The following is a 144179-nucleotide window of genomic DNA, read 5'->3' on the forward strand; positions in this document are numbered from 1 at the left end:
ATGTCTATTTGTTACTTTCAACCCATCCACCTCAGAGACTTCTGGACAGCGACTGCCACAGTTAGACATTTTTAAATTCATAGTGGCTTTAATGTTTACCAGAGCAGACTTGTTGGGTCTGCTCATATTGCTAGCCAGCTAACACTGCACACAACAGTGAGAAAGGTGTGTGTGTGTAATGATGATGAGGTCTACCCACAGAGGAAGTTTTTGGGTGGACAGTGAGTCCATGGTCCATCTCCAGTTTCCTGGTCTGGTCGGTAACCATGCAGAGTCGCTGTGCCCCATAAAGAATGCATTAGCCCTTCTCATGTTCCCCCATGTGCCATGAAGGAAAGATTTTATCAAATTATGTGTGATTCCTGTGTTTATGTACATCATGCATCATAAACCTGACTGTAAATGGTCAAACATCATGTGGAATGTTATGCATATTTAAGATGGATGATATGAAGCAAACAAAGCATTGCATCCAGTTGAACTTTGCACATGTGTTTGGACAACTAAAACATATTGAATTAGCAATACTATTTTTTTTTCACAGAAAAACACTAGTTACTCAACACTCATCCACCATGAGTTATTTATTGTTATAAACCTTTAAAGGTGCTATATGTAAGTTTTTGTTATCACTACATAGCCAACGTTAGCATTAACAACTTTTTACATACCAGTCCAGGAGAACTGCTGCAACTTTAGCATCAAACTTCATTCCTTTAATCTTAAAGAGCTGTCTCCAGCAGTGGAGATCAATGCCAATGTCAACTCTTGTTTTGCCTTTATTTCTATCACTTCTTTTCATCTACTAAAGTTAGCATGGTAACCATATAGCCCCATCACATGATACCACTTTGCAACAGTGAGTCACTCTAGTGTCTGCTGTGAATTCTGTAAGTTTTAATACCGTGCCAGTCCGGTTATGCTGTCATAGTTACTGCGAAAATAAGTGCTTTTACTTTTTCAGCGTTTAAAACAAAAAAATATCTTCTGATTCTGATTTCATTAAATGCTATCTGTAGGTTATTGTTTTTGCACAGCGGATGCAGCCAGCACTGATTAATCTCTACAGGCAAAGTCTCATGATCGTCACACCATTTTATCATCTAGAAGGAAATCAGTGCTGCAAGATGCTTCATTCATACTGCAGTTAGTGCTGCATTGATTTTTCTTTAAGTTTTTTATGACTAGAGGTAAAGCATACATTTCCACAGGCTGCAAAATACAAATACAAATGTGTTGTATGGGTAATTTATGAAACTTGAAGACAGATTTCCCACTGTGGTGGTGAATGAGACTGGCATTTCCTCAGATATCCTCAGTTATCTTCATTGCAATGAGGAAGGGAATACATTTAACACATTAGACCTCAGTGATACATACAGTGCATTTTGGGGAGAAACACTATAATCTGCAATGTACGTTTTATTCAGTTAAGATAATCCTATAACATCTCAGCTTTTAAAATAGTGTAGGTAAAAACCTGTCTTTAAATTAGTTGATGATGTAGCAGCCATCTCATTGATAAATCCTGTGGTGTTTGCTTTAATCATCAATAAGATGAATACTTTTCATATTAAGGTTAGATATTGTACAAAATTTGTGATGCTTAAAATAATGTACTCAGATTTCTTTCTATGAAGAAAGGCCCATTTTTTTTTTACCCAAAATGCCTGAGGTCCACAGTGCCCTGCCTGTCTTACAACCCTGTCTCTAAAGTAGACACATGTGCACGTGTACATAGACACACACATACACACAAACAAACACACACACACACAATGATGTATGTGTGAATAATAAGGTGTTAATTCTGGAGGTGTTGCTAACATGCTGTCACTCCTCCAACATAGTCACTGACCGACACACAGCTCTTGTTAGACCCTTCCACTCATTTCCTCTTTTTTCTTTCTCTCGCTGTCTTTAAAATATGTAAGTGATTTGGCCTTTCCTGCCACAACCTCTGATGGCTTTATACAAAACAGTTGCAGCCTTGCCTGACACACACACACACACACACACACACACAAACTCAGTCACTTACATTCCTTAATAACAGAGATCTGTTATTAAGGAATCTCTGCAATATCTAATTATTTTAAGTACAGTGTGCTTATGTGTTTGTCAGCGATCCATATTTTACAGCGTCACCTCTGCGTTTCACTGACTGCTGCTGCAACACACACACACACACACACACACACACACACACACACACACAGTGCATCTGCCCCAACTTGTGATTACCTGAAGAGTTCTTTTGAGCCCTAATATGCTCGACTGGTGGTGTGTAGGTTACGGGGTGTTGGTTTTCACTTGTGTCAATGTGCGTTTCCTGCTACTTCAGATGCAGATGTCTAGGATTTGGGGCTTTCTCCTTTCAACACCTTCTCTCTAGCTGATGACCACAGATAACACTTCTCACTGGCTACCCCCCCCCACCCGACCCGCCGCTCTCTGCCTTTGTGATAATGCCGTGTGTAGATGTTTACCTCTAGATAACTTTATTTTGACTGCTTATGCTGCCCCTGTGCCAGGGGTGCTGCTGCTGCTTTGTGTGTGTATGTGTGTGTGTGTGTGTGTAGGGGAGGTTGTTGACAGACATGGACAAAAGGGCAATAAGAGCACAAAGAAGGCCAACCCGGGGTGAGAGGGGACTTGTGCGAGTGTGTGTTTGTGGTTGTTTATGGCGGTAATGGGCAGCTTGGACTAGACCTCTTTTGATCCCTCCACGTCACCTCAGTTAGGAAGTGTTGGGCGCAAAGACGTGGTCTCTGAACTTGATAGTGAGACACCTTAGACCTTTGGTCAGAATGGATTTTTAGCTTGTGCTGTTACACAGACACAAATAGACATGTCCATATTTTCCTCACATGCTTGCATTTCAAGCAGCTTGTTTATGTTTATGATGTGAATCTTTTTAGAAGTTTCTATTCAAGGAAAAGTTTATAGGCAGCGCATATAGCACAGCTATGTTATCCACATCTGCTCTGTGTGTGTGTGCCTTTTGGGTGGATATGTATGTGCACCACAGTATTGCATGTTTATGTGCTAACTTGGCAAAGAAGCCTTTGCATTTTATTAGTTTCTGTCTTTGCATCTGTTGGATCTTTGCTACTTTATATTTAGTGTTTACCTCCCTATGTCTGAAATTAGCCCTGTCGTGGTGGAGCTAATTCTGGGAAATATATGCTAAAATAAGGTCCACATAAAACACATTCTCTGGTTTCCGCTCGCCTGGCTCTCTCTGATCACTCTGCTGTAACCTGCTAATCACAAGCAGCATGGCAGCGTGCTGGTCACAGCCCACTATGTTTAGTGTTTACAAGGTTTAAACATGGCTCCGTTTAGACATGCTGTGCTCATATAGGCAGAGAGACAACAGATACACAGACATACACACTTTTTGTAGTGTATGTATCCATGCATGCAGCCCACATGCACGCAAAACACACTAACTGCCTGTCTCCGTTGTTGTAATTGGATTTGAGGTAAGACAGTACATGTCCTCAGACTGCAGTATGAGGAGGTTAACACAGACATGAGCGTATCTGCGGCCAGGCGCTTACATTTTGGAATAAATTGGAGCATAATTTTAGATTTCTGACCATATAACTTAAAGACCATCATTCTCCACAACACTGAATAATATGTGTTGCCACAGTACGAAGAACATAATTGGATCTTTACAAGCTGCTGTTTCATCAGTTTGAAATATAGTTTGTTCAGTTTGTTCCCTCTCCTCCCTCAGTTCACGTAAGGAGACAACAAAAGAGATTAAACAAGAAGTCTAAGTATAGCATTTCACTGAATCTGGATCCATTATTGAACTGTATCTACTCCTTTATGGACTCAGTTTAGCGTAGCTTAACTTCAGCTTTCAGACAGCCCAACTCGACTCTGCCTCTACATTGACATGGCATAATCCAACCACCAGTCACCACTGCTCCTGGTTTTCCTATAGCATTTCATAAGGTGTTATACCAGCCTCTTCTCACTCTGCTTTCCTCTCCTTGCTCTGCGGGCCCCTGCGGTGTTACAGAGCGTGACGCCTACGGCAGTCAAGGGAGTCGTTGCCATGCTCCTAAATTAAATACAACTTGCAGAATGGAGAACACTCATGGCCACACACACATTGGCAATGTGCTAACATTGTGCTTTTAATGCATATTGTATGCGGGTTGTGCTGCAGGCAAACACATACAAATGTGCAGATAGGGATGGGTAGTTAAGCAGAAAGACATAAATATGCTTGTTCACATCTACTTCTCTTGTGTGTCTCTGTTGGTGAAAGTCCACTGGATTTATCTGTTAGCGCTCAGAGACCAGTGTGTGTGGGATCCAAACAGATTGGAATTATGGGAGATTAGGTCAAAGGTCAAGGCCAGGAACACAATACAGTGTGTATTGTGTGTGAGTATCTGTGTGTATTGGATGAGTAATGAAACGGTCTCGTCAGGGAGGGCGCTTTGCATGCCTCATCAAGCATGTGATGGAAGGTGTTCATGAGGAATTTAGATTAGCACTGAGAGAAAACAAATGAGGGGATGGGGTGGAGGGGGAGAGTGTAAGGTGACCTGAGAAACATCAGTTCTGTAGAAACTACATTGAGGATCCCTTCAACAAGGCAATTTACCCTCAGTTTCTGAAACTGAGCAGTTTGAGTTTATTGAAATATTATTTTGGGTTACGAGAGTTAGTGGAATGAATAGCAGATTCCACTTCTAGGTCTGTTGCTACCATAGAGCTAAGTAGCATCTGAGACTCGACCTGAGACCTGAGTTGGGGTGGGTCCAAATTATAATCAGGTCAAGCAGAGACCTGTTGTATTGCTACGGGTGTGTCTGGAAAATGTGGTAAGGTGAGATGCAGAGTATCACTGAAATGCAAAATGACATATATGTATTACAGCTTAGTAATTGGTGCTGCACCATGGTCCTGTCAGTCCTGTCCTGTTAGGGCCTGTTTGGGTCGGACTATCCTGGGGACCCTTTCACGTCTGGTCTCCCATTTATTTTTTACATTTAAATTCTGCATGTCAGGTTTGAGTAGGTTTTCCATATGTCTGTTTGGATTGCGAAGATTGTGCTGAAACTTTGCATATGCTTGAGGTATAATGACAGCCTTGCAAGTGGTGCACTTTTGTTGTTTAACTCCGCACCATTACGCACCATTGTCACTTTGCACACACGAATGCTGCAAGTGAAAAAGGGTGAATTTTAGGGTTCACAAGAAATCCAGCAACATTTCAAACACAGAAATCAAAATATTTTCAGTAGATGTTAAATATACATTGACAACACTGTGAGATGTGACATGCATGAAAAAATGTATGAAAGATGGTGGGAAAGTGAGAGAGACGGAGAGAGTTAGGGAGACTGTAACTCTTTTGGGTGAGCAGGGTTAATAATGCATCACCAGAACCACCAGGTCAAAACCTCTGCTCGCACTCCGTTTTATTTCAATTACAGACACAAGTATCCATATGTGTGTGCGTGTGTGTGTGTGGACTGAGACGGAGTGTGGATGGTGTTTATTTGGTCATGGGTCTAAACCGGATGGAAAGGTGTAGGTAACAGCAGCACTGGGAGATGATATCACGAACATACACACACATACATTTGTGACCATCAGTAGTATGGTCTTACTGGGCGAGGAGCTCATGCTACATTAGTGTCCGAATGGCGTGTCCTTCCCTGTAGCGTCTCCTGCGGTGGGTTGGTCGTGGGAACGGAGCACGCTCATATAAGACAGCTGACAGGCAGGCGTTGACAGGAAGCGATGCCTTTTGAGGCGCTCTTGACTTGATTCTTTATTTCTTTTCTCCTCCTCTTCAATCAACTCTGGAATACAAAAATCCATTAAATTAAGAATTCAGGCCTTAAAAGTGTTACTGTTTAATCAAACAACAGAGGGATATAAGCTTTATCATAATATAATGTTTACAATTGAATAGCTGAAGAGCTGTTCTCCTGACCTGATGGTCACCCCTGCTGCACAGATTACACATACAACCCGTATTATATCAGCCAGGTAAGTTTTTGTCAGCAGCAGTTTAATATACCCTGATGGTAACACAACTGGCATCACACAGACAGCCACATTTGTAAACAAACACACACACACAAACACAGGCAGCCTACATGTCTAAACGGAGCACAACCAGAAACCAACAGTGACCAGTGGTTTTAGATGAAACAGATGAAGCTTCCTCTCCCAGCCAGTCTCATCTATCCCCCTGCCTCTGTGAAGATCCCGACTGGGATAGTCTCGCCTCACTGCAGGTGTAAGTGTAAGCTTGGGTGTGACTGAAGAGACTCCAGAGAGAGGCTGAGGGAGAGAGAGAGAGAGACCTAGAGAGTTGAATAGGCCAAAGCTGAGAAAGAGAGAGAGATGTGTCAGCAGATTAGACTCGCCCTTGGCGCCTGTCTGTGGTTCCAGAGAACTGATGTGTCACCCGTATCCTGAGGGTGCTGACAGCAGAGCTGGGGAAAAGAAGTTGTTGATACTACTTGGAGTTATTTTTCTCTTTTTATGATCTGGGAACTTTGTCTGTGTTTTGTCCTCACAGGAACAGATAGAGAAAGTGCAGCCGTAGTCTTCACCTCTTTAAACAGCTAGTTTTTAGTTTTCAACATAGACAGGGCATTGTCAATGTTAACTGATTGTTTTTCACATCACATCACCTTAGACAGGGTTTGACAATGCCTTTGGTACTGGCATCATTACAAACACAATGGCATCATTCAAACTTACAGAGCTGTAATTTTTGGCAGAGTACCACCACAAACAGAATCTTCACCTGCCATTAAATGGGCCCTTAAATGTGAAGATTTCCTACTCAAGATGACATATCAAAAAGTGCTGGCACAACCATCCTTACGTCCAGTGAGACTGAGATGCTGTCAGCAGTCAGGCAGGAGAGATGTTGTCGGTGTGCTAGGATTTTATAGCTGAACTGTAACTAGGATTCACACTGTGTGGAAATGTGATGCTTTCACATCACAGATGATGAACAAAGGCATTAAATTGAGTGGTTTACGGGTTTGACTGAAATATGTGGCAGTATCTGGAGCAGGCTAATAATCTGTTATGGAAAAGGCTTGTGTGAGCATTTCCAAACTGTCTTCTTGCCTTTGTGCTTCAAACTCTTTCCTCTCATCACACATGGCAAATGTGTACATGAATGTGTAAGTGGTAGGGTGTATATATGTGTGCATCTGTGTGAGAGTCTGTCAGCGTTCTTAGGTGACACACACACATGGTTTTCCCATATCTGTTTTACAGCCTTTTGCTGTATAACCCTGACCAGTGTCTAACCATCTGTCCTGCTCTCTAGATGCCTGTAATAACTTGTTACCCCCCTCTGCCCTCCCCCACGTCAGACCCCCTCCCCTGTCCTCACAAGTGATCTCCAAAGAAACGCAGTCCACCTACTGAAGTTCAGACTTCATCAGCGGAAATTTTCGAAGAAAAGGATTTTTGATTGACAAGTGATGTTCTCAAAGTGTGAAACACTGCAACATTGAACTGTTTAGGTGAGACTAAGATCACGTGTAAAATGATGGTGTGAGAGATCAAATATCAGTCACTCATGCATAGAATATGCACAGTTTCTCACACACACTCCCACTTTCACAGGTACACAAGGTCACACACACTCTTAAGCGTTTGGAGTTGGTTTATTTCATTTCCTTCACACCTTCACACCTGCGTGGCAGACACTGGCCTCAGTAGATGATTTACACAAACACACAGATACACACAACACATGCTCTCCATACAGTGATGGAGACAAAGACAGGCATTCGCAACCACACAGTTATCAAAATGACACAGACGAGAAAAGTTGCAGCTGTAGGGAGGTACCCATAAGTCACTGTGAAAAGATAAAGTACACACACACACACACACACACACACACACACACACACACATGCATGAACTTGCAACATTTCAAAGGGAACAAGCTTTCACAGCTACACACAGGAAACCAGCCTTATCCCTCTAACATCAGCTTCAGTGTGTGTGTGTGCAGACACACACTTTTCGATGCTTAACTGGTCTTAAGGTTGCATTATATTTTACAGTATAACTAATTCAACTGCGCCCAAAACCTGACTAATGCAGATAGAAAATACAGATGTACATAAAAACAATACAGATACAAACTAAGTCTAAAACACGCATACATGCACACTCGTGCACACACACACAGACAGGAGCAAGAGAGGTGTGAACAGGATGGGAGTTAAGATATGTCACGTAAATCTATAGATAAACGTAGTAACTTAAGCCAATGAAATAAAAAGTCAGAGTATTGGTGCTATTTACTACAGCCTATTAAAAATCAAAGCATGAAGAGGTGTTGCTTGGTAACCTCCTAAATAGAGTGTCTGGTTCTGAGCAACTGTTTTGTAGTTGGGTGTCGTGTTGCGTCGTCTGAACCCAACCCAGGATACTTTACATACTGTACTGTATGTGTGTGCGTGCGGCTGTGATTATTAACAGCTGTGTGTATCTTTACATATGTCTGTGTTAGTCTGAGGAAGTGAGAAGAACAATTTGAAACAGGGGCATCTGAAATTTTACTCAGGATGTTAGCAGACCTAGTGGATCTCTCTGGACCAAATTTGATGGCAAAATTGACTAGCGTGCATCTGTAGATAACACACAAAAGTCAGTTGTGTCAACATTTCAGCCACATTTCATAGGAGCACCCTTAGTCTGTGATTTATTAACCTGCATGCTGTAAACTGTTTGGTTAAGTTTGGTTTAATTTGCACATACACCAAGACACCATGTAATTTATGCTACTAGTTAAATATAGGAGATGTGAAGTGTAGGATATGTGTTGAGATAAATCAAGTATATTTCAGCTGGTTCTTCCCTGGAGAACTTTTAATGACTCATTAAATATTAATTTGCATTTATGTGATTCATTTTAGAAGTAATTATTGGATATTTTTTTAGCCAATGTGTATATGTCCTTTTTCTCTGTCTGCATGTGTGTTATGTTAATAGGCTCATTTCCGCAGATTTCCAGTGTTGATGTTTCTATCAGTTTCAAACTCCTGTGGAAATCCAACCTCTACTTCCTTTCTGCAAACCCCACAGTCAAAATACACTTGTTTAGGCCTCGAAGGGATTACCCAAGGGTTAGCTAGGTCCAGAGGAGTGTTTGTGAATGGGGTCAAGGTAGAAGGGTGTCTGCAAAACTTTTTGGAAAGCTAATTAAAGAGCAATAATTCAGGCAGTTTTTAAGGTGAGGTGGTTTTGGATATAAAGATAGATTCTTTTCAGATTTGGGACACAAACCTTGTCGCTCATAAAATGTTGCTTTCCTTCTTAGCCGTTTTCTATTTGAGGAGGAAAATGAAAACTGAATGGGGCTTTTGCAGAACTCCAACCAAATGAAAGAACAAGGCAAAGAATGTATAAATATAGCAGACAGTGGGTGTTGTAGTGTGGGTGAGTAGCTGCTGTTCTAGTCTGAGCAGTGTGCTGTGGGGTTAATTAGGCGTATCAGGGACTAATCCCTCTCCAGGGTCATCTGCTGGGGTCAGGCCTAAAAAGAGAAAGGTCACAGCAACATCCGGCTCAACGCATTAATGATAGGTTCATACTGTAGACCTGTGTGTGTGTGGGTTGGAGGGAGGGGTTCATGTCTGTTATGTGTTAGTATAGATGAGTGTATTTTAAAGGTTTTCCTTTATGTTCATACTGCAGTTAGTCTGCATATATCTTAATGCTGTTAAAACACTACTCAGCTGTACATGTGTGCTGTCAAGCCTCAGTGTATGTTATTTGCTCAGGCCCAGTAGCAACAGATGGAACAGTATTGATGACTGGCCTCTGATCACCATTATTGATCAGTGATTACAGTGAAAAGGCTTTACTGTATTCAACTGAGCAGAGGCACAAACACATTGAAAGAGCTACAGTAGCCCACAGGGGACAAACTGCTTTTTGTATGTACAGCAGTGTGTGTGATTGTTGAGCAAGGACAGGGATTAACGACACACAGACATTTATAAGCACACACAGACAAGCAAACACATTCACACAGGACGCATTGGTATTCACTAACCAAAAACAGCCACATTAGCCATGAAATTTCAGTAATTGAGTGATGAAGGTTCTGGGACTAGTGTCTTCAGATCAGTTCCATTCACACTAAAATGCCAGAACAGTAGGAACAGTGTGGCTAAAAATAGAAATCCTTAGGTCGCTGGTTCGACTCCGGCTCAAAGGATGTGACATTTTTCAGCAGCAGAGCAGTGTGCCCAGTAATCACGGGGTTGGGGAATTGATCACCAGCTTCTCCTGTCTACATGCTTATCCCTGAGCAAGACACTGAACCCTCCTGAGAGAGGCTGTTTAAGGCTTTAGTCAATTTAAAAAGACATATTCCTCTGTTTCTGTAGTGCTTGTATTGCTCTGTGCTGCCCCAATTGCCACACTATCTCACACACCTTGTATGTGCATCAGTAAAACAAAACTTGCGACCTGGAAAGGTTTTTGTGACAGTGACATTTGTCTGAATGACGGTCGCTCAGTTTCCTTCTCTGAATGTCTTGTGTATGCGTGTCTATTTTTGTGAACATGTGACAGTCCTGTGTGGTTCTATGACATTGCGGTGCAAGACTCTGACTTAAATATTGTGTTACATCTACTTTTCATCGCCTACAGATATGCCTCAACTCAAAAATAGAAAAGGCTCTATTTTTAGTTTTTATGATCCTTCTTGTTATTCGTGTCACCAGCAAGATTGCCTTTGTCAGAAAATCTGCCGTGTGGAGGGGGCTAACTTAAAACAAAATTAATATAGAGTTGATGTAGTAAGTGAACTGAAAAATGTGCTCTTAAATTGTCACTTTTTTAGATGAAGACAATAATGATTTTATTTAGAAATTATGAATTTGATGACAGTCAGACAATCAGTCTTGAAACCTGGATTAATCAGATAATCAGTTTACAAGCCACACTAAGTAACACATATCATTAACATATATGTTGTGCTAAAACTGGCTCATAGGCCTTTGTCACTCTGACAAATGTGAGCAGCAGAAACAGCACAGGTGTAATAAGATTAATAATGGCTCTGCTCCACCCCGATGTGACTGTAAACCATACCAGTGATACCAGAGTCCTGCCACTGTCATACATCAGTGAATCTAGCCATAATTAATGTTATTAATTACACCTGTGTTCGACAAGAAAAACTGCCCACAGTAATAAAAGCATCTGTTGTTAGTATGGCTTCCTATTCAGTCTCACAGCAACACATGGTAACTGTTAAAGAGAGAAAAAAATGTTAAGATTCTGATGTTTATAATGATCAAGTTTCTGTAGTTTATATTTTAGAAACTTTGTTTTTGCTTCTGCAGACACATGCTTGCTTGGTTATTGGTCTCTAATTATGATGATCTTCGCTGTCACATAGAGTAGGGTGTGAAGAGGAGAGCCTGTTGATAAAACACAATGGATGTGGCCGAAGACTGACACACTGGCCAGTGTATGTGTTAGATATAAATGCTCACAACAGTGCCAACACTGTAAACTGATAAATTATTACACATTAGCCTAAAGGAGGGATAGAAACTGAAGTGAAAGTGAAGTCAGACTTTGGAGATGGATTATGATTGTTTGGAAACTCAGTCTCTAGACTATTTACCGTTACGTCATAAATAAAGGGGAAATATGCCATGTCATGATGTGATTTGAGGTGTGATGAAATGCAGAATGAACAGCATCAAATGGAAGGTTGGGTTGGGAAGAACTGGATATGGCACATTTTCTTCAAACAAAGGCCAAGTTCTGATTAAACAATGGTTTGTTTTGAATTTTAGTGCTGTAATATTTCATCTTCAAAAACGATCTTTCATTTTTCCCTAAATCCACTTTCTAAACAGTATTGTCTCCAGTGTAAAGCAAAGGCTCAAAAAATGTTGTCCTTTATGTTTTAGTTGAATATTCTAACTTTATAATTTATTATCAATAATATTATTATTGGCTGATTTGTAGTTCATTAAATACAGAGTCTGTATTGTGATTGGTTGCAACGAGGCCTGCGTGTGGTTGGCTGGGAGCCAGTGTGATTGACAGCTCTACCTGGGTGGTAAGAGGCAGTGACAGCTCTGTCGCTGTGGAAACAAACACAGCAAACCGTCTAGCCAATCAGATTTGAGTGAGAGCCCTGGGGATTCATATAACACATGCTGAAGATTTCCTCAAGACCAAAACACACATAAACACACACACACACATATATATTCTTCTATGTGCCGCATTGCTTTGTTAGATATACGGGTGTGTATGTGCTAACGTTTATTTGTGTGCATGTGCGTATGCATGTGTGTGTTAAAGTGTGTTGAGTTAATGTGTGTGTTCTCCCCGTGTGGTGTGGTCTTCTTTCGACACCGTCTCTGGGTCGTTGACGTGGTTGTCATGGGAGAGTGCTCACTGGACCTACACGCACACACGCTCACACACATATATGAAACACACGCACCCTCACCCACACACCAGGGGACAGGGGTCAGCTTGTATTAAAAGACCAAATAAACGAAGCTTTCCGCACCACCAACCCACCGCAGACAAGACAAGCAGACAGAAAAGGAGAACACGACAGGAGGAAATGTGTGTATGGGTGGAGGTTGGGGGTGGGGGGACTAGTGAGCTGTAGATGGATGTATCTTTCATTTTTCAGGCCAGCAGGTTGGTTTAGTAGGGTGGGACACTTTTCCTCACCTGGAGGACATGAGGTCAACCCCACCTGTGCTGGTGAAGGGCCCTTGACTCAGACATTAAATCCTAGTTAATTCCAAGAGCATCATCCTGTAGTTTACCTGACCTTTGACCCTGCCATAGGACAGCAGTTCACTTTTAATCATTTAAGTCAAAGCATATTGAAAAATATACTGATATATTAGAGGATCTAAGCCTGTCATTAGGCTGCCTGCCATGTCTTTTGGCTGCTGCACTGTGCTGCTTTTCCCTCAGCTGTTCTGCCTGTCTGATCACTCTGTAGAAGGCATGACCTTGGTAGCTGCGGGCTGTTCTGGAGTGTCACTTTATGTGTGTGCACCCCTCATGTACAATATGTGAGTGTGTTGACTGAGTGGTTTCTCCCATTATGTGTTTAGTAGACCAACATGTGTAATTGTACAGTATGTATTATTTGCATATTCAAATGTTTAAATTTCTACCACCTCCCATCTTCATTTCTCTTTCCTGATCAGCCATCTTGTTCTCTCCCTGTCTCTTGCTCTGTCACTCTCTCTCCTTTTTCTCTGTCTATTTATCTTTCTTTCCTGTCATTTTGCTTGCTTTATCACATCTCCTTTCAACCTCTGTCTTTATTCCTTTCTGTTTATTTAATTCTTTCTCCCTATTTCTCTCTGTTTATGTCTCCTTCTCCCCTGCCTGTCTTTTTTTCTCTGTCCTTCTTCCTCTCCGTTTCTTTCTCTCCCTCTCTGGCCGTCATAAATCGCTCTCTTGTTGGCTGTTGAAGTGTGAGGAATGGCAGATCTGATGGTTTCTCACAGCTGTTGCAGGCTTTCCCAGGTTCACCTCACCACACTGCCCTCTGTGGTCCTGGCTTTCAGACCTGCAGGCAAAATATACAAAACATGAATAGGGTTTTAAATATTTGAACTGCTTTGATGTGTGCTTGATTTATCTTGCCGATTAGTCCAACAAGTGAACACATCTTATGCAGAAATAAGATAAATCAGATGAGGCGTCTACTGGGTTTATGAAACATTTTATAACTTTAAAGTAAAACGAATCTTCGCCTCTCTTCATCACAGTATTGTACATGTGCACAGTAATGCAATACTTGTCAGTGCAGTGAGAGGCAAAAGTCCAGTTAAGTTATTTATTTAGACACACTTATAATCTTACTGTTGTTTACAGATGTATAATACTTAAATTAATTTGTCTAGACAGGACTGTGAGAGTGTAGTGCTCTGGTTTAAACAGTTCAGTGTCATAAAGTCAGCTGAAATGAGATTGTATAAGTACCTCCCTACTCTAATGCTTGTGATTTTACTCCACGGCAAATAGTTATTTTGTGCCACTTAATTAGGTGATTTGATGAGCTTCACATTTAAAGGAATAGTTCAACACTGGGACTGAGACTGCTGCTTATTTTATTTCATGCTTTTTAAATCCTGCACATGTGTCTTTTTATATTCACTTATGTTTCTTTTATATCTAGCTGTAAAGCTTTTTCCTGTCTTCTGGAAAGCACTTTGAATTGTCTTATTGTTGAAAGGTGCTATACAAACTTGCCTTGCCAGAACTGTCTGCTTGCAAATGTTATACTGTTTTAACTGTCTCAACATGTGTCAAACAGGATGCAGGTGTCATGTTTGGTGTCTGTTAATGGAGATGATATTCAGGCACACACAGTGTAGCTTCACCTTTGAGTCTGAGCATAATGTCATGGCTATTCCAAGTTGTCACTGTATTTTTATGCTCTGCCTTTCTTGAATTATTTCCCTGATCATGTTATAATGTTAGCAGGTAAACATGGCTGGTGTCAATCCTGTAAATATTGACTCACTGAATCCCTCTTGCACCTCGTGCCTGGGAGTGTGACAGCTCTGTTGTTGTATGAAGACGCAGTGTCCTGTGTCAGCACAGTCTCGCAGCACATTGCCAAATATCCTCTTGCCATTCCCCACCTCTCAGCAGACCTCCTGCCCCCACTGACACACACACACACACGCCAGGCCATTCCAGACCAGGTCTCAGTATGGCCACATCATGAACGCAGAGCACAGAGCCTAGCATGTGACCCCACCAATGACACCTTTCTGCCAAAATGCCCCAAACCGACTGTAGTTGTAAGATAAATCACAAACAATCACGGAGGGTGTGTATGAATGTGTATGTGAGAGATACACACTGCGATGTGCCCCTTGCCTTGGCTTGTTCAGCAGTTTGTGGCTCTGCCAGCCATCAGTCAAACAGCGAGACACAGATAGAAGAGTCAGAGGATCAGATCATTATTATCACCCACAGGGATAAACAACTTGCTACCTCTCTCTTTCTCACCCCATCCTTCTTCCCCACTCCCTCCCTCCTCACTTTCACTCCCTCTGTGCTCCCTCACCCTGCCTCTTCCATCTCCTCTCCTCTCATCTTTCCTTGCGACTCCCTCCTCTTGCTCCTCCCTCTCTCCTCGCCCCCATTGAGCGAATAGTGATCATGTCTGGCGTTTCATCGGCTCTTTGCACTTCTCTCCTCTATTAAGATTGATGGGCTGCTTGGCTATAAATGAGCATGCTAAGACTTGGACAGGGCCACGGTCAGGCAAGGGCTAAATCCACATAAACACACGTATACATATGGACACTCACATGCACCTTTCCTATTAGCAGCAGAATGTGGGAGCTGGGGCCCAGGAAGGGGCACTATTTTTGTTACATGGAAGCATATACAGAGACAGAAGATATACACATACAAACACACCCACACACACGCAGGCATGACCCTGTCAGTCACCTCCAGCAGTGTCTGCTGTGGATCAGTAACCACCACACTGCTGACCAGTGCTTCTAATGTCTTATATCTTCTACTGAAATCAAAGGAAATTAAATTGCTGATGTTACAAAAATACTCGCACTGGTATTTTTAATTTCATGCAATAAATGTGTGGAGAGAGTATATACAGTTTTAAATGTTGTGTAAAAAATCTGTTTTAGCTGTGTGCAAAAGAATTTAGTCCTAAAATCCACAAGCCTAGGTTTGCAATGGGCTTCAAAGAGCAAATCCATAAAATCGAAACTTGAATTGATGACCGTCATGTGACACTTCTATGCACATGCAGATGGTCCACTGAATTAGCGACAGGCTCTGTGGGCTCATGGATTATTTGTTTGAAATATTACTCTCAAATGAATTTTATTCGAATCAATTTCGGTTCCAGTTCTGAATAAAGAGCCAAAGTCTCAGGCTAGACTCCCTGTCTAGCCTGTCTAGATTTTTGTGGAGTCCTTCATGATTTTAACAAAGTTAAATGATTAATTTGTTAGCATTCAAAAAACTAATGCTCCCATGAAGTTTGAGGCACCATGGGTACAATACATCATCATAACTGTTGATTTCTTCTCTCCAGCTTTTTAGCTGTTATCTCTACTGTCCAAAAAAACTGTTGTAAACCATTTGGCTGCTATATACAACCATGTCTGCACTAGCTGTGGTCACTTGACTCGTGTCATTGTGTCAAACTAGTGACATTTAACCCAGTCATTAGACAAGAATGTTAATATTTCTGTAAAACACCAGATAATACTTAATGACAATAGTTTTTTATGTCAACATTTTTTAAATTCACACTTTCTAAAAGGAAACAGAAAAAGACTGTGGTAACAGTAATATAGAAGGTGAATGTTTATTGCAGATCAGCAAACTCAGATCTCCTGCATGTTGAACAAGCTTTCAGGGCTGGATTTTTAGTCATTTGCATTATTGCCAATTTCCCCTACATTTATAACAGAACCAGTTTGGTTTGACTTAGGCTCTCTCCATAAAAATGTGCTCTTTCCAGTAAACTCACCATGGGTGCTGTAACAATACCTTGTTGGACTGTTCAGTAGCAGCTTCAGGATGTCTTTTCACGACAATATGTCCCTCTGTTGTTTAGTTTAAGGTCACAGTTGGTAAATTTCACAAATTAAAGGTGAGCTTTATAGCATTATAAAAGGAAAAGTAATATTATTTGTGCATTCTAGTTTGGGGTTTTTCATCTTTTCTTTGGTACCACTGCTTAGCAGGTGCTTTGGTCAAGTGTTAATTTAAGTTTCCAAAAAGTCCTCAGCCTTTAAAACTGTCCGACTAAGGCAGCTGTGAATAACTGTCCTGCATTTGGTTATGTGTTGGCCAGAGGGCTCATGAGGGACAGAGCCACAGATCACATGGTTAAAGAACCGTTAGACATTTACAAGACACCGCAGAGCCTCTCCTTTCTTTTTGGCTCGACACTCAGTCTATCAGACCTTCTCGGTGTCTTACGTAAGCACCCAGTGTTACATACGAACTATGAAGTCTACATGTGTATTCACATGAGTGTGTGTATCTGTACATCAATGCAGAGCTGGAGAGAGAGACATTGAAGGTGCTCATGCCCTCTTTGGTGACATGGAAAGATTACAGGAAAATATTGTGTCATAATTATTTCTCAACACCCCCCTCATAGATCAGAGTTCACGTGGTGTCTAATAGGGGGTACTGAGAAAATGCCCTGCGGAGCAGACCATAAATCAGCTCAGTGCGGGCAGATTTGATGACAAAGATTTAACGGCTGTAAAGGACACCCTGAGCCTCAGATTCTTGCAACTGTCATCAAATACCCACTAGGCCATTAACAGGTCACGCAGGCGTAGCTGAGCTGAGCCTGCAACATCATTATCACACCCACCAGCTGAAGCCTCCTGGAGCACAGGTGCACTTCCTGGAACAGGAGCAGGGGCAGAAGAACCTCTTTGCCACAATATTTAGTCCTCTCCTCTCTCCTGGTTAATATTTTGCTTCTTAAAATGAGAAACAATTCCTGCTGAGGAATTTTCATCAGAAAACTTTAGGCTTTTCCTATATTTCAAGATAGGTTTGTCTAAACCGCCATTTGTAATTCTAATATGCTGCTCATCAGATACAAACAGACCTCTTTTTTGCCTCTGATGGTTGCAGGTTTCTTTGCCAAACCTTATTCTGTGCTCCAGGGAACTTTCTTGTCACTGCCCAACATGACCTCACCTGTGGACTCCCCAGTTTTTATGCTTAGTCACGTACAGTAGGCCATAACTCCCCTCTGAACACACTCAACCACGTGGTCACGTCGCCGGCCCGTATGTTAATGCTCACTTCAATCACACAGGATGCTAAAACCACATAACTGGCCCCTATGCAAATGCTAACTTTTGTGATGAGTGGTCAGGGTTGCCAGTTCCCCGAGGGAAGGAGGGGGGCGGGGGTAGAGGGAAGATATGGTAAATAGGTTTATTCCACTTTCACTGAGACTCAGTGTTTGAGAATGCCACAGACCATTATACTGTACTTGGGAAACAGGGCAATGCCAATTGTACCTTATATTTTTTTCCTTAGCTTTAGTTCCTTAGATTTAATGTAATGCACACTCATTTAATCCAATTTCTTTAAAGATCTTCAGGATAAATACACTATTTGTATCTCCCACTGATTCAAAAACTCTCCTTTGTACAGTCTTATCATGTTAAAAAAGCTGATGCTGGTTAGTTGAGTTTATGTGCCAGACTGTTTGTGTAAACATTGTGGCTGGAAAGGTTAGAAGTGCCTCAGCTTGTAATATTTAGCACCAAGTATCAAGTGGAAAATGGAAGACTTCATGTTTTAACAATGCAAACAGGCAATGCACGTGTGTATGTGTGTGTGTGTTTCTGAGAGTTATCATACTGTTATAATGTAGAAGCTGAGAGAGCCAGAAGACCCAGAATATTCTGTTATGGTTATGCACTCCCTCATTCATGCTTCATTTTTACAGTGTATGTCTATATTAGTATGCCTGAGTTGGCATGAATACACACATGCAAACACATGCTAGAATGAAGACTGATTTGATGCCTCAGAGCTTTGGGGATATTCGATGTCATGATGAGATGCTTTGGCAGCGTTGCTAAGTGTGTATTTATGTACGGCTAATGTTAACAGTAAATCAAAGTAGTCCACTTTAGATAATAATAGATATTACAAGTAAAGATGATACATTAAACATAGTGATTTGTATTACTGTGAAATTCATTGTGATGACACATTAAAATACCGGCCAAAAATCAAAAAGGCTTTTAGGGTTACGAGCAAAATCCCATCTCTTTTCTCTGAAAACCAGATAGTATAGGCAAGGTAATGTCCAGTCAATATTTTCAAGTATTATTTTTTTATAGTCACAAAATTAAACTTACACCCTAACAATACTTACTAGTTGTTGCAACAGGATATTGTTTTATCATTTTTTGCTGAATGTAAATAAAACTATGTCCAGTGAAAATTGTAAATGGTGTCAGTATGAATATTTTGTTTGATAGGTTGATAGAAACTACATCTAATCTCAGTGGCATCACATTTTGACCACCATGTTTTTTAAGCATCTCAAGAGATCTTGTTGGCCTGATAGCGCTTATTGTCAGATATACTGTCTTTTTTGGTCCATTAGAGTGGGACCTAAAGTTGCTGATGTCTGGTTGTCTATTCCTTTTTTAGCTGTCCTTCCTTAAATATTTAGATTCCCTCCAGTGTCATCTTCTGGCAAAATCGACAGCAGTTATGGTAGGTTTGGCATGAAACGTGTTGAGAATCTTCCCTGTCCCCAGAGGATGAACCCCACAGACTGTGGTGACCTGCCAACCTTTTTTCAGTCGTCACCTTCACACCAGAATTTTGATCTGTACAAAAAATCTGTCTGTCTGGCAGATTGTCATGAAATTCAACTTCCCATAGCACTGATATCCATATAGTAATCCCAGTTTAGATTAGTAGTTAGTCTTAAGGAAGACTGTTTAGTCTCGTCTTAGTGCACATTTTACTACCGTTAAAGTTTGAATACCCTCATAATAGAATTTCCTCAAAATGTTCTGAGCCACTGATCAAGAGAACAAACTTGCTACAGCTGATACAAATCATGAACACATACAAGCTGCTCCTGCTCTCTGCTGACTCCCCTCCCTCCCTCCTTCTCCTGACCTCCCCTCCTGTCCTCCTCCTCCAGGCGGATAGCGTGACAGTTCTGTCACGTCGGCACCTGGTCCTTCACAAGTGTTAATGTCCCCACCTCAGCCGAGAATCATTGGACCACTGACACCATGCAGGAGTGTGTCGGCGTGAATATGAGTGTGTGTGCCTGAGATGTTCTGCGGCCTTAAACTCATTTCATCTTACTCCCCCAAGTGGGAATGTCTTGCAAAGTTAGGTTTTTAAAAGAAGCAACAGGGAGAAGGAGAATGTGCTTAAATGTGTTTCTGTCTGCATTTGCTGCATGTGTTTGTGTGTGTGTGTGTGTGGTAAAGATGCACCAGGCGGGGGTCCCGTCCCCTGTCACTCAGAAACAACAAGCCAATCATTCCTGGGTTCTAAAATAAGCTCTCCTCCCCCTCTTTCGTCCTCTCTCCCCTCCACTCCCCCCTGACATGTGTTCCTCTCCTTAGCACCTCTCACCTTCAGAGTGACAGGAGACAACTGAGGGGGGAGAGGGGAGCTGAGGAGGAAATGGGTGACAGCAGAAGAGAGTCAGCAAACTTTGAGATGAATATTTGGGGAAGGCTGAAAAATCAGGTTGTGAGTAATCAGTTAAGAGCTGCAAAATGAGATCAGCAGATCTACTTTCCAGTTGGGGGGAAATTTAAGAGCAAGTGACGCTCTACCACGTTGTACTGCATATCAAGATTCATGTCATGCAACTGTGAGAATTTTAATTACAGATTGCCCATGGAAAAAAAAATGACTTGCATCTCAAAAATTCAGAAGATTCAGTTTCATACTTTTAGTTCCCCTCATATATTTGGATTATTACAGCTAGCCACCAGACTCTAGCCTATTCTTGTAACAGTAGTCCTAAACTAACTAAGGAAACTAGCTATTGTGTTTGTTGGTCCCAAGACATGTCCATCTTTTATTATTAGTGTATAGTTTAAATTTAAAACGGCCTCTGTAAGAGTGCAGTTAGTGCAAACAATAAAACAGTCCACAACTTTGTATTTTCCTTACTGTGGAGTAAGGACTGTGGAATCTATTCTTAGACCCAGCCCCCATTCCAGTTGTAATTTTGTAAGTATTTTTTGTGTGGTTATGATATAAAGAAGCATGGAGCAGGATCCAACTCTCATATTTTTGTGCAGCTGCTAAAGTTTCAGTTGTATTCTGTTATATTTTATTCTTGTTTTTGTAGCTTTACTATTGACAAAGCCCCTTTAACTACCAAATATTATATATCCGTAGTGTGTGGTGCGTGTGTTATCATTTTCAAAATTGATTTTGGGTACAAGATACAGAAGAAATAGTACTAAGTGGTGTTAAAATAGGTTAAAACTGCAAAGCTTGAGTGACAGCAAACAGCTTTCTGAAAAATCTTGGCTTATGCTTTTAGCAGAGTAGCATGACTTTGGGGAAGGGAGGGGGTCAATTCTCAGAGATCTACATGAACTTTGAGACTGTGAGGTCACACACTCGCTGACAACTCAACCACCTGTTGCCACACACCCACACACCCACACCCACATCCGCATTCACCTCACACCCTGTCTCGTGTGACTAGTCAATTCAGCAGACTTGTAGGTACTACTACGATCAATTTGCATGAAATCTTTGGCCAGTACACAATAAAGACGATGAAATGTGTTATTTGTTTGTCTGTGTGTGTGTGTGTGTGTGTGTGTGTGTGTGTGTGCACCTGGGAGTTGTTCTTTTTCCCTGTCTCCTGTGGTATTTTTCATTTCTCTGGCATCTAAAGCCTCTAGGACAACCTGGATGTTTGAGTGTTTTATCACACACACACACACACACACACACACACACACACACACACAACATTCACATTAACACATACACATGAGTGCAAATACATCAACATACATGTTTTTGTTGTAACAAGAAAATATAGTATTGTGATTGCTTCAGTAAAAAAAAAAAAAAAAATTAAGAAAACTCATACACTCATAATTACATTAATACACCATCTGAAATCAGTTAAATTAGTAAGATATTGATTAGGCTACATATAAACATTATGTCATGAATAGATATATTTTATTTGGCTCAAAAAGGTCAAAGAACGTGTTAATGTCCTCAGCCAAACAGCGTGCTGATATAGAGCATGTTTGCAAAGAAAAGCCTTTCTGTCAAGTTCAGGGTTGGCTGTTGCGTACCTGACCCAGTCTAAAGAGCAGAAGCAGGTGCGTTGGGGTTTCTAAGTGCAAAGGGTCACACAGCCCTTTATATACACATCTCTCCTCCCGCCTGCCCCCCCTTCCCCAACTATATACAGAGCCATTGTGCAGTTACATCTGTGTCACACAAGAAAAGACGTTCTTCAGCATGACATCCAAACAGCTGCATCAAATAAACGTCTATCAAACCAGATGTAGAATATGTAGATCAGTCTGTCATCCATCACCCTCCCAGAGCTTTAACCTTGTCAGTCCATAACTGTCACCGGGATATCTTGCGTGGCTTCTTATGACCATTATGTCATCATGTCAGTATGTGACAGGCTCCTGGTGTTGTGTGTAAAAGTTTTTTTTAAAGTCTGAGTGGTTAGAAGGCCCTGGCTGTAGTGCATATTACTAACTGGACTTTAGCTGCATATTTGTTGATCCAATGACTTGATTGAGAACACCGACAGGCATGTGAAAGAATTTAATTGACAAGGAATTTAGTCAATGTATCCCTTAAAAAGAAAGTTTAAAAGCAGTGTTCAGTAACTCCATTCAAAGTACACAAGATCATAGAGGCCATGTAGAATGCTGTGTGAGTATAATAGTTACTGCTTCAGGGCCTCCTGCCAGGGGTTGAAGTGCTTGCTTTGAGTGCCTGGGCCAGCCCTGTGTCTGCCCAGTCCATATTCAGTTCCAGTTCAGTCACTGGGCTGCATCGCTTGGACTCCTTAATCAAAGCTGCAGGACGTTTCTTCCTTTAGTGACCGCTGCAGCTGCACATGCATGTCATAGAAAACATGCTTGAAAGATAAGAAATATTCCCTTCAGTTAAAGGAGCTTTGGCAAGCTCATGTGCTCACAGAAGCAGTGGCTTGATCTGTCAAGCCTCTCTGTTTGTCCACAGTTCAGCTCAATGCTTGTTCAGCACATGGATGATTAATTTGTATGACTTTCTGAACCAAAAGCAACTTACACCCATTCCAGGGTGTCATTTGCTTTCATGACAACCCTAGACATCCAGAATCATATTCAACCCATGTGGGCAGTGACCTGTGAGGCCCCACCTCCCGGCTGGGTACCTGCCAGTCCTAAAGTCCGAGAGTCAAACAAGAAGCCCTGCTGTCCTCCGCTGAGCACACCCAGACTGTCCGTTAGAGTCCCACTAGGAGACGAGCCAAGGAAGGCACTCTGATGATTGGCAGTGGCAGCGGCGGCCATTTTATCAGGGCTGGCAGCGAGGCGTGGTGAGGGGGGAATGTGTAACCATACAGGCTGTAGGGTGGTGTGTGGAGGCGAAGACCGGCGTAACCCTGCGAGGTGGGGTTGGATAGATAGCCAAGTTGAGAAGCAGGGAGAGGCAGGGAACAGAATCCTTCACCTTCATACGCCGATGGACCTCTGGGAGGGGGGAATGGCTCTGGGGGGTTGCTGTAACGATGGAGGGTGTGTGTAGGTCGACTGCAGGTGTAGTCAGGGGGGCTGAGGGGGCAAACCTGGAAGGGTGAGGAGCACGGGGACGTGGAGAGCAGGTGAGATGATGCTCCAACCCCTCCATGAGCTCCTGGGACTCCTACAGAAACAGAGCCAGAACAACAGAAAATTTAAATCCTCTTAACATCATCCACTTAAATGTTAGTGTCAGTTTCTGGTTCATATGCTTAAAACAACTATGAATTATTGGTCCTGGTGCTGAAGTTATTGACGGTTCAAGTCAGCCATGAAATTACTGATTAATTATAAATCCCATGTTTCTGGTATCTGTTACATCCATTCAGTTACAATGAGTCATGTTACCTGGAATAAAAATTATTCCATGAACCTGCCAGCTCCCTAGTACAAAGTCTGTGTAATGTCCGATTAAGCAGGTCTTTGTCTGGAGAAAGCACAGTGAGTGAGTTGGGTGTGTTAATGATGTTTCTGTCCTGCTTCCTCCATGCTCCACCCAGGTGCCACCCCTCGCCTAAACCAAACAGTGTATTTCCAGTAGGTGTGAAAGGGTAACTCCGGACAATGTCTGGAGAATTGGAATTCTTATGAGAAAACTGTCTATGTTCACCAGACAAGGGCCTCTTGTGGTCAGGCAAGTGACTGTTATCTCTCATCACGCAAAAGAAAGTTGGGTGTACAAAGTGCATAACATCTCGTATCAACAGTCATCCTTGGTTTCTTGTAAACACGACCACAATCTTTCCCTAACTATGACCAAGCACTTTTTGTGCTTAAACCTAACCATACCTGAACCACAGTGATGGCAGATCAGAAAACAATAATATAAATAACTTTTGTAATTGTCATATATGTTTTGGAATGCAGTGACAAATAATGTCATTGTGTAAAGAGAGGTGCCAGATCAGCAATGATGAAGGACTAATTTTGTCATTCAGGTTGGATGACTTGACTCTCATGTTAGTTAACTCTACCTTGCTTGGCCATGCCAGGGATGTCTTCAAATGTAAGTGTTCGCAGAGAGGGACGCCAGAATGCATAAGACTCAACTAGAGCCTCCAGACCCATCCTGTAGAACACACACAAATGCACACATTAACACACATGCATCAACATTATAGACAAATGACCACAAAATCATTTGGAGCAGAACTTCCTAGTCTCGCACTTTCTGTAGTCATTGTTGCAGCTGCAGCCGCTCTCTCCCAGCATGCCTCTCTGGGTCATACATTACGCCAGCCACCTGGCGGCCATCTTAGTCGCTCGTGGGGCCTTGCTCGCCATCTCCATGGAGACCACAGGTAATGAGGGGCATAAACGCCACGTTGCGATTGGCTGCTGCCAGCCGGGTGCACTGAGGTAATTGCTTTCACACGGCTTTTACGGGCGAATCAGAACGAAGGAGCAGGAAGCCGCAGCGAGGATTTATGAGGTGGGACTCCCCTTCCCCCCAAATCTGCGTCTCCCTCCTCCTCTAGGTGGGGCAGAGGGTTGCTGTGGCAGGGTAATGCAAGTGCTCTGTTACCCCTCGTTAGCGTGAGGATAAAAGTCCTCCCCCCCGCGGGGTTGTAGCCACGGTGATAATTTAGACAAGCTGCCCGGAGCGGCTCTGTGTGCACCAAAGCAGCCTATCAGAGCAGAAGTTTATTTAGCAAACTGCTTAACTCTTCCTGTAATATTTAAGGGGAGGCTTTTTTTCGGCCTTCCTGAGTTTAACTTTTATAGGGTCAGCTGTCAGGGTCCCTCGGTTATCCAGTTTGCCGTTCTCTACCTTCCTCCTTCTCAAATTTTCTGTCTCACACGTTCCCTCTCCTCCCGTTTCTCCTGCTCGCCCCCTTCTCTCCCCTCCTCTCTAATGATTTCTATGAGGCCTCAGGGGAGTGGCTGTTTGGAGACTGTTGGAGTTTTACTGCTGTGTTGTTTTAATGCTGTGTTTATATATGTTTAGAAATGTGTTTATACAGATTTTCTTCAGGACACTCTTGACTTTTATTATTTTGCTGTTGATGTTTATGTTCCCGAGGCTGGCTGGAATCTGACGCTCCATTTAGGTTTGCAGCTGAGGTTAGATTTTTCCCTCTCAAAGCATGTGCCTGTAACTATGCGACTGTAGGAATTAATGTGCCTTTAAAGTTAGCACATTTAAATGAAAATGCATCACTGATTAATATGATGAAACCATAATAAAATGTGCCACGTCTGTTCAGTTTAGTCAATTTCTTTTCTGCCATTTAGGACAGATTTAATGGGAGGCTGTTGCACATTTTCCATTAGAAAAAAATAAATAAATACATAGCTTTGCTCCCCATAAAATCAGACTGAAATAGCCGTGACAAAAACCACAACCAAGCCAGAATATAATGCAGTCATGCATCCCACATTACCCCTAATGCACTAGATAATGTGAAAATCTCTGTGGTTGAAATGAACTCACCGGTTTCTGCCAGAGTCTCTGAAGCCTTTGGCAAATGGATTTCTGTCAATTTTCAGCCTTGTAATCTGAAAGGCAAAATAAGACTCTAATTATTTCCAAAAATTTAGTTAGTCCATGATAACATATGTATAATGGAAGATTTTTTCCAGCCAAAATAATTTTCTTTCTCTGTAATCTTTCAACCAGCTCTATAAATAAATACACTCATGTGAATAGTTAGCTGTCGATCGTGCCAGTTGTTTGCATGTGTACTTGTGTGTTTCCCCTCACATACATGTGAATTTGTGTATGTGTGTGTGTATGCATGTCAGTTAATGTTTCTGGGGCTGCCATGGGGCTGCCCAGGCTGTGGGTGGTGTTTAAGACCCAGCTCTGTGACCCACATCCAAAGAGACTTTTATAGGCATCGCCACCATGTTCTGACTTCAGCCATCATGCACTGTGGGCCAGCCAATCCCAGCTAACATCCTACTTCAAAGCTCACACTGACTGGTCCAGTTGCAAAAATCTATAAAAACCAGCAGCTTCTCCCAACTAAAGACACTGACTTTAAAATTTGATGGAGCAAATCCAGAAAATATGAGACACTCAGCAATGTAACAATGTACAATCTACCTAAAAAATTGACTTAAATGATTAGCATTGTCACAACAATCAGTCCGATAAGCCCAGTACACCTGGTTAAACAAAAATGGAAAACATTCAAATCGCTGGACCTTTCTCTCACTCTCTCTCTGCGTTTTGTAAGATACACACACACACACACACACACACACACACATGCGCGCACGCATGGGTTCACAGGAATTTGTCCTTAAAATGCAGACCAGACTAAGATGAATCATACAGTTCTTATCATGTAGAAATTGGAAGTTGTTTATTTGACTTTTTTAAAATCTCCTCCTCTGTCTGTAACTCGTAGCTGAAGAGAACACACCAGTGTGGCCTGCAGAAGTCTGTTTTAAACCTTTATCAGTCATCACTAGCTAGTAATCACAAACAGTACAAAACTACAAAACAAACAACAATATCTGTCTGCAGCATGGCAGTCAGTGTAGCACTTGCGTGCTGGAAGCGTGGGATCCTTGGCCACAACGGCTATTTATATTTGGTTCATCCAGCGATGTTTGTTTTATGATGAAACATAGTTGTGTGGAGGTCAGCTGTGCTACCTGTTGATTCTGATATGCTGTGACGGTAGTGAACACAGTCTCAGGGAAGGAGAAGGTACGAGTTCCTTCCCCAGCAGGGATGGCTCTCACTGGGGACAACTCCTCTCCACACTCCTTACGGATTACATGGACCCGTGGCTGGTACTTGTGCATTGAGTGCAGAATGATCTGAACAGAGAGGGAAAAATGACTCTGTCTTAAATTACAATAGGAGTAACTTCATGTTTTTCACAGCTATAAAACATGATTGCTGGATAATGAACAGACACATGTGGGCACAGAGATGCATAGATACAAGCAACAACACCACGCAGAAACACACACAAACATGCACAAATGGTATACCATGGACTTTTACTTTTTAAAAATAATGTACCTCTTGCAATTATTAAGCAAACGCAGCACAAACAAATGCAGTTGCAGGCTTTTATTGTCATGTCATTTTTTAATTATTAAGTGTGTAACGATTTTAGCACAATTATCACACAAAAAATATAAAATCTAAATATTAAATCATTATTATATAGATTCAATAATGCTGAACAGGCAACAATAAGATAAGTATGAGCTATCACAAAAATATGATAATATAGAAATATTTCTGCAGTCTTCGTTGTGGCACTTACATGTCCCTGGTCATCAAGCTCATTGTTTGTCAGTTTAAGTTTGTCGAAGCTGACCACCTGACGCATCCACGTCTCTCCTGAGGCCGGAGAGTCCGGGTGGATATACACTCTGGGCGGCACAGGGGAGTCCGCATTCCCCGCTACCATCCACTTGGAGCTGTGGTACACGTACCTTCATAGTAAACACACACACACACACACACACACACACACACAGACATTTTTTTTTAATCTACTATTGTCATTTCACTTCACTCAACCGCGTGACATGGCAGGAAAAAATGACTTTGGTGATTTTGTCATCACAGATCAGCAACAATTACAAGTAATTGACATGATGTTTTTTTAAGCTGGAGAGAGAGAGAGACAGAGAGAGCACTGAACATCAGCCGTGGGAATTAATTCTATCAGCGTTGTAATTATGATTCAGATCATATTTGTAATCTGATTGTGCAACTCTAATCTAGCTGCAGATGACCTGAGTTACTTATAAATTAAAAGAAATCGCATCGGTTGTTTTAATAACCTCCGCAGATCAAACGCATGTTTCCTCTATGCTTCATTATAAGATGTTGAACAAATGGCCCGCCAAGTCCAGTGTCCGCTTTGACTTCTAAGTAGTCCAAATTATTTACCGACAGCTATTTTTACTGTAGGCATATGCAGTTAAATGTGTCTCAACTTAAAACGATGTAGAATGCACATCGCAGGCTATAGATTTAATGACTCTCAGCATCTAATTAGTTCCTCATCTGGCTGAAGGTGTGTTCATGACGTGCTGTTAAGCGTTTAGTTGGAATAAAAAACTGCACACTCTGCTTCCTCAACGCCGCGTTGTCGCGCGAAGCTCTCAAGAGTGTGTGTACAAAAGTATGGTGATCTGCTGAATCACATGCAATGCCTTGTCAGGGTGACTGAATAACATGTTCTCGACGATATCACTCATCACCCCACCACGCCGCTAAAAACGTGTTCACATATAAACGGGTTTTTAAAGCTCGAAATGACAGACCTACAGTGTTTAGCATGCAAAGACTTGGCTGCATTGACGACGTTGCAATAACACGCTGTTTTCTTCTGCATTATAACGACATTTGTTGGTTTGACCTTCTAGGGTGACCTTCTAGGGTGGAGGCATCCAAAAGGCCATTTTCCAAAAGGGACGGCAAAACCGCCGTGACAAAACACCGGTGCCAGGCGCCATTTGTGGAGAGAGAGCTGAGGTTGCACAATTGAAAAATCTCGGGTTGTCTTAGGAACAGTGTGTATGGAGTCTAAATTAAGACGAAAATTACTCCAACATTCTCGTTTCTATAGGACATGCGTGTGAGGTTGTAGGCACTGATAGTATAATCATGCTTGAGGATATTCACATGCAGCTCACTTCTTATCACGAATTTTTCTTTTATTATGAAATGTCATTTTAAAATTCCCAAAAGGATCACAAGTTTTCTGTCGCCTTTTTTTTAACACTGCCATGCATTGCTCGGTGTGAGTGTGCGTGCGCGCGTGCGCGCGTGCGTCTTACCTATATCGTTTGTTGTCCACGGGGATTATATCCATGGCAATGTAATATTGCTGGTGTGGGTCCAAGCCCGTGATCTTCACACGCATAGCGGGGAACATCCGCCTGACAGGGAAACCAAATAAATCATCTGCATTGGAGATTTCAACTAAACTGCAATCTGCACGGATTTACAACACACAGTCATGTTCACTTAATGGTGTAATAATAATGATAATAATATTAATAATTATACCTTGAGAAAAATAATAGAACTACAAAAATGCTGTATCGGTTAGAGATGTTAGATGTTTGAGTGATTATTTTATTATCGATTATATTGGTCATCTGATTTGCATGAACTATTACTCTAATGTCACTATTTAATACTATTTTATATGTCATATTTCATGCACGTTTTTATAATAGATATATTGTCATTTCCCCACAATAGTACGATCTACAGTATAATTCTTTCAAAGCAAAGTTTATGTCTGAGTATTTTTTTATTCTGTACATCAGTTATTCCTATTTCAATATGAACTCGCTCTTACCTTCCAGCCTTGGTGATTATCATTTCCGTGCCAATCTCGTGGAACCGTTTCCACAGGTCTGATCCTTGCAGGTCCACGCGGGCCTCCTCTCCGGTGCCGGTTACCGGCGCCGTGCACAGAGTTGCAGGCTGCGGGCTCTCCAGCAGCGCGTCCTCGCTCTCCGCTGCACCGGAAAGAGGCGAGATTGACACGTTTTAATCGCGACATACCCATCCAAGCCAAACATCATTCACTCACAAAGTGTTACTCTTCAAGATATTTTGTCGTGTTACTCATAGGAAAGACTGCATGAATACAGAACATCTTAAAAGCACACAGACATTACTAACGTCCTACTATGATACTGATACTCTGTATAAAACACCATCATTTCACATACTCATATAATAATACACTGCATTATTATTTAGTATATTATTGCAGTCATCCTCTTGCCATCACTGCTTTCAGCAGGCTACGATAATGTCACTCATTTTACTACACACAAGTTTGTTTTATAGCTGTTATTTCAAGGAGGTAAAAAAAACTTTCAAGGAGCCCAGTGTTTATGTTCATGTTGAGTACTGGAGCACTGAAAGCTCTGAATCTGTAAGAATATTATAGTAATATATGTCTCTTAAAACTGATGTCACTCCACATTTATTACTGAATATATACACCATCGTATATTATGGTACAGTTGAAAAAGTTTACTCTACGTTTACCCTACACTCATTACTAAAAGCCTATTTAAGTCGCAACAGGAACTGGTTAACGATTTTAATAGTGGAGTGCTTGAGTTTAAATCTATTTTGATACAGATAATACTGTCAGAAGACATCCTAATAGTGGTGTTTATGTGTCTCACCGCTGTTGTTATTTGCGCTATTCAACACAGGCCTCGCCAACTGGTGGAAATTTATGCACATTAGACATGGGCCTAACAAGCCAAACTAACACAAAGACAAATCCTCAGCCAAGGGCATTTTAAACTTGCAGCACATTTAAATCCTAATTTGTCAGGGCCAGTCGGTTTATGCATTCTGCAGACCTCTCAGCATCCTTACCGTGGCAGCTTCCCTGCCTTTATACGCTGCTAATTGGCGTGTTTATGATTGCAACACAACTCATAAAGCGTCTCACATTAGTCACACTCACACCACTCATATTTACAAGACCAGGGCCGTGATATGATATCACATTTCCACTGTGTGGCTCTGACCATGGCCTATCATTGCTTTACCTTATAATCTACATCTTTTGCGTCTGATTACTGACGTTTTCCTGGACAGTAAGCAGAGGAGAACAGACAGAAACCTCATCCAAAGAACTGTGCTGCTTCTTATTATTGAAGAAATCTCAGAGAGTAGCTAGCAAGTTTAGTTTCCCCCTTAAAAAATATAGCAGTAGGATAACAAATGTGCATGGCCTATGGTTGAAAGATTAAATAAGATTAAATAATTCACAATATTCCAATAAAAAGCTTTGAAAATAAATCCAGCCTACAATGAAAGAGTATATGGTTTCATCTAACATGGGAATTATTTAAGATTTATTTCACCTTTATTAGTGGGTTCTACAAATATGGTAATGTTTCTATTTCAAGGGCGTATTTTAAGCAGATATCTAAGCTGTATTATTATTGTTCAATATTATTATTATTATTGTTGTTGTCTTTATTTTTTGTTACTCACGGGATCCGTCACTTGCACATTCAGCCTCGCTGCCCCGGTCACTTGTGCACGCTCTGTCGGCCCGCGGCCCCGGGCTCCCGGTTAGATCAGAGACATCAGTTCCGTCCTCGTATCCGGGGGACACAGCATCTTCTCCAGCTGTCCTGCGTCTCTTTTCCGCCCCGATCAACGCTTCTACCGAGAATGCATGAGCCTTGACGCTCAGCGCGCACGGGGACCGCCGCTTCTCTGCCATTACTCTCTGTCTCGGGGCAGAGGAACGAGAGGAAGGAGACGGCGTCACGAGCTTGCAGGGAGCAAGAAAAGTTCAAAACGCAGACAGTCTCAAAATAAGAGGATCCACGATGACAGTCTAGTGCTTTCGGCTGGAACCGTTTCTCCGTCCTCCAGCCGGAGAGCAGAAGAAGCGGAGGGAGCCCGGAGGAGCTGTGATAATGTCTCCGTTATCCGTGAGAGCCGTGCGGACTTTTGGAGAGTGTCAACAACCGGAGCTTAGAGGAGAGCCGGAGAGGGGGGGGGAGGGCTGTCAATCACAGCACAGAGTAACCAATCACAAGTAGTCACAACCCCCCGGAACTTTTCCCTGGTCCCGCCTGCTGTGGGGGCCGCTCGTGCCGCCTTATGTGGTAAAAGTAGAGCTGGCGAATGAATCATGTCTTCAGGGGAAGGAGCGCGAGGAGCATCTCTCTGTGGCATTGCGCGCATTTTCACACACCGGCCCGACATGCTTTACATATCTGGCCATTAGTACCTCCTGCACGGTGGCCACCTATGGCCCTCATCCTGGAAATAAGCTTTTCTTATAACATGGTTGTGTTTCATACAAGAATTAACCCTGTGTTTGTACAAACTGTGAGTGGCCGCAATAAATGTGATTGGGTTGCTGGTACCACAAGTTGACCGGCCCACATGGAAAGAAAATATATTTTATTATTTTTTTGTGAATTTTTTTTTCACTTAACAGACATCTTAAAAAAATCTAATATTCTAACAAAGTCCATAAAATATCTATTAGTTCCTCAAGCGTTGTCATCCCACATCTTCATTTCCCATGTCACTGAGCCATACGACTTTCAAACAGCAGACAACACAACAAAAGCTCTGCTTCATGGCATTATAACCAGCTGTGTTTAGTAAACAAAATAATTAGAAAACAAAGCAAAAACAGACATTTTGCAGTTTGATATCAGTGTAGCGATAGTATTGGTAACAACATCATTGACTTAAATGTTCAAACAAATTCCAGTCCTTGTTTCACTGCAACAATACAAATGTCCTACAGAAAAAAAGATAAAGTACCATCGCCAGAGAAGCTGCAGCTTCACTAAAACAACTCTGTAAGTTACTACAGCTTAATTTACAATGGTTAATCATAACCACTTAAAGGATAATGCAATGTTTGAATAGCCTAACGAATATAAACTTAGCCTATGTAAATACATTAGTTGCCAATTTAATGATAATACATTATTATCGTAGGCCTACAGTGCTTTTGTGTTTTAAGTAGGCTAATATGTAAAGTATGTAAATATATCAACCATATTCCAATGTCATTTAAGTCAATAAATAAACTAAATTGACTATGTGGCATAGTCATGGTTAAGACATGATAGAGGGCCATGGAAGTGATTTAAACTACAGCCAGCTGAAGCAAATTGAGGGATGAGTTGGATTCTCCCTCCATGCACGTTTGGAAATAATCTTCCGCACTTTCAAGGCCGCGTAAATAATGGTGTGGTCACGCGGGGAATGCGCGTCGGTGAGGGTGCGTGTGGAGGCTATAACATATGGAGGGGAGAACCTGGCTATAAATAAACAAGGCAGTGTGGCCGTGTATATGTGTACGCGCGCGTGCGGGTTTTAGTTTATTTATATAGTTAATGAGAAAACTGGTGGCTCAATTAATCTGCTAATTTGTTACTTAGCAACCGCTATTATCCACATGGGAATTAAATTATTTTTTTTAATTGTTGCTCCAGTGATTTTCCCCTGCTGAAATCCCTGTAAAGCTCAAGGCCTCTCGTGGTTTGTTGGTTAAATAAACAACACGTCGCCATTGGTTATTGGTATGAATTCAGTGTATATGATTGGACGTCAAGCGGAAGGTCCGTGCCCATTATCCGTGTGAGTTATCAGATCAAAAGCCTCGTGTTTCACTTCCCACGGGCATTTAAAAATGTGACATTTCTTTGTAATAAAAAAAGGTTACGTACTGTTTGAAGTAGAGTTTGGTTTTGATATATAGTATATAATATGAGCATATAGCCGCATGACTAATCCTGTCATTGGCATAAATAGATTCAAAAAATTTATAACTAAAATGTTTGCTCTTATGTGTGTAGCCCATGGAAACAATTATAGATCTAGATAATCAAAAGACATATTTAGTAATAGCATGACGTTAATGATTTACGTCTCCTCCGTATTAGGTTTTACAGTCAGCCTGTACATAAACCAAAAACAAACATTTAATTACATTTTAGTTCAGCAGCTTGTGTTTCCTTTGTAACATATAATGAAATATGACAAAAGTTAAGGCATAAGCATAACGATTAACTGTGCTTCTGTTACATTATAGAGTTTCAAAACGGGCATTTCATGAATTGACCGTGATCAACAAAATAAAGATAAGAATAAGAATATCCTTCAGGGTCTCATCTTCATCGTGGGGAAAAAAATTAAACTTGGTGGAACTTAAAAAAAAAAACAAAACAAAACAAAACAAAACAACAACAGCCAAATCCCACAAGAAATCTCATTTTGTAATAATAATTAAATAATAATTTTAATTAAACTATATTTCACAATTTAGTATTATTAGTATGACATATGATTATCTACTGTTTCATAGATATTACGTTGTCGTGGCCTTTTAATATTTTAGATAAATAGTTCACACAACATAACACCCAGGACTGGTGTCACTGTTAATGACTGTTAATTGGTCATTGTCGCAGTTTAATTATCATCTTATTAAGAAGCGGTGGCTTAAATCAGTTCTCTCCCAGAAAAACACTTTCGTTCCAACGATGTTTGGTGTAGCTTTATAGATACGTGCGTATTTATAAATAATAATAATAATAATTAATTTAAAAAATAAATAAATAAAAATCCCATTGTTTTTGTACTTTTTAGTTTGGTTTGTTCTTAATTCGTCGTTTTTCGTTAGCAGGTGCACTGGTCCATGCATCTAAAAGATCACTGTGCCATCTGCCGTCAATGCACGGCTCTTTAGTATCTCATTATTATTATTATAATATTGATTTTAAAAGGATTAAAAAAGTAACACAGCACGTAATAACTGTCGTGGAATATCGCTGCAGAATATAGTGATAAATAAAATAATATCGATGTATTAAAACCTTCTATTAAAAGCTTCTATTGTTGATCATATTAGACTCTACATATCATTTTCGACATCCTATAGATGGTCTAACATCTAGACACAAAGTAACTTGAATGGGCTTTTTGAGGAAATGGGATTGTGGAACAATCTTATCTCTAAAATATGTGGGCCAATTTTCTCTCTTTGCAGCCAGGCCATGATTCACAGTCTTTCTCTGCAGATGCACTGGCTCTAAAAATAGTGGGAAGCTCTCTGTCGCCGACCCTTTCTGTTCTGTCCAATATGGATCTGCTCTATACATCCTTTGTAATGAACGTAGCTGCAGTTTGCACATAAGTAACTGATAACATTCTCGGGTCCTGTAAGTGTTTTAGTTCCTTCTATCAGCTCTTTCAGGTTGTGTGAGCAAGGCCGTCTTACATGAGCTATACTGCTGTGTCAGTTCTGTTCAGTGTCTCAATTTGTCAGCACCTGAACCTGACCGGATAAACTCTTTGAAAAAACAGGACGTAAGATAAGCATTAGCATGCAGCATTTATCCCTGTATGGAAAATTTAAGAGAGACTGTTTTTGTTAAACAAGTGTAAATAGGTTGCCCGCATTAGCTTCCTTTTCCATTCATGAAAGTGAGTTTGAGCTGCTGCTCCACTATAATTGGCTCGAGCTGCCGCTTTGATTTATTACTGCGTAGACTTAAGCCACCATTTTGTGCGATTAACAATTCAGCTCAATTGAAAAATAACAAATGTATTATTAATTTATCTAAAATTATATTTATTGAGGTTGAATAATTATAATAGACAACATTTACATAACTTTATCAAGCAATAGGTTATCCTATAACGACAGTTTTAAAAGATGACGAGCATTAGTTTGCTAATAAGCCTATACTATGCATTCACGTGCGTGTGCGCGCTTACCTGGTGATTTTTTCAAGGCTTTGGGCCTAATTCAGCCAATCAGAAGCCAGCCCACTTGCACAAGTGTCCTTTCAAAAATCCATTTTGTCACTCTGAAGGTAGGCGTAACCCACTGCGCACTGAATAGGCTGTTTATTAAAAACCTTTGACATAATTACCTGTGAGCTTTGAAGGGACGCGGGGTAGGGCAGAAGTGGCGGAGCAGGGGAGTCTGGGTAATACATTGTTAACAGTTATTTAGCGCGTGCTAATGGGCACGTGGATCACTGCCAGGGCTTTTATGGCGGAAGTGGCATGGAGGTGTGTGGGTTTCTCTGTGTGTATGTTTTTGTGTGTGTGTGAGAGTGAGACAGAAGAGAGAGAGCGGGAGAGAGACTGGAAAAGAAAAGAAAGAGACCTGCCTACAATACTTTGGTTATATAGTGCTTTTTAAAGGTTTCAGGAGTGATACCTTTCGGCAGTTTTGTAATGTATCATTTTGATCTTTCCAGAGGAGGGGGTTGGGAGGGAGGATAGTGCTGCAGCTGACCTGGGGAAAGAGCGTAGTCAAACTGAAGACAGATATAGAGAGAAATGCAGCATCGAGCTTCAGCCATCTGCCTCCCTCCAGGTTCAGAGGTCCCTCATCACCCCTGTGGCCCGTCCTGGGAGGCCAAGTCCCAGACAAGAACTGCCGGATTCCCCGCATGGCTCCACTGGGAAAGTCATAACTTGAACTCCATGCCTATCTGCAGTTGTGCCAGCACTGCAAAGCAAACGACCGGGGCCCCTGCAAATCCTGCTTATGCTGGCCGAGAGTCACTCGTCATCCAAGTGAAGTGACCCCTGCTCCCTTTCATAAAGTTAACCTTCCATTGAAAACGTGGTATTTACTGACGCGCTTGATAGAAATTGATGGATCTATGACATTTATTGAATTTTTTTACGAGCCGGTTCTGGTCTTGACGCCGTTTATTCAGGCCTCTGTGCGTCTCGGATGTTATTCAAGTTGAACTCCTGCTCTGGCTGCCACAGCTTGTCTCATACACACAGGCACATGCACACACACAGACACACACACACACAGACAGAAAGTGAGAGACACAGATGACTCAAGCTGTGTGCAACTCTGAGTTACAGCCTGAAACTGCTGGACCAGCATTAGATTCATCCTCCTTATTCACAGATCAAAAATGCATCGCTGAGCTAAGCCAGATTGTTGCCTGTCACTGCATGGACTATCACATCATTATTTCGATGAGATCAAACTGAAATACATTTAGGATGATTCTTTCACTGTGCCAAAGGTGTGGGTTTAATAACATTTCTTCTACCATTGAGCAAAAGTAATATTTTTTAGATAAGATTTAAAGTGGTAAAAAAAATCAGAAAAAATAGGTATGTATATGATCTCTATACAGCAGTCACTGTAAAGCTACAGAGACACAAACTGACTAGTAACTGATTGTTTGAAAGCATCTAATTTATTTCAAAAGACACATAACAGGTACATACAGTCTATGCAATAGTAAGTATTGTTTTTCATTTTGGAGAAAAACATTTCAAAGAGACTGAAATTCTTGTTACTCTTCTCTCCATTTTTATTAGTATTTGTTTATAGGAGACATGAGAGTTAAGGATTGAGAAGGGAGGGGCAGGTGGTACAATAGTTCCTCAGCTTCACAGTAGAAAGGCCTTCAAACTGTGGTATAGACTGGGGTGTGTGGTTAGTGGTGCAGTTTGTGTGAGGGGCTTTCTGAATGACAGACACAGCATATAGGGTCTCAGTGTGTGTATGAGACAGTGAAAGGTACAGAGAAGCCATAAGACTTAAGAGAAATTGAGGCGATGAGTCATAACCATTGCTCGAAATTAAACTTAGGTGAGATGCAAGTAAGTTATGGTTGGCAGTCGGAGCCCTTCACAGGTCCTCACTCTCGATCTAAGAGATCTCTAAGCTGCTGCACTGACACAGTCTGGAGCGTTTGTATTCAACTGACTGTTAATAAGGGGTGATAGTATTAGCCAAAATATTGCATATTGACTAGAACTGTGTTTGAAGTCTGGAAACACTGGCATATGGACCATCATCAGAAGTACTTTTAACTGCATCAGTTCTTTCTTTAGCAGACAGCTGATCTCTACAATTGAAATGAAAGGATTTCTGTACAATAGTGTCAGTCTGGGTCTGGGAACAGACTTATCATGAGATCCAACTGACAAGCTTATTTGTCAACATGCAATTTTAAAGGCTACATAAACATAAACACCTTGCCTGTGGTTGGGATAGGAGTCAGTATCTCAATAAAAATACAAGATAATACAAAGGTGCCTTTGTGGGAGTTTTGCTCAAACGAAGGAGATTTCATAGGTTTTGGGCAAACTAATGTCAATAGTATTTCTGTTGGATGGGGGTACCAAAAGGAGTAACCAGGGTTACTGCAGGATTTGTGAATGGAAAACTCTACTATCTATGGATGCCATGGTTTCAAAGGTTTGGCTGCCACTGTTGATTAGTTAAAGTTTAATGATGGAAGAAGTCATTCTTGATAATCTGAATGCTTTATGTAGCAGTGCTGTAAATAATTGACTTTGAACTTAAATCAGGTCAACAGAGGTCAAACGCTCCACAGGACTGGCTCCAGTCGTATTTACCCATGTCAGCAGGGGACACACTTATACATATTTCTCAGGCTGACTTAAGCTCTATTAATTACAAAGCTGAGTCATAATTTGCGGAAGTAAACTATTCATTTGTTGGCACTGAACACAGTGTAAAAGAGGTCCAGTGTGTCCAAAAGACATTCTGCTCTCAGTCTACATCACTGCCAAGACAACCTGCTCATTTCATCACCTCACAGTCTACACCTGGATGATTTATATAGGTGGAGTGATTAGTGGCAGGGTGGCCTACTGGTTGAGGCTGCTTGAACTTGGCAGGAGTGACCCCAGCCTGTGCCCTTGAGCAAGGCGCCAAACCCCTACCTGTCCAATCATTTTAAGACGCTTTGGATGAGAACTGGCTAAAAATGTGAGTTTGTGTTTTATGCTGTTACACAGCAACAAAACAAGTCATCTCATTACCTCACTGCCTCTTTTTTCTCCCTTCAAAGACAGACAGGGGAGGGGCAGTCGCGATAGGGAGAGAACAAGTGAGCAGGTGCTGTTTTTATGGCTTTCTCCATCTAGCGAAGAAGAGGTGAAAACATTTTCTCCTCTCATAACCCTTGAAACCACATGAAGAGTTGATCTGAGCAGAGAGTGTGTTTGTATGTGTGCACATGAGGTCATTAGAAGGGAGGATTGTGTAGGCTACGCAGAGGTTTTGATTACCCCCTATTGTTCACTGCCAGGGAATTCTTAAATTCATGGGTGTGTGTGTGTGTGTGTGTTTGTCCCTGAGTGTGCATATGTGGGTAGTCTATCATTGTGTGTAATACCCTCTATAGTTTCCTGTGATTAGACTGCATGACGAGCTGCTAAAAAGCACACAGATTAGAACCATGGTTAATTAAGCTCAAAGTACTCCAGACTTTTTCTTTGGATGTTTGTCTCTCTCTCACCCACACATACACGCAAACACACACCATGCACACACACTCTCTCTCTCCTAACGAGTGCAAAGCTCATCACGGAAACGCCACAATTTGAAAATAACAACAATCATAAAAAACCATACAAACATCTGCAGCTCGTAACTGACGTCTCAGGCCAACCCCAGCACACGTGCCTCTTAAAACTGGAGAACAACGGTTATTTTCATCTCTTAGATGTTGGAGTTTTATTTCTTTTCTCTTTCTCTGGCTCAACTGGAACCGTTTAGGCGTTTTTTAATCAAAGAACTAAGTCGTTAAAATTGAGAATTGGCGGTGAAGGCGTCCGGTAAGCCTGCTTCTCCTCCCTGCCTGTATTCAACGTCCAGCCCAGTGCTAACTAGCATTTAGCGCAGATTTAAGGAATGCTGTTTTATTACTGTATTTTAAGGAATGTCTGCGTTAAAATGCACAAAAAACATGCAAATGTATGTATGAAATTTTATTACCTTGGTACAAAAAATTGTTTCAGTGTTTTCTTACCACTGCCAGTTGCTATTTTTAAGCCTTCCTGAGAATCTAATTGGTCATAATGACACATTTATAACTGTGGAGAGAGAGAACAAACTCTGAATGAGACTCAGGGCATCAAAGCTTTTAGGAAGCATTATGCACACTAATTCACAATCACACACACATACACTGACAAACACTCACAAACATCCCTTGCAACCAGGAACACACAATATGAAACACATTAAGCCACAATAAGCCAATGTGGTCAGATGGTAGTTTGTAACTGTTCATTTTTTTAAAATCTGCATTTGGGTTGAAAAGCATTTAGAACTGTTAACCATATTTGTACACATGCAATGATGAGCATGAATTTGTGGTAGCATGTAGTAGCCATTGAGTTGTCAGGACCGTAAAGGTTTGACCAGGGCTCACATTTACCAAACTGCTAAAAATGAACTTTATGCACCACCAAACCAACATACATGTAAAAAAAAGTTTTTTGCACAGTGTGAAAAATAAGACGCATTTAGTCAAGGTGGAGTAACCATTAGAACAATCCTCAAGTGATCATATGATGAATTATGTGTGCTCAGCTCAGAGGAGGAAAAACTAAACAGAGTCAAGTATTTACACTTGCCTGATTTTTCAAAGTTTAGATTTTTACTTTTTTTTAAACATGGTGTTACTCTGCAAAAATGCTTTAACACCAGTTTGAAAATTTCATTTTATTCTCAGTATATGAAATCCTTAATAGTTCAATTAGCAATGAACATTTGAAATGATGAACAATCTACAATTGATAATATATTGATATGGACTCATACATAAGGGTGAAATAATAGGAAATTGACAGAAATAGAAACAGAACAGGACAAAGATGCAGCTGTAGTCAAGAATCATCAGAGAGAACATATAAAAAGAAGAAATGGTTTATTCAAGTGCACACATAGTACACAATAGATGGATGGAAAGTGTTGTATTCTTGTAATGTGCACTGCTGAAAAACAAACAACCCTGTTCTAAGTATACATCAGACTAAGATAACGTATGATTATCATGACCATGACCAATGATTCTGTGTCTGTACTGCAGTGATCTAGTATCTACTGTTAACCAACACAAGAGTTGTATTTCAAATTTAAGATCATTTTAAAGTTACGTGTAATTTGCTTAATTAGCTATATTAGTTATTATTAGTTTATTAGCTTAATTGGCTTATTATCTGAAAGAAAGAAGAAGTGATGTAGTTTCACAATTTGTATAAACTGGTCTGCACCTGGAATCAAAAAGAAGACTGAGTTTTTAAATTCAGCCCATCTTCATGTACTGGTCAACCTTTTCCTGTTAATGATTGATAAAGTCTTTGTACATACACACACAGTTGCGAGCATGTAAGTACAAACGTCTGTGTGTGCTTGTGTATATATGTATAAATGTATGCACGTGCACATGCCTGTGTTTGTAGCCATATAGCTGCAATGATACAGCCTCGGGGCAAAATGTGTTTTTGATATAGAGTCTCTTCCTCTCTCGGCATGCCTCTAATACTCTCCTTCTTCCCAGGATAACAGGGTCACAGCATGGAGACCTCAACGACTCCACACCTGGAATAACACCACCCAGAATATCCGCTCCGCTCCGCCTGTGAGCTGGTGTGTGTCTGTGTGTGTGTGTGTGCGCGCACAAGTGTGTAAGGGAGATAGGAAAAAGAGGAGAGAGCGAGAGAGGCTTTATGAATGACAGAGAGAAGGAGGTCGTGTGGTGCAGTCAAGTCATCTGTCTCGCTAATTTCTTTTTCTCTTTCTCCCCCTCTCTCTCTTTGACACATACTCAGACACAAACTGAGCACTCTGGTGTTTCTAGCGATGGGCTGTTTTGCAGCCGAGGAAATATGAAACACCCCAAGGCATTTGTCAGCGGTCAGTTGCATGTTCTTGCTCTTAACTTGTGTGCATGTGTGTGTGCGCGTGTTCACTAGGCACATTTTAAACTCACAAAGCCGTGTGCGTCACCGCTCCCCCTGACACACTGCTGAGGTCTGATTAATAAAAGATGAGTTTAGGGGAAGTATGACTGTTTTGATTCCCCCCCCTCTCTCCACGGCGAAAAGAAAAGACAGGATGAAAGACCGGGAGAGAATGAAAGTGGAGCGAGAAAGGGCAGGGTCCACTCTGATCACCCCAGGACCATACTGTGAATGGGCCGTTCACCCAGAGTGAGAGAATGGTGGAGAAAGAGAGGGATGAAGTGAGGACACAGAGAGAGAAAGCGCAAAGAAAGGGAATTCATATATCTACCACTGTTTGATGCCTGTGGTGTGCCTCTGTAACTATAGCCCTCTTTCTTTAGCTTGGTCTTGCTCTTTCCCTCCCTCCTCCAGACCTGCCTCCCTCCTTCTTCCCCCCATCACTCCCTCTTTTTTTTTATATCCCTCTCTTTGCCCTCTTCCTGCTGATCTGTGCCAACCACCATGAAACCACCGCCACATTAGAGCCTTTAACGGGCACTGCTTGGCATCCTGCTCTGTCCAAACATATTATAGCCTCGTTGCACACGCACATGCAAGTGTGTATATGCGTTTTACACAGGTTCTGAATTCACAACTATAGGGTTTCACCGTATATTAAGGGCTGGGGGATATTTTTCATCCCTACAAAACTGCCACGTGTCATTGTGGCTCCAAATAAACTCCAAAGATGTTGACTGCTTCTAACAGATTGTGGATGGAGTAGGCGGCAAATAAATGGTTCACATATACCGACAGAAAAATGATATTAAAGCTGAAGAATTTACTAGGAATATGGTTTGGACTGATGTTTATAGAGTGGAATATTATTATTACATTCCTAGTCTATTCTATACTGGTGCGGTATTATAGAATTGAGCAGAGTAAAAGACTGAGCTTTGTTTTGGCTTTTGCCCATCCATCCCTCTGTCATTTATCGATCCACTCCTTCATCATTCAGCTATTTATTAGCCCATCTGTGCATCCATCATCCATTCATCGTACATATATCTTAGAAAATTAAGAGTTGTTGACTTTATTCTAACCGTACACCAGCTGAGACACTGGCAATCCTTCACTCAAACCCTGTAATTACTCCACAAACTACACATTTTGACTCAGTTGAGTTGTAAGTGTGCATGTGTGTATGTAACTGTACTCACCATCAGCTGGCCACGTCTTCCAGGCTTTCATCTCTCACATGAACTGACCATCTGAACATTGTCTCACACCCACACACACACACAACACATGTCCATGTGAGGATTTTATGATTTGTTAATGAGGCAGTGAGTGAGTGAGGATGTTGCTCACACCCCACGAAGGAGGATGCAGCTGGACGGCACTGACCGCACCTGCTGACATCATGCCACCACACCATGATGATGCTCGTTTGTTTGCATGTTGTCTACTGTAGTTTGGAAGATTATTTTTTACCACATGGCAGCTGTGGGGCTAGTTAATAAGGAGATCATCCTTCAATCTGAGAACCTCATAGCTCCAAGAGCACAAAGCTGATTTGACCTTTGACCTCTTCATGAAGAGGGGCATTCAAAATAAATGAGAACTTCTATGTGGTGCTCAGGAGCACTTAAATGTGAGAATATGAAAAAATATTGGAATATTTATTAAAGGAATGCATCACTTGCTCCCATAGTGGTTTAAAGCTGCATATTTATATAAACAATGGAACAAATTAGTATGTTTAATATGAACGAGGTCTGTGTTGAGGGTCTTTCAGCTTGTTGTTTCGGGTTTTCAGTCATCAACCCCATTTCCAACCATTGTTTGCAGTTTGTTACAAACAACTTAACTCCACAGCCTTTTGCTGTACCTGCCCAGCACCAGCAGGCAGGATAAAGTTAGTGACTAGCAGGTGAATGTAGTGGAGCGTCTAGCAGTGAAAGAGCCAGATATATCACGAAAAAAAGTCCAGCTTAAAACCATTTGGCATAAATTAGATTTGAGATCTTTTAAACACTGTTTTTGGTGTTGCTATTTTGTTGTTTGCTAACTATCCAGCACTGGTATTTATTCAAATCATAAAATGACAAGAACACATTTGCCCACAAAGATTTACTCAAAGTACACAATTGTCATCAACAGTTGTTATATCCACATATTTACTATAAATACAGGGTAACATTACTAAAAAACGGCCCCATGTGAAAAAACAAGAAGCATTTGTATACTCACCAATGAATTGCAATTTAGCACTAAATTACAAAATACATACCTAATGCATGTCAATATATGTAATTCTATAAATACTATTTAATCCACTCCATAACAGATCTCAGGTCAGGTCACACACACACACACACACACACACACACACACACACACACACACACACACACACACACACTGCATCCTTTACAAATGAATCATTACATGAAGCCACAGCATTAAGGCTCAGAATCAGCCGTTCCTCGCCTAAATCTGTCCTGACTGTGTAGTGCTATGAAAGCCCAGTTTCAGAGGTTCCTAGCGCCAGTGAGCCAAGAAAAAGTCCTTTGGTTAGACATACACAGATTAGCAGTGGGCATTACTGTCAGGGTGTATCAGTGTCCATGTCCTTTGACTCTATGGTTATGTAAACAACATTTATAGGTTTATTAGAAACACCCCTGTATTACTGGGGGTCATAGGAACAGTTAATGGTGTATGTGACAGTTTGTTTCCCTTTCATAATGGGCTCTGAGCAGAGCAGGTAATTACAACAGGCAGTGTCTTGGGCTGTACAGGGATGAATGTGTGTTTACCAGCCTGGGAAAAGGCACACATTTGAGTGTTGGAGCCTCAAAATATGTGGGATTTTAGTTACAAACACACCAAGCATAATCACTTACATGGTTATGATATTCTATCCTTCCTCTTTATTCTCTCTCTCTCTCTCTCTCTCCTCTCCCTCTCCCTCTTCATCTTTTCATTTTGTTTCTCATCTACCTTCATCTGTCCGTATTCCCCTATCTCTTCCCTTACCTTTCTCCATGGGTCAGCTTTATTCATTCATCTTCGGTCCCTTAGCAGCTTGCTGCCTATATTTCAAACTGTGTGGACAGATGTGCAGCAGGGAAACAGATACTGTAATTATTTCATAAATCAAGTGTGTGGAGGGCTGCTGAGGAGTACTGTAAATACTGCAGAGGAGAAGTCAGGCCTTCTGTGGCTGTCCACAGGCCATTGGGTTAAAATCTAGCCTGTTTGAGGAGATCATTGTATAGATAGACAGACAGATAGGCAGGGCAGACACATGCTTTCTTGTGTTGATGTAATACATTATACTTTCCTTTGAAGCTTGGGCCATAGTGAGACCTATGATTTACAGCTTGGGTTCTTAACTGTAGTTTACAACCTTAAATGGGTCGTGCTTCTTTTCTGGTGAGTTTTAGTGTGTTTTCATCAGCCTTGGCCGAGCAACATGAAGCACATTTTTTTATATGGGTCCTGATTTGAAAATGTTTTGGAAACCTTAACTTTATGAAGCACTCAGCTCCAAAACTTAGCAACAGAGACCACTCAGGATATTTTCCTCTGTGGGTCAGTCTGCAGGACAGCATTTGTTAAACTCTTTGAACTGCTGAGTGAAAAAAACAATCAAATTTTTATTTTGATACAATATCAATAAAATACCAAGAACAAAATATCAAGAAGTGCCTTAATCAAGTGTTTTAGTTGCCTAACATTAACCATACCCTAACCATGGTTTATTTGTCATAACTATAATCCTTTCTCATACTGCAGGAGGAAAAACAAAAAACAGAAGCATTTTAGGAAAAAAACACTTTCTTGTAGAGATTTAGGTAACACTGATACCACTCTCATGTCTGATTAATATGAAGCTAGAACCAGGAGCCAGTTAGCTTTGCTGGAAAAAAGAGATGTCTAGCCTGGCTCTGTCCATAGTTAACCTTCAGTTCTAAAACTCACTTACTAACATTATTATTATTAATTTTTTTTTTTGTTTAATCAGTGAAAAAAGTGTAAAAATAATGTGTTGGTTATTTCATGTGGAGTTATGTGACTATTTCTTGGCAGTGCCCAAAATTACATTCCTGGGGTCTCCGCTGGGGGCTTGGCCTGACAACCTCACAGGGATGACAAGACTTCTAATATATTTTACCTTTGGACAGGGCCAGGCTAGCTGTTTCCCCCCGGTTTCAGTTTTGGCTTAGGGAAGAAAGCAAATATGTATATTTCCCAAAATGTACCATTCCTTTAAATGTTGCCATTGCACATTAAAAAATGTTATCACTCAAAGTAATCCGGAGTTTTCCAGAACCATCCAATATCAACATTATGTCTGGCTCAGGTTGCATGTTTCTAACCATCACTGACACTAAACTGGAAAATACTGAGAACTAAAATAATTAAGATATATTTATTATGACTACAGATATTATTAAAAGGATATCAAAGGAAACTCATAGAGTGAACCACTTATTTTAAAAGTAGCTTTTTGCCCACTTTGATAGACTATACTCTGGGTGCCATTTGGCATTTGACTGGCAAATGCAAAATCTCACACATTTACTGTGCATGCACAAGATGTTAGTTTTAGGAGAAGTAGCAGGATTCAAATAAGATGGGGGAGAAGGAGAAGCTACATGAGAAATATAGTTGTACACACCTCGACATAGAAGATGGATTGTTGGGGTACACTCACTCACTCTGGAAAACAGGTCTGATGTTCTCTGCTGATCAGACCACCGTGTGGCTGATGGCAGCGGCTGAATCCTCCTAAATACTATGAGGCGGTGAGAAGACAAAATCCAGTGAGCAATCAAAATACGGTGAAAGGGGCTGAAATGGGAAAGAGAGAAACAACTCTGTGGACACAGCAAATTTACTCCTAATAGACTATGACAGGGACCCATTTTTAGTCCCGCGGTTTTGGTTTTGAGTGTGTGAGTGTGTAGACAGTCCAGGAAAAGAGATCATTGTCTTGCGATGAAAGATGGAGCCTGCATGTGTGTGAGTGAGATGGCCACTGTTAACCTCGGTCACATGTTCACCCATGAGTTCAAATTTGATATGAAGGTTTTCAGCAGTTCTTTTCTCTCTCTGTCTTTTTTTTGCCATGATATGAGGGGATTTCTCAACAAACTTGGTGGAGTTTTCTTTAAGGAGAGTTTCCGTTGTTAAACAGTCTGTTCAGAATCAGCCCTGGCTCATAGATTTGCACTTCTCTGCCTTCTTCCTCTCCCTATTTTTGTCTTTTTTTTGTCAACAGCCCACTTAAAGAGCAGAGTAATAAAGCATAAGAATTTTAATCAGGCTTTTAAACAGTCCTCTCTTATTTGCCCTCCAAGGAAGGTTTTTACACCACCTTCCATCTCTCCCCCTCCTCTCTCCTCCATCCCTCTTTCCCCATGCCCTCGGCTCTACACCTCCCTTTGCTTGTTGAATGCGCTCATGCATGATGGTCTGAACTTGATAGACGTTCAGAGGGCATCGGCAAGAGAGCTGTTAGCATGTGCACGTATGCATGTGTGTGAATGCGGGACAGAGTATGTGTGGTCTCCCTGATTGGGTTTCATGTGTGTTTTTCACCTCTTGCTTTTACATTGAGTTTCTACACACACACATATATGTATAAATCTAGCTCTCAGATCTTACTCGCTTTCATCTCTAGCTCTCTTTATTCTCATCTACAGCAAGGAATGTGTTAGTTTTATGTGAAGTCAGTTCATATGCCAACAGGCCTGTGATGTGGATGCCAAAGTATGACGACTCTATTCAGGCTAGCTGTCAGACGCTAGCTCTAGACAGATTTAAACGAATAACTGAAAAGAAGTAAATTGCTGCACAGAGAGAGCGTGGAAGGGAGATAGAGTGGAGGGTGTCTGAGCCTGTCATTGCTTAATAAAAGTTGGCTCAGTTATCCTGGGAAGGGGGGATGGAAGAAAGGGAGACAAGGAAGGGAGGGGCTGAGTGTTGGGTGTGTAATTTAGGCAGAAGGATTTTTAATGAGGAGAGATCTCTGCAGGTAACTTCCTCTCCTCCCCCCGACTCCCCTCTCCCCCATCATCCCCCAGCGTGGGGGGAGAAACCCATCTGGTTGGACTAAACAGCAGATTAGCACATTAGCACTGGAAGACGGGCAAGCAGGCACCACGGGAAAGACCCAAGCTAACATATGACATTGGCACACATGGTGTACGACTCATTAAAGGCAGACATAAAAGTTGCACTAAATTAAAGGCAAACTCCATCCGCCTTCGTTAACAGATGGTAAAAGTTTGACTCATGATTGTAGCTTTTATATTAAGTACACAAGCATCTTAATGCAGCACACATCTAAAAAGATTGCCTTTGTTTGGATGGAGTAAGGTTGGAGTATGAGGTTAATCTGCTCTGATGATTTTTGGAAACACATCCTTCAATTGGGCAACTGTTGCAGAGTTACCAAACTGTTTATACAACTAGTTTGCATTGGCAAATCCATAATGGAAGAAACTATTTGACCACAGTCTAGCCAGTTCTGGTTAGATCTAGCCAGTTCTGGTTACAGTTTTGAGCTATCCACCACTGAGACTTCTTCCACCACCCCAGTGTAATCAAGGTGCACTGGATTTGGTTTGTGGTGTATACTGGAAAAGATCAGAAAAACAGAGATGTCAATTTCCAGAAACAATGACCTAGGTTTTCAAGAACTATTTTCTACCAAAATGTGATTTCTAAAAAGTGTTAGAATTGTTTAGACAGATTAGACAAATTGGAAAGAAGTCTATGATTTGACTGAATTGGCCCTTTAATATATTATTTACTGAGAAAACCATCCCCCGTCAGCAGACAAGAATGTAGATATTGGACAATTATGCAAAACCCTGAATTACACTCAGTGCCAACATTTTTAACAAAAGGGAGCGTTCGATGTTGGATTGTGACAGGATGTAAACTTTAGTCTGGCCCAACATGCTACATCCACCCTTCACACCCCTTCTTTCCACCTTGCTAAGGTCACTGCACTGGAGTGATGGTTAGGTATGATTTTAACTGTAAAAATAGCAACTGGCCAGAACCCTGTCAAATAAGCCCAGAAAAGTAAATATAACGTGTCAGTGCGTGCTTGCCACTGAAGATGATTTGTCAGTCTCACCTAATACAGTCTTTATTTATTGTATGTTTTTTTGGCCTAGTTTTCACCAGTATGCCCTTAGTTGGCAGGATTTTGCCTCTATGGCCTGTGAGCTCAGCAAGTAAACAGTACAAATGATTTAAAATTAAGCAGTTCCTCAGGAACCTAAAGGAGGACACAAAACTCTCTGCTGTCTTTCTGTCAGTGCAGACTTGCAACAGTGCATGAAACAACTGAGAAGTGGCGACAGAGCAGTGCAGACTTTTGTGAGAAGAGAAGAGCAGTCTTTTGAAATTGTCGAACACCGATCTTAAACCAAACTCAGATATGTTGATCTTAGACTTGTGTTCGACTTGACTTAGATGGTCTTGAGTGTTAACACTGTGCTGTGTTTGTGTGCAATCATCCTGCTGTAGCTGTTTCCTTGTTTAGGCCTTAAAGTATTCAAGTAGATTTTAAAACGTGTGCGTTTTCTCCCTCTCTCTAACCTTTTATTTTTGTCCCCTAATTAGCCTGGATAATGAGGTGTTAAAGAGCACATAGATTAGAGTTGATTATACACAAAGTTATCTAGAACTTTTCACCTATTCCTCAGTTTAGAGTGTAGAGACGGATTGAAGCATGTCACAGGTATCCAGGTCAGATTTTTTTTTTTTTTTTCTGGCTTCAGTTTTTATGATTCCAAACCTGAGCCGTAAGAAACTACAAAGTTGCCAGGCATGACTGGGAGGGGTGCCGTGTGTGCACATGCATGTGTGCGTGTAGTAATAAAGTGTATCCCGTTGCGAGGTGTGGAGTTAGGAGCTGCTAAAACAGCCACATCTGAGATTGCAGCTGTGTGAACACATCATCATCTGTGCTCCTGGTGATAGGCAGGATTGGAGAAACTAGTCCCACCCTCCAAGTACCTGCTACCACAGGCTTCATGTTTAGTACATGACACAAGAAAAGCTGTTGTAAACAGAACTTTTAAATTAACAATATATCAGATGACTATGAAATTGGCCGCTTTTAGTGTCAAACCCACAGAGACTTATCGCCCAACTCTGCAGTTTTCCTCGGTTCCACATTTTAGTTTCTTTCAGCTCAGTGTTTTGGTTTTATGGCCCTGCAACTTTAATGTTTTGGTTCACTCTCACTGTTCTCATGAGCGTCGTTTCCAGATGCAGAAGGCAGCTGTTCTCACCACAAAGCCCTGTTAGTCCATGGTACGCTACCTAACAGCACCAAATGGCAGTAAAAAAAAAGTTAGCGAGTAGCTAGTGAAAATAGGGCAGATATTTGCCTTAGGAGTTGGAAAATGGGGCTTAAAAGAGTGTGAAACATGTCTTCAAATAAATGCTAATGTTGCTCTGTGTCAGCTGGAAATAGGTGATCATTTGCTAACGCATTTGTTATATAAATTTTATTAGGCACTTACTGCTTGCAGTTCTGCCCCCAAATGGCAGAAACATCACTTATTATAGGTTGAACTCTTAATGAGGTCAGATTTGCCTCAAGCTATATAGATCAATATTCATGAAAATACAGTCTTTAACTTGATTCTTGGATCCATTAAAAAATGGCCCACAACCTATGTGCACTTTGATCAAATCTTAGCCATGATGACCAGAATCTGTAACCATGGTTACTATAATCAGTAGGCTGGACTCAGTGTGGTTCAGCAAAGAACAAAATGATCGTAGGGTAGCATCTCTTTAAAAGAGCTGTCAGCATGTCATACTAGCTTTTCACATGTTAACACAGCTGTGAGAAGGTGAAGCAACACTCACACACAAACACACAGACACACACATACACACTACTCTTAACACTCACATATATAGGCCTGTCTTTGTTAAGTCAGAGTACACAAGCACAGTTGTACACCAGTTTAATGACCTAATTTTGTCTGGCCAACGAGGTGTGCTATTAACAACGTAACACATGCTTAATGAACACACACAAACACACACAGGCACTCGAGTGTATGCTGTCTCAACACGCAAAATATTACCTAGTTAACACAGACACAGTCAAACTCACCTACACCTAAACACACACACAAACTCACTTTGCCAGGCCGTTTTAACACACACTAATGAAAGGGAACAGACTTTATTAGCTCTCTTTAACGGCCAACACCCCACATACCTAATCACATTCACACAGAAACACACAGAAACACATTTTCCTTCACAAGTCAAAACAAAGATATCATAGACATGTAAGCTGAGATTTGAAGCCTGGAACACCGTGAATAATCGCCCACAATTCCATTTCCTGTTGGTTGAGGTGAAGGAACTCAGTGCCATCCAAGCATCCATCTGGTTTCCGTTTCAATCCCAGGACCCCTCACTGCTCCACCAGGACTAGCAGCACTACCATTACCACCATTACACCCCAGTAATGTTCCAACATGATGTATGAGCAGCTTTTTAGACCATGGAAATCAATTTAAAAGGAAAGCAAAAGGAAAAGAAACATCCTGTATCCTTAACCCCGTTGCTGGCAAATGTGAATGCGCTGTGTGCATTTTATTGATGACAATAAACTTGCTTCAGCTTTAATACATTTAATAATAACTGGATTTAACTAATCTCCATTTCTTCTATTCTAATTGAATTCTGATATTCGCTTAGCCATTCTCTGTTTCTTTTTCTGATGCAATATCCCTTCAGGAATTGTTTTAGTTCTGTCCAATCATGTTTTAGCTTATCTCATCCTCAGGCAGAGTCAGAGGTGCTTGTAGCCAGCTGTCAGCTGGGACAGCAGAGGGCCTGGACGGAGGAAGGGAGGGAGGGATGGAGAGAGCGTCGTGGCGCTAGAACAGCATCGATCAAATTCAAGTCCTCACAGAATAGAGGTCATCTGAACATATGACTCAAATGACCAAAATAGATGTGTGCAGATGATGCAGATAAAAACACATGAATCCACAAATATAAAAAACCACTAGTTGCACTAATTTACCAGTTGAAATGTAGGAGTTACAGCCAATCTTCCTTTTGATAATCATGTTAATAAAGCAGTACAATCTTGTTTAAATTAACTTAATATGGGTTTAATAATTATCTAACTTGGAAGTTATGCCTGCTTTCATCTATTCCAGAACTGATTTCTGTAACTTTCTGCCTGAGCAGCAAAGTATGTTCAGTCTTAACGAGAACAAACGAGAGAACTCTACAACTAACCTCTATTTTAGCCTCTTTGCATTGGATTTCAGTTTTTTTTTTTAAATTAAAGTTATTTCTTTTACAGCACTCCATGTCTTGGGGTCCTTTGTGTCTATGCATACACTGCACTCACTCTCAGATCATGTGTTTGGATTTAAAATTCATCTCTTTAGTTCAGATTTCTACTAAAGAAATCATTGTTACACTGGCATTCTCTGCATTTTATTAACTTGGGCCATCTTTGTGGATCAAATCTCCTCTTCCCATTGTCCATAGAAATTGAAGTATATATATAATCATAGGTTATTTAAAAATATATTTTTCTGTAGATTTCTGCACACTTTAATTTTTTGGCCAGTTCTACTCTGCCAGTACGTGTAACTGGTACCAGTTTGCTTGCAGTATAAATTGGCCATGCTGGAGAAGCAGAGAAGAAGTAGGGCGTCAGGTTTTGCTTTACAATGCTTTGAGACACAGTTTGAGTTATTTTCTGCACATTATTCACACCCTTTAAACAAAGAATCCTCACTCATGATACATCAGGATTTTTGGAAAACAAATCATGAACTGAACTTTTATGGACACGATACATAAAAAAAAGTGTGTGTGGTGTGTGTGTGTTTCTGTGCATGTCAGTGTGTGTGGAGCTCACAGGGTTTTGTGTGCATGGGAATGGAGTTAACATTGCAAAGTGGTCACGGCATCACGGCGGGGAGAGCTGGCAGCGCCTTTACTGTCCAAATTAAAACAGCAGAAATCACCACAACAATTGAGAACAGATTTTCACCAAGGTGCCTTAATGACATTGTCAACCCTAAAAATACACACAAACACACTCTCACATACACACACACAGACCAAAATGCAACGCTCTCACAAACGCTAATGATCGGCTAAGCAAAAGCTTCAGGGCTATCTCATCAGTGAGCAGGTTGTAATTCATAACAAATTCACTCTGAGGTTTTCTGAGTGTGTGTGGGTACACGTATGTATATTTAAGTGTGTGTGTCTCTAGTAGGCATCAGAAAACACACACCCGCTGTTCCAGTCTGTTTCCTCCCCATAAAAAGCAACACTTAGCACTTCATTCTCAAGCACTTCTGACAACATTATACAGGTTAGTTTAAGAGAAGAGAGGAAAAAAACAAAGCCAGAGTGAAGGAACGGGGAGGAAGAATGAGGGAGGGGAAAAAAAAAAAAACGGAAGCCTGGTCACTCAGCTGGGAATATTCAGAGAATTGTTTTTAACGAGTTAAATAAATTCTCCCACAAATGAGGTGAGGGAAAGAGAGGGGCAGAGCGAGGTGGAGAGAGCTAGAGAGTGAGAGAGAAAGAGGGAGGTGAAACTGAAGTGAGTGTTTGGCGTGGTGTTGGGAATATTTTACAAGCTGTATTAATGGCTGTTCTTAAAACACTGCTATTAAGAGATGGTCATAATGTTGTATATCATGGGCGATTATGTTCACACACACAGTCTTACACAGCTAAACACCCTCTCATTACACACTCGCACAGACATGCACAAGCCAAAGCAATTAAATGTGTGCTGGTCCAACACCTTTTGTGTAAATAGCAGCTTCCTCCTGCCCAAACAGGCTGCACCTCTTCTTCTCCAGCACGGACAATATGGCCATTCACACTGTCCTACTTCAGCTGATTGTGGAACTGATTTCATGGTTAGAAAATATTACAATCACAGACAGCAGCTGATAACACAAGCCAACCCAAGTTGTGTTGGTCCTGTTGTGGCTGAGTGTCCGTGCATGTGGCTGTGTTCTGGCACCAAAAGACCAAATGTCAGGCCCATTTATAGCTGCCAGAATCAGCTAGGTTTTTGGGTCTGTGGACTGCCAATTTGAGCTGAGAATTGGCTCCAGTAAGCAGAAATCAGGCTAGCTTTGGTTCAGAATCACCACTCAGAATTGGACCAGGGTTCTCACTTTCATCCTTTAACTACTGATTTAAGCCATTTTTTTTGGCAGACTGGTAATTTGTGAGTACATATGATTCCGTTGTAAATTAAAAATTTAGATGATTTAAAACAGGAGTTCAGCATTTTGGGAAATTCAGTATGTTATTTCCAATATTGCTATATTGAATTAAGCCACGTTCTGATTGACAGCAGCCCTTCATGGAAAAAAAAAACAAACAAATCCAAATCCGCCCCCCAAAAACACAGCCTTCTCATTCATTTGCATAGAACCAATCCATCAGTGCAGTGGAGGCACTGGACAAAGCTCAATTTTTGTTGCAATGCAGCATAATATCATCCAGAGAAGCACTGCACTGCATTTTATACTGTTAACCTCACAATCATTGCAGTGAAAGATACTTTCATAGTGCAGCATTTGGCATCTGATAAGACTTCTGATAAGGTGCTATTTGTAAGTTTTGCTAATGCTACATAGCCAACATTAGCATTAACAGCTGATTACTTACTTTAAAGAAATGTAGCAAGTTCAGCATTAAATTAAATTCCTCTGGGCATATGCTAAATATTATATCTGTATTGTAAATGCAACAATAGGTGAAGGTCCTGGCAAGCAACCATCACCACCACCTGCTCCTAGTAAGAGACCATGTTCGGCAGCAGAGAAAACATACAAATAGCTAATCTGTTATTTAAACTGGACCTGGTCCTAGATCATATTCCATTGTGTGTCCAACAGTGTGTCTGTCCACCTAACTGAGGTGAGTTCCCCTCATGTTGTTGGTAAAGAAATTGTTACAGTGAAATAACTCCACTGTAAACCACAAATTTTACATTTCTGTTTGTGTGGATAAACCAAGATACAGTGTGCTAGTTGTGAGCTTCAGACGTGTAGTTTCCAGACAGAGCCAGGCTAGTTTCCCCCTTCTTCCAATCTGTGTGCTAAGATAGGCCTGTCACTTTCAGGCACCAGATCTTTACTCATCACACAGAATACAAGTGGTACTAATCCTCTCATCTTGCGTAAACAAAGCAAATAACGTGTTTCCCAGACTGTCCAAACTATTTCTTTAAATAAGCATAAATTTATCAGCTTTTAAAGAAGTCATCAAGATTTGCTGACACGTATGTTGCCCATAGACACATTTGATTCTGGAAGAACAGATGTTTGAGTCATTTCTGCTCTCTGTGAAAGCTCATTAAAAATGTTTAAATCACAAATACCAGCTGTCAGTTGTGCAGCTGTTTATATATGATGTTATAAAAGGATTAAAACAAAACAATAACAGCAGCAAATAATCAAGTGGGTATGTGCTTTCCATCTCCTTACAGAATTGTTCCATTATGCTTTTATGATTTTTAAAATCCAAAATAGCATTAGTAATAGTAATAGTGAAAATCCAGTACACTCCCACCACTTAAATTGGGCAAACAATATATTTAATGTCCTCCCAGTTAAGAGACAAAGTATACTGGCCTTAGCAAAACCTGCAACACCTCTGCTTTATTTCCTTTTGCACTTATTTCTCAAAATGTTTTTATTTAACTGGCTGAAGCATCAGTGGAAAAGAATCTGATTGTATTTCTAAGTTATAATCCATGAATCATGCATATATGAGAACAGAAGGGTTGGAAATATTAAGACATCAGACAGTATGGAGCTGAATATTTTCTTTGTTATTCTAGGCGCCAGGGCTTGCTCCTGGAGGAAGTGGCGGGCATTGTGGTCAGTAGTTGAGTACAGTATGGAATAGACCCAGTGTGCGTGTGTGTGTGTTGTTGTGTGTGTCCTGAGTGGTGATGGGAGGTGTGGCCATCAGTCTGTCAGACTTCTTTCTCTCTGTCGTCTCGCTCCTCCTCTCCTTCCTTCACTTTCCTCAGTGCTGCAGTCTCAAAAACTCCAATTAAAGTAATAAACCACACATCCTATCCAGCCCCAAAACGCACACATACATACATACACACACACACACACACACACATACACACACACAAATACACATTCAAATACATTTCCTTAGCAAACACAAACATACAGCACACACACACACACACACACACACACTTGTACACACAGGTAAGCACACATGCACAAACATACACACACCCTCAGTTCCTGCCCCCCGTCTTCCCGCCTCCCCTGGTTAAATATCCTGGTTATTAAACAGAAATGTGCTGCAGATTTCTGAGGCTCTGTGTGCGACACATCTGGCCTGGGCCTTCAGGAAACGACTGGTTCACTTCACTCTTGTCATCACCTTCCAACACGTTTCTTTCACATTTCAATTTGGGAGCGGCGCAGCAGGCAGCTCCAGCACACACACACACACACACACACACACACACACACACACACACACACAAAAATGCACATCTGCACGTATACAGGCACGGACACACACCACGCGCGCGCACACCACAACTGAACATAAATGCACACATGCGCTCCGACACACACGGTCCACATTAGTGACAGTGGGAGTGCACTTTCTGCTGCTACAACGCTCCGTTTTCAGCCTCTCAGCTCAAGGGGGTGGGCTCTTTTTCATCCCTTTCTTTCTGTATTTTTCTCAGACCTCTCTCTCTCTCTCACTCTCTCTCTCTTACTTTCTCTTTGTCTCTCTCTCCCGTCATGTGTTTTGTTGACAGTAGAAAACCTCTAAACCACCCGTGACACAAACTCCCATTTCAGGCTTGGTCAGGATTGTGTGGGATTAGCAGAGTGTGATGGACTGAGGCTCTGGGAAAGACATTTTTTATGGGATATATATTGTGTGTGTGTCCGTGAGTGTGTTTAAGCTATAATACTCTGCACACAGTGAGCCCTAAGTCAGCACAAAAGGACTTTACAACAAGTGAAACTTAAAACAAAAGGTCAAATTTTAGTCATGAACTCAACACTGACAGACAGCGTTAGATAAAATGGACAATTTGTCACTACAGTGTTCAGTTTCAGTGTTATTCCTAATTTAGAGAAATATACACGCAGAAATATGAAAATGAATCAGACTTTTGGACTACATGTTTCAATGTTGGAAAAATTATGCTGCAAATAAGTTTATCTAACACTTCAACACTTAAATATCTGCGCATTCTCTTTGTGTAGATGTGAGTTAGGGATTCAAGGCAACCTTAAATCAAAGCATGCTACCAGTGTTATTTAATTTTTTTGCCCTTTCTTCATTTCAGTTTTTCTTGGCATGTACACTTTTTTCAAAATACACTTCCCCTGCCTGTTTAGAGAGGTAATTCAGCACCGTTTCTGGTTAAATTCTGTGCTGAAGCAACCTGATCCCATTGAAATGTTTCTGTGGGCAGCAATAGTTTGGTCTGTAGTCTGCTTTTACAGTATATGATGTGGAAGACGCACGGCTTAAAGGCTGACAGAGTGCAGCTCGTTGTTTGTCTGTTTAGAAACCATGGAGAACCATGTCTAATCAGCATCACCGAGGCAGAGACCACAGAACATGAGAGTCTCAAACCACAGCAACATGCAGGCGCTGACTGATGACACGCTAAGCATGCTACGCTGCACTGAGTGATTATGACACGGTGAAGTGATGGCGGGTTTCACTGACAGACGATGACACTACAAGGACCACGACTGTGACCACGGATGAAGTCATCAGGAACTGACAGCCATTTAGCCCCCCCCCCCAAATTTCTTAAATGACAAAATTAGACGAGTGATAATTCAGGAGCAGACAGTGACATCATCACAACCAGGTCCAATCCTGGAAAGATAAAATCAGCAACATCCTTTTTTAATATCAGTTCATTAAGAGCGTATGATCTGAGCACCAGCACTTCTTTTTTGCTGCTCTGACCTTTGTCAGTATTCTCTGCCATTATCCGCTGTTTTTCTCCACTTCGTAATTCTCCTAGTCCGTCCATGCATCCTCTCATGCTGTTACACAACATCAGTCTTTGCTGTTTACTCCATTGCAGGAGTTATTTTGCGATGAAGTGACTCACTTGCCCTTAAGCTGGATTGTTGACTTTGACTAATTATTTCCTACTTTTCCCCCAAATCCTTTTTGACAACAACAACCCTTACACAATGAGTGCTAACGTGTTACACACTTGTTTCACTCAGCTGTGGGTTATGTATGCAGGTGGTGAGAGTGAGGCATTATAAAGCAAAAGAGAAAAACCTGACTATTTGTGAAACATTGTGTTCTTGTCTGTTGTATCTGGTGTAAATGCATAAGTTGATGTTTCTCATCTTCAAATGATTTACTTCAAAGACATGTAGAAAGAAGGATAATAGACAGACACCAGCCTTTTTTCTGTTTATTTGCTGTCAAATTATTTCCATTAGTTGGGCTCCAGGATTTAAGAGCAGTGTCCCTGCATCAGACTGTTATGTCCACTGGAGGGCAGACAGGGACAGCAGCTCTGGAAGCCTTAACAGGGGTGGACTCCAGGAAGAAACAATTCATGCTAATGCCTGTCAGGGTTTGACACTGTCATAGTGTATTATATTTTACCAACCAGTAAGAAATCAATTAGTTGCTTCTTAGGCAACTCTCTTTTCTTATTGCAGGTTTGAAACCAACTCACTGCTTGTTTTTTTTTTTTTTAAATTTAAATAAGTGGTTTACATGTACAAATCTACAGCTTGTGAACAATAAAATTCTGTAATATTTGACTTATAAATATTGTGGGTAGGATGTCATTATGACAGAAGAGACTGTCCTGCAACTTAAATGCAACAGGATTATTTCTTGCAACAGTTTTGCGTCTTTCCTCATGCAGTGCATCATAATGTCTGCATGAAAACATAATTTGTTAGATGCATGTTTTGAAAATATGTATTTCCATTTTCTAACAACAAAGCTCAGATGTACACATTCAAACATTTAGATAATGGGAAATAAACTTTAGAGAGTCAGTGCTTCAGGCAACAAAGTAGGACTGTGAGGTACATTGTGCTGTGGCACCAAAAGATCTAATTTTAACATTTAGGTTCATGCTCTGTTTTTGGTATAAATGTAATAGAGTAGATGGAGAAATAAAAGAGCAGGAGAGAGAGAGAGTGAGGGATGGTGAGAGGGTGGGGGTCGACTGTGTCTGTTCTAGTGTGGTTTTGGGGAGTTATTTGGTGTTAAAATATGCCTTAATGGTTGCTGGGGATCCATTTATTACAGGCAGGAAGCAGAAGGGGGTTTCTCTTCTCATTTAATGTGACCGCCGAGAAGCTCGCCAAGTCCTACAGGCAAGCCAGCATTCCACTGCACCAACGCACACGCACACACGTGCACACACACACACACACACACACAAAATTATATATACACACACAGTTACACCATAAGGCATGTAAACGAAGCTTATGTATGCACATGTGTAGATGCAAAGACATGTAATCTCAAAAACATACAAAAACACAGTGCTTTTACAAACAGATTACAAATATGTGTGTATGCATAAAAACACACACATAAATAGACTGTGGTCTCTGGCAGTGAGAATGACCTTTTCTGAACCATGGAAACACACACATTAACACACACATACACACACACACACACACACACACACTCAGAAAAGCCTCTGCAAAACATTTAAGCACGGCAGTACCGAGGTTATATAAAAAGCCTCCTGAGGTCTTATTAATTCACATTTGTTTTGCAGTTGTGAAGCTCGGTTTCTCTCCTTCTCACTCATCCTGTCTCTCTGCATAGTTGTTAGTTTTTCACTCACTTCCTGTGATTGGAGTGTGACAGAGTCACACTTTCCTCTTCACTTTCTTCTTTCTTCTTCTGTGTCTGTCCAGTACAGAGCCAGATACAGCTTGACACCCTTCCCTGGCATTAGGGAGGGTGTGTTAACACCTCCTCCCACACACACCAAGGCCTTAAGACCCGTTTATGAAGTGTAGGCCTCCTGGCATATGAACACACATACACACATGAAGTAGAAGAAGAGAGAGAGATTAAGATGTGAGATTTGACTTGTGTAGGAAAATTAATGATTTTCTTAAAGGGGTTTGGTTGGTGTTTTTACAGTATTTTGGATTCTACTGATGTGAAACCACTAATAGTAGACTGCTTCTGTGTTTTGCGGCTCATTTCAGAATATTCTGGAAAAACTGTTGACACCAGTGTACAGAATGGGTGTGTTCTATATTCATGTGTGTCTTTTTTCATTATGCCTAAGACAGTTTGGACCTGAGTTGGTCAGCGTTGCTGATTGCATCTCATAAAGTGTTTTAAAATGTTGGCATGTTCACCCAAAGAGAGAAAAACGGTTGACTAAGTGTTTTGATTGTGATTACACCAAGTTTTACGGCGCCTGAGTGTGTAAGAAAGGGAAGTAGACTGTCATGGCTGCTGCAACTGTGTGTTTTCTCTGAATGCTAAACCAAATTATACAGTATCAACATGTTTAAAACAAAATAAGGTAACTCTAGACACTTCACTTGGCTACTATAGTTGCTCAGTTAAAGGTTGCGCAAGGTTTGTGTGTGTTTGAGAGTGTGTAAATGTATTGGGTTACATGGTGGATATAAGGCTCTATCCCTCCTTTCATCAGCTGAGTGAGGAAGAATCGAGCAGTAACACGCTGCAATCTGACCCTGACACACACACACACACACACACACACACACACACACACACACACACACATTTTAATACATGCAAAAGAGCAGACATATTTCAATGCTGGCCGTCGCTCACCAGTGCTAAACCTCACTGATGCTTTCCATTGATCACTACTGTCGTAATGCATGCCTCAGTGGCTTTGATATCTCCTGTCCAGTATTATATCACTGAGCTAATATCACTTCAACTTCAGCTTTTTTTGGATTAGTATTATCATGTAAACTCACTATTCAAGTAAAAATGTGAAAACCATAATTGGCTTTCGTGGTATGAAGCCAGCAGATATCTGCCTTGCTCAAGGGTTGTTAAGAAAAACACTAAATCCTCATAGATAGTGAATCCCTACCAGCTGCAGCAGTGCTGATGTATTGTTGACCCTGACCTCTGTCCTCTCTGGGCCTAAGAAGAGGTAATTACCTTGCAGAGGCCAACAATGATGTTAGTAGCTTAGTTGTAATGGTAATAACATCAGAGAATGTTTAAGCATTACAATCTCTCTGGAATAAGCCAGTGAATCTAATTCAGAACTCATTTTGTAATGAAAATATTGACTGTTGTATGAGATAAAAGACAGAAAAGACTTTTCCAAACTCTTGAAACAGTCACTGATGCAGTTTTATAAGAGCTCATCATTCGGGGGAATACACTCATTCACTTTCTTGCTGAGTGTTACATGAGGGGATCTCATGTTTGTACAGTAAATATTAAGTTACAGTCAGTGGACGGCTATCTGAAGGTTATCTATAACCCTGGAAACAAAGGGAACAGTTAGCCTAGCTCAGTCCATATGTAACAAAATCCACCTACCAGCACCTCTAAAGCTCACCAATTAACATATTTGTTTAATTTGTATAAAAACCAAAGTAAAAATGTTGTAATTTTACAAGGAATGTTGCTGCTCCCAGCCAAGGAAGACCATGTCATTTTGTCATTCTCACACATTGGTTTTTGTATGAATTAAACAAACAGGATACAAAGGGTTGATTAGTGAGTGAGTGTTTATGCTAACTGGGTGCTGGCACTTGATATTTAGCTAATAGATGTGAGAGAGATATCAGTCTTCTCAACTCTTGTAACTCTTGGTAACAGCACAGCATCTGTGAACTGCCATCTTCTGGTTTCTCCAGAGATTTTCTGTGGGGTTTAAATCTGGGCTTTAGCTGGTCCACTAAAGGACAGTCACACTCCGGTGTTGTCTTGGTTGTAGTAGGTCATTATTATGCTGAAAGGTGAAAGGTTCCGAGCACTCTGGAGCTGGTCTTCAAGCACCTACCTGTATTTGATTCCACTCATCTTTACCTCAGTTCTGACCAGTCTCCCTGCTGCTGCTGAGAAGCACGATCTCCGAGTCATTTAAATGCTGTTTGGTAAACTCCAAGCAGGCTGTCATATGCCTTTTCCTGAAAGTGGCTTCCATCTAGCCGCTCTACACTATGGAGCAGGATGGAGTCCTGCTGAAATGGTCACATCCCACCAGATTATCCCATCTCTGCAGGCAACTTCTGAAAGTCTGTTAGAGTTCTTGGTTACCTCCCTGATCAAGGCCCTTCTTGCCCGGTCACTCAGTTTGGCTGGATGGCCAGCTCTCAGAAGAGTCCTTGTGGTTCCAGACTTCTTACATTTCACAATTACTGAGGCCACTGTGTTCCTGGGAACACTCAAAGCTTTAGAAATAGTTTTGTACCCTTGCCCTGCCTTGCCACAGAGGTCTACAGAGAGTTCCGTGGACTTCATGGCTTGGTTTTTTCCTGACTTGCAGTGTGAATTGTGAGACCATACATACACAGGTGTGTGCCTTCCTGAAATATGTCCAATCAATTCAGCAACCACAGCTGAATTTGAATCAAGTTCTAGACACATCTTAATGATAATCAACCAGGGTGCAGGATGAGGGGTGCCGCAGCAAAAGGGTCTGAAATTCATTTTTAGATTTTTATTAAATTTGCAAAAACTTCTTAAAAATTATTTTTACTTTGTCATTGTGTATTAGTGTGTGTAGATTGGTGGGGAAAAATGGCAATTTTATCCATTTACAATTAAATCACACAATCTAAATCTTCATTAAGTGTGCGAAAGGTGAAGGGGTCTTTCAAAGTCTTCAGGTGGTGACCATTTATTCTCAACCTGCCCACATCTTTGTGTCATAAGAGCAGAACAGTGAAGAATATTACCTCATTGCATCAATTAGAAACTGAAATAAACATAAACTTGAAACATAATTTCAAAGGGAAGCCAAGGAAATAAAGTAAGAGAGTTTCAATGGTTACTGTGTAACTGTGAGTATCTGTGTGTACCTTAGTGTGTGCAAAGGGGGGGTAATTACGGTGTAGAATGTCCTCCTCATCACTGGAGCTGACCTAAGAACACGACGGTTAATCATCCACTACCCAGCAGAGAGAGACAGAGAGAGCGAAGGAGAGAGAAGCCTGTTGAGTTCTACACTGTTGAAAAAAGGGACATTTTTAAGGCACTTGTTCCCGTTAAAAGATAAACAAAGAAGAAAGGAGTTATCTATCAAACAGCCTGGAATAAAGGAATTACTTCTCTGAGAGTGGAAGGAGAACAGAAATCTGTTGCTGAGGACACGCACCTGCTCCTGAAGAACGATTTGGATCCTGCCTCTATTTTTAGCAGCATTTTCCCCCTTTCAAGTCAACCAACCATTGTGTGTGAGTTTATGTGCATCTGTGTGTGTTTTAGTATGTGTGTTTTACAAGGTCAGTCCTTTTTTTGGATTTGATTGCAAGTGTAAGAGTGACACATGGGGCCCGGACCCTGTCCGGGATGCCAGCTGCTGCAGTGAAGCCCGGTCTAGAGGACATGGTGGCGGAGGGCGGGAGTGAAGGAGTGTCCCAGTGGGAAGCCTCGACGCTGGGCCGGGATAGGCTGTCTCTCCCCTCTCTGAAGGTCCCCAGGGAGCTGCTGCGGAGCTTCCCACACTCCAAGCGGGTGGGATCCTACTTGGTGGGGAAAATGATCAACAAGGGCTCATTTGCCAAAGTGATGGAAGGGCTGCACATCAGCACGGGGGAGAAGGTCAGTGCTTTCTCCCTGATTTGAAAATTAGAGTGAGAAGACATGAAGTGACATGCCTCTGTCTGGAGTGGTGGCACATTGGCAAAGGAAAAGATCACACACAAGATTATGATTACACACTTGCAACTTGTGCCCTGTACACTTGTAACTGATAATTATACTCACTTGAGTTTGAGGAAGTCAGTGACCTGTTATTATTCTTGTTATGTGTACAACATCTAAGTCAGACCCACCTGCATTTAATTTATACTTCATGACCATGACTCTTAAAGGGATTTTACAGGAATCATTTCTATCGGGCTAATTTAAAGAGGTCTGCAGTGGGTATAGTAAATCTGCATGAGCATGATTATGTTATGCATATTATATAAATAAAACTAGTGCATCAGGAGAAAGTATACATAGTGTTGCCATGAACATGTACAACATGTGTTTTTTAAATGGATTATTCTTTAAAAACTATGCTAGTATGTGAGCCTACTGCTGTGGCTCTAAACTGGGGATATATTGATGTCCAGTAAGTTACTATGCAATGGTAGTGCATTTGTGTGTGTGTGTGTGTGTGTGTGTGTGTGTGTGTGTGTGTGTGTGTGTGTGTGTGTTGGTGGGGGGTGTAAATGTATGTGTAACTTTCTTTCCTGGGTCACTGGGTGCCTGACCTCGGCTCATATGTACCTGACCTGGTTGCTATAGCAATGACCAAACTCATGTCCAGGGGTGGTTGCTCACCTTAACCCTTGTTACCCTTTGCAGGTACAGGACCTGTGGAGGTGAAGAGCAAATATGCAAGAACACACACTTGTTAGATCTTTTCTTTTTTTTATTTTGAATCCCATTCAGAGCGCCACATATTTATTTTACACTTTTTTTTTACACACAGTTAGTGGCATAGGAAATGGAAATAAAACGACCCCTTCCAGATTCTACCAACAATTTACCATTATTCACACCTAAGTGTTTACCTAATATGTTATTTGAGACATAGTGCAGTCATTTATATGCTTTTAGGAATTTCCCTTCCTGTGCAGGCCAAGTGCTTTTTTCCTCATCATCATTATCTTGAGGGGAAATTGGTTGTAAGAATATAAATAGTTGTCAAAGTTACCCACCAAAGATTTGGAACTCCTGCACTGAGAGCATAATAAAAACTGACTTCCTTATTATTTGATGATGAGAAATGAATTTCTTTCCATTTCCCAGTGAGGTTTTTCTGTTTGCTATTTTCTTGCTGTTTTTTGTTTCAGTTCATTGTTTTTCTTTCTTCCACAGATGATGAGTGATATGAGTTAAACCTAGAGTTAGAGGTGGTTGTCGTGAGGCCATTGGTCCAATCTCTGTATGAGTGGAAAAAATGTACGTGGGGAAAGTGATTAAGCAGTAGTTCCTTTATGACTACTGTGGAGGTACCCTTGGGCAAGGCTCTGAAGCCACAACTACTTGGACATCTATCATTAGTAGAGAACTGTGGGTACACATTCATCAGAGTGAATGTCTGGTTCTGTTTACGTTCACATGTGAACCGGTTGACCAAAGGGTGCTCATTTAACTTTCTTTTGATAAATTAAGGTAAAAACATGGTTAAAGCTACTATTGTATATTTATGTGCACAACTTTATGTGTTCATCTATTTGTGTGTGTTTGTGTGTGTGTGTGTGTGTGTGTGTGTGCGTGGGTGTGTGTATAGGTGGCCATTAAGGTGATTGACAAGAAAAAAGCACGGCAGGACTCATACGTGCTGAAGAACATGAAGAGAGAACCTCGTATTCATCAGATGATCCGACATCCTCACATTGTAGTCCTGTTGGAAGTAAATAAATAAATAAACAGACTTACATATATTCATTTACAAATACATATTCAGTCCAAATTAAGGTAAAGTCTTAAAACATTACATCTGCTCATTTGAGTCCATTAATAGTTAATGTTAATAGTAGAGTGAAATTACAAGGTTATCATATATCTATTGCTGTTGAATAAGTTCATCTAATCTAGTATGACCATAAATAACTCTCTGTGTCAGACTCTGGAGACAGAGAACAGCTACTACATGGCCATGGAGCTCTGTGCTGGAGGAGACCTGATGGACAGGATCTGTGAGAGGAAGAGGCTGGAGGAGAGGGAGGTGCGGCGCTACACCCGACAGATCCTCTCTGCAGTGGAGCACCTGCACAAACATGGCATCGTACACAGGTGAGACAGCGCGCGCACACACACACACACACACACTCACACAGGAGGACCACGGACACAGTGTGCTTCTACATACAACATGCATCTGCCTCAACCCTTTACAGTCTTAGGCGTCTTCTAACTGCTTCTTTTTAAAGTCCAGTTCAGTTTCCAGTATTTCGTCATTGTCTCCAACTCTTTTGTTCATTTGCTGAGACTCTGCAAGTAATGAGAAGAGCCTCCAAAATGATTCATAAACAACTGATACACATATAAGAGTCTACCCATTTCAGTCCAGTTTGATGTCTGAACCAAGTAAAGTACCAAGTCTTCAGGCAAATACAATAATTTCAATGACAATAACAGTTTACATTTACAGCCTCTCAAATGTGAAGGTGTGCTTGTTTATTTCCTAGTTCATATCACTGTAAACAGACCCTTATATTTTTGACCATTGGTTGGACTAAATGATTAATTTATCAGTTTTAAAAAAAATGAAAAAAATACCAGGGAAGCAAAAATCTACATTAAAGGGTTTTAGACATCGAGGCTCCATGTAATCATTGCTTCAACAACATTTTAAGTCCCCCTCACTCAAAAAAACTGTTTTATTCATTATTTCTTCAGATGGATGTTTGAGTGTCACTGTACAGAATGATGTATGTGCAGAGTTTGATACTACTCTGTTTTCACATTCAGCTGCTGGATAGAAAAAGTCTTCTCTTTGCTCACCTTAAATTTGAACATTCCACCAGGATTTTTTGTCACAGGTAGTTTGGAAGCCAATTATGGTCCAATATGCATTTTATAAGGGGGATGTGGAAAGTTGAAACCTCCAGCGCACATACACTGAAGATGGAATTTTTCAGTCAAGTACTGGAGGAAACATCTCACGTCTCAGTCGTAGACTGTCAACTGCATATGTCTCTGGATAGCTTTCTATTTTAATGAGAGGGGAGTAGATGAGCTGCAATGTGAATTTGTAACTTGTTAATTGGACTTATTTCAGGAAAGTCCATATTGGACAATAAGTATCATTCAATGGAGAGTTGTTGTTTTTTTAAAAGACTATATCAGTGTGAAGCAGATCTTAACCACAAATTGACATACACCAACTGAAATGCTATTGAAACATCTGGACATCTGTTGGCACACATATCATAGAAACTATGCTTACTGGACCAGCCAGAAGTGGCGGTCAGCCACTTAGGAGCATGTGATTTAGAGAGTTTGTCTTGCCTTTATTTGATTGGCTCAGTAAGAGATTTGGCAAAACCAAAGAGTAAAAATAACCATGGCCTTCAAATGTTTACTTACCCACAAAGAGTAGCTATTTGTTGCATGGTGTATGTTATGGTTAGACTTAGATTGAAATACATATAAACACACTTGTTAGCACACAGCACACAGAGTGGTTTGCAGGGCATAAACAGCCTACAGAGGAGGAAACACTGCAAGAAAGGCAATATCTGGCACAGTGCAGTGTGGGAGTCGAGAGTGTTATTTTAGTGGCATTTTAGTATGTGTAGGTGTTAGAGACCCAATACTCACACACACACACATACACACACACATTTATGCTGCAACCACACACAACATGCACAGCTCTGGGCTTTGGTTTAAGACCTTGGCTCCTCCAAAGGTGGGAATGTGATTACCAGGCAATGACCTCATCATCCTGCGCCGGCGCCATGATTCACACATCATCACAACATCATGGACTTCCTCTCTAATGAAGTCCCTCAACGATGTCACTCTCAACCCTTCAATAGCACCTCTCTCTGTCACACACACACACACCTACGTCCTCACACACATGCATACACTCACTGGCGCTCAAACGCTCTCCACCACAGTCCCACACAGAAATGATTAAACTGGAAATAAATGGAAAATTTGCACTTAAACGCACCTCCTGCCACCCACATTCAGTAGGTTTACCGCATACATTTTCTCCTTTATGGCAATGTCTGCTCTCGCTCTTTCTTGCTCTGTCTGTCTTTGAACTTTTCTTGGGTTGTGTGAGCGGTGTTCTCTGGACTTTTGGGACCTGGAGTGTCTGTTGGTTAGATGAAGGCAGATGAAAGGAACATGGCTGATTCCCAGGCTGTAGTTTATAGGGGATCTCTCTCTCCTAACCGCAGATTTTCATTTAGCTTGGTAGTTTTAGAGCAGGCAGTGTGGTTGGTGGTGAGAACGGGGGAACTTTCAGGGGAGTGAGGCAACTTTTCCAGGTGAACGCAGAGATATAACTTTGGTAGAGGACAGTGAATAAGTCAACAACAGCAGCTTGATTTGACTTGAAAATCTTAATAGGTGCAGGGTTCTTGGAGTCCAAAGCAAACTAATCCCCAAAATCACTAGTAAATGTTCCCCCAAATATTTTTCAACAGTGTTTTTAATGCTTGAGCTCTACCCAAACCCAAATTTAGCTTGGGTTTTCCTTTACTTATGCGGGTCTAGTCTGGTCCCATCTCATTTTGTTGTCCATAAATACACAGAAAAGCTTAGCAAGGCCAAACACACATCGCAAGAGTTCTTAAATTGAACAACCACCAGTGTCTGTCAAGTAAATTGCTTCAAAACACTCATTTGTAGGGAAAAAATAACTTAAGAAATTCCTGCAGGATTAAGGACAAAGCTCATGAAATTGCTACAGTGAACCACAATCTTCCTTTTAAACTGAACAGCTGCCTCTCTCCTTTTCCTTTGTAGAGATCTAAAGATTGAAAACTTCCTGCTGGACGAACATAACAACATAAAGATTGTGGGTATGTTAATATTTCTGTTTTCTCCAGTGACATTTGGCTGACAGCGTATTGATGCAAAATGTTGGACAGATCAGGATATTGCAGAACCGTAGTTATCTAGTCATCTGTAAATGTGCAGTATCAGGAACCCATTGGGAAAATGATGATGTTTCATACAGACTTTGGACTGAGTAACACTCTTAAGGCAGAGTCGTTGTCTCTCGAGCTTCTCAACACCCAATGTGGAAGTCCTGCCTACGCGGCCCCTGAGCTGCTCGCTCACAGGAAGTATGGACCCAAAGTGGACGTCTGGTCAGTGTAAGTGATAAAGTCTTAGTGTGTTTGTTGAGGAGGCTATCTGGCCTGTTCCATCGTAGCTTAGTGTGGATATTTGAAAAGGTAGTTATTTTCTGTAGTGCTGTTTTTGGATCATTTAAATGTGTTTTTGTTTGTATACATTTTCCTTGTATATGTGTGTGCAGAGGTGTGAGCATGTTTGCCATGCTGACTGGGACTTTGCCCTTTACTGTTGAGCCTTTCAACATCAAACAGCTGCACCAGAAGATGGTCAATGGAGAGATCAGCAGTATCCCCAGTGATGTCAGCAAAGGTAACCCCACATTTCACCTCCTAACAAACCAAACCAAAAACAAAGACTGTATCATCACCACTATACTTTTAAATGCCCAGTGAGTCAGTTACAGTTCCATATAGTTGCTTTGAGTCTGGATGGAGTTTCACTAGTACAAGTAATTTGAAATAATAAGAAGTAACGACTGCCACATGGGTCAAAGAAACATAAAACCTTCGTTTCTTAAATATAAAGGAACTTTTGTGCACATTTTAAAACTAACTCATCACAAACATAACTTCTTCAGACCACAGACCTGTCATGAGACAGAAAACTGAAGGAAAAAGTGTTTCACTTACAGTATTTCTTACTTCTTCCACTTGTTCTGTACCAAGTCCACACTGGCCATACTGTCTCTGTTTCTCTCCGCTTTATTTTGGTCTCTCTCTCACACATAGTCACTCCATTACACTCTGTCATTGCGCCATGTCACCCCAAACAAACATAGCTCCTGTTACTGTGTGGAAAACCAGTACGGCTCTGAAACTGTGACAAGATCAGATTAGATGGCTGTATCACTGTCACAGATGGGCATCTGAGACATCAACATTAACTTTTAGACTTTATCCTACTCCTGGATGGAGTTGTTTTTTCACCAACCTTTGAAACTCTTAACAAATACAATACATTAACTTACCCAAACCAACTACTACTGCCACATTTTTATCAAACTCTGTATTCTGTTTTCTCTGTGAGAGAAATGTTATTTTATTTCCAGTGTTTATGCATCTTTCTTATTTGCAAAGCAAGACTGTTTTGTGTCTTTTCCACAGGGTTATCAATTAAAATCCTCAAATAGTGCTTTGATTCTATCAGTTAAAAACAAATTGAGTTGACCTTGCCGAGGCAAGCCGCTTTGGCTTCGCCACTGAAAGCGAGACAACTGATAGCAACAAATTGATTGGAGCTGTCTTAGCTTATATGTCTGTGAATGTGGCAGCCATCCTCCTTGAAGCTACAGTATCTCCTCCTCCAGACTGTGGACCTTATCAGGATTCCCCATCTAGAGTCAAACTATCAGCCCTGCTTCGGCTGTCGTAGGCTGACAGGCTGAAATGGTTCTCCTAAAGGGAGCTCCGTGCCATCACCTCCGATACTGTTTCAGTGAAGTCACAATGAGTGATGCCAAACTGGCAAGCTGAAGTAGTTGTGTAACACAGGTTCTTTAAGTTTGGTCCACTTGGCAAGGAGAAAGAAGTACTACCTTAGGAGTGCATTAAAAAAAATCATTTACTTGGATGAGGGTCCTGGTGGATGAGCTGTTGGTCATTAATTGCATGGTTGGTGGTCTGAACCTGTGAGAACGACACTGAACTGCTCCTGATGAGCAGATCAGTGTCTGTGTGAGTTTAAGTAGATATGAGGCATTTCGCAGTACAGTCCACTTACCACAGCTCCTGCCAAGCAAATTTGAGTCACCAACAAGACGGTTGTTTACCAGCAGTTGCTTGCATGTAGGATGCCAACTGTGACTGTGCAGTCATGACTGATGTTTACGTAGGCAACCAAAGTTGAATGCTAACTTTGACCTTGTGGTTGGTGGGGAGGCTTTAGTACAGAAAAAATCTGGCTCTTAAGATGTCTACCTACTGACTGGTGATGGCACTTTCAATGCTCAGTCAATCTGTGCTCCTGTTGCAGGTGCTGTGTCATTTGTGTTGTCTCTCCTGGAGCCAGACCCAGCCAAGAGACCCAGTGTCAGAGCTGCGATGGAGGAGAGATGGATCAACGAGGGATATGCCAAGAAACCACTACACACACTCTCTCATAAAAACAGGTAGTGATCTACCATGTGACTGCACTTTAATATAGCGTTTACAAACCCATCCAAAGGCAACAGAAATATATTTTCCTTAAATGCACATGTACTAAATTGACAATTTTAATGATATATATTTCAGAATTCATAAAAGCATATACTGCAAAAATATGTAAATCCCTTCTATATATTCAAATTAGCATTTTAATATATTGCACTATATTTGTAACAGAAATATATATTATACTGTGAGACACAGAGTCTCCACAGGGAAAGTTCTGTAGCAAACATTACAATGTGGGCAAAAGAACCAAGAGGGAAATCACTGCAAGTTTTCTAACAAAATGAAAATTTTTGTGGTCAGTAGGGTAACAGCTTTGTATATTATAGCATGACTAAAAGGCTTTTATCACTTTACGCAGAGTGGAAATGCAATCATGTATGGCTCCTCCTGGCAATAATGTGTTTTCTGAAATCCACATGAATGAAGCAAGAGCTGTTCCAGCCCTGGACTGCTCACAACCAAAATCCTTCAGTTCTTTACCAACAGATCCTGGGCGACCAATTAGAGTTTTCTCTGCTTTGCTTTTCACACTTTATCTTTCTAATTGTTTTTCCTTCCCTCTCTGTTGTTATTTCCCAGATTGTGTCCAGAGGATCTCAACTCGTCTGTGTTGGCATACATGACAGAGACACTGGGCTACTCTCTCTCTGAAATCATTCACACACTCACCAGCAACCGACCTTCTGCCATCATGGCTTCCTATCACCTGCTGCTCAACAAGCTTAACAGGAGTCAGAAGGGAGCCAAGGCCAGCAAGGTTCACACCTCATTTACACACACACACACACACACACACACAGAGGCCTGCACATGCTGAAATACCAGCAAACACAGCTTTTTTGTCTTATAGACACAAGTGCGTGAGTACCTAAAAATATCTATGGTTTACCTTGAAGTGTGAGCAGATAATAATGATTGATTTGGCAGAAGCTGGAGACCAATGACTGGAGTCTTCTGAGCAAGAATACATGGAGAGAGAGAAATAACACTGAATCAAAGACTCAGCAACAGGTAATGCTGACATTGTCAATAACATAATAAACATTAATACAGTAGCCACTGGGATGTTAAAGTAATATTTCTCTATCAAAGTATAAGGTAGGCTTTACATCCTTTTACTGTCATCATATCACATGAAAGGACCAAAACCATCAAGGTGTCATGTCTCTCTATACAGGTCAAAAATATAGTTTTATTTCCATAAAGCAAACTAATTTACCAAAACAGCAAGGAACTGTAGTTTATTATTAGTTTACTATTACTGGATGGATTAGCAGGACATTTTGTACAAGCATTTGTGGTGTCCAGAGGATGAATCCCTCTAACTTTGGTGATCCCCTGACCTTTCATGTAGTGCCATCATCAGATAAAAGTTGGTCTATGCTTTGGATTATGGCCAAATGCCTGCAAAACTAATGAAATTCCTATCAGCCCCTGCTGCACCTTGTGTTTAGTGGTAATTTGCAGATGTTAGCATGCTATCCATACGAAACTAATGGTCAATATGGTTAACATTGCACCTGCTTATTAGCAATAACAGTTTGTGCATGTTAGCAATATTTGTTAACAGAATTGTCAGAATCAAGAAATTTACTATTGATGTTTTATTGGATGACAAGTCTCGGTAACAGATTTGTGTTAGTTGAAAACGTTCTAATTATTGCTTGTTGTTAGAATGAACCAACCAATGAAAAAAGCTCTAAGCAGTCCAGCAGGCCTCTGAGGGCCCAACAGATGACTGATTGTCAGAGCAACAGGAGGAGGACTGAGGACCCTCATAGAAAGGACAACAAAGAGGATGATGAGAACCGCCCCCCTTCTCCCTCCTTACCCCAGCTTCCTCACTCCACCTCCCCCTCAAGTACCCCCTCGCGTTCCTTCACCTTCACCTGCCGCTCTGTCTGCAGAAGATGGGGCTGCTGATGAAGAGATCGCCATCACCTTGGACACCAGAGAGACACTGTTTCCTGAAGGTAAGGATTTATTGAACGGAAGCAAAGCTACACACATCCACAGTTCAGTGTGTGACACATCATATCTGTATGCTTTCATGTTCCAGTGTCTGTGTTTAGAGACAGGGAGCTCGTCCATCTTTCTCCTCCTAAAACCTCTGCATCTCAACTCTGTGACTCCGCCCCTTGCCAAGTCCCCCTTCCTGTTGAGCCAATCAGAGACAGCAGCACAGTGAGACCGGTCCGACACACACATCTTTTCAGGACAACTCAGTCGGACGGGGCAGCAGACCCCGGGTCAGATTGTTTCCATGACAACCACCACCAGGATGACCACTCTCATCACCTGGGCATTAACGAGCGACTGGAGAAGCTGCAGACGTTTTACTCCTCAGAGAAGAACGGCATCTCTCCCAGGATGCTCCTTGAGGCCGACACACACACCACTCACTCCTCAGACAGAGTCCACCTGGGTCCCATGGAAACAACCCAGACGTCACCCTCCGGCCCCTTGCCACGTTTGCGCAATGTGGGGCTAAAGGACGGACGAGGCAGGAAGATGACATGGGTTGGGTTAACCCGACCTGGGCCACCAGGACTCCTGGTCAATGGGTCTAAACCTCCTGCCTTTCCCACACAGAGACAGCATACTTTGGTCATCAAGAGCCTCAGGCAGGAGAGGGGGAAGAGGAGAGATCTGACGGCAGCAGGAGGAGGAGAGAGAGGGATGGCAGGAGGAGGGATGAATGGAGCAAAGAGGAACTCAGTTCAGTTACGGTCATCTCTCCAGCGTCGTGTGGCAGACCTGAATCTGCCGCTGCTACCTGCAGCCCTGCAGGGGAAAAGTGACAAGAAGAGCCAGCTACACAGCATGGACTACTGACTCAGAGATAGGACACGGTAGAGCAGCAGTGATATGACAAGAGGTGGAGGATTAAAGAAGGACGGAGATAGGAATGAGGTTAGTTACACAGGTGGTAACCAATTAAGAAAAGCTGACTTGTACAGAAATAGGGGCAACATAAAGGTGGTGGACAGAAGAGGCTACTTAGAGAAGGTCACATGCAGTTACAGTAGTTCTAACAACAATGCATGGAGTACTGCAATATTAGGACTGTGCACACGTTTTGACAAATGTACAAACAGCAGTCACAAAAAGGTTCTAAAGCTCTTATTCCCTTCTTTTACTGTTCAATTCATGTGTTGCTCACCCACAACACTCCAACCCAAACACCGCACAGTGTGCATTTATGCTGCAGTGCCAAAATTTTAAACTCTGACTATGCTCATCAATTTCAAATTTGGCCTTCAAGATTTTTTACTGTCAGCCATTTTCTTCACCATGTTAATTTCCACCCGTCACAATGTGAAGTGCAAGATGCACACTGATTTCTGGTTCTGTTTGTATTTACTGTTCTTAAATGCATTTTTGTACTAAAATTGAAAGTCAAAGTAAAAACAACAAACATCAAATCTACCTTAACGTCTTGACTTAGTGGCAATTTATCAGCAAAATAATTGCTCAAATAAGAATATGTTGATGTTAATTTAAATAGGGGTATGTGTTGATATGTGTTTACTTGAGTTGGCTCTCAAACTATCATGCTCAGTTGTGATATTGCCATTAATATGGATGAATTTTCTACCCTCAGAAAAGTGACTAAATGGCTGCTAGTGCTAAAGGTTCTAGGTGTCCCCGTAAAGTTATGTCACTGTATTTGTGTTTCACTAGAATATAAGGTTTCCTTTCACACAGGAATACATAATGGGATCAGGTGAATCATTTAATTTAGTTCAATTTATTTATTTATAGGGACACTGCACATTAATCAACATTTCTGAAAGTTTTCCAGAATTAACCTGTGGGTTAATTTTCAATTGCAGTCATTTGGCATGATGTTCTTCAACCAGTGACTCAACCAAATAATACCTTTGCTAAAGGTCATCGTGTTCACTGGCTTACAAATCAAGAAGTAACTAGCATTAGCATCGGCTGCTTTTCTGAATTAGGCTAAGAAGGAAGCAGTACTGCAGGAATAGCGTGCTTTTATTTGTCGTGTGTACTCTACTGTATTGATTCATTAAGGAAGTAAGATTCACAGATCATTATATGATGGTAACTAGCTGTCTGTTCTCTCTCTGTAACTTCATGCTATAGTCTTTGATTCACACTTATTAGGAACTGGGCATCTATTCATTAATTAGAAATCAGTTTATGGTTTGTTCTTTACTAGTTCAGTAAGTGCTCAGGATTTTCTCAGTGCTACCACTGCTACCACCTACAATATCTCTGACATGTCATCTCCCTCATACTCCCTCTGTGTCTGAACTGTTCTTTCCTCATGCCAACGTCTGTGGATCATTAATATTCAGGTGTGCTGCAAAGATGTGGAAGAATCTGGTTGCTGCTTCGTGGCACTCTTCGTGGCTACTAAATAATTCAGGGCCTGTTACCTGATACTTTGTTTGTGTGTGTGTGTGTGTGTGTGTGTGTGTGTGTGTGTTTGTCTGTCTGTCTGCGTGTGTGTATTAGTGAGGTGCATTTTCTGCGTGTGGCCAATGAAGACAGATTGAACCCACTGAGCTGGATACATCCCCCACTCTAGTTACCTCTCTGGCTACTTAACAGTGATATGAACCAGTAAGCTCTGATACTGTATCAGACAAACACACGCACTGACACTGCACAATGGCAATACACTCAACAAGAGCAGCTCATTCAACTTTCCAACTTAAGTAAGCCTAAAGAAATCATTCTAAAAAAATGTAATCCAATTAAGGTAATTTCATTATAATCCTGTGACATATGCTCTTTAAATACATATTAGCACTCATGCAGGGGACCCATCCACAAAATAAGACAGCTGGCTTTGGGTGCTAGTCATCTTTGCTGGTCTAAACAAGCATCCACCATCCTCCTCCCATTGAGAACTGATCATGTTAGGTCTGAATCTGAATGGTGCATGTACGTAAGAACTGGACAAGGTATGGAAAACATCTTAATAATGCACGCTGCACATAAGGATGTATCCATGGCTACTGGAACATTGCGTTAACATGCATGCCACAGTGAACATTGTTCCATCTGAAGAGCATGTGCCTGTGATGATGACATCAAACAGGGACTTAAAACGTGTTTCCGTGTGCTCACACCTGGTTATCAGTGACACATTGACTGTTGTGCTGTTACACTTTGTGCCTTAACTAATGACAGTCTTGATAAAATCAAACAAAAAGCAAAGTCAAAGTCAAGTCAAAGCTAACGTGTGAGTACTTTAATTGTAATCTCACCCTTTATCATGCATCAGTCTTGCAGTAGTGTACAACAGTGAATGGAACCTGGTCTTAGAGCAGGGTTAGAGCAGAGAGGTTCATGCAGAGCTGAAGGTGTGAGACTTGAGTCACAAAAAGGACGACTTGAGACTTATTTTTGCTTTATTTTAGCTTCTTGAGCTTTCCACACAATTTCATCATCAGTCTCAGCCATGTAAAGGTCAGGGGAGGTCTCATAGGGAAGAAAAGAGGTACTGAGTTGAGTTTAGTGATGAATATCCTAGAATGGTGCCATATGCTTTACTCCCTCAGGACATCCAGATCAAGCTTAAAGAGTTCTATAGATAAAATGTCACTGTCCTACTTTCTTGTCCTGAGATGCATTCTCACCTTTGATCTTTGGCTATACTGATGTCCTCCCTCCATGTGAACTTGGTTCCGTTTCTTGAGCTCTCAGTTGCGTATATAGCAGAATGTAGGTTAAGTTGCATTAAAGTTTCAGTCACTGTCATGCCCCGTCAAGTGAGACGCTATAGAGACAGCCGGTTGTGGTCATGGGGAGTTAGCCATCTGTGGGTTCATGTGGGTTTGTTAGCATTACTAAAGACACAAAACATGCCTGGACTCGTCCTCTTGGTAGATGCTTCTTCTGATGTTTGTTATCTAAGGGTTGAGCTAGTTACTCATTAGAGACGCCTCAGAACAGACAGACCTGTAAGCTGTTTGACTCCAAACAAAGAAGATTTAAACAGGTCCTAAATTATCTTTGTCTTTGTCATTTCACATTACCAGAGGCCTGTGAGGTTGTAGATACACATGGTCTTCAGTCCAGACAAGTATTCACACTGTATTTAAACACTGGACTGTTTGTGTTGTGTTGTTTCACTCCAAAAAGCCAACATATTGACTGTACAGATGTTAGCTGTTCTTTCTGTTATTTCCCTCCAGTCTCTGCTTTTTCTTCTTGTCTCTGTACATTTATGAAATGGATCCATAACGTCCCTGAATTTTTTCATTTTTTGCTCAAGTTGAAACTGAAAGTTTGTGCACTTTGTGCCATGCTGTGTATCTGAGTCTTACTGACTGCATTCTGTCATCTTGATAACTCACGCTGTGCACAAACACATCTAAATGTAGCATGTTAGCATGCTAGCATCCAATTCTTTTTGAGTCCAAACCAAAGTGGTATAGACCAACCACTGCCATGACACACTGCCATAGGGCCACGCTGCTATCATGGTTTAAAAAAAGGGGGAAAAGAAAGTGAATAGAGACAATAGCAAGGTGGATGAAGTGACAGCAGTGACTGAAAACTGACATACCCAGATTCCACTGAAAGCTGAAACCTTAATTTGATATGTGTATGTGCACATTGTGGGTACGTTTCTGTCTTCACCATTATTTTGATGCACAGCAGCTTAATCCCTGTTCTAATGACTGATGAGAGATGTGTCCTTTGTGTTCACTCTCTCATAGAACAAATGTAGGATTAAGAGCCGAGACAAAAGAACAACCCTGACCCCAACATCAACTTCCGCATGCAGCAGATAGGAATACCATATTGTCCGTTTCCTGAAAAAATCCAGATGAATTTTGTTATTACCATCATTTGACACTGATTTTAATTTCCTACAAATAATACTGATATGGAAAATGTATACAGGTGGTCACCTAGAGGCCACAGGGGTTACAGGTGCACTGGTTATGGACTGAAATGGATGGTGTTACCCCATTAGCACTTCAATAGTCTTGGGTGTCTCTGAGAATAATCGCCATGCCCATCACAGTTTGTGTGTGTGTGTGTGTCAGTCTGGGCAAACCTGTGTTCCGGTGTGTCTTGTTTCTAATGATGGTCATCCATAATTGAGTGTCACCTCGCAGGGGGGAGCAGTCCAGGGCGGCGCAGTGGTTAACTAGTCTCCGGCTGCTCGCCATCACAGTATGTGTGTGTGGGTGTGTGTGTTTGCAAGTCACGGGGGTCAGCAGCGCACAAAACGTCCAGTACCACAGGGCAGCAACCTGAGCTGAACACTTGTTTAATTGATGCCACCTCTGATTAACTGTCACTTCAGGATCAACACCAGCTAATTCACTAGAAGACACCCTGTCCAGAGGGACACTGTGTCACTTTAACCTCAACACATGGGAGCTCAACCTTCACAGCAGGTTGACTTGCAAAAAGAAGTTAGGTTATCACAAAACAGGGACCATTATCTTGGTACTGAGAGCTAGTTTTCCTATCAAGCTCCTCAGTTTATTCAGGACGTTTTGCAGAAAAGTGTTTGTAACACTTTCTCATAAGACACGGCTTATAAAGGCTTTGTAAGTTGTAGCTAACAGCTTTATTATAAGTTAATAAATCATTAATACTGTACAGATTGTTCGTGGGCCATAAGCAGCTTGTGGGTTTCAGGGTTATGAAAAATCTTAATAATAAATGTTAATAAATGCTCATGAGTTTCTCACTTTCTAATAATAGTTAATCAATAGAGTTTCATAAATTCACCACCTAGACATGACAGGCTGGTTTGGAGAAGTTTGTAGCTTAGTCCCCTGTGGAGGAAAAAAAAATACTTGTTTGGGACAGTGCAGAAGTTCACAGAGCTGCAGGGTCAGCTTTAGAATTTTCTTTTCTTTTCTTTTCTTTTTTCTTTTCTTTTCTTTTCTTTTCTTTTCTTTTCTTTTCTTTTCTTTCTTCTCTCAGTTAAACTTGGACAGAGTCCATTCCTTTAAGGATGAAAAAACTTTGAACTCAAATAAATAAAATTTCTCCTGTGTGGAATTACAGTACAGAGGGAATGTAAAATAGAAGAAAAACAGTGGAATAAGTCAAACCAAAATGTACAGAATCCCCACCTACATTTATCCAGTTGCCAGATTATTGTACAGTTGCCTCAAGTCACACAAACTTTTTAAAAACATTCTGAACCCGGCTGCATTAGGTTATTCCCAGACAAAGAGGTGGATCACATACTTAACGGACGAGCAACCCTCTGGCTTGCTTACAGCACATTGTTTGGATGAATCATTGCTTGATGAGAGTCGTATTTCTGGATGAAAAAGATCCCGTCAAAGATAAGCGACCGTCATCGTGTGTTGCCAGCTGTTTTGACAGGCAGAACTCAGCACCTACACATTCACAATAGAAGGCCGCTCCAAGACAGACATGCTGGGCCTCCACTTTCAAACATATTAAAGAACACATTATTAAAGATTAACCCGCCATACAGTCTCCCCCTTGATTCTTTCTGGCACAGCCTCTTAACGATTATTCATGGATTTCTGACTTTTCTTTCTTTGAAAATTTTCATTCACTTTGAGTCAGTGTGCATCTTGCAAATGATGCCCATGGGAATTGACTGCAAAGATGATAAAAACAAACACACACACACACTAGCGCCCCTTTTTTTGCCAGACAAACTTGCAGGTGAGGAGACAATCAATTACTAATGAAGTCTGTAACAGAGAGCAGAGCCACATGAGTCAGAGGTGTTAAGTTCAGCACATATGTTGTTCACACTGTGAAGGCGACTATAAAATTACCAACTCCTGTGTTACCTGTGAAAGTCATTTCAGTGGGAAGTGTGTGCAGGGGCATTACTCCTGTGATTCCCCCACTGTCAAGTCCTCAACTAAAAGATCCAGAAAACATTCAGTAGAAAGCCATGCAGACTCCAACATGTATTGATTTACAGCTCCATCTGCTGGAGGCTCTGTGTAGTGCATGGTGTTTTACTTAAAACTTTCCTCCTTTTTTTTTTTTTTTTTTTTTTTTTTTTTTTTTTTTTTACCAGGCGGTTTGATGTAACACATGCACAATAGTTTGGTTTTACCTGTAAAACTGCATTAGCTCTCTAAACTCTGCAGTTTAACTGTGTTTTATCATATTTTACATTTGTATGATGAAGATTTCGCCTGATGTTTGTAGGTGAAGCATGTTGAATGGACTATGTGTGTGTGATACTATTGGATGGTGTGAGGTTTAATGATCAGTGGGTGGCCTCAGAAATGAACTGAACTAGATTTGCATCTTTCAGTTTTCAACAGATTGATAGCTATAGAAATGGCTGCTTGTAAGGATAGAACTTTTATTCTGTCTTTTTTCTGATTTATCCTCGATTTCCACTTGTATTTTCTTAATTTTTAAGGTTGAAAACACAACTCATAAAACACAAAGCCCCTATATACACATTTTTGAATTGTTGAGTGCTCTTATTAGAGCATGTGCTGCTACATATGCTTCAGGTTAAGAGGTGTTGTGGTTGCTTTTGATTTTAGTGAGACTGCTTGTGTGTCTGGGAGGTGTGTATTGGTACCAGTGCTTCATTTTAGTGAGAAGGTGTGAGGCTGTGTTGATCAAAGGTGTGTAGTTTGGGAACATGTTAATGTAGCTCCTAACCTGAGACTTTTTGGCTGGATATGGTGAAACCTTATGGTTCCTAATCAGAGGACACTCAGCCCAGGATCTGTATGTAACCATAGCACATGTGACGTTTACAGCGAGGGAATAAAATGACACTGCTCTGTGCTGGTCCCTAGTGGCTATTAAAGAAACTCTAGCTTTACTCAATTAACATAAATGTCGCTGCCTCAGACACAGTAACATGGTTAAAGAAAAATTCACTTTTATTTGTTTCTGGACAGTCCTTTCTTTCACTGGTTAAATAGAACATCACAAGTAGCCACACTGAGGCCCTGGAGCGTTTGCCAGAGCAGCTTTGTACAACAACTTAGTCACAATTTGAACAGCTTGGTTCATTGATCCAGGGGGAGAATTAAGAAAGTAGTCCTAGAAAGTGGTGAGTAAAGCTGAGGAGCACACTACAAAAAATGCCCAGAAAAGTAGCTGTGAAAATGAAGATTCTGATTCTAAAGAAACTGATTTATTGATCAGTTGAGTGAGACTTGTTGTTTGTCCTCATATTTTTCTGCCAGTTTCCCTCATCCTGGTGACAGAATATTTCTCTAATAATGATATGAAATGCCTTGTTGCATTTAGCATTGTTTGTAGTGTTTGCAGCCTCCAAACTATCCCAGAGAAAAGACCTGAAGGACGATTCAATCAGTAAGTAGAGCAGCAGAGATGAAAATTGTTTTTAAAAAAATGTTGTCAGATGTAGGAACTGGTACCTTTGCAGGGTTTGGATCTGACAATGAGAACGCTGCTGACTGACATCGTCTCCTGGTCTACCAGTTCACCTGTCAAACGTTTGGAGAAAATAACCCCGTTTTAAAGAACAAAATAAAATAAAAATGAAATAATGTATGTATTTACACAGATATCCACACATACGGAGAACACACACAGACATTAACAGTACACATCGATCTGCACATACCCAGACAGTGCATATACCCACCAGAAAAAACAGTTCTAGTGGTGAAATCTCACAGTCAGTTGTTCTCACGTCACTACAATCTAGTCTCCACAGTCACAGATGTGGGGCCACATTAAAAAGTACTTCATCAAATCAAACGTCAACTATTATAATGTGCTTATCACTGCATGCAAGCTTTCCCCAGATGCACGCAAAGATACTGGAAAACAACATGAGCTACTTTGCTGGGTATTATGGCAGTAGAAGTGGATGTATTTTGTTCCTCCCAGACAAGATGGTACAGCAGGGACACTACAAGGTTGTGCCTAAATGTTCGCTGCTGCTCAATGACAGTTCATGTACAAAAACCTCTGATGAGTGATAAAAACATAAACAAAACTGAAGTTGAAAATACAATTATATTTTTACTTTTTGCCCCGGTGTTTCATATGTACCTTTTAATTCTTAAGTATTATCACTGTGACTGGACATTCACATTCACACTCCATGTTCAGTCAGATAACTGACACAAGGCTTTTCTGACAGTTGGTATATTAAGGTATATTTTAACACGTGAGGCATGACATGTAAACCAGAGCCCCACCAGCCTCTGTGGTTTGTTTCCAGTTTGGATGAGAACTAGGGTTTGATCATGTTAGTTAAGACTCATAGAATCCATTTTTCTTGGCTCCACATTGATCATTTACGTTTCAATCAGTTTTTTCTTGGTAGGCAGACTTTTCAACCACAGGGCCTAAAGAGATTTAAAAGAGTCAAGTTACACACAAAATAACTTATTCCCTCCAAACCACAATCACACTGACAAACTGTTGTGATCTGAAAACAATGGCAGAATTTCTCATATTCTCTTATTTTGGCCCTGCAGTGAAAACTAGCTTAGTTCAGTCTGCAGCCACTACTGAAAATGCATCATCACCATGGAAACATTGTTTGAATAGCACAGAGGAACAGTGTTTAACAGACTGAAAAAACAAACAAACAAATAAACAAAAAAACACAACCAATACACAAGTTATGTGACAGACCGTATAAAAGATGTGATAATAGTATGTGTGTGTGAGCAGGAGAGCGTGACACCAGGCGGTGTTTGTGGCGTTTGCGGTGTCCAGTGCAACGGCTTGTTCCCTCAGAGTGAGTCCGCTCCGTTTATGGTTTTTGGACACACTCTTCATTCAAGCGTTGCGCAACTAAACCACACACCATTGCCATGGCAGCAGACCAACAAGTAATACCAATAAAGGTATATATATAAAAAATGTTAAAAATAAAAATAGAACGAATCAGCATGAAGACACGACACCTCAGAGGGTAGGGAGAGCTGGGAGGCCAGTGCTCAGACAGAGGTCAAAGGTTAGTAAAGTTCAAAAGGTCAGAGGTTACCCTGGTCATTTCTTGCCATAGGTGGTCAACATTCAACTCTGTGTACTCATGACAGCCATTATGCTACAGAGCTGAGTGTGGAATTAATTAGAGGGAAATTTATACAATGTTTTACAGGACCAATCATCTTTTTTTTTTTAAGTTTCATTTCATTGAAAAGAAAATGTCCCAAACCAGTTAACATATACAGTATATATAGTTATTAACATATATCACCAAAAGTTCCAAATGAAAATCATCCCATGATTAACAGGTGACTGAACCTTTAAACTCTGGACACAGCTGTGGATTGTGAGCCACATGTGGCCAGAGTTCAGAGGTTTGACGTTTGAAACAACACTACTTCAGGCATTCCTGTTAATGCAATTAACTGAAATGGCGTTTCCCCAAGGCATATTATACATTCATAATACTATGTGAGTGCAAGTGTGTGTGTGTGTGTGTTTGCGTGTGTGGCTGTGTTTGTACTGAAATACCTGCCACAAGATATAAATTATCTGCATGAAAGCAGAATAATGTGTGTTAATAATATGTGTGTGTGTGTGTGTGTGTGCGTTTGCATGGCTCGTCTGGGCTCCTCACGACTGAAGCACATTTCCGTAGGAAACAATTGTACCTCATTGGCTCAACCAAGTGAGCCAATCACCAATGACGGAAGCCAGAACCCCCCTGGGTCCACCCCCATCGCAGAGACCAGAGTTTGGTTGGTTGGTTATAAATGTGTGTGCGCGCTGTGTCTTTATGTGTGTTTGGAGACCGTGGAAAAAGAGAGCCATGGTCAGTTCCACTTGCGGCGTCCTCATGGATGGAGGGGAGGGGATGCGGTTTCCGCGGTGATGAGAGTGACGTGTCGGTAGAGTAGAGGAGGGGAGGAGCTTAAACCTCCGCTCCTTTCAAGCCGATTCGTTCCTCCTCCTGTCAGTCACTGTTAGGCTTCTTCAGGGAGAAGGCAAAGATGTTGAAGTGGTTGCTGAGTTGCTGTACCTGGTAACGGAAAAACCACAATTATTCTGTATGTCGTTCAAATCCATGTGTGTAACTTCAAACATTAATCAGCACAAGACTAAAGCAAGGCATTGTTTCTGAGCTCATAATGTACCCAGAGGAAAAGGCCTTCATGTATTAAAGGGAAATCTAAAAAGTTGATTATCTCAATGTGTGCTCTTACCACTGATACACCGTAGTGTATGTGCGCTAGTATGACAGCGGCTGTCCACAGATACAGCAGTAGCGTCTCGTTGGCGACCACCCCTGTGACTGCTAACAACACCACCGCCAACATGGGCAGCAGCAGCCAGCTCAGCGCCTGGCAACGTGTGTTACTCATCTGACACACAATCAGCTTACACTGCAAGACGAGAGCAAACACGAACACATGAAGATGGGAATTTATGTTGCGCTTATCAAACATATGTGCGTGTGTGTCTTTGTGATTGTGCAAAAGTCTCACCGTGACGTTAGCGAAAGCTGTTCCCACCATGAGGTAGAAGATCCTGGGCTGCAGCTCAAGGATGTTGGATGGAGAGTACACCACCCAAATGGTGGACAAGATGAAGAGGAGGACGGGAGAGAGGAAGGGCAGGAAAGCTTCATACAGACTGCTGTGCTTCAGAGTGTTACTGCGGTAAGCCCTGCATTAACACATGGAGTAAAATGTTCAGAGCACTGGGTGAAAATAACACTCCAATACAATGAAACGAAAATGGAAACTTACTTCAGGACGTTGTAGAGGCTCATGGGTAAGGTCACAGTGAAGGAACAGGCTGGAAATCAACAAACATTAATTAGCCGTTGCTGCTTTTGTGAATCAATTATTCAGAATGACCAATCACAGCTCACCAATGATCATAAAGGTGAAAAGGTCTCTGTAAAGGAGGTGGAACAGGACTGGCTGGTACCATGTTTCCACACCGACCACAGCAGTGACCAAGTAAACCAGGGAGATAGTCTGGAAGGAGATGAGACACCACATCATTAAAAGGCTGCTACATTAATGTGAATGAGTGTTAACGTCTGTATGTGTCTTTACCACTTGGCTGATGTCGTATCCCCAGGGCAGAAACAAGATACCAGTGTTGTATTTCTCCCAGTGAGACAGGATGAAGGAGAACAGCACCACCCACAGGATGTAATACAGCGTGGCCACGCCCACGCCGCTCTCGCCTCGCCCAAATATGGAGTACACGGTGGCCACGAAGAAGATGCAGGCCCAGCTGTCCAGGCCGTGGTCAAAAAGCTCCCCTAGTGGTGTGGAGGAGTTGGTGCGACGCGCCTGTTTACCATCGACACCATCTATACACAACAGAGAGGTGCAGACAGTTACATACGCTCCATGTTTATGTGAACATTTATCTAAAAACATATAAACACACACAAGAGCAGAGATTTTCTTTCTGTCGTCTCACATTTCAGCCAAAGCTGCTGCCCACACTCACATAACTGCATCTTTGAAAACAGCTGCATTCCTACTTCCCACCACTGAATTCACTGTCACAACCTCTGATCTGAGTCTACACCCATTTCTCCACATATGGAAGTATTCTGCAAACGCATCCTCATAAGAAATGCCATATGGAAAGTTGTTTTATTTTAATGGGTCACAAAATGGTCAGCGAGCTGTTAAACTGTAGTCCATGTCTACACGCAAACAAACAGAGGAGGAATTTGACAGTAAAATAAATCTGTGTATTTGACTGTAGTTAGATTCACTGACCAACAGCCTGCCAACCCAACACTTTATGTTGGTTTTTCCTTTAATTGGTCCCAATCTGAATATGTCTGTCAGTGAACGTGTTATATGTATGCATGGAACTTCCACTGTAATTCCAAAAAGCTTAGAAACTTTAGATAGTATTTGTGAAGCATTGCTAAAAATGTCAGGTATAAACAACAACTTTAGAGTGCACATACTGGTGGCAGATATTATTCAGGGGCTCATGTCCAAATCATACCTTAGCATTACACATTCCTGTGTAAATATTGCTCTGTTTAAGTGACTAATCCTGCTTCAAGGACTGTGGTGGAGAGTAATGTGGGTGTAACAAAATTACATCAGTATCTTGCAAAATACAAGCTTCTTCAACTGTCTGGGTTGACTCTACTAAATGGTGAACATTCAACTCAATACTGATTATGTACAACTGCAGTAATTTCAGGATACAGTGTGAATGCTGTAACATGATCATAATCCACAGTCAATTAATTAATTCACAAGGACACCGTCCATCCAGATTTTCATTTAAGTATCTACACAATAAAAGCACTGTGCAAACCCATATTTTCTAGTGATGATTCTGCAGATTGATAATATGGCACCCTGTTGATAATGGTATCCATATTTACCTGATGCAAGAACTATATGACTTTATCTTCCTCATTAACACAGCAACCACACTTTAACAGTGGCACGCGCACACACATACACTAGTTTATCTGAGAAAAACAATCACTAAACACAATTAAATATGTCTATTCCTCTTGCATGCTATGCACAGATTAGTACATCTCCCATCCCTTACTGGCAATGAATGAGTTAGTTCTGTACTAGAAGAATTCCCCTTGAGCCTCTCAAAAAGTCAGAGAGAGGAAAAATAACACACGGAGATTGCAGGGGTCAGGACTCACCAAGTGTATAGGCCAAGAAGTTGAAGATTCCTGCAGCAACCCAGACCCAGCTAGGCACGTGTTCATGTCCTGCAGCTGAGACACAAATAATGTAAATATACATCGTACCACACAGAGACACAGAAGAAAAACTGCGTCAGTCTTTGTTTATGTTTTAGAGATTTTGTTGTAGATGTTAACAGTGAGTGTGTGTGTGTGTGTGTGTGTGTGTGTGTGCGTGTGTGGGACATAGTGACAGCCATGGCCCATCATAAGCAGTAATGTTTCAGCAGTAAATGATGGACTTTGCCTTTCTTAAACAAAGTTACATGCCTCTGGTTCTCTCTGCGTGTTCCAGACCGATGGTGGATTCAACCAGTTTATACCAAGTTTAGGACAACACTCCTGGGGATAGAAGATAAGCAGTGCAGAGGACCTACCAGATGCAGTGAAGTCAAAGTCGTAAAAGGCCAACATAAGGAAGTTGAACACAAGGAACATAAAGCCCGTGAATGTAATGAGGTTTGGAGCCAGCCATGTTGGTAGAAACTGTTGAGAAGGAGGTGGACAAAGACAAAAAATAGTGAAAAACTGTTAATTAACATGTCACTTAGCTCTTAAATACAGTCCTCTCATTGTAATAATAGCACTGATTACATAATGAGACAGTAATTATTTTTGGCACACAGTCTGGGTTATATATCTATTAAGCAGTGATGATTTTGGGAAAAGGAAGATGAATATCTTAAAATTACTCTCAGCTTTCAGTCAAGCAGAGATTCATGTAAAAACAAAGGCCTGATACAGACAAGTAAATAAGTGTGTCAGTGCTCAGACAAGCTATTTACATGGGAACGGGCCCCGTTATCTAACAGAAACACAGTTCAGATGAAGTATATGCCTGCATTCACAACACCACACTGTCTCCAGAGTCCAGAACAGACCTTCACAATCAGACACTGATGTGTTCTGACACAGGGACAAAGAGGAAGGTGTGTGTGTGTGTGTGTGTGTGTGTGTGTGTGAGAGAGGCTGTGTTGTTACTGTATCACAGCAGACAGTTGGAAACCTCATTAATGATGCAGAACACACACACAGCCACACAGATCGAGTTGAACAGGTCTTTCTCACCTTCACCACAAAGTTCCAGAAAGGGTGCATGACATAGACAGACAGGGGATTCGAGTCCACTGCGCTGTACTGCAAACAGATAGAGAATTGAAACAGTCAGGATGTGGTCTTCTACTCTACTTTGGCTGCATTTTTAAGATTGAATTCTCATTGCAAGTAAACCAGGGCTTATGTGACTTCTTCATTGGATAATTTTAGTTATCATGCAAATCAAAACAAACCAGTCTTTGTAACTTTATCATGACGGACAAGTGCGAGTGCTACAGTGAAGTGTACCTTCACTGGAATTCATACAGTTTAAGAGGTGTGTGAGGCTGCTTTTTGTGATGCTAGGCTTTCCTCTTGGGAGTAAATGCCGCCTCTCTGATGTCAGGACTGTATTCTATGATTGTTGTGTTTAAACTTAAATTTTCTCACCTCGAAGTTGACTGGAATCTGCATTTTGTTTTACAAAAGGGTTAATTATTGATTTTTAACTGCACTCGTCTGAAGAGCAGTGAACTCCCTGGAGTTCAAGTTAACCACTATAAACATGTTTACTATTGATACACTAAAACAGCCAACCAAAGGCACAGATTAATTCTACAACACAGCACTGTTTCCTTGTATGTGCACAAGCTTGTGGTGGGCCTGCACAATGAATTATCTTATATGGAAATTTGACAACACTGAAACACTTCATTTAGAATATCCACTGTGGAATAGACTCATGCTTTATCACGCATTCATGATGTTATGTAATATTAAGAGTGTGTTCCTCAAATCAACAAAAATAACCAGTGTGATTAATCATCACCGCATATGCAAAAACACACAGTGCAGCCATAACTCACACCCTCCATCTTGTACAAACATGGTGATACAAATGAAAAGCACATACACGCATTGATAGAGACACCAGTTACTCTCACACCAAGAGAGGTGGCACTGCAGACTGTGCTAAGAGTGACAAAGGATCTGAGAAGCAATTTGAGAAATTTGGGTGACTGAACAATTTTACGCTCTCATGTGCTTTCCACTCGCATGCTTGTGTCCGGGCACATTTGTGCACCTTCTGAGAAAACAACCGCTGTGTCAAAGAGAGACACAATCCTTTCATTCACTGTCATTTGTCATCCTCCAGTCTCTTCCGACAACTGCTGCTTGAGGCACAGTAGCCAACACATGGAGTGAGCCACTTCAAAAGCGATTATTGGTAAAGAGGCCTCTCAACATAAACATCTCAAGGGAGTAGTTTCCTGCAGTAATCATTGGAGGAGGTATTAGAGAGAGAGCCTCGCTGACTGTTACTTGGACCAGGAAAATGAAAAGACACATTACACTCAAAAAACTTCATCAGTCAATACATAGCTTATGTCATATTATTTGGGTTACTCATCCATAAACTTCAGGGATACAGGTCATACTGACAAACCAATATGTGTACAGTGGCCAAGTAAAATGATGTCCCCTTATCAATACTGAACTCTCTCGTGAGATCATTTTAGTGACTGCCACTCCTTTTTTCAGTCCATAGCCTCCATGTATTACCACATCTTTATGGCAATTATCTAAACACTAAAAGGTTTGTGTGACACACAGAGAAGTGGTACTGTTCTTAACATTTTAAAAACGCAATTCTGTGCTCAGTGGAGAGCTTCTAAAAGTGATTTCACATGTGTCCCATCAGTCTACTGGTTCAAGTTGGATGGTTTTCCCCCCTACCACTCCATTACAGCGGCTACTTGGCTTTTCTCTCCCCTCTGTGGCTGCAATAATGGCCTAACAACAGCACTGGCCCTCCACACAAGAAAGAGACAGTCGATGGATCCCTGACATATGCGAAAACACTTGGTAAAGCCTTATTTCATAGCCAAACACTAGCGGAGAGAGAGGGTCGTTAGCTAACTATTAGCACATTTGCGCCAATATCAAGCGCGACATGCTAAATAATGAAACTTCCGGTCATTATTTTCAAAATAAATTGTATTCTTCGTCATGGTGCCCCACAAACCTCTCTGATGGACACTACAGGAAGCTATTTGGAATTGAATTTGGAATCAAAATGTTTGTCTTTATTCACAAGACTTTGAATTATGTGTATAATGCCCATATATCCAGACTCAAGCATCGTCATCAAGCTGCCCCTGTATCCCTCAAGATACTGAGTAAAATCTAGTCAACTCCAAAGGTGCTTTTTAAGTATCGAATGCTGTTCAATCAACAGTAACAAACAACCCCTTAAAGAGTAACAGAATGCCGACAACAGCATAGAAGATACCATCAAAGTGAACCTTAACCGAGCCATGTTGCAATAGCTTTAATAGGCCACTTTAACGACATTATTTTTGAGGGAAAGCTTTAATAACATCCGGAATGATTTTAGCTAACTCTGGTTACCTTCACACTCCTCTTTGCCAGGCTGCAGATCGTGACAGCTAGCTGTGAAACACACACGCGCGCACACACACACACAGCTCAATGGCTAGCTGCTAACATGCTATTACAATCTATTAATCATACCTTATATTTGTCGAAGCCCGCAAGCTGCTCCTGAGTGACATATTCGTAAAGCGCCATGGTGTTATGGTCTGACTCAACGATGAGATAAATGAATATCTCTTCCCTATGAAATGCAAATCCCCAACGTTAGCTGCCGAGTCGAAGTACCATCTAGCTTAGCCGCTTTCGTTCACGCCGGGTGAGGTGATGTCGAAACATTTGGGCCACTCCTATGGGGTGCCAACACTCAGCTAACTGTGCTCACTACCGCCGCCTCTGGCTTGGATGACATAGACAAAAGAATAACTCAAACATTACGATATTCCATGGACTGGCCCAAAATTACACAGTTTTATTTAAATATGGTGTCACTGAGAGGATGAACACAAATGGAAAGAATAACGCTTGCGGAGGTGTTCTGTTTTCGTTAATTAATCACTGAGGTCTGCTGCTCTATAAAGGCTATTTCTATGCTGCTCTTAAACGTGACGTGGCTTTCCCCTGCAGCCGGAAGTAAGACAGATTTGGCTGTTTGCTACTGAGCAACTGAAGAATCGCTGGAACCTAGAGCAAAAACCCTAATTAAGGGATAACGTAAGTAGTAATAATAACTAAACTACATTGCAGATGATTTATTTTTGTAAATATATTGAGGCTTTATATGTTGTTTCCCCCATATTATGTAATATAGCCAGTGTCGGTTCTACCATTTGGCTACTTAGCTAGCTAGCTGAGTTAACGTTACACAGATTGATGCGGCTCTCTCAAAACTGACTTATTTTTTTGGCAGAATGATTTACAACTACGTTAACATCTGCGGTGACTGTCACAGTTACTTAGGTGATGTTGTGAGTCATGCACAACATCTTCATATGCGAAATGAAGCTACTAGCGAAGTGTCTGGTTTATGCGGTCAGAATCACTGTTGTCTCTGTATGATGAATCATCTCTATTAAGATATTATGTTATCAAATGTACTGTAGTAACTTTAACAAACTGTAGATATCATGTTCTCTGTGATGGCCTATCTGTATAAAAGCTACTCTGCAAGTTGTTAATTTCACACCATCATGAAATTAATGTTAACAAGTGATAGATATCTGAAATCCTGAATTGCACTTGGAAAAACGAACAGAGATCATGCAAACTAAACATGATTTTATAGTAAATGGACTTGTGAAATGTCTATCATTCATTTGCTATACATACATTTATTTTAATGAGCAGCCTCCTCACACTTGTTCCATTGTCTCTCTTTATCCTTTGCAGAATGGTGACAGACGTGCAGCTGGCCATATTTGCCAACATGCTTGGCGTGTCATTATTCCTGCTGGTTGTGTTATATCACTACGTCGCTGTCAATAACCCCAAGAAGCAGGAGTAGAGACCCCAGTATGTTTGGAGAGGTGAGTGCAGTCTTTATTTGCCTAAGATGGTTCACTATTGTGACACCTTTTCCTTCTGTGGTTACCACTGTCAGTCATGCCTTCAAACAAATCAGGTTTTTTAACACAAAACTGTATCAATAGTATTAGTATCAATAGTTCTGTCTGTGGTTAAAGGTATGGTATATTAATGACTGAAAGCAGCAAATGTAGTTTTGTTGAGGTAAAATGCACAGAAAGGGTCATCGTGGCACTTGGAGAAGTAGTTAAGTTCAGTACATGGCTAATCAGTTAATACTTGACCACTGAACATCAATGCAAATGTGGAGGAAGCATACTTAAAAGATCATTTACAGTCTTCTTTGCTAGCTGTAGCACATTCAGCTACAAACAGGACTTGTGAAACCATCGTGAAACCACTTAATGTCTTTTTGTCTCTCCACAGGAGAGATGGGAATCAAAGACCACCACCTTGAAAACAACATTCTCAGTCTTCCCATCCTCTTTCCAAGACACAAATTTCTATGTTGTCATGATTGCACAGTAATTTTTTTTTCTAATAAAATGCGTTAAGTAAATTTGCATGGTTGTTTCAGTGAATTCCTTTAGTTATCCTACATGTACTGCAAATACATTCTTATTGAGTTATTGTGCAACATTTAAAGTATAATAAGTATAAAGTTATTTATACTTCAAGTTTATTCAAGTCCAACATCATCTCAGTCAGGTTTCCTTTTATATATGTACATACAGATATGTATGTGTGTGTGTCTGTGTATAATTTGTTCCCTTATTAGTGTGCTGTGGAGCAAAGAGCTCTTCAGGAATGAGACAGAGAGTATTTTCAATATAAATATATATTGCCCATAAAAGTATGAACCCACCCTTGGACTGTTTCAGGTTTTATAAAGTAGAATGATGACAGATCTAAGTAAATTGTTGACACTCAAAACAAAGTAAAATTAACCTCTAAAGGTTTATCAGTGTTAATTATAAATAACAAAATAAATAACAAAACATTTGATTGGATAAGTATTCATCCCTCATCATCATATTTAAAATAACAACTGCAGTCATTAGTCATACGATTTAGGTCTGTATCAACTTTGGATTCAAACTTGGAAAATGAATGCCCCAAGTTGCAGTTCCCCAGCAGGCGAAAGCAGGTTTTGCTTTAGTATTCCTCTGTGTTTTGCTGCATTCATTTCACCCCCCCCCCCCCCCTCCAACCCCACAAGCCTCCAAGGCCCTGCTGCAGAGAGGCACACCCACAGCATGATGCTGACCCCACCAGGTCTCATAACGGGGATGTTGTCTCTGGTTTATATCTTAAGTTTTTGGTGGTCTGCCCCATGAGTGCCATTTTCACACGGACACTTAAGTCTCTGAGGGTGGCCTGATATAGGTAGGTAGGTTTACAGCTGTCTCAAATGCCTTATTTTTACTGACTGTCCTTAAAGTACTCTTATTACTCATTCTCTTATTTGGTACTTTTCTGTAACTTTGTCATGGATTTGTTTGTTAAGTCCTTTCCTAACTATTTATCTTGAGTGGACCTTCCAGATACAAGTATATTCATCCTAAAATCATTTGGTACATATGGCTCTCTAACACGACAACACTGACTACTGTTTTATATTTTCATTTAACTTTCAGTTTAACATTTCAGTTTTTTTTTCTGTTGACCTTTATGGTAAAACAAACCATGAAAAAGTCCAACAGGGGGTGAATACCTTATATGGGTATTATATGCAAACCACAAACAACTTATGGAATAATTACATTAAATACGTACTTCTCTCACACATTTGTTTCTAAGCCCACAAAGGAAATATAGGAGGTTGTAAAGGTGCTGTCGTGCTCATAAGGGAATAAAAGTCAACCCTTTGCTGTGACAGTACAAATGGTTGACTGTGAGACCATACACTATATTTATCAGTCCATACCAGTATTGGTCAGAGTGCATTTACCATCTTTTGTGGGGAGGGAACAGCAGAAGGAAAGGACTAAAATTACACAAACACAAAAGTGAGATACAGTGATGGAAGCTGAACTGTTAAGGATATTTCAAGTCATTGGATCTTCATCAGTTGGAAAACTGGGATGGGGAAAGTGTGTGCCTCTCCCCTACCTCAACCACTACTGTGGTGTCATTGAGCAAGGCACTTAACCCCCAGCTGCCCCAGTAAAACTGCTCAGCTGTTGTACTAGGCTAGCTCTTAGGTATGACTATGTTGAACAGCATGGATAATGACACTATGCATGCTCAGGAAACTGAATAAATAAAGATAAAAAAATGTTGTATTGCACATTAAGATGCCCCAGATAATCCTGTGATGACAATCTCCGATACTATTTTAAAATGGTTTTGATCACTATATGGTAATTTAGACAGTAAGCAAATGCACAAGTGCCTCCTCTTCTGTGCAGTTCCTAGGCTTCTCCACACAGGGTCACTGTCTCACACATGTTCACAGGTTCAGGCAGAGGCATCACTGGGGTTTCCTCAACCTTAGAAGACAACACGGTACAGCCTGGTTAAGTCATTCATTTGTCACACTGTGATGTTATGTTAATGCTATTTGACACATTCATGTTCATATCTATTTTCACCTGTTGCAATGTTTCATCCATCTCTGTTGCAGTTTCTATGATAGCATTCCCTTTGTAGTGTAAACTCCTGTCTGAGCTCTTCCTCATTAGTGCTCTAGAGGCCAGATGTATGGCACCATCTTTCCCCGCTACACCTGCAGAGTGAACAGCAACATTAAATGTGTGCAGTTAAACAGTAATGCCATTACAGCATTTGAAAAATATGGAGCAAAGGAAAATATCTTCTGTAATGCTGGGGCACTTGTATAAGAATCAGTATTGACGTCAAATTCGACGGTTAAAGCATGGAAATGGGGACCAGCGGTTTAGAGTTTAGAGAACCAAAACAAACTGAAAGCCAATAAAATGCTCCATAGGACTGAGGGGAACTGTATAGTGGGATGATAATTCTCTCTGGGTTCATCATTACAAGTAAATTATTTTCTCTTGCACACTCATGTGATCCATTCTTAATAAATAATATTGATTAGTACAGCTTTTAGGTCATGTGGTATCCATCTTTTATTAGATGACCATATAGATAACTCACCAACACATGTGTATGTGTATGTATACAGTGGGGTCCCAGTGGTTTCAGACTTTGGGACCCCAGCCCCCTGCACATACCTGACAGAGACAGGTGTCGGTGGAGGCCTGGTCTGAGCAGCTTCCAGACCTTCATGGTGGCCGACTCCTCTTTCTCTCCAGCTGAGGATGGACTACTGCCAGCAGGGGTTGTTTTACTGTCACGTGTGACTGGCGTGTCAGTTGACCCCACCTTCCGGATGGGGATGCGGCTCGTTTGAGGTTGTAGCTCACACCTGGGCGGGCAATGAAGAGGTTAATATCTTCAGCACTCATGGAAAAATAATAGAACAGAGAAGGCTAATGTCTATAATATTCCCACTGCGGCAATGCAGATGTGTAATTTCATTATCCTAATTTTCTTCTTCATAGTAGACAAGATTAGACTCACTTGCTAAATTTGATGGAAGAAAGAATGTGTTCAGGCCCCAAGTCTTTAGCAGTCTGTGACAGATGGAGACATTAAAGCAAGCCTTACATATAAACCAAATGTATATTTTACATAACAAGTTGTAGAAAAACAGGAAACACGAGAATTCTGCTCTCTGTGAGTGAGCCAGCAAAGTCAGCTAACCTTTGTACGGGCCTCTGTGGGGTGGTGAGTGATTGTGAGAGTTCGGCACCCTCTCCCCACACGCCCGGGACGCATGGGGAAAGGCATTCTGGACCAACCCTCTGAACTCGGTCCCCCAGCCTTAAAGTCTGGACAGCTGAGGCCTGTTAACAGATGAAGCGACATGAATACAAAGAACAAAAAGAGGGGAGGAGAAAATGGGTGGCAAATGAGAAACGCAGGTACCAGGAAATTCAAGTATTTAAAAAATCACAAATACAACACAATGTTTGCTGAGTGTTCGTGTATCAGTGGTCAAGTGGATATATTTTGACAGAAATAAACACGTTGGGATGATTCAGTGTCCTGAGGTTTGACCTGTTTGTCACCACCTGCACTCCACATAGAAGCTGAAAAATAAAGATTACAGACAACAGGGTGAATAGAGAGTAGAGGACTCACACACAGAAGTTGCTTCACAAAAGGATAGTTTTTATTCCAGAGGTTAAACAGAGAGGCGGTAAAGGACAGCAGCACATTCAAGAAGGTGATATTCTTAAAGATGTTACACAGACAAACACTTAGCCGTAGTCTGGTATAGAAGGTTAGCACCACATTGAAGGAAACTGCAACATTCTCATAAGGAGTATAAAGCAGAAAGACCTAATGAGAATGTGACTATGCATACAGTGTGTTTCCACCTAAGGCTTTTTTGCTATTCTGAATGAACGTATTTAAGCTTTAGGGCTGAAACAACAGGGAAACAGGACATCAAAGTTCACAGTGAGAAAGCAGAATTAAACTACAGTACGCTCTCCCCATTTTTCAGGCCACTGGTCTAAACTGAAAGCTCATAATACATTGTACCCACTGCACTGAATGAAGTGGGCATCAGCTACATGAAAATTATCATCATAGTGATATTAAAGGAGCATTTAGTAAGACTTATGCCTCCATAGCACAAAATGACCATCATATTTTCAGAGGGCTGACAGTTTCACTCCCAGTAATTTGTTCTCAAAGAGCTGAGATTTCTCTTTCACAGAGGATGGTGCTGCAAGAGAATCACTAGTATTAGTTTTCGTTTGATATTATCTGTAGTCATATATTTTTTTGTTTAACGGTACAGTGTTATATAGGCCTGTATATTAATATATTTCTCATATTTTCCCTTCTTCATTGCATTTTGCAAGGGCAGATTTCTCCCAATCGAGGACAAAGCAGATGGGGAGGCAAAATGGACGGCCTATCAGATCACAATATAATCCAGGCTTTCTGGTTTAAAAAAAAAAAAAGGATGAGCAGAGCCTTCTAGACCTACTGTTTACAACAGAGGAAGGCACACCATAATTACAATGTCGCACAGCACTGGAACAGACAATAGCTACAGCAAGCCAGATATTCTGAAAGCTATTTTGATCCAATCCATCAATGGTCTGGTTTATCGGCTGCTTAACAGATCACAGACATTCCACCTCTGCATCTTTAGTGCATCTAAAATGACTGGTCTTAAAACGCAGACCATCATCAAGTACTTGGATGACAGCACACAAAACTGAATTACAAACAAACTACTATAGTTCCACAATTAATCTATGAGGCTTACAAATAGACCAAGACAACAAGATAATTTCTCACCTCTGCTAACCACAAAATATATTAACTTTGACCATCAACAGCCTACTACACACCTGTCAAATTCAATTTACACAAGGAAACACACAAATGTGCTTGAATAAATAATGATCAGTGTTTTCTTCACCAGCTTGATGAAACATGTAATAAAATTTAAAAATTCTATTTTCTATATTTACACCAAAACCAATATTGGAATCTTATTAGAAAATTATTAACACTTGCCAACTCTGACTTAGTCACACTGTTGGAACAAACAAATAGTTTGATATGATATTGCTTGTTGGCAAACGGCTCCATGACACAACTTTTTTTTTTTCTTTTCTCAACACCAAAGTTCCCTCATCAGTGAGGATTTAAGCCAGCGATGGTCCACATGAGGTTTCTGGCAGTAGGCTACTCTGTGAATATCAGAATGTCGGGACCAGGACTGGACTGACACTGGAATGATACAGGTTTCATAAGTATCACAGAAACGAGTCACTGACTTACATACAAAAATTCAACAACAGACCTTTTAAATGTGATTTTCAGTCACGAGAAGTTAAATGCAGACTAGAGAAAGCGAAGTCCTACTCAGCACTAACTCCAAATATGACTGCAATTGGACAGTGTGATCAGTGTGCGACTTGCACTGTTTTACATATCAACATTACAGAGTGATATACAAATACACTGAAAAAAGAAACAAAAGATATGAAGGTGCTTTCAAAGGTTTTATGGAAACAGAAGCTGCACTATGTCCAGTCTAATTCTGCAAACCCCGTCTCTCAAAAACTAAATAAAAACAATAAATAGTTAAAAAGTAAAGTGCAACATGGCAAAAGTAACTCATATTGTAGCTGATTATGAGTAACAATAACTCTGTGAAAAGGAGAAAATCTCAAAGTTGACAGCCCTGGCTATTCCCCAAAAATCAGCACAGTAACATGGTAATTCTTCTTAGCTTATTATTACAGACTGAAAAAGAGACTTAATCAATGTAGTGTAACCCATTAGTATAATATTTCTCATATTAATATATACTGCTAATATCTACTGTATGTTCTGCAAGTGCTAGGGCACAATGGAGATTATGTAGCCAAGCAACTGCCTCTCTTTGCTAAACACATTCACACACTAACTGGTCTGCTTAGTTTAGTAAAGGGAATTCACAATAACTATGTCAGATGCTTGTGTGTTGCACAATGCTTGATTTAAGGTTGGTAATGAAAGGAAACTATTTTTCAAAACATTTCAGTCATACTTGAGATTTGAGGACCACTTGCACTCTCAAGTGTGTTATTTATCCTCAGGTGCTAATACTGTAGATACATGTACTTATGCAGATATGTGCAGAAGAAAAAAAACAATAATAATTAAGGAAAAGTTAGAAGAGCTAGCACCAATGATGTTTCACTCACACACTCTCTCACACACACACTCACATACACACACGCAGGCCCAGGCTCTCACAGGTTAGGTTAGATTCAGTCCTGGGTGGGCCCAGTTGGAGTGTTGGTGGCCGGCGGTAGGCTCTGAAGGAGCAGAGGGCTTAGTTTGGAGAGCAGCCCGGGGCGAGGCAGAGCCTGCAGGGAGGGGAGCAAGGTGGAGAGGCTGGGGGGCTGGAGGGAGTACAGACCTGTCATACTGACGGAGGCCGGGAGGGGACAAGAGCCCGCTGCACACACTGAGGAAGACGAGGAGGAGGAGGAGGAAGGGGGTGACAGAGGGGGGCGTGAGGGTGTGTGGCTGTTGCTGGGAGACCGGAGGATGGAGCGGTGGTGGGGGGGACGTCTCTTTTCCTGAGGCTTAGGGTCTACAGAGAGGGAGACACATACGCACACCAGCTCAGAGACATGCAGGGATTGTGTGCAACACAAACTTAAAGAGTGCCCTTCACAAGAGCCATGTACTGAGGCACACCAGATGTTAAAATGCTGTAGGTAAGTAAATTGATGGGATATAGTCAGAATGAATCTATATAATGGAAAAATATGCCAAAATTTGGCCCAATCGGAAAACAGTGTCAGTATGTTGTAAAAATTTGTCCAGCCAAACAATGAATTTGGTCTTGGTGCCTAGGAACAGGGCTCACTAAAACATAAAAGCCATGTAGTTTTTCATCCTCAGTCTGGGCAGGATTAATGCTGGAAGTGACAAAATGCATGCATAGACAGCAGCAGCAGGTCGGGTCATGCCCAGGTCATGCAGGGGTCATGCTGATATAACAGGCCAGAGACATCCAGGATATGAATCCATTTGTTCCAACACCTGGGACTGATTTTATATCTCTGTCACAGTAAACCTGAAACTAACTGACACGTGAATCTGGCATCCTAAAGAACCACACTACCAGCCATCAACTGTTCTTAACACCAACAACAGCCAAAAAAGAGGATGGCAGGAAGAAAGAGACACTAAAAGACAGAATATGTGATGTTGAGAGAGAAAAGTGTGGAGTAACACCCAGGAAGAGGTGATATAAAATGCCAAACAACAACACAAGCAGATGGTTGAGAGCTCAGCTTACCTCTGACTGGCCCGAGTGTCTTGTTGCCTCCACGTCCGCTTGTGTGTGTGCTGTTGTGCTGCGTGTGAGTTCGGGGTGGGGGGCAGCCAAAAGTAAAGCTCGGAGAGCTGTGCATCTTTGGGGAGGGCGTCTGGCTGCTGCTACTGTGACTGTTGCAGCGAATGCGGCTGAGGGTGTTCTCTGACGCAGAGCCAGACAGACAGCTGCCAGGAAAATCAGTGTAAAATTAGGCTTTACTTGTTTTACATGGAAAAGAAACTAAAAGCACTCAAGTGTGTAAGCCAAGTGTCAACTGTTCGTAGGTTGTTGGGTTATTTGTTTGAACTCACTTATTGAAATTCTTTGGCGGTGAAGCCTTGCTGCCATTGTGGTGTATTCTTGATGGAGGGTGAGCGTGGATGTGTGTGTTGAGGCCTTTGGTGTTGCGGACGTGCTTGAGGATCCAGGCTCTGAGATTTGTCAGGCAGCTGTGCTCAGACAGAACCAGTCGTGGCCAGGGGTTACACTCTGCCATGTCCAGAGCTGAGACAGCCACAGCACGCCCCACCTGATAGTTGCAGGCACATTTTCATCAAATTTCTCAAACATTAAAACCACATTTCAGTAAACGTGTACAACAAACACTGGGTTGGAAATATCAGCTGCTGACAGGGAGTCAATAGCTTGGAATGTGATGTGCTGAAAAGTTCATTCATGTTCCTTAAGAACTACAGTTCTGACACAATAAAAAATCCTGTCTTGTCCTGAATAAGATGAAATACTTGCAAAACAAACCACTCTTGTCTTCTTACCTGTTCAAATATTTCTGGAGTGTATTTCGGAGGGAATGATGGAGGTGGAGGGGGGGTTGCCCGCCCATTGTCGTGGCAGGCAGGTGGGATGGTGTTCATGGTTTTTCCAGTGTTGTAATTGCACTCCAAAGTGTAGCTGATGGGGAGCCAATAACAGAAACGTAACTAAGTGTTGCTACAGCTGTTGTTTTCTGCAATTATTCATGTAATAGCTGACCCATGTAAAGTGTGTTTTGCTCCAAATAAAAAACATTTAAAAATATGCAATTAACAGTAGGATAAGTAGTCAGCACTAAATTTCTGAAAACTAAACTATTCAAGTTTAAAAGTTGGTATGCGCTATCTGAACTGACTACAGTGAACAGCAGCTGTTGAGGAGTTGTGTTTCCAGTGCATTCTGACCTGTGAAGCAGCCCTATGGCCTTGTGTATGGCCACCCGCCCACTGCCTTCTTTAGACTGCCCATCTCTCTTGTCTCGTGCATACATGTTTTTCTCAGAGAAGTTACAGCCAAGGAAATCAAAGTGGGCAGAGTTCACAGCGATCAGCCTCGGGTACAGCATGTTCTCTACCTGCACACAAAGGAAAGACAGTGTAGAAGCTAAAATTTTGATAATAAAAGTCTAACATTTGATATTCTTAAATATTATAAATATTATAAATATAAATATTCCAAGGGAAGTACTGAAGTAAATAATCTTTAACCTGCTGGCTCTCATCAGGAAGGCTATTCCCATACATGAAACATCCACGTTTAGAGGCATGGCCATGTAAGTCCACATAATATGCCACGCCTCCCTCCTGGGGCGGAATTGATTCCTGCTCCTCCACCACTGGGACTGTTACCTCTACAGTAACAGGGGCTACAGTCTCTGAGGAGCTCGATGAGCTGTTATGGTCTCCTTTCCCCATCTCCGTGGTGACCCAGACGTTTTCCTCCATCACCATGGGAATTTCGGGTTGCGCAGGATTTGCGTCCTTCTCTGTAATTTGTTGGTTCAAGCTGGCATCAAGGGTAGTGAGGGGAGGAGCTTGATGCTGGTTGGCGGGATTGCTGTTGAGAGGAGGGCTCTGTGTGTGTGTAGGGCTGTTGAAGTGAGAGCTGGACTGTGTATTGTGCAAGCGGTTGTGTGTGTGGTGGTAGAGCAACAGTGTTTTGGCTGCATAGATGGATGGGTGCATCTCAGGGCTGGGGTTCAGGTATTGTCTGTTCAAGTTCACTCCCCTGGAATCAGTCCTGTAAAACAGAGACATATTGCTCTTAATTAAAAAACAGGCTTTAAACATTAATGGCAACACACAGCAGATGCCCTACTACACATTTTTCTTCTCTAATAGTACTTGGACATCAAAGTCACATTGCACTGCAGATAGTATAATTGAAGGGCTATTTTGGCACACTCCATATTACTGGTATTACTTTAATGGTACACATTGTATTTTTTAGGTACACAACATTCCAGATGATGAAGATCAAAAGAAGAGCTAGTATACCTTGATACCTAATACCTGATGACCTGCATCTGCTGAAAGGGTCAACATGTGTCATTCAAGCTGCCTCTTCTAACCTCCTCATGACAAGCAGAGTGATTTACATGCACATAAGTAACCAGGTTAGAGTTAGCTTCCTGTAGTAACCAAATATCTTAAATGTCATGTACATGAGAAAACCTTTTTCCATTATCGAAGAAGGGGTTTTGAGAAACCTGATTTCTCCAGCTAAATTTTTCCTGAAAAAAAACTGATTCCTTGGCCATGTATACACATAAACTGGTTTCTATCATGCTTTTTAAATCTACGCATGTGAAGGACACAGACTTCAGACACTAAGAATATCGCTGTGACAGCAAAGCAGCAGGATGAAAGGAGATCTCTTTGCACGTTGCACACAGCAATGCATCAAAAATAATTCCAGTGCTCAAAATAATTCCATTTGATCCAAGTAAGACCAATGATCTGTAACACTCAAACACATTTGTGCTCTAGGATTGGAAGAACTCATAACTGACTTGCTGCATATATATGTAGATTTTAAGTAACCAGGTCATTATAGTGCATGTAAACATGTTTAACAACTTCCTGTGTTACCTGATTTCATTGTTGGTTTAGTGAACAAGACTCCTGTAATTACAGATGGAAATTTCAAAAAGAAGGCTAATGAGAGGAAGAACCTGAACTGAAACTTGACCACAATTGCTCCTCACTTTATGGGATCCTTTTGCAATGTGTATAGATCTACAGTTACAAACTTGGTTCAGTGCAAACAGTTCTGACCGGAGATTGCCCAGTGACAGCACTTAACAGTACTTAACAGTAACCCTGCTACAAGCTAAACCACATCATGACAGAAAAATTACAAGAAACAAACAGTGAATCATGATTTTAACACACACCGTGTGTCAAAACATGTTATCATTGCTGTGTGATGTTGTGATGGTACATATATGTGAATGTGAAATTCCTACCTGTAGTGTCCACGGATAACCCCGTCTGGGTTGAGCATGGGAATGAGCTTGAACACAAACATGTTTCGAAGTGCATGAGCACGGGGGTCATCTCTTCTTAGAATAAAGTTTAGGAAACCGTTGAACACAAAGGATGAGGGCGTCTCCCCTGGGTGCACCCGACTGCTGAGAAAAAACACCTACACACAAAGACACAAAAATGGTCAGTGTCATCACTTTGACATTATTAGATGATTCCACATGAGCCTTAGTCTTAAGTACTGTCAGTAAAAGCAACTAAAGAGGTTACAGAATAACTGATTGTGATTTCTGAGTAATACCCTTTTGCTGGGGAAGCGATGTGGTCTGGGAGTGTTGGTGTCGGGAAACAGTTTGGGCAGGCGGGGTTCTCGCTCCTCCAGCATCCCGCTGCAGTTGGTCACAGTGAGCAGGTCCACCCTATTGCCATCCAGAGAATGGCACAGCAACTCCCTATGATAATACACACTGCCTGGTGCACTGGCAGTGGGGAGCAGGTGAGGACAGAGAATGCAGGGAGTGAAAGTTGGCAGAAAAGAGAGGGGCATAACGAACCAATAAGTCATAGATCATATTACTTCCAAAGTGGTGTCAATGGACATGCATTGCATGTGTTATGGGGGTGTGCTGAATGTGATCTACCTGCTTGGGCTGAGTTGAGTAGCATTGGGATAGCTCTCATCCAACTGCTGCAGCATCTCCTGGCACTCACTGTAAGAGAATGGGTAGCAGAACGAGAAGTAGGTGGTGGCCCCTCGCACCTCCAACAGCCGGTGAGTGAATGAGAGGATGAACTGGTTATCTACAATCTGAAATGCAACAGAAGAGAGGAAGAAGAGACATATTATTAGAAAGATAATTATAGCTGTCAGGAAGCCAGACTCACTGCACTCTGCCTCATTGGCTCCTGTTGCCCACATCCTCTGCCTGACAGCCTAAGAGCATGATGTATATATACCTCAGATGTGGGTCTGTCTCTGATCCTTTCCCACCGGTTCTTGCCAGGTAAGGTGCGTACAAGAGGAGCCATGCCCTGGCTATACAGCTTCCTCTGATTATTCATGTTCATCACATTGATCTTCAGTATCTTCCCTGGTGCTGCACCTCGCACACTGAAGTAAAACCATGATCTAAAAAACACAAAAGCATGATTTGGGGTGCTAAAAATACTGTAATGAACTGTAATGGCTGTGTGCAGCAAGTGAAGATATTTATCTACAAAGAAGAAATGTTCATGCTCTTTGCTGTCTAATGACAATAAGAAAATACATGCTACAAAAGCAGACGCTTTGTTACCGGTTTCCATTCTCATGTTCTGTGCCAGCGCAGTCTGGCTGCGTCCACACGTTGAACTCGTAGTCAGGGGTAAGGGTTGACCCTGAGGAGGCACTTCCGCTGGAAGCTGTATCAGAGGAAGGGCTGGAACTGCCCTTCTCCACCTTTTCCACCTGTGCCAGGTTCCCTGAGTCAAACTTGGAGCTGAATACAATATTACCAAAGCGAGCCTCCATGGTTCTTTCACTTTTCTCCCCTCAGGTTCTTTTTGAAGTGCCAGTCAGAGGTCTGACATAGACAAACAGCCTGTTATGCAATCAGAAAAACAAAAATACATTTACACTGACAGAAAATATAAATAAAGAAAACAGTGTAGGGGTGCTTGTAGTATCATGTCTACTGAAATAAGTTGAAACAAGAGTGACATGTGGATCCAACAAACCCAGACAGCCCCTTAGTCTTACATGGTGCAACCCTGTATTGCAATGACACAGTGGCTACAGTAGTCTGGGAAAAATATTTTCTCAGTTCTAGGTGTCACCATATACATTTATTTATTTATTTTTTCCTTTTTATGACACCAAAACAGCATACATGTTGCTAAACAGCATGAGGAAAATATTGTATGATTAATCATGGTAAATAGCCTAAGAAGCACGTGAATGGTAATTACTAAAATGCTAAATATCTCCACTCTATTACTGACAAGCCATAATGCCAGTTCTACATATCTAATTGCATTTTGTTGTCACATCCTAGTTTTGTTAGTAATATCTTCGTTTAATCTATCTACAAAACAATTATGACATTTCATAATACGAGTGAGGACAATAAATGTATCTAACTGGAATTATGAAAAATGATGTGGATATCTGCAATTCATATTTCAGATGCAGGTATCTTTACATGGAGGCAGCAAGCAAACGTAACTTCAGTCTTGCTAGTCAACAAGTAATTAAGAGTATCACGTAGATGGAGATGCAATCAGTTTGACTTGCTTAGATGCAAGTCAACACATAACAGCGACAACCCGAGACCGTTACAGAAACTACAATCATGGTCAAACTATACACAATATTTTCTACATTGACACTTGTTAGCTAATTTGTACCCCTGTATCTCGAACACAGATCAACTGAAGCGTGGCTGTTTATCATAATGAGAACACGACCACACCTCTGTCCAAATAATTGCTGCTGTTTGATTTCAGTTACAGAGCAATAACAACAACAGCTGACCGAGAAATCTAGTACTGAGTAAAGGGGGAGTGGATTAACGGCTGCAAGCGTCACACTCGGTCTACAATATGCTCTCGTTTAACACCATTCAATGAGAAAATGCTACCTAATATTTCTACCATAATGCTGGTCCTGCTGACCAGTATCATACTGTTAATGTTATACATAGCTAATAACGCTAGCAGACGTTTCTAAGCTACTGAGGCTAACTTAGCTACCGAACTAGCAGTCGTTGCTCGAAACGACAGCCTTTTTACCAAATACACGGTTTTACGTCGTAACCATGTCACTACATCTAAGATACATCAATGCTTTTACACGATACAATGATTATTCAGTCTTACTTCGTTATATTCGATCGATGTCCATTTTTGTTTTCACCGTCCTGCTCACCCCTTCAATTCATTGCTTTGTGTGCTGCGTTCAGGTTTCTCTGTTGAAATGAACGTTTCCTGGAAATTTCCATGTTTCTTATCCTTACAGGAACAAGTGGCAAGGTGTTTCTTATTATCAGCCCTTCTGGCAAGGACTGTGGTATTAAAACAAGATTCAAAAGTATTTACACGATATTAAAAGGCAAATATAATAAGAACAAGAATAATGTATTCATACACACAATTTTTCACGAATCAAATGATCAACATTACGCTATTTGGTCTTATGGTGGCTGCTCAGTGCAAAATACACTAATATTACAGAAGGCAAATAAACAAAAGCAAACAAACAACAAAAGTCAGAGAAGACCCCAATTATAGTATCCTAGGCAGGGACACAGGGACACAGTTATACCTCTTCATTTTACAAAAGTTTGTTGGTTGAATGGAGAAATCACACAATAATAACTTTGGCTTCAACTATCATAGAGATGTGTATTTGATTTCATGTAATAGCATACAGTACATATTGATGGTTTAGGCAAAACCACTCTCATATTGTGTCACAGATGTCCATAGTTAATCATATTAATCAATTTGAGATGTGTCCTTAGGGTCTGAGCTACTGCCTCTGGTCACCAACTCACCAGTCAACTCAAATGCAAAACAGGTTTGGGCAATGATTCTTCTCAGGGAATAGGAAAAACTAGCGCATGTTTATTTCAAAACAACCCATCGAAGTACAATACATTATAAAAACAAACCATGAAACAAACAAAAACAGTGCTCTTTGCCATAATACATACATACAGTCAGAATGGAAGGAAAAGGAATAAGCAAAATGCTCTTGTTTGCACCTACCTTTTCTGGTTATTGTTAGTGAAGTGTTGTTTTTTTTTTAGGTCTTTATTTATTTATTTAGTCAGTTTGCATTTTGAAATGTCATATTAATCTGTTTTGTTGAGTTGTTTTGAGAAATGTCACCGGAACTGCTGCTGTGTCAATTAGTGTTTTCTTTTTCATTCTTTTTTTTTTTTTTTTTTTTTTTTTGTCATAGCATAGATGCAATTTACAATTGGTTTGGTTCACCTAGTGATTTCAGGGGATTAAAATGGAACTGTATTGCTCTGTCAAAATGAGTATAGTTTTAGCTGATCTGCTACTGAAGTGGAAGCACTGTTGCCTTAAGATCCACCCAGTGCAGCTGTTGATCCAGAGGAATGTCAAGTAATGATGTTGTCTGTTTAGTATTTTTATTTTCATTGAAAACATGCAATAGTTTGCAATAGTGTATTTCTTGTGATCATCCTGTCATATCAACAGATCAAATTCCAAGTCCAGAGGCCTGTACTACGAAGCGAAGTTACTGGCATCTCAGGGTAACTTCAGGAGTAACTTGGTGTCGTCAGGTGTAACTTCCCATTTAAACAGTACTACGAAAAGGTGGATAGGTTTTGCCCGGGGTCTGCTGCCATAGTAATTTATGCTCTCTCAGTCGTTGTGGCAATCGATATTGCCTGCTCAACCCATAGCCATCAGATCATCAAATTTGGCAAATTTGTTAGCAACTGCCTACTTTACATCTAGCATACATGGAGCAACATTAGCATTCAATGGAAAACCATTACTTTGGTCACCTAGTGGATGTAATATTTGCCGTCCTGTTTCCTTCTGGTCTACATGCTCCACTGTGATTCCCAGCCAGTTAGTTTAGCTTTGTCATTTGGTGCTCAGCAAGGAGCAAATTTAGATCTTTTTCACTGAGAACAATTGCAGGCTCTGACCGAAAGTGAAAATGACACTGATAACAGCAGTGAGAGTCAACCAAAGCATTTAAGTAGTAGGGTGTAAGCAAATCAGTTTTTCATAATACAAATATTGATCAGAGAAGCTTTAAGGTCCTTCCAGTACAGCTGATTCAGAGGAAGGCTACATAGTGTTGTTGTCATTCAGCATTTTCAATTTCTCTAAAAATCCACTTACAGTATGTATTTGTAGAAAAATAGAAAAAACTGTGAAATAGTTTGCAATATTGTTGTAGTTGCAATCACTCATCACTAATGAGATATCTCCATATTACCATTACCTGGCTTAATCATTTTGAGAAAACATGTTGTTTTTTTTCCAAGCCACTACTTGATAATTTCTTAGCAACTGGAATTACAATTAGATTTTTTTTTTCTTGAAACCATGTGTGCAGAGAGTTAGCTTAAACTTTAAAACATCTGGCAGATGATTTATACAAGAGACAGCTATTCAGTTTAGACTAAACCATTTTGGAATTTTGTTTGAACATTTCTAGTATGAATGTCTTTGAAATCATCTTTTCCTACACCAAACATCATATCTTAAATCACCAGATATAATTTCAGAGTATAAAAGTTCATACTCTAGTGTAGAGTAAAAAACTGACTAATGTTTATTTTCTATCACACGTAAATCATTAATTTTCAGGCAACAGTATCTCAGTGGGTGCCATTTATGCATTCTAATGAGAGAAACTATGCCAATATATTTTAAACACAGAGACAGGTAGAGCTCACGTGTAACTTTTCTCTGCTCACGTGCCATCGTTCTCTGTTTCGATTCGACAATAGAGAATTGAGAATTCAGAAGGCGCTCGTTCCAAAATGGAGTATACATTTTTTTTCCTCCGGAATGTATTCACGGTACTCACTTTGCTGTGTTTTACAAAGTGAAAACAAGATATTTCTGACTCGATGTAAATAAAGAAACTAAACTGTCGCGACAATGACTAGGTAAACACTTTCCTCTTGTTTTTCATGTTTATCCAGAGATTTAGACTTGGTAAGACAGGTAAATGAGCGGTACAGGACATCTGCGATTCACACTTCGTGTTGAATTAGCTATAGCTTAACTTGTGATTTAGCAAATATTTTCGACTGGTGTTCATACCTAACTTATAAGGGGAGTAATATACGTAGCTGACACAGTGGGAGGCATACACCACCTTATCTGTAACACCTTTACACCGTTTTCCTTCTACTAAGGTTTCCGTGCTGTATTGTTTCATGACTCTATCATGAATAGATCACCAGCATGTACATGTCCATTTTTAGTTCAACAAAGAGCCAAGGTCCACCAACCCTAGGCTTCCCCAAGCGGTATGGGATCACTGATCCTATCAGTGAGGATCTGCCTAACCAGGCTGACTTTATCCAGACTAGAAAGCTGACTGACTGTCTGAAATCATATGGTGTGTTTGAGGACGACTTGGAGCTGCAGCACAGGTATGACATCGTTGTTCTGTTTCATTATGTCCACCTTGTTAATTAATACAGCCTGGAGTGGTATAACTGAAAAAACGTTGATGTTTTAGCTCTTTTGTAACTGTCTTGGATGCTATGCCGTTATTGAGACCTTTAACCTGTGTTGGTTTTTACTGTGAAAAGAATAATCAGTTAAACAACAGTGTCTTCAGTGAATGAAGTTGATACAATTAACTATAGCATGAATTTGCTTCAGAGAAGTGTTCTTGTTATATTTGCAGAGAGAAAGTTGTGAAAAAACTGGAGTTGCTCTTTAAGGAGTGGCTCAAAGAAATGTGTGTAGAAATGGTAAGAAATTGTTGGTTGAATCTTTTTTTAATTTATACTATTGTTTCAAAAATATTTACAAATATGATACTGAAAATATGTTTTTGTATATCTAATACAATTTCATTATTATGCATTTGGATTTTAGAATGTACCTGAGTTGGTAACGGAAAAGGTTGGGGGCAAAGTCTTTCCATTTGGCTCCTATCACCTGGGAGTTCACTCAAAAGGTAATTAAGAGATTCTTTCCTCAATTGTAAGAGCATGTTAGGACTGTGGCAACTTGTACGTTACAATGGTTCATGTGAGTGTACTTTGTTGACTGACAGTAGGTTAGTATATGTGATGCTGTTGTGTGATAAATCTGCTAGCCATCAGTTTCACAAGTGACACTATCTATTTGAGGGACATCCATCATAGGTTCTTCCAGTGGTGGGTTACCACCTCTGAGAATACATGGTGAGGATAATGGTCTATTTAATTATAGACTTTGCTGTCATATAAGTCTGCGTTGCTTTGACAGGTGCTGACATTGATGCTCTCTGTGTTGGACCTGGGTTTCTTGAGAGAAAGGACTTCTTCACGTCCTTCTATGAGAAGCTGAAAGCCCAGGAGGAGGTCAAAGGCATACGGGTTAGTCATAAAAGTGATTTACTGTTTACAAGTCAAAGGATGTTTTTCTCCTTGGTACAAGTGACCAACAGTGTTGTTGTCCCCAGGCTATTGAGAAGACATATGTCCCTGTCATCAAACTGAACTATGAAGGAACTGAGGTAATTTGTCTGGAGAAAAAAATCCTTCTACTGTCTACAGTATCCTCACTTAAAGTTTTCCTAATGTGTGCTTTAATCATTGTTTTTGTGTTTCTGTATTTTTTTAGATTGACTTAACCTTTGCCCAGGTGGCACTGAAGAGCATTCCTGAAAATCTGAACCTTCTTGATGACAAGATGTTGCAGAACATAGATAAACGCTGCGCCAGGAGTCTCAATGGTAAGCATCAGATTAAAGCACACGACTTCTCAGAAATCTTGCAGTAGAACTTGACAGCTGTAGTTATTATTCTTTGATGGACGACAGCGTACCAATTTGTTTATTTGTGGTTTACCCTTTCTCACTGTGACTGTTTCTATATTAATCCTTGCTTTCATTCTGTTTTTATAGGCTACAGAGTTACGGAAGAAATCCTCAGCCTTGTGCCTAACATTTATAACTTCAGACTCGCTTTGAGAGCCATCAAGCTGTGGGCCAAACGTGAGCTGAACACACAGAACTAGTTGAGCTTGCTAGTCAATCAAGAGACAGTGAAGTGGTGGACTTGTCCCCTTACATGATAATTACACATTTACACAAACAATGCCTGGCTGCCCTGTACTGGCCTTCATTCAAAATAGGATTACATGTCATTGACTGTATCTAAAATAATTTTCTAGTCACTGGCACAAAATGATAACTTCAGTTTCAGTTTATTGTTCACTATGAAGTTAAATCTTGATTGTTAATTATGTTGGGATTAATAAAAGAGTGTACAAGGAATAGATTTTGGACACAGTCATTGTTCTGGTTCTTTGCTTTGTTATTCAGTGTCTTGTGTTGCCATGGATATTTTGTTTGGTTTGTCTGTATTTGCAGCCAGACAACCTCAGACCAACCTCTATTTGAAACAGTGCACAGGTTTACTTAACCATATAGCTTTCATAATATTTATAACATATCTTTTATCCTATTTTACACAATTTTTGAGCAAAAATTGAACTTTAGTAATAGCAGTAAGAAGCAATGGTAATAGTGAAATAGAACAGAGATATCCAATATTTAACTCTTATTTAAAAACTCTCAATTGACCTGTGGTATGTAATAAATTAGAACAGGCCATTATTAGATAACATTGTGAAGTAGAGGTTTTAATCTTTTTTTTCTCATGCTCTTATTTCTCCTCAGGGCGTAACATTTACTCTAACATGCTGGGCTTCTTGGGAGGTATATCATGGGCCATACTGGTCGCCAGAATTTGTCAGGTGTACCCAAATGCTATAGCATCCACCCTGGTGATCAAATTTTTTAAGGTCTACTCCATGTGGTGAGTTGTCACAACGTTTCTGGTGTGTTTGTTAAATGAAAAAAGGTCAAACTTGAAGGTTTACTAAACTAAAAATCACTTGACTGAGATCCACTTCAGTCAGGGTCATCTTACTTGACCATGAGTTGGTCTAGCCTTGATTCTATTACAATACAGACTTGGAAAAAAGCAGATCTCACTTGGAGCTTTTCTTGTAAAGTCAGTCTTTCTCAATTTTTGAAAGGCAACTAGAGAGGAAATTATACAGTGTAGGACTTGAATTGTGACTGTATCATTCTGAAAATGTAGCTTCTTGTTAGTGCTTTGTAAATGTTGTAGACGAGGATCAGTTGATTTGAAAATCTTGTGTTTTGTGTCAGGGTGTGGCCAATCCCAGTTCGCTTGAGGATAGTAGAGGATTACTACTACAACCTTCCTTTTTGGGATCCCAGGGTAAGGCCTCAGCAGGACTTTCAGTAAAATTTGAGAGTACAAACACAGAATCGTGTCAGTCAGTGAATTATCATATTTCAAACATAGGTGAGCTGAAAGTCTGTTTTACATTTCTAGATTAATCTAAGTGACCGCTGCCACATAATGCCCATCATTACCCCAGCATACCCACAGCAGAACACGTCATTCAATGTGACTCCCTCCACCTTAACCATCATAACAGAAGAGATGGAGCGGGGTATGTAGTCACTTAGCTGACAACTACCACTGCTCACTACCTGCATTGTGGGCCACTTAACCATTACTGTTGCAAAGTAGATTTAACACAATGTCTTTTTGTTCTACTGCTAAATCACTTGATCAGGTAAAGGGAACTTCAGTTACTGTGCTGTAATCTTGGATTAAGTTAGTTCAGTTTGGTCAAACATGTCAACTCATAACAAGGATTTTATTCTGTAAACAAAGTGATTAGAATTAAACAAGCTTTCTCTTCCTCATTCCTAGGCCTTGTCATCGCTCAGGAAATACAGCAGGAAAAAGCAGACTGGTCCAAACTCTTTGAAACGCCAAACTTTTTTGAGAAGTACCAGTATGTATTAAACTACTTAGAAAAAAATAATTATTGCCATGTACAAAATATGCGCACATACACACTGCTTCCTAAAATAAGGACATTTGCTCCAAAACTGTTTTTAATTGTTTATCATTTTTAACATACTGTATACCTTATATACCCATTTTCCTAATAAAACTGGAAATACTTTCTAATTCTTTCCTAACTACCCTAGCTTGTATCCAGTTCAAAATCAAATGATTTTGTTGTGTGTGTACTGTTTTGTATCTTTTATTCTGAATTATGGAGACTTCATTCATTAATTTGTTTTTACTCATTGTATTTTACAGTGCATGACTTTGTATTTAGGTTTATTTGGTGATTTGTCTCTTAATGCAGGCTCATTGTGTTCTCCATAATGAAACTGATACGGTCTTGTTGTAAATTGACCAGGATTTGCACCTAACAATTCTTGAACAGCAACTGTGTAATGCATGTCCAAAACAATTTTTGCTATTATTAATTGAAAATGTGGATTGAAGCCTGTTCAAGTTATTTAAGAAGTGGATCATCTTTTGTTTGTTATTGTGACAGACTTATATTTGTTCCAGTTTTTTTAATGAATGTGCAGACAAGTTTTTGCTTTCTGCTGTTATTAATTGAAAATGCTGACTGAAGTCTGTTCAAGTCATTTTAGGGGAAGCGGATCATCTGTTTGTTTTCGGTGTGGATTTATGGCATTTTTAATGTAATTTCTAAGCCCTCCATATGCTCTTTCAGACTTAAATGTGCACTTAATTTTGATGGTTGAATACTGATTGTTTTGATGGATTTGCAGATGGTTTGATGGTTTCTGTTAGTAATTCAAAATACGGACTGAGGCCTGTTATAAAGTATTTGAAAAATGTGATCATGTCTTTATTGCTAAGTGAACTGTTGAGGTTTTGAATATGTGCTGCCTGACTTGACTTTATTGTTGTGTCCGAACCTTCATACTGAGTTTCTATCTTTTCTCTTGAGTTTAATCTGAAGTCCTGTTTGAATAAATCTGCCATGTGTTCTAATCTCACTTTCACTTTCAACCAAACTCTCCATTATCTCAACAGGCAGTGTCCTTAATATGGCCAATGATACAATTATTATCTTGTGGAAAAAAACTGACAGTGAAACAGTGAAAACACAAACACAGAGTACATTTTAAAACCACACAAGTTTTATCCTTTAAAATAGTTAGATTTGTTAAGTTAAAAGTTTATAATGGACATAATAATGACTGGTGTCCATCTTTGTGCAGTCATGCTGCTCAGTGTACTGTTTAGTAACTTGACCTGCTTAAAACATTGATAAGAAATGAAATCATAACTGTCTTTGTTGGTAAAATGGAAATTATTATTCACATAGTAACATCCCAGGCACAATGCTGTGACATCTGTTGCCATTGTTCTGTCTCTTACATTTCAAGGCATTACATTCTGCTGCAAGCAGCTTCTGCTACAGAGAGGCAGCATCTTGAATGGTGAGTACACCGAACAAAGAAAATGAGATGCCAAGTTTAAGTAAAACTGGAATGAATGTAGACATTTTCATAGACAATCTTATATCTTTGGGTGAAATGCGTCTTATTCATGTCTGTGCTTCTCTTTGAGAGAGAAAACAGCTTTAATATTTTATTTCCAGCTACTCTCCTAGTGCTTTACCCTATCTGAAAATTATGTTTTGTTCACTCCCTCAGGGTTGGCCTGGTGGAGTCTAAAATCAGACTCCTGGTGGGAATTCTGGAGAGAAATATGTACATTTCTCTGGCTCATGTTAATCTACAGTCCTTCCCTGGACCCAGGAAGGCCAATGAGAGGTAAGGATGTGATTGTATGGTTATAGTTGATCTCCTTCCTGTTTTTTGTTCTTATGCTATACATGAATTCTCAGTTTGCAGTACAAAAACATTAAAGCTTGCTTATTTTAGTAGTTAGATGTACCTTGTCAACTCACTGGCCTGTATTTCTGTCTGTTTCAGAGATGGAGTGAGCACAATGTGGCTGATCGGACTTATCTTAAATACAGAGGTGTCTAAAAAACTGAAAATAGACCTCACCTCTGACCTCTTTTCCTTCACTGATAGTAGTAAGTTTTTTCTTTTTTAAAATGTAGTAGAAATGGAGCAATGTTGTGTAAAATTATAATTCATATTTTGATTTTGTGCTGTTGCAGTGTGCTGCCTAGCAGAGGGCTTTAAGATACTTGAAGAAGGGATGACCATATCCGCAAAATACGTAAAGAGGGAAAATCTTTTCTGGGAGATGCCTAATGGCGAACACAGAAGGGTTTTCAGTCCAAAACTGGAGGCTGCAGTGAGCCACCACATCTCTGTCACAGTAGCACGCAGTCACACACCACCTGCCAGCTCAGGACAACCAAGCACACAGAGAAAAGGCTGGCCTCAATCTGAGATACCAGCCAAGACTACCAAAGTTGACAAGGTTTGCCAAACCGTTCCTATTGTCATTTTAAAGGAACCGTCCACCATTATGGGAAATATGCTTATTTGCTTTCTTGCTGAGTGTCAGATGAGAATATGGCTACTGCCCATACTTCTGTACAATAAATGTGAAGCCACAGGCAGCAGCTGGTTAGTACGGATTACCTTTGGACAGAGCCATGCTAGCTGTATCCTCCTGTTTCCTGTCATTATGCTAACCTAAGCTAACCTGCTGTTGGCTGCATACAGATATAAGAGTGGAATCAATCTTCTCTAACTGTTAGCAAGGACGTCACAAAGCATATTTTCTGAAACTAATACTTTAACACATCTAGTGTCTATGTTAAGGTATTAGTCAAAACACAGTGCAATAACTGAGCCCTTCCAGAGAATGTTACAATTAAAACAATACAAAAAAACAAAACAAAAAAACAAACAAAAAAAAACCAAACAAAAAAATCCTAGTTTTCTTTAGGATTCAGTGTCTGTGACTAAAGACTCATCTGTCCATGCATCCGGACCCAGCGAACCTACTTTACCCTCCATGATTCCACAGGGCACAAAGAGACCTCGTTCTCCCCATTCAGAAACTTCATCTAAGTTCAAACCTGATGAGGAAGCAACTCAAAAGACAAAACACACCTGCTCTGAAGAGTCCCCCATCTCGCTCAGTAAGGGGCCGTCTCCCAGTGCGAACCAGCCCAGCAACAAGAGAGAGAGTCAGCCCACTGTCGAGCTTTCTGACCTGCTTCCTGGTCCCATAATGCCTGTTACTACTGTGAAACATCAAATCAAACTGCAGCTCATCAGGTACAGCACAGAATCATAAATAGAAACCTTAGTTCCTTCTGGCTGCACATACCTCTTCTCTTTCCTGCCCTGTCATGCCCTTCATATGACACCTATGGCACATTCAGCAAACATGTTGAAATCCATAGAAGCTCTGCCACAATGTAGACTGATAGAGTTGGATGAATGTCATATCTTTTCACCACAAGAGGGCACTGAAGCCTTTCTACTGGCCTCTTCCCCAACCACAGCAAAGCCATGGGCACACAGACACACTGTTCAAAGACCAGTCAGTTGGTGACAGCAAACCCCGCTGCAGATTAGAGTTATCTTTACCTTCAGTAATCTCGACAAATGGCTCGGTTTTCAAGGGAGGAAAATAAGGATTTTGAATGCTTGCATTTTTCACCTTAATGTGTTGATTTGGAGCCAGATAATAGTCGTGAGGTTCTGATTAATAATTTTGTGATGTATTTGTGAGGATGATTTATCATGATGTGCTTTAAATACAATATATATATATTTTTGGTTGTTTATAATTTTGCTTAAAGTGCTGTACCCAGAAGATAATGTTTTGTCAGTTGACCTCTGTGAGCTCTTTGCAGAGTGATGCTTTTAAGTCATCACTGTTTTTGATTAACTGTAATTAATGACAGAGAGAAACAAACATCACTCATTACTGAACTTTAATTGTTCTTAGGCCTTTTTGGATGAAGAGGATAAATAGCAAGTATGCTTAAGATTTAACTACCACAGAAATCACACTCAATCTAACGCCATTAGACTAAGTAACTGCACACACTGTAGTGCTGACAGCAAGATGAACCTCATGCATTAAAGTGTCTGTAGTATGGTTTTGCATCATGCAGTCTCCCATAACAGATGCAGATAACATCCTCAGAGTATAACAAAATACTGCATCTCCTTATAAGGTAGTTTCATTTTGAATAGATTTCCATCCTCACTGTTAGCTTTGTGATTTTTTTCCTTCATTAAATGTCAAATTTCTGACATTCAGTAATTTTAAGATACAGAGTTATGAACAGGATTCCCCAGTTAATTACATGAAATGGACACAAGACTTTTTTTTTTTTTAATGCAGCTGAGCTATCAGAGTTTTCTCATCAACTGATAATGTGAAACGCTTTCTGAGTGCTGGAGGGAGAACTAGAATTAGATAGCAGGGTTGACAAGTTTATGACCTTTGAAGTATACAGAGTATCCACTGCACAGTAACTTGGACAATTGTCATGTAAATTTTTTTAATGAGCTCAAAAGGTACGTTTGTGTGAAAAATAAGACTTGACCTTTAGCCGTGATGGATTTTGGAACGTTAATTATATGACTTGTGATCACTCATGTAACATTTTGAACTGAACTAAAAAGGGCTGAGATTTGGCTCAGCAACATACCACAAACTTGCTTGTATTCTATTTATTATGTTTTGTTGATATGCTGTATGTATCATTAGTTGGAAGGGATATCTATGCCAGACGAGACACCCAGATACTCAGCCATAGGGAGTAGACTCATAACATGGCCTAGTTAAAGGTTTTCTATTGTTTGCGTCCCAATCTGGTCAAAATTTCCCAAGATGTAGCTTGTAAGAACGTGTATGTTGTTGCTAAGGAACAGTTTTTTCCTGTGCCCGCAGTAGGTGGTCTTTTTATGAATATCATTACATATCCCCATTCAGGGGTGGCAAGACATCTTTATCCCTTGCAGACCATATTTATCGCTATTTTCACTCCTAAATTTGGGAGGGATGTTTATGCCCACTGTGGTTTTAGACTTTTATATATTTACTGAGAAATGCAGTTGTGATGTAAAAGTAATTGCTGACATAAAGGAGAGGGTGCAACATACAGGAGACCATCTGTGATTTGAAACTTTAAAATAATTATCTAATGGGATGAGTGTCCAAATCAAAAGCAAGCCTATTTTCTTACACAGCAGTAATTGCGTACTTACATTTGTCTCTAATTAATCATGGACAACATTAGGACTTCATCCAGAGGTGTATCCACAGGAGGTCCAGTCTAGGGTATGGGGCTCCCCTATAGTTGTGGCCCCTCTTACTCCTGCCGTGTGCACTCTGTGTGGGGCAGAGGCTCAGGGCATGGCCCTCTGTCTTCCTGCTGGGCCTCCATCTGCTATTGAGGTGGTTAGGTCCCCAGATTGATGGAAAGACAATGAATTTCTGACATGTGTCGCCGTGAGTGACAGAGGGTCTCGTCCCAACTGGGCCTCCTGACGACCACTGATCTCACATTTGTAGTCGGCACTATGCCAAGGCTAATGGGAGGAGTGATCCTCCTGCTGTGGAATGGGACTTGTAGTTTACAGCTGGCTGGTAATTCAGGACAAGGAACAAATCTCTCTGGTTTCTGTCCTAAGACTCTTCGTTGGAGGAATAGCACCAGTGCATGTTAGTAAGACTTAAAGTGTCTTCCTTAAATCTGAAAGGACGGTGATCTATGGTAAAAGCAGATGCAGGCATCCATAGAAATTAGCCTTCAATTCTAACGTCTGATTTGTTCGAGTTGATAGTTCTTTTGCTGCCAGTGCCTCTTCGGAGAGACTTTATGAAGCCTTCTAAACTGGTCTCTGATGTTCCCCAGTTGCCCCAGCAGTGCTCCTTTCACACACCTGTCAACACGCTGTTACTTTCCACTTTGGTGGGTCCAAGTTAAAAAGAAACCGCTTCCTTCATCTCCCACTCCTCTCCTCCTTGCCCAAAACAGGATGATAAAAGCTAGAGTTTCACATCTGAGCAACTGCAACAATGCTACTGTACCTTCAAAGGCGAAGATGCCACATTGTGAGATGACAGGGTATTGATATGAAAGTGTTGTCTCCTTCCCGGGTGAGATCAGAGGAGGCCCGGTAGATGTGTACTGTTATGTTGCTCTGAGTGATCTGACCAGCGTGGTGGAGGAGAGGTGTCATGGCGGACAGACTTACTGGGATATGTGTCTGTGTCAGTTCTGTCTTGCAGGAATTTGGTATAATGCATTCAGCAAAAGCTTCCAACAGTTTTTTTTGTCTGAACTTGAATTTGTTGACAATCAGATTAGTTCATTTACATGTACATAAAAGACTGAAAATGCCATGAAGTAATTGTTTGTTAATCCTTCATATTGGAAATGCCTATGCAGCAGCATTTTAAAGAGGGAAGTGGTGTTACACGCCTTTTGTGAACTTATTGGTCTTACAACCCTCTTCTTCACTTTTTCTTTTACAGCAGGCGTAAATGATTGAGTGCCACTGATTGGCTGACGAGCCTGAAGATTACATTGTCACCTTCTTGCTCCTGACCAAGTGGACAAACTTTCATCCTCCAGCACTAGCCATTATTTTTCTTTTTTTTCCTTTTTGCTTGCTTAATGTGTGTTTAGTCTTCATTGTATTGAGAAAAAAAATGTGAAAAATTGTTTTGTTCATTGTCCCCAAATATAAATGTGAAGTTTCTGAACATTCTGAACATTGTGTTGCAATTTTTGAGCAGGTCGGGGGTTGATTTGAGTAGGGATGGCAGGGGGATGTTATCATCTCTGATAGACAACTTGAAAAAAGTTCATCCCCATTTTTAGATAAAGCTTCAAAAATATGATACTTCATCCAGCTTTGAATAAGGGTTGTCAAATTTACATTTTGGTACGTGGGAAATGTTGAGTGTAATTCAGTTGTTTTGGTGTCATTCAACAATGGCACTTTCAATATTGCATGAGATATTCAGTCAATAACCTCAGGAAACTTTGTGGCATCAAAAAAACAAAACAAAACAAAACAAAAACGAACAAACAAACAAACAAACAAAAAAAAACCAGCATAAAAACACAAGAAAAGAAAGGTGATGGAGTGCAGGTGCTTATTGTCGTTTGGACTAAACCTGCACCTCCAACACCTGATCTAGGTAAACAAATACTTTTTCTCAAGCTAATCTTGTATGCAAACATGATTAGTACCTTACCTGCAGTACAGGTTCTAATCACAGTGTTTCCCTTGTGAATAAGAGTGCTTATTGCACTGTTTGGCAGCAAGGTGGTCCTAGAACAGTGAGACTGCCGAGCATGCAAAGCATTCAGGAAGATGTAAAAAAAAAAAAAAAGAAAAAAGAAAAAAGAAAAGAAAACCTGACCTGGATGCCAATCTGTCAATACTGATGAAAATGGCACTTTTAAGAAGCCTCAAACAAGAATGAAGGAAAACAAATGGAAACTTATTATCATTTGAGAGTTACATATTCCTGAAGGTTTAATGCTTTCTGCAAGATAATATTCATAAAAGAAAAATATTAACTTAATAACAGTTGTTTTTTTGTAACCCAGTTCAATAACAAATTGTTATTGTCTTGGAAGCACTTCTTAAACAGTATGACGTAATGATCATTTTCAGGATTATTCTTTAAGATCACAAAACAAGGCAAAGGCTGCAGTAATGAAAAGTGAAGGTAGAATACATTAATAGGAGTTGTGGAATGATGCATCCAAGCAGTGCTGGCAATTGCTTATGGTGTCATAAAACAGTACAAAATATGTTAAACTCTAATGAAAGAATTTAGACTTCTTCAATTTTGTCAAATTTGAAAAAGCTTCACAGTAGTGTTTTCCATGTGTCTGAATCGGTTTCCCAGTAAAAATCAATAGCCAGAAAAATGCATTTCTTCAAAAAATGAAAATGGTAAAATGACTAAACTACATGTTTGGTCTCTGCAAATTTCCATTCATATACATGTATCAAATGATTACTTATTCATTTGTAAGGATAAGTACATTTCACATTCCCCTCCTAACGCAATAGTTTAGGCCGATGTTAGGATGTAAACGTTCCTTAAGGACTAAATCTTTTAAATGGAGCTCAAAAAAGTCACTTTGTTTTGATTTACAACTGTCAATCTCTGTCATCATTTGTTGTTTTGTTTCTGGTGTAAACCACAAAACACAGACACAGCTATAGAACGATACTTAATTTAATCCTAACACCATCATGTAGGTCTTTAACAACCTACTTAAAATTCTGTGCTATACTGTTTCACAGCTCACACAACTTCACCAGCATGAGGTGATGTTGTCACCTGTAACTGGTTGAGATGACTGTTATAATTGCAAACTGAACAAAGCAAGTGTACCTTGTGAAAGCAATAAACACCTAGAAAGTCTTCAAGTAGACTAAAGCTCAAATGTGATATTAGTCAAAGGTCAAAAGTCAAAATGTCATCATCTCAATTGAATGGTCTATAGTCTGTTCAGTGGTGGCAGATAAATATAGCCTATTCCTCTCCTGCTCACTGTTCAGCTAACACTGCCACCACATTAAAAACAAACTCAGCCAAGTTAGCAGCAGCCACAAATGACTCAGTATCTTGTGTCGAAGTCAAGCACTCAAGTGTGTAAGCAGAAAAAGTTAAGCTCAGAGCGAAGCACTGAACCCGCTGAAATGCTCCCAATTTAAGAGCAACCTAAAGGATGTAATTGAGGCCTACGGACACCATAAGCACAACATGGAGGAGCACCTGTTCCTGGATGGCACCCTGCCACTGCTCTCTGTCTGCCTGCTGGTGGAGGCTAGCTACCCACTGATGAGGAATTAGAAAGTCATTAAGGAACACAAATAGCAGGATGGCACAGTCGCAACCAACTCCAGACTAAATTTGTGTCTTCATTTATAGCCTCATGGGGGAAAAACTAACTTTTCTTTAACTCATTATTGATTATATTTACATTTCTAATTTAGATTCTCTCTTTAGGTTAGTATTATCTGTCATTAAAGCTCACCTTTGAGATTATTCACTTCAATGCAGATAATAATATAAAAAGTTAAAATTCAATTTAGGAGTTGTTTTGTTTGTTCATTAAAAAGTCAGCTTGGATTCATGTTGATTACAACAGATGCCAAGACAAATTTTCACGGCAGTATAATTCTCCTGTGCCCAATGGTTTGCAAAATAACCAGTACGGATAGCTGCTTGAAAACAGTGTCAGTCGACGCACACAACAAGACAACAAGAGTCTACAGCCATACTAGCAGCTCTGTGAAGCTATACTTAGGCACAGCAGTGCTTCGAGCTAAATGCTAATGCCGGTGCCAACCGGTGCCAACATGTTTACAATGACAATGCTAACATGCTGGTGTTTAGCAGGTCTAATCTGTACCCTGTTGACCATCTTTGTTTAGTGTGTTTGTAACTTTGCCTATTAACAGTGAACACAAACTACAACTGAGGCAGAGGGTAGAAATATTTGTTTTGTAAACCAAAGTACTCCACTAATTGAAATTTTGAGCTGGTCATAGCACTAGAAGAAAAGTCAGGGTAAGACCTATCTGATTGCTATTGAACATGAATGTCAGTAATAAATTTCATAGTCATCCGTGCTGTAGTTACAGATAAACACACACCTCTCACTACATTGTTACCATCTTTACTATATATTAAAACTTATCTTACAGATGTCTGTGTGAGTGTTACCCAAATAGTATGAGCCTTTTCTGCCTTTGCAATACACAGTGTGTGTCAGAATGAGGCTGTGGACCTTCAGGTTCACCTTGGTTTAGCTCCTGTTGTTTGAGGATGTGCTGCTATTGGTTTTGAGAATCGCTTTATTTTGCTGCTTAATTGCCTCTGTGAGCTGCGTGTCACAGACACTTCTGCTGCTACTGCAAAATCAGCAGACCAGCTACAGTAACTGACTTCCTGTTGTTTTCCCAACACGGGCATGCATCTATCACTTTCATCTCACACAGGATTTTTGTTTCATGCCTCTCCCTTCACGCCCTGGCCTCAGCTCTCTTGTGTTCCCAGTGGTTTGAAAGCCTCTGGACCGGGCCAAAGTGGAGGACCAACCGCCTGATAAATGGACACCCACATTTCCACACCTAAAATATAAGGCTTTCAGTCCTTTAATATGAACTATTTGAAAAACATATTGATATGGCATGCCTCTCTTGGGTCATGTGGAAAATGTACTACTGTTTCCCCGGTGCCATCTGTCTGCTGCGCACTGGTCACACTCCCCCTGTGCAAGAGCTTGTGGTACCTAATTAAAGCCTTCAAATGGAGTTCCAAATGAAGTTTTTCAGTTGTCTCCACAGCTGGCAAGGCTGGCAGCACTGACTCCAGAGGTTCAACTGAAGGGCAACGAGGCCTGAGCTTTACGGTGACAGGTTAGGAAGTAGAGACTCTAATGTCTCTGAAACCCTTGCCTGGAGCTGGATGGGTCAATTAATGGTACGGTGGATGGGACAAATAGCTGTAGATTGCTATTGGAAATCACATCACCAAGTCTTGAATGGATAACTGTATGACACTTGTAGTGGTTGGTCCACTGACACTGCATTAGGGACTGACTCCATGGATTTATAAAATGTTTTGAGATTTTACATCCAAATTAGTTTTATTTGACTGTAGGCCTTACAGCTGTGACTCATAAAATGTCTACATATCCCAGTGAAATCACCATGGGGGCTGTCACAGTGGCCTTGCAGTTGTTCAATTATTCACCGTCTATGGAGCAGCTCCAGGATTGGCCTCAGTTTGACATTAGCACTGAAGACTTCACTCTCTGCTGTTCAGCTTAAGGACAGGCATGTTTGTATTTACAAAATAAACCTGAGCTGGACTATATTATTGATATAGCACATGTCATTTTAAGTGAATTCTTCCCATTAACTCTCTGCTACTCCAGTGGAGCAACTCCATTTAAAGCTGCACAAATCAATATTTTTTATATTAACGCTGGATCAAATGAGTATTAGTAATGTGAAAGGACCACAAGCAATCGCTCTTGTAGTGACTGCACAGAGAATTATCACCCACCTCTTCAGTCCTCCTTAGCTCTATAGAGTGTTTTGGTGTCTTTCAACTAATTGTTTTGGTTTTGGCTTGCTCTATCATTAATCTAGTCAGCTGTTTTCCAGGAAAAAAAAAAGTGCTGAAAACCCCACTGCTTGCAAACATCTCAGCACCCATTTAAGAGCTAAAAAGCCAAGAAAAAATTGTCAGGGGTTGGTAGAGAAAAAAACCTGAGCTAAAGGAAGACTTTTATTGTTATATTTGTTAGGTTGCCAAAACAGCTCCAACAGATTCCAACTAAATGCTGATGCTATTCCATGGTCTGTTGAATGTGGGAATAGGCAAACTGTTTGCTAACACATCAGGCATACAAACCTAATAAAGTGATAATATGTCAGTTTGTGTTTATAACTTGTTCCTCTGCCTGCAAGAGGCCAAAAAACATCAATTAGTTCTGCTTTAAATGAGCAAATGTGTTCAGTCAAATGTTCTTAGACAAAATAAAACAAACAAAATGTTTGAAAACAGCCTTTATAGGCAAAATTGTGCAGAGAACAAACACATGAGAGAGTGTTTGGGTCGGAGCTGAGTCAGCTGAGTCGAGTCTGCATATGCAGCTTTAAAGCTGAGGCTTTAGACCTCACTGTTTGGACAAGTCAGTAGATCAGGAGATCAGCGGCGGTGTCTGTGATTCATATGGACCCCATGTCCAGTAACTTCAGCAGACTGTGTCTGATCACTACGTGATGAATGTCTGTTTCACTGAGGCCCTCAGTGCATCAAGTGCATTAAAGCCCAATTCGGGCTGCACTGCTTGAGAGGTCAAGGCATATGGGAATCTGACAGATATCATGAACACGGCTATAACTCCTATCTTTTACACTTCAATTCTGCAGCCATAATGCATTGTACTTTGAGAGTTACCCCAAGGCTCACTAGCCGCGTGAGTCATTGGCACACCAGTGACTCCGACTGCACAGTCAATTACCCATCTACCTTTCATGGACCAGGAGTAGAAGACAGGGAATGAGTTCATCCATGCATTCAACCTACGGCAGCCATGCCTCCACCAGAGGTGAAACCCATATGCCGACTGGAGAGACGAGAGGATATTGGGTTAGTTTTTTTTTCCTATGTGGAGAATAAAGGTTAATAACAGTCCTTTCCTGTGTCATATTTGACATGACCAGTCATCGCAGTAATTACAATCATTACACTCCAAAGGATGTCTAGTTATCCCTCTTAAACACAGGCCACACAAAGGAAATCAATTATTCAATCAGAGCTCTCCCATTCATCCCTGCCTGAGTTCACTTAATTTTGGGCCTGGGTGAATCTGCCGCAAATAAACCCCACGACCGGAGAAGAAAAGACGAACAGGCCCCTAATTTGTACCCTTTCAGGCGGTCAATCACTTTTCAAAGGAATGCAAGCTTATTCTGACAATCAGGCCGACGTGAATGGGAATGGGTTTCATCTGCTACTTTACATAAGTTATCTGGTGATAAAGAGGGCAGAAGAAGAGAAGGGAGGGGGGCTTTCTGTCGACAAGTGCAGCCTGTAGCCCCCTCCACTCTTACTCTCGGCCCCCTCTCTCCTTTCTCTCATCCTGCTTTCACCTCATCTCTCACCCATCCTCCGCTCCTCATCTTGCCCGTGCCCACTAGGATTGGCAGCATGTAATTTAAGAGCATGGGCACAAAGACCAAATGCCAAGCCCATAATGGAAGCTGGATGTGTTCTGATTTAAATGGGCTTCTCTTGCTCAGGGCCCAGGGCCTGTAATTAAGATCACTGGGACAAAGGAGAGGAGACAGTCTCACAATGCAGTCGGGACCTGGTTGAAGAAGAGGGAGCGAAAATATCAGCTCCTTACACCCAAAAATGGAAAGAAGTTTTTTTTAATGGACACTTGAGTAGTTGGAAGAAAAGAAAGTTAGTGAGGAACACATGGCAACAAATACTGTCTGTTTGTTGTTACTTCGCTGTGATGAGCTGATGAATTTACTTGTGCTACTTATGTCCATTCATTAAAATGACAACCAGGATGCATAGTTGAAATTAGTCTCAGCTAACTTTCAAGGATCCACCACAGTACATGCATCTCTTTGATTGGTTATGGAGTACGACACATTGCAAAGAGCTGCTTAACTTCAGAGAGAATTACTATTACCAAGCACTGACTCCATCAGCATTCCTGTAGGGGTATTTGATCAATCTGAATGATGAAAAGACTACGAGAGGCCTTCATATCCGGATGGAGGGCTGGAAGTCTCGTCCTCCATATCCATACACCCTCCATCACTCTCTCCTGAGCGTTTTTTGTTCCCGAGGACACACTCTAGCTCCTAGTGCTCTGGGTGGTTGTGTGTTCAGACCTTTTTCCGTTTAATTAGATTTGTTAAAACAATTTTTGGAGTGCTTTATTCGGTAAAAGCTCTCAGGGGTTAATATCCGCAGAACACTTCTGTTCAGCTTCTTTTCACCAATGGAGCATAAATTATTTAAATTATTCAGAATTGTGCGACCTTTTATCTCACCCCCTTTGAAGGCAGCAAATTAAAAATGCAAATGGGCTAACTAATTAATATGCAAATGCATTCATTCCCAGTTAACAATTAGCAATTAAACCTGCAGTGTCTAGAAAGAGCACTGACAAAATTAGCAACTTATTTTTTCATTTGAAAAATAGTCAGTCCGAAAAAAAAAAACTGATTGACGAAATGACTTTTACTGACAACCACCTGCCTTGATAGAAACAAAATTAATAGGATGTCATGTAGGAGACAGAGAAAGTGGAGTCGTGTCACAAACAACAAAAATGTATGTCATTTTGTCATGGTTTGGTTCCAAGACTTGTATATTTCATAACTCAATCAAACCTCAATTGAAACATAAAAGTCTGGAGGGATTCTGCGTGTGTGTGTGTGTGTGTGTGTGTGTGTGTGAGGGATTTCTTAAAGGCAGGGAAGACAAAGCACACAGGCAGTCAGGAAGTAAGGCAGAGGAGAACTGAGTTAACACATTGCATAACACAAATTAATAGCAGGTCTTTGTTTTTATAGCTATGGTCAGATATCCAGAGCAGAAAAGACCAGCAAGAAACCATAAAATACCCAGAGCTGTCAAACAGTTTCCTATTTCCTTCAACACGCTCAAATGCAATCTTACACTTCACGCTATCTACTATATTACACCTTATGATACCTAATGTTACAAACTCGACATCAGTCATGCATGCCAAGCCCTGACTGTCTCTCTAGCCTGAATTTAACCACATCCAGATCCTTTGATGTGATAGCGGGAAGGCGCGGGGGCCGGGAGGCGTGAACTACACCTCCTTGTAAAGGTTATCTGCGATACACAGACCTGGGGGCACATGCCTCATGCAGAGTTCACGCACGTTGCCGCTATTCAGCCGAGAACATAGAAAGTGATGTATGTGTGGAGATCACTGTCAGCTGTGGAGCTATGACAATAGAGGTCAGTCAGTCAGTCAATCGGGGAAACAGGAAGCAAAGGAGGGGGAGAAAGAGAACAAGAAGGATTTGTCTTTTTTTTTATTAACATCCCCAGCTCATACACTAATAATCACTGTCAGTGTTCAACTTGATCTCTTGTCAGCCTGCAACTTCTGCCAGAGGGCTCAGCAACACTATCATCACCTTTCGACAAATGCTCAGTGATTGCCGTGCCTTTAAACATGATTCTTGTGTTTCATTAACTTGCATTAAGTGCCCACGTCCCCTGACGCTTGAATGCTATATTACCAAAGAAGGTTCATATTTTATTTATCGCAGTTTAATATTGTTTTTGAATATTTGCGGTGCCTTTAGGCCTGGCTTCAAGTCACGTTACGCTCTTTAATTTCTCTTCGGAATTGATTCTCTATTGCTAGGAGTGACGTTTGATTAAAAACATTTTCTTGCATAAAAATGTAAACGAATATGAAGTTATTCTCCATGCTGCAGCTGTTTGCTACAATATCCTTAGATTACTCCCATATTTTTTATTTAATGCACTCCTTAATTGAATTGTTTATTGTTTATGTTGCACAGTCTGAGTTAGATTGCACGTACCGTTTAAGAACATCTCACCTTACTGACCGCTTATGCCGACGACATCCCGCAGCTCTAATTCCTTTGCTGGTTTTCATATACATACTGGTAATATACTAGCAACTGCATAATTACTGCACTCAACACAAGACACTCCACATGCATCTCTTTATCCGCTCACTCATGGAATAAATAGAACTAAAACACAAGAAATGCAGCAAAGAGCCTCTTTCAAGCAAATAGGCTGGGGGTGGGGTAGATAATTAATTCTGAGATTAATGTACTGTAGCAGTGGTGTGTTATTAAAACGCTATTTTTAAATTACAGCTCAGAAAGCACCCCCTTGGGATTAAGAGTGTTAGCCACTGATCTCTGCTTAAGTTATGGATGGAAGGGGAGGAGGGTAGGGTGGGGTGGGGTGGGGGGTTCTATTTTACATGCCCAGGTCCCATCTTATGGCTCATGCTGTGGGCTGACATGGAGAATCTTTTTGGTGTTTGCTCGCCTCAGTGACTCACTGAAAAGCCTTTAGTCCCTTTATCAATGGAGTTAGAACTTGTGCTTTTCAGTAAGTATTTAGAGTGTTTGATAGGCGAGGGCCACTGCTGGCTTACAAGTGGGATTTGATTAATGGATCTTGCTGTGTCTATTGTAAAACACTTGTTTGCAGAGCAGAGGAATGTTGGGAGGTTGTTGTATGATAGATGACAGGTTTTGTGGTAATATGCCACTTTAAAGGTACAAAGTCAGAGCCAGACCTGCCCAGCTTTAAAGATGGCGCCACTTTATCACAACCAGTGTCTTATATTTGTAGTTTTGGACATACTTTCAGTAGCCAATTATGACATTGTACAGGTATAAGTAATTGCTGAGATCCATTGTACAATGACGTCTAAAGGGGCAAACAACTTGAATAATGACACTTTACCAGAGGTTGTAAACAAGCTAGTTAAGATGTATTATCTAAACCTCATTTATTTTTTTGAGGTTGAACCGAAAGTGGGTTTGTCTGAAATGCCAGTACCATTGCACAGGGAAACTATGTGCTCCTTCTGGCTAAAACAAACATGGTAGGTCATAGTGAATCAAGAAGTTGGTCTGTAAACTGTTGTGGATATTCACAACATACAGTTTCATTTTTGGGCTAACCTGGACTTTCTTTGAGGCAATATTATCTAATTTTGGTTGCTTGGGGGCCAGCACTGATGCTGAAAATACAAAACTGATTTACTGGTTTAGTACAAGCGTTAGCAAACAATTGTCTTATCCAGCAGACATGAAGAGAGAGAATTAATTTTGGGGCTACCTGGTTAGCATGCTTCAGGAGAAGAAAAGAAGTGACAGAACCAGAAGCAAAACAAGAGTTAACATTGGCATTGCTTTCCACCACTGGAGACAGTTCTTGGTGAGTAAAGGAATAAGGACTGGTGCTGAACTTGCAGAATCTCTTCTAGACAGGTTAGTAAAAAGCTGTTAATGCAAACGTTGGTTATGTAGTAATAACAAAAATTACAAATAGTTCCTTTAACAAGCCACTATGTTCACCAGCTAGTCATTTACTTGATCTGCTCTTTGGTGCTGGGCAGGAACAATACAGTTAGTTTATCTGTTAAAACATCTGTGTGGTATGGCTGGAAACCTGGTTGATGAGAATGGTGAGAGAACCGAAACAGAAAATTTGTGGATAATAAATCCAAAACAATGAGCTGAAAGATGCTAAAATAATTCACAGAGCTGAAGAGAACAGCAGAGAAATGGTAATTCTGTGGGTTTGTCACTTGGTTAAGAAATTGACACTGGTATGATGGCTAAAATTATGAAGATTAACCCTAATAAACTTTAATGAAGTACAGGTGAAAGCACCAACCAAGTGTTTCCATCACACCTCTCACATGTTCTTATCATTTGATGATAAAGGGCTAACAGCACTTTAATTTCTAACAAATATGTCAAAAAAGGCTGTGTGGTGGGGCCATGTGCATGAGATGACCACAACATGACAGAGAGAGTAATAGTGTCTGTGTGTGTGTTTGTTGAGCCTCATGTTTGTGTGTGTGTGTGTGTTATGTTCTGTTTTTAACATTGGCAATGAGTGCTTTGCACCTGTGGCTGCTGGCAGACCATCCCGTGTGTTGCAGCTCCGGAGGGACCTTGAAGCCCATCGCAGCGGGAGAGAGGAGTCTGTCCTGCTAACCGTAATTAGCACAGGCCTGTTGATTCACTGATAATGAGAGGGAGTTCATTAGCGCCACGCTAATTGCTGCCTACTTCACCACCACCGCCACCACCACAGCCATGCCAGCCCCCAAAACCCCCTGCACTCCAAAAAAGTTTTCCCGTCTGTCACATTTGAGATGAAAATAAGCATAAAAATCTGTAACTTTTCAGGAGATTGGAGTGGAAGCAGATGGAAGATTGTGTGGAGGGGGAGAAAAACAGAGGAAAGGGGTTGTGAAATTTCACTGTGATGAGCAGCAGAAGCCTTCTGCAGAGGGGCAGATGCGTGTAGGTAGGACAGTTTTGTCCAAGGACATGATGCAGGTTCAAAAGTTAATTGCCAGAACATGCAAACACAGAAAAAAAAATAAACAGTGTGCCTGCTGATTCAGCTTAAAGACAATCTCACCTGCACCTGTGTTATATAACCACTGTGTCACAGGCATATTTATACTTTAGTCCAGTCTTCCAAAGAGTTTTATTTTCTTACTACAACTATCAGAACACAAAATTGCATATATTTACTGAGAATTACATGCACAAAGACTAAAAACAGCAATAAATAAATAAATAAATAAAAATAAAAAATCCACACAGGAACAAATGTACAAAGTAAAGAGAAAAGAAAATAGCCACCATAGAAAATGAATTTAGATTTAGGTATAGATAAGTTATGTGCCTCAGATGATGCAATCTAAATGTCAATATAAATTAATTTATGTAATAACATGAAATACTGCATGTTAATATGTTGAAGGGATGTTATCAGAGAAACAGTCATTGGAATTTCAAATACGAACATTTAAATTCTAACTGGAATTTTGAGCAATTGTTTAACGAACATACAGTTCTACTGAAACATGAAAATGAAAATGAAAAACTGTCACGAACACGTACTTACCACCTATGGCCATTGTTCTCCTGTCTGTGTTTGCAGATCTGTGCTAATTGCTCCTCAAAGCTGAATGACGGGTCATTAAATTATGCTGGTCCACATGAATGTTCCTCGAGTTAAACTAAGAGCAGATACCTCTGTGTGTCTCTACATGTATGTTTATATGTGCAACATCCTGAACAGAATCAAGCATAATAAAAGAGCTTCTTTAGATATGTCTGTTATATCTGTATGTTTTTTGTTTTTTTATTTTTTTTGATCACCATATCATCGTCAAATAAACTGAAATACCTTGATTATTGTCAAAAATAACACTTGGTTGATAAAGCTTTGGGCTTATCTTTTCTTGGGTCTAACATTTGCATCTGATATTGCCAGCAGCTCTATATGCGTGGCCCCAGCTGAGCTGGCAAACATCTGTTTTGTGCCATAAACCAATCTCCTTTTGTGCATTAAAGTAATAAAACAGATTTCCCACAAAAACTGTTGGCACACAGTGTAAAACATTGTGTCAATTAAGGCCAATAGATTCTGCCAGTCTCCCTGATAATAGTTTTGTTTTAAAGCTACTCTAACTTTTCTATCATATTAAAAATGGATCAAATCACTCTGCACTGTGTAAAACGGGTCATAGTCATGAACCTAACTTTTAAAAACACTTTAAAAACTCATTACATGCAACCAGTCCAGCATCAAATGACAGACTGACAAAGTTAGTGATGAGTTGTTGATTTGAAATTGTGGAGTTTTTAGCAGATAAAGACAAACATTTCTTTTAGTAGTTGGTGGAGACCAAAACAGAGGTGAAAGCAGAGTAGATGTTGGAAACATGACTCCAGACTTAATGCTAATGTTTGCTTGTGGCTGGTGGATATATAAAAATGAAGTACTGTATGTAGAACTTATACAGAGGGGGTAACATGTTTTTTGTGTATTTCTTTTCAATATATCTAAGTTTTGAGTAATTTGGACAAATCACCACTTGGATGCCTTGTAAAGAAAAGATGGATACATTTCTTTGAAAACTTTCCTCCTAATTGTTGTGAAGCTTTAATCACTGATGCAGTCTGCAGCTCATGGTCCCCAGAGAACACTTCATGTTCAACCTGGGGAAATGGTGGAATGGATGGCTGGATGGATAGAGGATGGAGGGATGACTAACCGGTCCGAAAGTGCCATAGTAATATCCGTCAGTGTTGTGTATTTCTACATAACAAGTGTCCATCCATGAGGCAATCTCACCTCAAGAGAGTGATCTGTCTCTCCTTTCCCCTCGCTAAGAGGCTGAGGCTTTATCAGCGAGGCCATGATGAATTCTCAGCAGACACCCACTCCGTATGGGCCCTGAGTGAGCATGCATTTAAATGAACCCTCTCTTCCTCTGCCTCGTACTACACAAGGATTTCTAAACTCTCTCTCTTGTCAAGCACTACATCAAACACAATAACAACAGCCGTCCTAGCCCTCCTTCATCCCCTCCCCTCCCTGTTCTACCTCTTTCTTTAAGTCATTTTCTTTTCCCGACGTTTTTCTTTCTTGGTCCACATCACCAAAGACGCCTTTCATCTGCTTTTCATGATGGACTCATCTACATTTTTTTAAAAGCACTTTACGTCATATCCAAGTTTGTTGCTGCTCTCAATCAAACCACAAAGAATCATAAGGCATCATTCTTAACCACCTTGTCTCGTCTTTTTTTTTTCTACTCTCCTGGTTTTGAACTAGAAGGTGAGAGGCAGCATTCTGGTGATCAGAGCATCAAAGCTGCCAGTCACTCCCCAGACTGGTGCATCATTGTCAGGGTGAAATAGAGCGCTATGAGGCCCCCTTCCTCCGTGTCCACTGCTGTAAAAGGATTGATTAGAAACTGGATCCCTTACGGTACTTGTCATTGACGGAAGTAATCACATTTCTGTAATTTTCTACCAAGTAATGCATCACAGCCCAGCATTGTTCATTAGCTAAGTAGAGAGCAACACAGTTACAGATACTGAGATGATAGCTTGTACACAAAGTTTTGAGAAAATCAAGGGCAATGGTTCCTATATTCTTCTTACTCCATGTCCATTGATTCAGCATACGAGGATGGGTATTGGTAGCTCCTACCTCCAGCCACTGGAAAACAATAACTTCACCCCACATTTGGATTTTCTTCAATTAAACTACTGAAGTCATTGTTTCCCAGGAAACTGAGGAAAGTTCCAGGAAAAAAAAAAGTGCGGTAATTATTCATAATCCCAACAATTTGAGTGCAGGTACCTCATTTGGCTCAGTAATTTCGGCTTTTCTGAAATTTTCTTGCATACATTTGCACATTAATGTGGCCTGTTGTGTGCGGAGAGGGAGCGTTTTCCTGTGTGATGTCTCACACAGTGGTGCGGCCCAGTCGGGAGGCAGGGCCAGCTGAGACACAAAGATTGGTTTTGTTCTCTTTTCGCCGTGGAACGGTCTAACACATTCAACGTTATTGCCTCTTGTCACTGGTGTTGCAGTGGTAAACAAACACCTTTGTGGCAGTTGTGCATGCATGTGCGTCTCTTATGTGTGTGCTCTCACATATGTTTATATAGACACACATATACACACACACACACATATATATATATATATATATATATAGAGACAGAGAGAGAGAGAGAAAGAGAAAGACTTTTGGCTCTTACGGGTATATATACATGTATATACAGACTAATATGCAAAAAAATCAAGCTTTTCATCATTAATTATCATTAATTGGTTATGTTGCACATACCTGTACAGGTCACATATTCAGTCAAGATTTCAAACACTGAATGTCATTGAAATAAAGGGGGAAACAGCCCGGCATATCCCTGCATACTGTACATCCATCTGCACCACCCATACATTTTATTTACCGTAAGCTCTACATTTCCCCAATCTCCTTGACTCTGTCACTTCACTCTTCCTCTTTTGCCACTCGGCCCACATCTTTTCATGTTTTCCACGTTTTTTTTTTTCCAACTAGTTGTTGTGCTGGCGGGGAGATATGGCCACCAGTGTCTGTGGCCGGCTCTGTGTTGTGCTGTGACTGTCTCCCCAAGATTTGCATAAATAAGCTCCCAGTCCCAGCATGCCCACGCTGTTGCCCAGGTGCAAGGACATTTGCATATAGAGCTGTGATAGGGCTCCCCTGGGTCCCCTCGGCAACTGCTGAGCGGGTAGGGGGCCGGCAGCACCACAAATTTGTTCTGAATTGGAACCTCACCGCTGCCCTCCATTTTATATGTGTGGAGGCACGGAGCAAGGCTGAGAATGACCAGAGAGAGAAAAGGAAGAGATAAAAAGTGAGTGAGGAAAAGATAGAGTCAGGGTAGATGGGTTGCATATGGCAGAAGGCACAAAGAACAGCAACACAGAGCGCTGGTTATATATTAGTAACCCATATGTTTGATCCCTAACTTGGTTTGTTGCTGATTATTGACACTAGGGTGGATCAATCAATTGTTTATCTCCATCATATAATGAATCCCATAATGGCTTTCAACAGCTCTGCTGATGGATTACCGCATATTGTGTTGGACATCAACCAAAGCAATATCAGCCACAATATTTCTTGACTTTCTCTGATGGCCCCATCATGCTTTTCCATTACCATGGAGTCTCAGTGGTCTTTTGAATCAGCAGAATATGGTTTGGGAAGCAGGGAGCCGAGCCCAGTCCTGATTAGTCACATGCCGCTCCTCTGACAATACTCTCTCCATCTGAGCACCATCGAGCCGTCTCTCATTCAAGAGACGAGTTCTGATGGGACACCAGCCAGAGGAGTCTTGTGGGATCAGCAAGGAGATCCTGCACGAGAACAGATACAAAGAATCACACACAAACACAAACATTTTACAAAAACCACTGTATCGCACAGTGTTTTTACTTTATTAGCATCAAGTATGTAAATATCTTGAGATGCTATGGACTTAACGTATGGAGAATGTGGCACTACTACTGTCACATGACCCCTCTTAACATAGCTGCAGGTACTTCAAGGTTTAGGATAAAAAATAATATGACATGGAAATGATTCCCTATCTTCTTCTTGTCATTGAACTATATCAGAAAGGTTTTTTTTTTTCCTTCGGTTAGATGCTGTATCTGTGCAGCAATTCACAGTAACCACTTTATGTAATATGTATAATCAAACTAGGAATGCCTGGGCAAGAGTAGGGCACAAGCAAAAACAACCTCTTGCCGATTTCATTCCCACTCTAAAAGCCTATTATTGTACCTGGTCATCTTTTAAGAGAGAAGGAAGTATCAACAGAAAATCATTGCATTGTGCGATGTCTATCGTCTCTAAGACATTTTGACCTCAATTACAACAGGATGTCTGTCTAAACAAACGAGTGAAAACTCAAGGCCAAACAATGAGGTCAGTGAAAACCTGTTTCTTTATTCCAAGCTGTAAATGTTCTTCATTTAAATCATTGCTGCAACGAGATGAGGATGACCCCTCTAATCTAACTGTAGCTGGGGTCACATACACAGTGAAATTCTGCATCATACTGAGAAGGTGCACAATAAACCACAGGCACACAAAAGGCAAGGCAAGAAAAAAAGAGAAAAAAGAAAAAAGTAAGCCATGTTTGCTTGAGCAAAAAATCTTTCAGTTAAACATATGATATATTTAAATATATGTTTGATAAACACAATATTTAAACATAGAGAGTTTGACTCCTGAACGGTCATCAAGTCAGGAAAACAAGGCAGCAAGACAACAAAGCTACATAGATTCTGACTGAATACTTACATAATACTTGAAATAGAGGATGATGCCATATTCGTGTGTGTAACATGACTGCAAGATCCTCTGCTTTCATTTCTGTAATGAATTGTACAGTTTTGCTTAGGGAACGATTATTTCACTCTATTAGAGTTTGCTGAAGCTTTGACTTGTAGCTCATTGAGATTTTTCCAATTTATTTCACAGCAGCAGTAAATTTACACAGTAAATTAAGTGAAACCAATGGCAATAATGTAGACATTTGTTTAACATAATGGCTGACCATGCGTGGCTAGTGTATCAGGTCAGTCGGTTACATAGAGAGTAGTTAGATAATGGCACCTGATTTGGATAATGATACTGGTGTGGTGCTTACAAATGTTGCATTATTTGCATATAGCATACAGTTAAGACTGTGCACAACCTTTCAAAGCCCCTGAAAACGTGATATCAAATCTGAACATTTCATATACATAAATTAATAAACTATCCACTTTAAAGTAAAAGAATTACATACTATTATTTATTTATTATTTATTTAGTTATTTTTTGTTAAGGGTTTAACACTTTAATTATCTGCCTCATCAGGTCTGTGTAGATGTGGTTTGATCACATTTGACTGAGCGGCAGGTAGTATAAGCACGTAAGCCAGAAACTCCACAACTGTCATCAGATTTTGTTACATCAACTTTTTCCAACTGAGCCCTGCCCGCTTTAAACCAATTAAAAAAGCAATGACAAAGACACAAATAGCAGATATTTCTTAACACTGTTCTAACCAGACAATAAAGCTGTCATTTAAAACACCATTTCTCCAAATATGAGGCTGATGGAGAAGATACATTTTTAGGGTCTTTAAAGGGTTTAAAGGCACCTTGAGGAGTTTTGTTTACATTTAACTTTTTTATGAACTAAAAATGTGCATTGCTGCTTTCTGAAATTGGCAGTAATGTAAACACTTCTGTGAGTCTGTATGTGAAATTAAAAAGAAAAAAAAATATGGAGACCTTCTCATCAACAGTACTCTACAGCGCTCTTGGTGGTCAAAATCTCTGCAGGGTACCTTTAACATGTTAATGGGAATTTTACTTAAGGGTTAAAGTAGCATCAGATGAAAATATTGTCCCTGTAGGAGCAAAGTTATGTCATGATCACACAGTGTTTCCCTGCATAAAAGAGCTTTGTTTAGTAGCTGTTTACATTTGATATTCTCTCTTTATAGGATCACCCAGAAGGGTTTTATATGATGTTCAACTGTGTGTGATCAATCCATTTACTGTGTATGATTGATACTGTATGTTTTGTCTTGTTAAAGAGTGCCACAGTGCCAAACAAGCTGAAAATTGCTGGTCTAAAGGACACCAAAAGCTCTGCTATTGAAGTCTCTCTGTGGCTGGCATGACCTCCACTCCAAGTCTATTCAGGGCCTTTTGTTTGGTTCTTTGTTTGGCTCCAGGCTCTAATGGCAATCAAAGGGGACACGGTGGTCGTTCTCAGTCCTCAGCACTAATGACATTGGCACTGAGGCAGACAGACAGTGTTCATCCAATCCGCCGGCCTCCCAACACGGTCTCATCGCTGTACACCAAGCCTCTGCAGAGTCTCTTCGGAGAGCTCCCATTTAGCCATTCTCTGTGATTTCCCTCTCAGGAAACAACCAAATCATTTTCTCATAGACACGCTCATTAGCTGACAGCACCGTTCTCTGCCAGTTTCAACATTTGAATATTCCCGTGTGTACCTCGGCAAACATCGGAGGTCTCATCGTTTCTAAACCAAAGCCAGAGTCGACGTGCCAGCAACGCACTCCAAGGAGAAAGATCTAGATGCCAAAGCAATAAGCTGAGGTAGAAAAAAAATAATGGCTCAAATGTTATGATACTCAATGACATGATGAGAATATGCCAAAATATAATTAGACATTTGGTTAGAAGGAGCTGCATATTAGGTTAAATAGTGAAAACACTGACTGTTAGGCTACCATGGAGATAGACCCGAACCTGAGAGTACTGTTATGTTTAATAAAATTTGGAGAAAAGCCTTTAGCACAATCATGCGCAGATACACACACAAACATTCATATGCATACCATCAGTTTCAGCGAGTTTAGTGCCTGAGACTGATTTTTATTTCCCTAATATGTTCTGCAGTAAATCTGCATTGTCTGTGGCTATTGAAATACAGAGAAAGAGAGATCAATATAATAGGTTTGGCACCTGGCCAAAATCATCCCTGACAATGTGCGAGGCAGGCATTTGAAATCATCGGTGCATATCCGCGTGTTTGGGGGATAAAAATAATTCCTCGCCTCTTTGCCAGGGAGCGAGAGGCACAATGCCCAGGTCTGAAGGGAAGGGTGCCACATGGGTCTGCAAATTGGCTCAGGCGATCAGACACGGGCATCTCATTTTGTAGAGGAGAAGAAGAAGAAGAGGAAGAAGAAGGGGGTGGGCGTGTGTGTGTGTGTGTGTGTGTGTGTGTGTGTGGAGGGGGTGTTGAGGGGGGAGGAGGAGGAAGAGAACAGGGAGATGAAGATGGGAGGCGTATATGTGTGTGGTGGTGGTGGTATTGGGGGTGGAGTGAGAGGGGGGCGGGTGGGTGGTTGAGGTGGTGGGTGTATGGGGGGGGTAAACAATTCCAATGATTTCCCCAACCTGGCACAGTCCAGGATGTGGATGGCTGCACTGGAGAGGAATTGCAACGGGTTTATTTGGCTCTCTGTTTGTTTCTTTATTGGGAAAAGAGAGAGAGGAGAGAGAGAGAGAGTGTGTGAGAGAGAGAAAGGGGGAAGAGGAGGAGGGTGTCTGTTTCTTGTCAGAGCAGTCAGATGAGGGAGGATGTTCAGAACAAATTATTTCATTCAGATGAACTGAAAATCATTCCTGTACATTTGCAAACATTTGCTGGTTGCCAGTACTATAAGCCACACTTATGAATACACAAACCTGAATGGAGAGAAACTAATTTCCTTTGCAGAGGCTGACTGATAACATTCACCTCTTGTGTGATGTCAATTTTAATGTCAACCATTTTAACTTGTGGCAATTACAGCATAGTTATGAGGTGAATGCCAGTACACCCAATAGTATTTACATTGCATATACATAAACACCTTTTACACACATGCAAACACAAAGGTATAAGGGCAACTTACACCAGGGTGTTTTTTAACACATGTCTGCTTTCATGTGCATGCACTGACACATGCTTGGCTAACCGGATACACTTGCACACATGCATGCAAGCGTGCACATGCACACGAACACCCGCACGCCTCCCATGCAGGTACCTTTGGCACCCTACAGACTAGGCTGCTGCCGAAGAAGTCTCAGCGGGAGTGCTAGATTAAAAATGACAATCACTCGGGGTGCACGGCAATCACCACAGGAAACGCAGGTGCCTTTGTTAAGAGACACCCAGCGCTCTAAAGGGCCTAATTATCTGCTGTTATTTTGGCAGTTATCAGGCAGAGAATAACTCCCCTGCTCAGACTCAGACTCACACAGCGAAAAATTACTCACTCGCTCACAGTGAGGTATTATATTGCACCACTGACAAGGTATGCATATTATATGCTGTGTTGGAATTTCACTAGAATTTTCACAATAGAGTGTTGTGGTTTCCTGTTTTGTACGGAAAGGAAATTATTAGTATCACCCCGATCATTAAAAAACCCAAAATGTAATGGCTTTGAATTGCATACAACATATTTTCCAAAACAACTACCAGGTGTAAGACATGAAATTTGGGCAAAAAGTTTGAATGAAAAACACAGAATAATGCTGACTTCACAGCAATTATACTCATGGATCATAAAAATGAAATGCAGAAAACAGAAGAAGATATTAAAAACTCTTTCCCTCCTCTGCTCTCAAGGGCTAGGTGGCACTGTTGGGCATGCTTTCAGACACATGCATACATATCCTGCTCTGAGCTCATGAACAGATAATTGGACAGTTTTATGGAGGATATGAACTCTGAAGGGGAACTTAAGCCATCTAATCATTGGCATTCAGCGTATGCTATTCATATGCATAAATACAAATAAAACACATTCTCTGCCTGCACAAAGAGGGCCTTTACTGAAAAGGAAGTCGTACTACAAAACACCCATATTCCTCTGAAATTGAACTAAAGATTATAGGAAGTAAAAGACCTCAGGTAGAATACTCTCTAAATATATTTTTCTTCTCCACAGTGTGTCTGAGTCGGTGATTAATCAGTATAATATATGATTCATAAAGACGCAGATTCTCTGTTTATTTTTTTGCACTTGAACAATAGAAGTGCAACAATGCTTCACTCTGATGGCAGCTCGTGTGTGTGTGTGTGTGTGTGTGTGTGTGTTTTCTAGCAGCAGTACAGAATTCATAAAAAGGGTACGTTTTTCAAAGCATTTACATCTCAAGTGTTTCATGACCATGATGATTAAATGAAAATGTTGTGAGATCTTATATGTATTATATGTAAGTTCAAGTACGTGGACTGGGCACTAGTAGGACAAGGTGCATCAGTTGCAGCAAAACACAAAGGAGGTATTTCCTTTTTCAGTGTTCAAGATGTATTAAACAAATCCATTTTTTAAATCTGGTGTTTATGTGTTTACATCATTTCAACTCGTGTCACCTTTCAGCAGAGACTTCCTGCCCGTTTCCCCTCACACTGTAGCCACTAATGTAACCAGCCCCATATAATATGCAGATAATGGTGCATCAGCGTGTCTTCTCCGTGTCGCCCTCGCTGCATTACAGTGGATCACACGACACGGCCTTGCCCTGCAGGAATACAAGCCCCTTGTAATTGAAATGAATAAGAGAGGGAGGAACATGCCTACTGAGAGCCCAAACTTCTTGCTCTCCCGTCAGTATATTCAGTGGGGATCCAGCCTTTAGCTGGCACCGCCAGTCTCAGCAGCTCTGTCATGGGGGCTGAGGCTCGTCTGCGTGGCTGATCGGAAGTGGCACGGTCGAGGAGAGGAGCTCTCAGCGTGGGGTGCAGGAATGGGGACAGTCCCCTACGGTCTCCTGCTCCCTCTCCCCCTCTTTTCTCTCTCTTTCTCCCTCTCTCTCGTGTGCAAATGCATATGCATCTCTTATGATCTTTCGGTCTTCTTCTTTTCCCTCGCTATGATCTCCGTCTTCCTGTTTCCCTCCCACTCTCTTGGTCCCTCTCTCCTTTTTTCCCTCACTCTCTCCTTCCCCACGGCCCGTCCTTTCTTCATCTTAATCCCTCATCCTCCTAGAGTTTCTAGTCTCTGTGTCTTTTTCTTTTTTTCTTTTTTTTTTGTTGAGAGGTGAGTTTCTGATTGATGAGGAAAGAAAAAGTAGTCCTGTTGTGGGTATTGCAGCACCTGTTAAACTTACTGTACTTTGTAGAAAGAGTAATTCACATCTTTTATACCCTATGCTTATTTTGGACACACAAGCACACACTTCTTATTCTGTCTTCAACTTTTTTTTTTTTTTTTTTGCCTGTGCTTGCTGAAGTTTTAATATTTCACTGTGACATTTTTTCCGTTTCACCCGGGATGCGCTGTTAACTCATTTGCTTGAGGTTTCTGCAAAGCAAAATAGACGCACATATAGTAGTTCATGCACCCATGGCGCACACTTCTGCTCCCCGCCTCTTCCCCACACCCGCCTCTTGCCTCCTTACACTTCACCCATCTGTGGGGGCAATTACGTGCCCCCCTCTCATCCCAGCGCAGCCACACACACTCAGCAAAACCACATTCATCCCTCAGTGCACCTGCATCCCTCATGTTTCTAACAGTCCCACAATGCCCTCCGTCTACCGGCCTACAACGCCCCGGGTTCCTGTGAGAGCAGATCATTGTCATCTTTCTCTTGTCTCTTTCTTTCTGCTCCCCACTTTGGTGACATACACATTATTTATTTTATGACTGAGGACTCAATTTAAATCCCCTTTCTCCATCAGTCACACGCCACACAATGGCTTTCTCCTTATCTACTGGAGTGTCCTTTTTACAACACATCAGGGCACCGTAACACACCAATAAATTCTACTGTTTCCGTATTCTTACCTACTGAAACCTGCGGTTTAAATTCATCCAGACGGGGAAAGTGGCTGTGAAATTTTTTTTTTTACAGTTTGCTCCTCCGTATGTCTGTGTGACAGTTATAAACAAGTAGCTCCTCCCTAGCTTTCATTCTTTTTTTTTCACGCTTTGTAAGTTTTGTAAGGATTCCTGCAGGAGAGAATAAACAAGCTGATTATTTTTTCTTGTTATTCAGGAGCTTACTTGGTAACTTTGCACGCGCAGAGGACAAGCGTGTACACAAGTCGGGGTGACATTGCTGACCATGTCCAGCGGCCCAATTACCTCTTTCCAAATATGGCGTACAAAAGCGGGGCCAGTGTATCTGTACACATGGTGTCTGTTACTCCCCAATTATTCCTGCATAAGCAGATTGTGTGGAACATCAAACTGGGGATGTGATGGCTCGTGTGCGGGCTGCCTCCAGCAGAGTGCTCTTTCTTTCCTATCATTTGATCTCGTATTGTAATCCCAGGTGCTTTGAATAATTTATAGGATACAGCTTCTCGTTAAACAATAATTTATATGTGTCTATGAGAATTGATTCCACAGGAATGCACATCTAAATAATGAGAGAAACTGCTGCATTTCATCTATAAGGGGAAGCAGAGAGATAATAATAGCAAAACAAAGGCATTTCAACAACAACAACACTCACAGCAGCAGCAGCAACAACAACAATAATAATCATGTTAATAATAATAGTAATAATAATATTAATGGTGATAATGACAATAAGGGGATTTTATTCGCTATTGGTACAAATGAAATAAGTTAAGCTGACTTCCTGTAATGTTGCTGTAAAGTCCTGTAACATCACATTGTTACGAATTCTGAGGAAAATGACAAAAATTTATGCTGCCACTTTCAAAAATCCAAACATCTCATGTGAATTTGGACATAAAATTGGTGTCCACATTTGCGCTTTGAGGCTTACTGTGTCATTTCAGCCTCCTTTCACTTTCAAGCCAATATACTGCATTTTCCTATTCACATCCACTTATCAATTCACAGGAGAGGGCCATACTCATGCATGATAAATTTATTGTTAATGCAAAAGGCTTGTACCGCCCAGTGCTGATGCCCTAAGAGAAATGATGCAACTGATTCCTTCTGAGGCGGAACAATCAAAATGTTCATCAGAGGAGAAGATGTGAAAGGGTGGGGATGTGTGTGTGAATGAACTGGAACCCAGGTCGTACAGTTCACATAATGTGTTGTCAGACTGTAAAACACCTCATGAAATGCTTCAACACCTTAAATGGCTTCTTGCATTTATTTATTCTTATAAATAAGTTTTTGAATGTCTAGCACTAAAAGATAATTATACGTGGACAGACAAGTACACACAGAGAATTACCTTTTAGAAAGAGGCATTTAAGCCTCTTAAACTGTCACCTGACAACACAGTTCTCACATGCTTTCAGGATTTGATACTGACTGAAATCTGACAAAGAAAAAAAACACTTCCTGTGCAGTTTACGTTATGGTTTAAACAGCACTGTGGCATGCATAACAATGAATAAGAAAATGCAGTGTTGGTTAAGGTGCAACATTGTGAAGAAAGTTTTATTGGGACCTCTGCAAAGGAGGAAGTTTGCTCGCTTTTTACAGGAAGTGCCGGAGACCAATTATCCAGAAGTGTGACGCTGTCAGAAGTCTCCAGGTTTTGTCAAGTCTTCTGACACCCTGCCAGTGTTGTTCTCTGGGAAATGGAACTGTTGAGATTTTTTTTTTCTCCCCAAACGGGCTGGAAAAAAAAAGACTGCATTTGTGAGTAGCCTAAGGGTCTGGATTTAACTTCTCATGGTCGATACATTTTTAATTATCATTTTTTTTTCTCAGGATATGTGATAAGCATTTTGTGTTTGTTTGGAATCATCCCCCCTTTTTTCAGAAATTTTACAGTGTCTTGAATTGAAATAACTGACATTAAAACGTGTAAACGTCCCTCATTAGCGACAAGATTCGAGATGTCGTCGCTATCACATGGAAATCAGAAAAATAAGATGATAAAACGTAGATTAGCATTTTAGAACTGCCTGCATCTAGTGCATCATTCTGCTTCAAAGAAGAAAAAGATAAATGATGATGCCATTAAAAGTGAACTAATTAAGGAATGCTTCTTTTAAAAACTCATTAACTGCACCCTCATTTACATAATGATGCATATTAATTAAGTTTTAATGAATCTGAGCTTCCATCAAGTCTCCTCTCCTTGGCAGTGGAGCCATCTCTACAAATGAATAAACACTTCTCTTAAGTATATTTCTCCCTGCAAATGGGAAATGGGTTTTAAACAATAGCAACAAACAAACAAAAGCCTTCAATCTCTGCTCAATAGAAATGCACATAATTCAAGGTCAAACTTCAACAGAAAAATCTACATAAACTCCAACTGGTTGAAACAAATATATATATTTTTTAAAAAGCTCTTAATTGTAATTCTTTCCTATATAACATATTTACTGAGTGAAACATTTCAACAGCTATTTCTTGAGTTTTTTTTTTTTTTTTTTTGGAGAAAATCATTAATTCCACACTGTGTCTTTATACAGGGAAAGAGTACAGTGACAGGCTATGGGTTGCTTCTAATGAGATGCATTTTAAATTAGAGCGCACCTCTCACATTGCCAGCTGGTGCCTGCTCAGGTGCTTCTGTGTTGTGAATGACGGAATGTGCGCACACACACACACACACACACACAGACTTGCGCACTTACACACACACACACACACACACACACACATATACATCATCATCATCATCATCCTCTGTCCCCACCATAACACATAAACCCCTCCAACAAAAAGAGATTTCCTCAGGCTGGTGACTGGCTGTGGGGTCTGAGTGACTGGTGTTAATCCGAAGCTTTTACCACACTTTAATTATGTCATGCCTCATAGTGAAATAAAAATCATTACAGTCCTGAAAGCCAAGTTTTCCTTACCAAAATGAGATGAGCGTAAGTTTTCTTTAGAGGAGGAAAGAGCCAAATCTCTCGGGGGGATAAAAATAGGATTTTAAGATGAGTTTAGTTCTTGGTTTGTTTGGACCATTTCTGGCTTTGAAAAGGACTCTGCAAGTCAGTTGCTGTCTCATAACTGTGTTACAAGACAGTGCTTCTCAGAAATAAAAACCCACTATAGCCAA

At 40.8% G+C, this 144179-nt stretch overlaps 7 protein-coding genes across 9 annotated transcripts; 4 read left to right on the forward strand and 3 right to left on the reverse strand.

Annotated features, from left to right (window-relative positions):
- Positions 1-20521: 20521 nt before the first annotated feature.
- Positions 20522-31818, reverse strand: tbx18 (T-box transcription factor 18). The gene is given in 9 exon segments (XM_018697893.2): positions 20522-23158; positions 23161-23478; positions 24329-24423; positions 25789-25853; positions 26961-27128; positions 27587-27758; positions 29115-29216; positions 29645-29807; positions 31318-31818. Coding segments are annotated over 9 exon segments (1539 nt in total). The 5' UTR covers positions 31553-31818; the 3' UTR covers positions 20522-22937.
- Positions 31819-65422: 33604 nt separating this feature from the next.
- LOC108898053 (hormonally up-regulated neu tumor-associated kinase) lies at positions 65423-70760 on the forward strand. The gene is made up of 5 exons (XM_018697896.2): positions 65423-65619; positions 68314-68369; positions 68528-68666; positions 68831-68958; positions 70621-70760. Exons 1-5 carry the CDS (start codon positions 65423-65425, stop codon positions 70758-70760), a joined length of 660 nt encoding a protein of 219 aa, XP_018553412.2.
- Positions 70761-71728: 968 nt separating this feature from the next.
- Positions 71729-74512, forward strand: LOC127142678 (uncharacterized). The gene is made up of 3 exons (XM_051072089.1): positions 71729-71813; positions 72477-72775; positions 72862-74512. The coding sequence occupies exons 2-3, from the start codon at positions 72601-72603 to the stop codon at positions 73635-73637; spliced, it is 951 nt and encodes a 316-aa protein (XP_050928046.1). The 5' UTR covers positions 71729-71813; positions 72477-72600; the 3' UTR covers positions 73638-74512.
- A 6118-nt stretch (positions 74513-80630) lies between these two features.
- On the reverse strand, positions 80631-90289 carry selenoi (selenoprotein I). The gene is made up of 10 exons (XM_018697927.2): positions 89983-90289; positions 87481-87549; positions 86790-86898; positions 86371-86445; positions 84776-85038; positions 84586-84694; positions 84461-84509; positions 84197-84377; positions 83915-84094; positions 80631-83730 (listed from the first exon to the last, which is right to left on the reverse strand). The coding sequence occupies exons 1-10, from the start codon at positions 90037-90039 to the stop codon at positions 83623-83625; spliced, it is 1200 nt and encodes a 399-aa protein (XP_018553443.1). The 5' UTR covers positions 90040-90289; the 3' UTR covers positions 80631-83622.
- Positions 90290-90507: 218 nt separating this feature from the next.
- ost4 (oligosaccharyltransferase complex subunit 4 (non-catalytic)) lies at positions 90508-91928 on the forward strand. Its single transcript, XM_018697928.2, has 3 exons — positions 90508-90555; positions 91231-91367; positions 91792-91928. The coding sequence occupies exon 2, from the start codon at positions 91232-91234 to the stop codon at positions 91343-91345; it is 114 nt and encodes a 37-aa protein (XP_018553444.1). The 5' UTR covers positions 90508-90555; position 91231; the 3' UTR covers positions 91346-91367; positions 91792-91928.
- A 99-nt stretch (positions 91929-92027) lies between these two features.
- Positions 92028-105447, reverse strand: agbl5 (AGBL carboxypeptidase 5). 2 transcript variants are annotated; one of them, XM_018697925.2, is made up of 17 exons: positions 105355-105447; positions 103794-104078; positions 103456-103627; positions 103140-103306; positions 102800-102977; positions 102480-102658; positions 100720-101251; positions 100417-100586; positions 100015-100150; positions 99553-99770; positions 99224-99426; positions 98333-98509; positions 95098-95240; positions 94915-94967; positions 94566-94759; positions 93960-94093; positions 92028-93857 (listed from the first exon to the last, which is right to left on the reverse strand). In XM_018697925.2, exons 2-17 carry the CDS (start codon positions 104006-104008, stop codon positions 93780-93782), a joined length of 2949 nt encoding a protein of 982 aa, XP_018553441.1. In that variant the 5' UTR covers positions 104009-104078; positions 105355-105447; the 3' UTR covers positions 92028-93779. The 2 variants fall into 2 exon arrangements, with proteins under 2 accessions (XP_018553441.1, XP_018553442.1); XM_018697926.2 differs by lacking the exon at positions 98333-98509.
- A 2559-nt stretch (positions 105448-108006) lies between these two features.
- On the forward strand, positions 108007-113052 carry LOC108898051 (poly(A) polymerase type 3). Of its 2 annotated transcripts, XM_018697894.2 has the most exons (12): positions 108007-108143; positions 108465-108635; positions 108896-108962; positions 109090-109171; positions 109465-109574; positions 109661-109714; positions 109822-109933; positions 110105-110194; positions 110882-111020; positions 111380-111452; positions 111570-111690; positions 111957-113052. In XM_018697894.2, the coding sequence occupies exons 1-12, from the start codon at positions 108136-108138 to the stop codon at positions 112163-112165; spliced, it is 1236 nt and encodes a 411-aa protein (XP_018553410.2). In that variant the 5' UTR covers positions 108007-108135; the 3' UTR covers positions 112166-113052. The 2 variants fall into 2 exon arrangements, with proteins under 2 accessions (XP_018553410.2, XP_050927938.1); XM_051071981.1 differs by lacking the exon at positions 111570-111690.
- Positions 113053-144179: the final 31127 nt, after the last annotated feature.

The sequence above is a fragment of the Lates calcarifer genome, linkage group LG7_1 (assembly GCF_001640805.2).
Source record: "Lates calcarifer isolate ASB-BC8 linkage group LG7_1, TLL_Latcal_v3, whole genome shotgun sequence".
NCBI lineage: Eukaryota > Metazoa > Chordata > Actinopteri > Centropomidae > Lates > Lates calcarifer.

What these genes read in the sequence shown, in the direction of transcription:
- LOC108898053 (XM_018697896.2), top strand. Translation starts at nt 65,423, where the DNA reads ATGACCATAAATAACTCTCTGTGTCAGACTCTGGAGACAGAGAACAGC. An exon ending in AAACATGGCATCGTACACAG is followed by an intron (nt 65,620 to 68,313) that starts GTGAGACAGCGC and finishes TTTCCTTTGTAG; the next exon opens with AGATCTAAAGATTGAAAACT. An exon ending in TAACAACATAAAGATTGTGG is followed by an intron (nt 68,370 to 68,527) that starts GTATGTTAATAT and finishes TGTTTCATACAG; the next exon opens with ACTTTGGACTGAGTAACACT.
- LOC108898051 (XM_018697894.2), top strand. An exon ending in TTCCTTTTTGGGATCCCAGG is followed by an intron (nt 111,453 to 111,569) that starts GTAAGGCCTCAG and finishes TTACATTTCTAG; the next exon opens with ATTAATCTAAGTGACCGCTG. An exon ending in AACAGAAGAGATGGAGCGGG is followed by an intron (nt 111,691 to 111,956) that starts GTATGTAGTCAC and finishes CCTCATTCCTAG; the next exon opens with GCCTTGTCATCGCTCAGGAA.
- ost4 (XM_018697928.2), top strand. Translation starts at nt 91,232, where the DNA reads ATGGTGACAGACGTGCAGCTGGCCATATTTGCCAACATGCTTGGCGTG.
- agbl5 (XM_018697925.2), bottom strand. Translation starts at nt 104,008, where the DNA reads ATGGAGGCTCGCTTTGGTAATATTGTATTCAGCTCCAAGTTTGACTCA. An exon ending in GAGACAGACCCACATCTGAG is followed by an intron (nt 103,307 to 103,455) that starts GTATATATACAT and finishes GTTGCATTTCAG; the next exon opens with ATTGTAGATAACCAGTTCAT. An exon ending in ACTCAACTCAGCCCAAGCAG is followed by an intron (nt 102,978 to 103,139) that starts GTAGATCACATT and finishes CCCCACTGCCAG; the next exon opens with TGCACCAGGCAGTGTGTATT.
- LOC127142678 (XM_051072089.1), top strand. Translation starts at nt 72,601, where the DNA reads ATGATGAGAACCGCCCCCCTTCTCCCTCCTTACCCCAGCTTCCTCACT. An exon ending in AGAGACACTGTTTCCTGAAG is followed by an intron (nt 72,776 to 72,861) that starts GTAAGGATTTAT and finishes TTCATGTTCCAG; the next exon opens with TGTCTGTGTTTAGAGACAGG.